Source organism: Rhinopithecus roxellana, chromosome 18 (assembly GCF_007565055.1).
Source record: "Rhinopithecus roxellana isolate Shanxi Qingling chromosome 18, ASM756505v1, whole genome shotgun sequence".
Classification (NCBI taxonomy): Eukaryota; Metazoa; Chordata; class Mammalia; order Primates; family Cercopithecidae; genus Rhinopithecus; species Rhinopithecus roxellana.
The window spans coordinates 80,866,429-81,010,607 of record NC_044566.1 but is presented as its reverse complement, the minus strand read 5'-3'; positions in this window follow the sequence as shown (position 1 = coordinate 81,010,607).

Below are 144,179 nucleotides of genomic sequence, written 5' to 3'. Positions count from 1 at the left end.
AAATCCACTGCCTGTCTCTGGTGTTTTTCTAGTTTCTCCTATAAAAATGATTTCTAGTATAAACTCCAGGACTCTGTTACTTTCTTTAGGCACCTGGGCTCACCAATCAGAAAGACACAATTTTGGCCCAAAGCCCCATGGTAGGGATTATCTGGCATTTTAGGATCTCTCCTCAGACTGGCAGGTCTAACAAAATCTGTTCCTGAAACATACAGGTAGCCTCAGAAATTGAATCCTTCCTATTCATATAAGTGTGGACAAAAGGCGTCATTCTTCCAACCCTGGAAACCACTCCCCTCCCTCAGGGTGTGGCCCTCTACTTCATTTTTGGGGCATAACTTCTTTATAGGACAGGGGTAAAATCCCAATACTAATAGAGGAATGCTTAGGACTCTAACAGGTTTTCGAGAATGTATCGGTAAGGGCCACTAAATCTGATTTTTCTTGGCCCTCTTTGTGGTCTAGGAGGACAGGCAAGGGTGCAGGTTTTTGAGAATACATCAGTAAGGGACACTAAATCTGACCTTCCTTGGTCCTCCTTGTGGTCTGGGAGGAAAACTAGTGTTTCTGCTGCTGCACTGGTGAGTGCAACTATTCTGATCAGCAAGGTCCAGGGACCATTGCAGGTTCTTGGGCAGGGGTTGTTTCTGCTGCTGCGTCAGTGAGCGCAACTCTTCTGATCAGTAGGGTCCAGGGACCTTTGCAGGTTCTTGGGCAAGGGCAAAAGCAAAACAAACCAAAACTGTGGGGGGGTTTGTCTTTCAGATGGGAAACACTCAGGCATCAGCAGGCTCACCCTTGAAATGCATCCTAAGCCAATGGGACCAATTTGACCCACAAACTCTGAAAAAGAGGTGGCTCATTATTTTTGCTCTATGGGCTGGCCCCAAAATTCTCTCTGATGGGGAAAAAGGGCCACCTGAGGGAAGTACAAATTACAATACTATCCTGCAGCTTGACCTTTTCTGTAAGAGGGAAGGCAAATGGAGTGAAATACCTTATGTCTGAGCTGTATTTTCAATGAAGGAGAATACAGAATTATGCAAAGCTTGCAACTTACATCCCACAGGAGGAACTCTCACCTTACCTCCACATCCTAGCCTCCCTATAGCTCCCCTTCCTATTAATGATAATCCTCTAATTTCCCCTGCCCAGAAGGAAATAAGCAAAGAAATCTCCAAAGGACCACAAAAACCCCCAGGCTATCGGTTATGTCCCCTTCAAGCTGTAGGGGGAGGGGAATTTGGCCCAACCCGGGTACATGTCCCTTTCTCCCTCTCTGATTTAAAGCAGATCAAGGCAGACCTGGGGCAGTTTTCAGATGATCCTGATGGGCACACAGAAGTCCTACAGGGTCTAGGGCAAACTTTTGACCTTGCTTGGAGAGATATCATGCTACTGTTAGATCAAATCCTGGCTTTTAATGAAAAGAATGTGGCTTTAGCTGCAGCCTGAGAGTTTGGAGATACCCAGTATCTTAGTCAAGTAAATGATAGAATGACAACTGAAGAAAGGGATAAATTCCCTACGGGTCAGCAAGCAATCCCCAGTATGGATCCCCACTGGGACCTTGACTCAGATCATGGGGACTGGAGTCATAAACATCTGTTGACTTGTGTTCTAGAAGGACTAAGGAGAATTAGGAAAAAGCCAATGAATTATTCAATGATGTCCACTGTAACCCAGGGAAAGGAAGGAAATCCTTCTGCCTTCCTTGAGTGGCTACAGGAGGCCTTAAGAAAATATACTCCCCTGTCACCCAAATGACTCGAGGGTCAATTGATTCTAAAAGATAAGTTTATTACCCAATCAGCCACAGATATCAGGTGAAAGCTCCAAAAGCAAGTCCTGGGCACTGAACAAAATCTGGAGGCATTATTAAACCTAGCAACCTTGGTGTTCTATAATAAGGAACAAGAGGAGCAGGCCCAAAAGGAAAAGTGAGATAAGAGAAAGACCGCAGCCTTAGTCATGGCCCTCAGACAAACAAACCTTGGTGGTTCAGAGAGGACAGAAAATGGAGCAGGACAATCACCTGGTAGGGCTTGTTATCAGTGTGGTTTACAAGGGCACTTTAAAAAAGATTGTCCAACGAGAAACAAGCCACCCCCCATCCATGTCCACTATGCCAAGGTAATCACTAGAAGGTGCACTGCCCCAGAGGACAAAGGTTCTCTGGGTCAGTAGCCCCCAACCAGATGACCCAACCACAGGACTGAGGGTGCCTGGCACAAGTGCTAGCTCATGTCTTCACCCTCACTGAACCCTGGGTGCATTTAACCATTGAGGGCCAGGAAATTGTCTTCCTCCTGGACACTGGCATAGCCTTCTCAGTGCTAATCTCCTGTCTTGGATGACTGTCCTCAAAATCAGTTACCATCCGAAGAATCCTGGGACAGCCTGTAACCAGGTATTTCTCCCACCTCCTCAGTCGTAATTGGGAGACATTGCTCTTTTCACATGACTTTCTTGTTATGCTTGAAAGTCCCACATCCTTATTAGGGAGGGACATATTAGCGAAAGCTGAAGCTATTATCTACATGAATATGGGGAACAAGTTACCCATTTGTTGTCCCCTACTTGAAGGGGTAATGAACCCTGAAGTCTGTCCTTCCAAACCTGGAAGGACAATTTGGAAGGACAAAAAATGCCCACCTAGTCCAAATCAGACTAAAAGATCGCACCACTTTTCCTTATCAAAGGCAATATCCCTTAAGACCTGAAGCTCATAAAGGATTACAGGATATTGTTAAATATTTAAAAGCTCAAGACCTAGTAAGGAAATGCAGCAGTCCCTGCAACATCCCAATTCTAGGAGTACAAAAACCGAATGGTCAGTGGAGACTAGTGCAAGATCTTAGACTCATCAATGAGGCAGTAATTCCTCTATATCCAATTATACCAAACTCCTATACCCTGCTCTCTCAAATACCAGAGGAAGCAGAATGGTTCACAGTTCTGGACCTCAGTAATGCCTTCTTCTGTATTCCCCTGCACTCTGACTCCCAGTTTGTCTTTGTCTTTGAGGATCCCATAGACCACATGTCCCAACTTACATGGAAGGTCTTGTTCCAAGGGTTTAGGGATAGCCTTCATCGGTTTGGTCAGGCACTGGCCCAAGGTCCAGGCCACTTCTCAAGTCCAGGCACTCTGGTCCTTCAGGATGTAGATGATTTACTTTTGGCTCCCAATTTGGAAGCCTCGTCCCAGCAGGCTACTCTAAGTTTCTTGAACTTTCAAGCTATTCAAGGGTACAAGTTGTCTAGGTCTAAGGCCCAGCTTTGCCTACAGCAGGTCAAATATCTAGGCCTAATCTTAGCCAGGGGGACCAGGGTCCTCAGCAAGGAACAGATGCAGTCTATACTGGCTTATCCTCACCCTAAGACATTAAAACAGTTGTGGGGGTTCCTTGGAATCACTGGTTTTTGCTGACTATGGATCCCCAGATACAGAGAGATAGCCAGGCCCCTCTATACTCTAATCAAAGAAACCCAGAAGGCAAATACTCAGCTAGCTGAATGTGAACCAGGGGCAGAAACAGCCTTGAAAACCTTAAAGCAGGCCCTAGTACAAGCTCCAGTTTCAAGCCTTCCCACAGGACAAAACTTCTCTTTATACATCACAGAGAGATCAGGGATAGCTCTTGGAGTCCTTACTCAGACTTGTGGGACAACCCCACAACCAGTGGCATACCTAAGTAAGGAAATTGATGTAGTAGCAAAAGGCTGGCCTCACTGTTTATGGGTAGTTGCGGCGGTGGCCGTCTTAGTATCAGAGGCTATTAAAATAATACAAGGAAATGATCTCACTGTCTGGACTACTCATGATGTAAATGGCATGCTAGGTACCAAAGGAAGTTTATGGCTGTCAGACAAGCACCTACTTAGATACCAGGCGCTACTCCTTGAGGGACTGGTGCTTCAAATACATATATGTGTGGCCCTCAACCCTGCCACTTTTTTCCCAAAGGATGGGAAACCCCTATTAAATACCACAAGGAAAAAACCCAAGGAGGTGGCAGTCTTACACTGCTGAAGCCATCAAAAGGGAAAGGAGAGGGAAGAACAGCAGCATAAGCAGATGGCAGAGGCAGCAGAAAGGAAAGAAAGAGACAGGAAGTCAGAGAGAGAGAGAGGAAGAAACAGAGACTGAGAAGCAGACAGAGAGGAAGAGACAGAGAGACAGAAAATCAAAGAGGGAGTCAGAAAGAGACAAAGAAATCAAAGAGAAAGAGGAGATGGATGCAGTAGAGAAAAAACAGTGTACCCTATTCCTTTGAAAGCCAAGGTAAATTCCTAAATGTCTGCCCAGCCAAGGTATATTCTTCTTATGTGGAACGTCAATCTATGTCTGCCTCCTCACTAACTGGGCAGGCACGTGCACCTTAGTCTTTCTAAGCCCCAACATTAATGTTGCCCCAGGAAATCAGACCCTATCAGTGCCCCTCAAATCTCAAGTCCATCAGCGCAGAGTCATACAAGTAATATCCTTACTTATAGGGTTAGGAATGGCCACTGCTACAGGAACCAGAATAGCCAGTTTATCTACTTCATTATCCTACTACCACACGCTCTCAAAGGATTTCTCAGACAGTTTGCAAGAAATAACAAAATCTATCCTTACTCTACAATCCCAAATAGACTCTTTAGCAGCAGTGACTCTCCAAAACTGCCAAAGCCTAGAATTCTTCACTGCTGACAAAGGAGGACTTTACACCTTCTTAGGGGAAGAGTGTTGTTTTTACACTAACCAGTCAGGGTAGTACGAGATGCCACCCAGAGTTTACAGGAAAAGCCTTCTGAAATCAGGCAACGCCTTTCAAATTTGTATACCAACCTCTGGAGTTGGGCAATGTGGCTTCCCCCGTTTTGAGGTCTTGTGGCAGTCATCTTGCTGTTACTCGTCTTTGGACCCTGAATTTTTAACCTTCTTGTCAGATTTGTTTCCTCTAGAATTGAGGCCATCAAGCTACAGATGGTCTTACAAATGGAACCCCAAATGACTGCAACTAACAATTTCTACTGAGGACCCCAGGACCGACCTGCTGGCACTTTCACTGGCCTAGAGAGCTCCCCTCTGGAGGACCATACAACTGCAGGGCCATGTCATTGTTCCTATCCAGCAGGAAGTAGCTAGAGCTGTTATCGGCTAAATTCCCAACAGCAGTTGGGGTGTCCTGTTTAAAGGGGGGAATGAGAGGTGACAACGTGCTAGCAGCCCTTGCTCTTGGCATCTCCTGGGCATCGGTGTCCACTCTGGTGGTGCTTGAGGAGCCCTTCAGTCCACCACTACACTGTGGGAGTTTGGCTCCCTCTGCTTGCGGGATGGTGTGGAGGGAGAGGTGCAGGCAGGAACCGGGGCTGTGTGTGATGCTCCCAGGCCAGTGTGAGTTCTGGGTGGGCATGGACTCGGTGGGCCCTGCACTCAGAGCAGCCAGCTGGCACCGTCGGCCCTGGGCAGTGAGGGGCTTGGCACCCAGGCCAGCAGCTGCGGAGGGTGTGCCTGGTCCCCCAGCCCTGCCGGCCTGTCCACGCCACACTCAAATTCTCACTGGGCCTCAGCCGCCACCCCACTGGGCAGGGCTTGGGATCTGCAGCCTGCCATGCTGAAGCCCCCAGGTGGGCTCCTGTGTGGCCCAAGCCTCCCCGCCTGGTCCCATCAGCCACCCAAGGGCTGAGGAGTGCAGGCACACTGCACAGGACTGGAGGGCAGCTCCGCCCATGACCCTGCTGAGATCCACTAGGCTAAGCCAGCTGGGCTTCTAAGTCGGGTGGGGACTTGGAGAACTTTTATATCTAGCTGGAGGATTGTATACGCACCAATCAGCACCCTGTGTCTAGCTCAAGGTTTGTAAACACACCAATCAGTGCTCTGTGTCTAGCTAATCTAGTGGGACTTGGAGAACTTTTGTGTCTATCTAAAGGATTGTAAACGTACCAATCAGCACTTTGTGCATAGCTCAGGAATTGTAAATGCACCAATCAGCACCCTGTCAAACCAGACCAATCAGCTCTCTGTAAAATGGACCAATCGGCTCTCTGTAAAATGGGCCAATCAGCTCTCTGTAAAATGGACCAATTGGCAGAATGTGGGTGGAGTCAGATAAGGGAATAAAAACAGACTGCCAGAGCCAGCAGTGGCAACTGGCTGGGGTGTCCTTCCTCACGGTGGGAGCTCTGTTCTTTTGCTCTTTACAATAAATCTTGCTACTGCTCACCCTTTAGTTCCATGTTAAATTTATGAGTTGTAACACTCACTGTGAAGGTCTGCAGGTTCACTCCTGAAGCCGGCGAGACCACCAACCCACTGGGAAGAATGAACAAACTCCAGAGGTGCCACCTTTAAGAGCTGTAACACTAACCAGGAAAGTCTGCAGCTTCACTCCTAATGTCAGCGAGACCACGAACCCACCAGAAGGAAGAAACTGCGGACACATCTGAACATCTGAAGGAACAAACTCTGGACACACAATCTTTAGGAACTGTAACACTCACCATGAGGGTCCCTGGCTTCATTCTTGAAGTCAGTGAGAGCAAGAACCCACCAATTCCTGACGCACTAAGATTGTCTTTATTTTTAAATAATCATTAATATAATGTTTGATTTCCTTTGGAGAAAAATATAGTCTTTCAAAATGCTTATCACCTTCTTATGATTGAACACTGCCTATTGAAAACTGTTTTTGATTTTCCAAGTATCTCATTAAAAATAATTTATATATTTTATGTTGAAATGTTTTTACAGATAATTAGGCATAAAATATTCATACTCAAAAGGTAACACTTAAAACTCACAACAAGCGAGAGTGTCAGAGGTCATTCTTACCTTTCTCTACTTCTTAGTAAATATTTTGTAACCTCTTCACCCCAAGGGGGAGATTTAGAGTAGGGTGCAATTCAAATTTGAACCTACGAATTTAAAATGGCTGTTTAGTCTGGTAGCAACTGTTAATCAAGGACACAATTTGTATATGCCAGTGATGTCAAAGCAGACTCGCTAATATTACAGAAGCCGTGCTCAGACAACAGCTGGGAGACAAGCAGTAATTGAACATACTTAAAAATCCACCCCATGTACTGAACAGATTTCAGTGTCTGCTGTGTTTAAGGTCCACTGAATTGTGAAATGGCTGTTTCATTCGCACAGATGTTAATATCTCCAGGCTCTTCTCTAGCTTTGTAGCTTCTCATTTACATATCTGGAGTAAGTTTGGTGTTCATGAAGTGAGATACCGCTACTTGTCACTACTCTTTGTTATAATAAAGGATGTTCAAGACAAAATACGAGCTACTTGTATTTTGCTTAATTACAGCTCATTAAGGCTTAAGAAAAAAATAATAAAGGAACATAGCAATAGGTGTTCAGTCACCAGTGCTTCATTAGCCCTTTTACTGTTTAAATGCCTGAAGCTGATGAATATAAATTGCTCATATAAATGCAATTTAAAAAGTTTTTTCTTTCTTTTTTCATCTATGTAAACAGTATCAAATAATGAAATTTATCATTTGATATTGTGAGATTCTTGAGAGTGAAATTTTATTTTACATGCTTAGTAGATTTTTTTTAATGTAGATATTTATGCTGAGCAATTCCCAAGCTGTTTAAAAATCATTTGATCAAATAAAATAGAAGATGCATGGATTCGAACTCAGAGGTTAAAGAGACATAGCATAGCTAATTATGTCTCACATGCCAAGATAATGTTGCTTGTTCTGATGAGGTTGAACATACTAATGCCTAAATGTCAATACTTTCCACACAGCTGGTATCTTTCGATTAAATCTATTGTCTTGATGCACACAGTCAGTTATTTGCTACAATGACTCTATTTCAGGAAACTAAATACTTCTTGACAATAAGCTGCTCAATTTTGGAATTAATCAGGATGCACTTTATTGTTTTCCGTTCACAGGACTAACAAATAGTGTTACTTTTGATTTTAGTTTTGTAGAAATACACTCTTTAAGTAAGTTTTATAGCTCACCTGGTACCCTGATTGGTCTTACCGTTTGCTTGAGAACATTTTGCCAAAATGTTTTATATACTTTATTAAAATAATAATTCTTGCAAAAGTGATTTAGAAGTCCCTCATTTTAATACTATCTTTTAGCGTACATTTCCAGATTTGTAAATCATGCTCAGTGAGAATGATCTTTTATTAGGATTTGAAGAGAACATAGTAATATTTTCTCTTACACTGAGAACTGCATAGAAAATAGAAAATTATAATATTGCAAACATTTTTTCTAGATACAGCCAATTTTAATTGGTCATCTATGACTGACTCTGTGTGTGTGTATTCAATATCATATTTGAGAACAGAACAACTACACTTTACTTCCTTCATAAAATTACCAACTTAAGAAATACTTTTATCCTATTTAATCTTTGCTATTTTTTCAAGTGGGATTTTGATGCAGGATTTTTCTTCTCAGTCACTTTGCAAGCCAGGGTCCCCCTGGCCAGCGACGTCTTGTCTCAGCCTCACTCGGCCATGCTGGCGTGCCCCAGCTTGCCTGTGTTATAGCTTGTACCCACATTCAGCAGTTCGCAAGCTCTTGTACCATGCTCAAGGAGAATGAGGATACACAGGATAATGAAGGGCAAAGAGGGTGGAGAAGAGTTTTATTGAGTGACGAAAATGGCTTTCATCAGAAAGGGTACATGGTGGGGATGGTTCCCCTATGAGAAGGTGGGAAAATTCCCCCCTGTGGCTGGGTCTGGGACCTTTTATGGACTCAGAATGGGGAGTGTGTGCTGATTGGTTTGTGAGTATGCCAAAACGGTTAAAGAAAATATACCACTCAAAGTTGGGCAGGAAGTATAGTAAAACAAATTAGGAAAGGGTAGGTATAAGTAAAATAGGTGAAGGGTAGGGACAAATCAGAGGAATGCATGCCAAACAGGAAGACAAGTTCCCAATCCTGTCAGAGGATTTAACTAGTAGGTTGGCTTTCAGGCTCCAAACTTTCAGGCTCCTCTTTGGCTTAGAGGTGGGGTTTCACTGTGGACCCACCTACCTGCCTAGAATTTCTCTGCCTCCTGCCTCTATCAACTTCAAATGCATATAATTAAAATATATGCATGTATTTAAAATGCATAAACTTAATGCATATAAATTGTATATTATGCAAATGTATACAAATATATATACTTAAAAGATATGAACAAAGGCTTAAATGCACATATTTTCAAAGATGTGGCAAAATTTTCCATCTATTGGAATAATGCCAAATTAATTTATATTTAGTATTTATGCCACTTAACTACCAGTTTGTCATAGTAGGTTTCCAGCATTGGTTTACATAAAGGAGATCATTGGAATAAAATGTATTTTTCACACAATTCAGTAGATTATTTTACAGCTGACTTACTGCAAGCTCTGCCTCCCGGGTTCATGCCATTCTTCTGCCTCAGCCTCCCCAGTAGCTGGGACTACTGTCACCCACCACCACACCTTGCTAATCTTTTGTATTTTCAGTAGAGATGGGGTTTCACCGTGTTAGCCAGGATGGTCTCAATCTCCTGACCTCATGATCCGCCCGCCTCGGCCTCCCAAAGTGCTGGGATTAGAGGCATGAGCCACTGTGCCTGGCCTGCTGACTTTCTAATTTTCAAGAAAATTTTAAATTGTATTGCTGTTGAATAATAAGTATACATATTACACCATGATTGTCATGAAAATTATTCATATTTATAGCATAGCTCTCTGTATATAACAGAAACTAAATCTGAAATTGTTTAGGAGGAAAAAAAAAAAAAGCCAGATATTTAGCAACTAACATAAGGGTAGTAATGAGGAGGCCTCAGATTATATAATTTTTAGAAAATTCAATGTGGCCTAATTCTAGTAATTAGACCTACATTTTGTGACCAAACCCTTCCTTGAAAACCTGTTTTGGTAACTAGGCCTCTAATTTATCTGAGTTTGAATTGTGTTTTATCCAATACCGTGACTCAATATTAGTTTTAATAATTGCAAAGGAGCTTAGCTAAACTGCAACATCTGAGAAAACAATTTCCAAAGTTTGCACTCATTTCAGACACCACCATCAATTTCAAGGATCCTCAGAAGCATCATCATTTCACAATAGCTAGCTACAAATTCAGGAGTCTTTATGACTACCCTCAGGTTCAATAATTCACTAGAAACATTCACAAATCCCAGGAAAGTTTTATGTCTAATGATTATAATTTTATTATAGAAAAAGTATACAAATTAGAATCAGTCTAAGGAAAAGACATGCATACGGCGAATTCTGGGAGGTTTCTAGTTTTTGTTTTTTTAAGAGATGATGTGTTGCTAATGTTACTGGAAAGGGGTCCTGATCCAGACCCCAAGAGAAGCTTCTTAGACTCATGCAAGAAAGAATTCAAGGCAAATCCATAAAGTGAAAGAAAGTTTATTAAGAAAGTAAAAGAATAAAAGAATTGCTACTCCATAGGCAGAACAGCCCTTGATTGCCCATTTTTGGGGTTATTTCTTGATTATGTGCTAGACAAGGTGTGAATTATTCGTGAGTTTCCTGGGAAAGGCATGGACAATTCCAGGAACTGAGGTTTCTCCTCTTTTTAGACCATATAGGGTAACATCTGGACATTGCTATGTCATTTGTAAACTGTTACGGTGCTAGCAGGAGTGTCTTCTAGCATGCTAGTGCATTATAATTAGCATACAACGAGCAGTGAGGACGGCCAGAGTTCACTCTCCTCGCCATCTTGGTTTTGGTGGATTTTGGCTGGCTTCTTTACTGCGACCTGTTTTATCATCAAGGTCTTTATTACCTGTGTCTTGTGCCAACCTCCTATTTCATCCTGTGACTTAGAATGCCTAACTTACTGAGAAAGCAGCCAAGTAGGTTTCCGCCTTATTTTACCCAGCCCCTATTCAAGATGGAGTTGTTCTTGTTCAAATGCCTCTGTCACTATGCTGCCCAGGGTGGTTTCAAACTCCTGACCTCAAATAATCCTCCTGCTTCAGCCCTGCAAAAGTGCTGGGATTACATGCATAATTCACCACAGCCAGATAGTCTGGGAGGTTTCTACATGTGAAATTTCCATCGTCTTCAGGGGTGCTTTATTCTTGCAAGCATCAGTTCGTGGCAATAATAACAAAGTATAGTCACCGTGAGAATCTCATTAGAGCTTCAGCTTGAGAGTGCCTATTGAGGCTTCATGAGATAGGCATGATTGACTCGTTGCTTACATGATTGAACTTAATTTTCCACCCCACTCTCCAGTATGGAGGTCTCATGAGGTCCATGGCCAAATCTTCTACCCCAAGCCTGGTTTTGATGTGACCAACCCCTACCACTGAGTCATCTCACTAGCATAAACTATTGAGGAGAACATCATGAATAATGAAGACACTGCCATCACTTAAGAAATGCAAAAGGTTTAGAACCTGTCTCTCAGGAGCTGAGACAATGGCCAGACCTCTCTTTGGAAGTTAAATTCCTTAATACAAAATGAACTAATCAAGAACCTAAATCAGAACCTGATCTCCAGGGGTTAACTCCTGATATTTGCTGCTGCAGTGAACAGCAATACTAGCCTTATGCAAGTCTGTCTACCCAGATCACAGACCCTTGTCCATGCCCAGCTTTTGTGTGATTGTGTTCCATTTTACACTCAGCAAAAAACAGATCAACCTCGTCTTTTGACAATTTAAATGAAAAAGAGGGCTAACTGGCTAGGTAGATAAATAATACCTTTCAATTTCAGCTAAAAAACAAATACAAAAACAAAAATTGACTTAAAATCCACCTAACTGACATTTATAATGGTAAGTTATTGAATTTTTTATACATATCCAAAACGCTACATTTTCTCTCTTTGTTATTAACTCATATTGGAAACATTATCCCAATAATTTAGAATTTAAAAATTCGTCTTCAATTGAGTGACCATAATTTGACAAACTGACTCATGACTTTCAGCCAATAGACTCCTTTTTGTTATGGTAAGAGCATTATAGACCCCTGACCCCTTTTCCACCATTTGAAAGTGAATTCTTTTTAAATATATATAGTCTTTCCCTTTGAACATGTCTGTACTCACCAAAGAACATAGAAATAAACATTTACAATCACATTGATTACTATTGTTTATAAGGCAGTTGAGTTAAAAATGAAATATATACCTTATTAAATAAGCCAGGTCAAAAAAAACTGGTGTCTACACCAGAGTAAGCAGTTACCCTGACATTCGCAGTTTTGACTGTTTGTTGTCTTTGCGTGCACAGAGTCTAGTTCCACAAAGTCTTAGACAGAGTAATTATATTCACAGTGGATCCCTACATTTATTTATTTGTTTGTTTATTTATTTATTTATTTATTTATTTTTATTTTTGAGATGCAGTTTCACTGTTGTTGCCTAGCCTGGAGTGCAGTGGCATGATCGCAGCTCACTGCAACCTCTGCCTCCTGGTTTCAAGCAATTCTCCTGCCTCAGCCTCCTGAATAGCTGGGATTACAGGTGTGCACCACCATGCCTGGCTATTTTTATTTTTTATTTTTTTTTCGTTGCATTTTTAGTAGAGACAGGGTTTCACCACATTGGCCAAGCTGGTCGCAAACTCCTGACCTCAGGTGATCCACCTACTTCTGCCTCCGAAAGTGCTGAGATTACAGGTGTGAGCCACTGCACCTAACCCTTATTTATATTTAAAATAAAAGTTTTAAATGTTTTTAGGTACTGGGTCATGCATGTAATTTATTTTGAGAATGTTGATTATATAATTACTATCCATATAAGAATAAAATGTAAATAAATGTACATACTATGAAGCTCTGTACTCAAAGACTATGAGCAATGACTTTTTCTTAAATATTCTATCTGTAAAGACTTTTTATTATAAAATGTATGTATTACATATATACATGAATATTCAATAAATTTTAAAGATGAAATATTAAACTTTTTCAAAAATGGTTACTCTCATTTTTAAAAAAAAATTATTTCAGGTTCAGGGCTACATATGCAGGTTTGATATATAGGTAAACTATGTGTCATGGAGTGTTTGTTTGTTTGTCTGTTTGATACTGAGTCTCGCTCTGTTGCCCAGGCTGGAGTGCAATGGCAGAATCTTGGCTAATGGCAACCTCCACCTCCTGGGTTCAACCGGTTCTCCAGCTTCAGCCTCCTGAGTAGCTGAAATTACAGGCACCCACCATCATACCCGGCTAATTGTTGTATTTTTGTAGAGATAGGGTTTCACCATGTTGGCTTGAACTGCTGACCTCAGGTGATCTGCCTGCCTCGGCCTCCAAAAGTGCTGGGAGGTGTCATGGGATTTTGGTGTACAGATGATTTCATCAGTCAGGTGATATAGCACCTAATAGGTATTTTTATCCTCATCTCCCTCCTGCCACTCTTCACTCTCAAGAAGGCTGCCATATCTGTTTTTCCCCTCCTTTTTGTCTATGCGTTTTCATTATTTATAAATGAAAACATGTATATTTGTTTTTCCATTCCTGGGTTAATTTTTATAAGATAATGATCTTCAGCTCCACACATGTTGCTGCAAAGGACATGAATTTGTTCCTTTTTGTGGCTGCATAGTATTCCATGGTGTATTTACACCACATTTTCTTTATTCAGTCTATCATTGATGGGTATTTAAGTTGATCCCATGTCTTTGCTATTGTGAATAGTGCTGCAGTGAAAAAACGCATGCATGTGTCTTTATGATAGAAAAAACTTATATTCCTTTGGGTATATACCAATAATGGGATTGTCAGATCAAATGGTAATTCTGTTTTAAGTTATTTGAGAAATCACCGCACTGCCTTCCACAATGGCTTAACTCATTTGCAATCCCACCAGCAGTGTATAAGTGTTCTCTTTTCTCCACAGCCTTGTTAGCATCTGTTATTTTTTGACTTTTTAATAATAGTCATTCTGACTGGTGTGTGATAATGTCTCATTTTTGTTTGTTTTTTTATTTCTGTGATTACTGATGTTAAGCATTTATTTTCATATGTTTGTTGGCTGCATGTATGTCTTCTTTTGAAAAGTATCTGTTCATGTCCTTTGCCCACTTTTTAATACAGTTGCTTGTTATTGTGTTTGTAAATTTGTTTTAAGTTTCTTATAGATTCTGGATGTTAGAACTTTGTCAGGTGCATACTTTGCAAAAATGTTCTTCCATTCTATAGGTTGTCTATTTACTCTAGTGATAGTTTATTTTGCTGTGCAGAAGTTCTTTAGTTTAATTAAATCCAATTTGTCATTCTTTTTTTAATTTTAATTGCTTCTGGCATCTTCGTTATGAAATCTTTGCCAACTCATTTTTCCAGAATGCTATTTCTTAGGTTATCTTCCTAAGATATTTTTTGGTTTTGAATTTAAGCCTTTAATCCATCTTGGTTGACTTTGTGTATGTTGTAAGGAAGGAGTCTGGTTTCAGTCTTCTGCATATGTCTAGCCAGTTATTCCAGGACCATTTATTGAATAGGGAGTCCTTTCCCCATTGCTTGTTTTCATCAGCTTTGTTGAAGATCAGGTGGTTGTAGGTGTGTAGCATTATTTCTCAACTCTCAATTCTGTTCCATTGTTCTATGTGTCATGGTATCATGATGTCAGGTATCATGATGCCTCCAGCTTTGTTCTTTTTGCTCAGGATTGCTTTGGCTATTCAAGCTCTTTTTTGATTCCATACGAATTTTAAAATAGTTTTTCTTAATTCTATAAAGAATGTTATTGGTAATTTGATTGAAATAGCATTAAATCTGTAAATTGCTCTGGGTGTTATGGCCATTTAAATTATATTGATTCTTTCTATCCATGAGCATCAAATGTTTTTCCATTTACTTGTATCATATCTGATTTCTCTGAGCAGTGGCTTATAATATTTTCAATCTTTGGTTAGCTATGTTCCTAGACATTTTCTTTTTGTGGCAATTATGAATAGGATTGAGTTCCTGATTTGTCTCTTGGTTTGGATGTTGTAGGTATATAGAAATGCTACTGATTTTTATGTTTATTTTGTACCCTGAAAATTTTCTGAAGTTGTTTATGAGATCAAGGAGCTTTTGAACAGAGGCTATGGGGGTTTTCTAGAAGTTATACCAACCACATCTCGGACCACAGCACTACAAAAATAAAAATCAATACTAAGAAAATTCTTCAAAAACATTCAATGGCGTGGAAATTCAACAATCTGATCCTGAATGAGTTTTGGGTAAATAATTAAATTAAGCCAAAAATCAAGGAATTCTTTGAAGCTAAACGTAACAAAGATACAACATATCGCAATATCCAGGACACCCCTAAAACAATGTTAAGATGGTCGTTTGTAGCACTAAATGCCCATATCAAAAAGGTATAAAGATCTCAAATTAACAACCTAACATCACAACTAAAACAGCTAGAGAAGCAAGAACAAACCAACCCCAAAGTTAGTAGAAGACAAGAAGTAACTATAATCAGAGCTGAACTGAAGAAAAGTGAGACACAAAAATCACTCAAAAGATCAGTGAATCCAGGAGTTTGTTCTTTGAAAAAATTAATAAGATAGACTGCTAGCCAGACTAATAAAGAAAAAAGAGAGAGAAGATCCACATAAACATAATTAGAAATGACAAAGGGTACATTACCAGTGACCCCACAGAAATACAAAAAAATTATTAAAGACTCCTATGCACACCTCTATGCACACAAACTAGAAAATCTAGAAGAAATGCACAAAATCCTGGATACAGATAAACTCCCAAAACTGAACCAGAAAGAAATTAGATCCCTGAACTTGAGTCAATAATGAGTTCCAAAATTGAATCAGTAATAAGAAACCTGTCAACCAAAAAAAGCCCAGGACTAAATTAATTCCCAGCCAAATTCTACCAAATACAGAAAATAGAGTAGATACCAGTCCTACTGAAACTATTCCAAAAACCTGAGGAGGAGGGACTTCTTCCTCAATTCATTCTATGAGACCAGCATCATCCAGATACCCAAACACAGCAGGCAGACAACAAATAAAGAAAACTTCAGGTCAATATCCTTGATAAACATAGATGTAAGAATCCTCAAGAAATAACTAGCAAACTGAATTCAGCAGCACATCAAAAAGCTAATCCACCATGACCAAGTAGGCCTTATCCCTGGGATGCAAGGTTGGTTCAGCTTATACAAATCAGCAAATGTGATTCATCACATAAACACAAGTAATTCCAAAACCATGTGATTATCTCAATAGATGCAGAAAATATTTCAATAAAATTCAACATCCCTTCATGTTAAAAACCCTTAATTAATGAGGCATTGAAGAAACATACTCCAAAATAATAAGAGTCATCTATGGTAAACCCACAGCCAACATCATGCTGAACAGACAAAAGCCGGAAGCATTCCTCTTGGGAACTGACACAAGACAAGGATGCCCTCCCTCACCATATCTATTCAACGTAATATTGGAAGTCCTGATCAGATCAATCAAGTAAAAGAAATAAAGGGCACCTAAATAGGAAGAGAGGAAGTCAAACTATTCATGTTTGCAGATTACATGATTCTACATCTAGAAAAGTTTGAATTTGAGACAGAGGATTATGAAATATGAAGCATCTATAGCCTGCATAGAGTTTGAAAATAACAGAAAAAGATGCAACCTTCTGATCAAATTCAGATGGGAAAGCAAACAGGGACAGCTCAAATTTAATTTGCCTGTGAATAATAGAATAGTCTTCATGGAAACAGCAAGACGAAGTTTGCAAACATAGTCACCAATTGTTACTAGTCCATTTACATTTTAATAAATACTTTATGGTGTTAACATTTTTACATATTTGGTCAATCTCCCAAGATGTTAATAAAAGAGAAAACAATACCATTCATTACAAAAATAAGGTGAATGTATGTAAAAAGTCAATGTTCTATTATGAAAGTGAAAATAAGATTTTTTTAAAAGAAATGAAAATGTTACAATTAGATTGAACTGTCAAAATTGCATAATGGCTAGTTTTAGATTCATTTAATTTTAAATTACGTGTAGTTTGAAAATAAGACAACGTAGAATGATAAGTATTATATCATCAAATGCAGATATTTTTAAAATCTTAAATATTTGACCAAAACTCTTCCCAACATTTTATATTTTCATATTTTGTTATTTATTTATTTACTTGAGACAGAGTTTCACTTGTTGCCCAGGCTGGATTGCAGTGGCATGATCTTGGCTCACTGCAACCTGTGCCTCCTCGGTTCAAGTGATTCTCCTGCCTCAGCCTTCCTAGTAGCTGGGATCACAGGTGTCCACCACCATGCCCAGCTAATTTTTGTTTTTTTAGTAGATACAGGGTTTCACCACGTTGTCTAGGCTGGTCTCAAACTCCTGGCCTCAGGTAATCTGCCCTCCTTGGCCTCCCAAATTTCTGAGATTACAGGTGAGAGCCACCGTGCCCATCCATATTTTGTTATTTTTATAAGAATATATTTATCTAATTATATAACTTTATATGTTTTATCATACGAGTCTTCAGAAAGATATACATTGACATTCTAATTAATAATTTTTGCTCAGTATTGCCCATCTATTCCCTCGGCCTCCTCCATCAATCCTGAAGAGGTAGATGAGGAGGAAAGAATGTAGAAGTTGTCACCTCTACATCCTCACAGGAAAGATCAATTCGTTAAACAAACACTGTTGCCCTCAAAGTTACTCCTGCTTAAAAATAAATTTTTTTCTACCCTTATGAACCACATGCTCCCCTTGTCCTGTAATACTGGAATTTCTTGAATTTTTCTTTAATAATAAAGCAATGCCATTTTTGAGCAATATGGAAGAATAGAAGGTAATCTGCCAGAAGTTTCTCATGAAAACAAAAGTTCTGCAACCATCCACAGAGAAAACTGTCTGTGGGAGCCTTGAACTTCAGGTAGGAGGCTGTGAAATCCCAGTGAAGTCCAAGACCTAGAAAGATCATTTTGAGACTGCAAAACCACATCCCATGTGGCAGGTTCACTGATCGTGTTTCTTAGTTTCAGACCCAGAAAGGGTTCCTTTCCCTGACAGGTGAGGCTACAGATATCTTTAGCCTTTATCCTACTTCCAAAACCATCTATCAAGAGGTCTAGGAGAAATCACTCACACTAGCATTTTAGAGGACAGGCCTGTCTGTACTCTGATATCAGTCTCAGCTACGGACCTCAAAGTTATTCAGCAACTTAACTCCAACCTCCTTCTGCTGTAGTTCCAGCTTAGTGCTCCTTGCACAAGGACCCAGAGGGAGACTCACCAATTTGTGCCACCACTAACAGACTTGCCAGCTTCTGTCTCACTGCAGATCCTGAAGGGGCCCTATCTCAGCCATAGCCCCTCTTTTCCACTGCTCCAGAGTTATCCTACTTTACGGAAAACTCCTGGGAGGCACTCCCCAACATGCTTTCTGAACTTTATCCCACAGAAGTTTTTGAAAGGGGCCTGAATCTCAGTTCTAGCCCCTCTAAGCTTTCATCTGTGAGCAATCCTGCTTGCAGAGAGAATTCCTAACATTCTTACCCAATGGTGTCACCAAGTCAAGCTTGTCAACATCATTTCCACAGCAGATACTGAATTAGCCATGAAACTCAGTTATAGTCCCTCTCAGCTGTGGTCTGGGGGCAATTATTGCCCTGCCAGGTCTCCATGGGAAGATGTGCTCATCTAAGTCCTTGTAGTAGCCTTGATAATCTCTTTCCTACAGCCAATCCTTAAACATCCCTGTATCCTGATCCTAGCCCCTCTTGTCTATGGGTTTTGCTTGCAAAACAGAGCAGCTTTGCTTGCCTGGGGACTTAGAAGGAGGCACATTCAACAGTACCCCTACAAGCTGACGCACTGACCCTGGTTCCACTGAGGATCTTGAAGAGCCCTGTAGATTGTCTCCAGGCCTTCTCAACTGTCGTCTGAGAACCAGACTGTTTACCCAGAACCCCACCTGAAAATACATGTATTTGTGAACTGGATACAGGTCTGAAGATCTTGTTCTTGACTGGGGACCTAAAACAACCAGAGTCTCAGATCCAGCACATTGCACCATGGACTAAAGCAGACTAGCCAACTTAGCAGTCTATCTAGTGATCCCATGGGAGCCCTCCCAGAGACCCAGAAGAAGCCACACATGTCAGTATACTTGATAACAAATTGGCTGATCTGAGAACCCTAAAGTGTACCCTTATCCCAGTACCAGTCCAACAGAATGAAATCCTGGAGATAGTCCAGGGCACTCAGGGATCAAATCAGACTTACAAGCCCTGGAAATAGGCCACTAATTATGGTATCCACTGTAGACTCAGCATCAACCGTGTGAAATGACCCCAGTCCCATTCAACTACAATCCTAGAGGCAACCGTATCAGCCTGGAGAGCTAACTTTTCAAAATCAATCTTAAGAACTGAGAGTAAAGTTGACTTCTTCAAATGCACAGTCATCAACATAAGGCTACATGTATACCAAAAAATTGGGCAAACATGACACAATCAAGGGAACTAATAAAGCTCCAATAACCAACCCAAAAGAAGTAGAGATATGTAAATTGTCTGAAAAATAATCCAAAATAATAACTATTTTAAAAAAATTCAATGAGATGCCAGGAAATACAGACAGACAACTAAATGAAATTTAAAAAAATACATGAACAAAAAGAGAAGTTTGATAAATAAATAGAAAACATAAAATAAAGTAAACAGAAATCCTGGAGCTGAAGAATACAATGACAGAAATAAAAAAATCAACAGAGAGCTTCAATTGAAGAGTAGGCATACAAAAGAAAGAACTAGCAAACTCAAAGATCATTTTAAAGTAACCAATTAGGAGAGTAAAAAGAAAAAAAAAATAAAAGAGTAAAGAAAGCATAAAGAAACTATGGAATACTACTAGACATACAAATACAAGAATTATAGGAGTACTAGAAGGAGAAGAGACAAAAGAACAAATAGCTTTCTTTTTTTTTTTTTTTTTTTTCTTAAATGATGTCTAAAAATTTCCTAAATCTTTGGGGGAATATGAACATACAGATTGAGGAAGTTCAAAGGGATCCCAAACATGGTTAATTCAAAAAAGAATCCCCCTAGACACATTGTGATCAAATTGGCAAAATTCAGAGATAAAGAGAGATTCTTAAAAGCAGCAAGAGAGAAAAAACTTGTTATATATAAAGGATATCTCAGAAAACTATCAGTGGACTTCCTAACAGAAACCTTGCAAGCCAGGAAAGAGTGAAGTTATATACCCAAAGTTCTAAAACAAATAATTGCCAACCAAATAGACTGTGCACAGCAAATATGTCCTTTGGAAATGAAAGACAAAAACACTCCAGAACAACAACAAGATGTGAAGGGAATTCATCACCACCAGGCTTGTCTTACAAGAAATGCTGAAGGAAGTTCCTCAAGCTGAAAGAGAACAACACTAATGATTAACACAAAAACATCTGAAAAGATAAAACTCATAGGTAAAAGTAAGCACACAGTCAATTGAGACTACTCTAATAATGTGATGGTGATGTTTAAATCACTGCTATCTTTAATATGGAGGTTAAAAGACAAAACTATTAAAATATTAATAGTGACCATGTGCAGTGGCTCATGCCTATAATCCCAGCACTTTGGGAGGCCAAGGCAGGTGGATCATCTGAGGTCAGGAATTCAAGACCAATCTGGTCACCATGGTGAAACACCGTCTCTACTAAAAATACAAAAATTAGTCAGGCATGGTGATACATGCCTGTAATTCCAGCTACTCGGGAGACTGAGGCAGGATAATTGCTTGAATCTGGGAGGTGGAGGTGGCAGTGAGCGAAGATCGTGCCATTGCACTCGAACCTGGATGACAGAGCAAGATTCTGTCTCAAACAAATAATGATAATAATAATAATAATAGCTACAATAATTCATTAAAGGATATGGTATGTAAAGAGATGTAAATGGTAACATCAAAAATGGAAAATGTGGGGAGAAGAAGTGAAGTACAACTGTCAGAATTTATTTTTATGTTTTCTGTTCTATGTATTTTAGTTTAGAAAAACCTTACCCAATTACTATAATAATATAAATTAAATATTAATTTTAGTCTTGAATTAGTTATATTAATTCAAATAACTTTATAATTTATTTGCTTTTTAAATTAGCAGCCAATTTATTAAAATCAACACTTTATATTATAATAGATTTCATAAATATGAGGCTTTCTGTTCCATGTATCTATATGTGTTTTGGTATTGATGCCATTCTATTTCAGTTACTGTCGTTCTATTGTATAATTTTACACAGAAAAGGACATATATCATCAGCTACTCTTTTTTCACAATTATTTTTCTGGATATTCTGTGAAACTGCTTTTCCAGATGAACTTTATCAAAAATATATGATGTTTCTCTACCAAATTGTATTTGTCCACAAATGAGAATTAAATTTAATGTGTATATTAATACAGTAAAGACCATCATGTTTCCACCATTAGGTTTTTATCAGGGTACTATAAAATGTTTATAATTTTTAAAATGTTCTTTATTTTTAATTTATAAAGTTTTGTTTCTAATCACTTTAGTCTTGCACAGTTATTTTTACATTTAGACCTATGCATTTTCTTCTCTAATATATTGTATCTAGTTATTGGAGTAAACTAAGATAAATTATTGTGTGCATTTTTTTATTTTTCTGGCCTTTTTAGTTGACATTTCCATATATACAGTTTTATATTGTACTCTGGTGGTAAGTTGACTCTTCCTAAAAATATTTTTAAGCCTTTCCAGATAGCTCACATGTTTTTCTTGTGGATATTAAAGTGTTTTGGAAACTCTCAAGCACTTTAATATTTAGGATAGTATCAGGATATATTATCATGATTATGTCTCTTAAGCTATACAGTCCAGAAAGCAGAATGATAGGTTTGTTGAGTAACAAATACTAAAATTTTATATATTTCTTACTTAGTGTTGATGCCTGTACATGAATATACTACCTTAAAATACATTTCTGTTTGAAATTGTTCACTAGTTTTCCATAGGATACATAACAAAAACTAAGCTCTTCATTATGTGTGGTAGACTGTCTCACTATTAGTCTATTCCAATTTGCTTCCTGCAGTGCCTCTCCCTAAAAATACTTCCCTTGTCCATTAATTACAGAGTTAATTCTGTGACTGGCTCAGTAAAATATGAGAAGAAATGATATATGATACTTTAGAATAAAAGCTTTAGAAGTCAATTTCTGTCAATTTCCTTCTTTAAGAACCACCAGCAGTGCCCCAGATAAAGGCTATTTCATTACCTGGGACCTGAAATTAAGGGACAGAGCTACATCTGACACACTAGAGATATATGTAACATGAGTGAAAATTTAGTATTGTGTAAGCTACAAAATCCTAATATTGTTTGTTTTTGCAGCATAAACTCGCTGATCCTGAGACATCTAATTTTGGTCATGATATGTTACTTAACTACCTCTCCAACCACTACGATATATCATCACTAATTCTCTCCACATTGTCAGTCAATACTATGTAACTCAAACCGTACAAAATAATACAGCCAGTGAAATCATTTTGAAAGGTGAGTTTGATTGTTTTGTACCTCTAATTAAAATAAGTCCAAAATGTTCAGTCAATCTTAGGTTACAGTATCTCTCACGGTGTATTCTTCACTAATCTTTTACCACTTTCCCCCAGGTTCTTCTGTTCCAAGAACAATGGTCTTCTTACTTCCTTGATGGCTCACAACATGCTCCTTTCTACTGCAGGAACATTGTATAACTCCCCACCTCTATTTGACATACTTCTACTCTACTTTCAGAACTCAGCTGAACTATCACTTCTCAAGAGAGCTCTCAAACTTTCTGAACAGAGTACGAGATTTGTCTCTTCTGAAGTCGCAAACCTTGATAATAAAAATAATAGAATGATATGACTTGTAACTATGTACTCAAATTGAAAATATCAATTACCATCTTTATCTATATTATTAGTAACACATTTTTGTTTGCATGGGCTCAAAAAATACTGAGTTCCAATTATATATCACATAATATGCAGAATATTTTGCATCTATGGACTCCAATCCTTAAAAGAGGATTGAAGATATGAGGTCAATAGATTTCAGGAATGTTTTTCACTGAATGTCAGTTAGCAATCAGTGCTAGAATTCAGACTTTTCTATGTCAAAATCATTTTTCTAGTATATATGTTTGAAGGAACCAAGCAGAGCTCATTTTATAGATAAGATTATTGTAATTTTCTCATTAAAAACCAAAGAAAAATAATAAAATTTAATTATTCTTATTTTATTGCTTACTGAATTACTTAGATCTTAAAATTAAGTACCTTCATATTTTTTCCCTTTTTCTTCTTTTTTTTTTGTTTTGAATCTTTGAATCTTTGAATTGATGATATTTTATGCCAATCCTGGTAGTAATTAACATGTGATGCATTTCTTATAATTTAGAATAAATCATTAGACTAGATAGTCCCAATGTTTCTAAGTGAGCTGCTTTCTTACTAGATCTACTACTCTGCCCTTACTTTCATTCTTCTGAAGATTTCTTGCAATCCAAAACTTTCAACAATCTGTAGATACATCATAATATTTCAAATTGTATATAATGCAATTACAATGAACTAGAAGCCTAAAAGAGATGTCCCTGTATCATCTTTGCATAGAGTTTAGTCTTGACATTTTAATAATTATTTTACATAATTAAAAAATAAGACCAGCTCATTTGTTTAAACAATTCAGTTGAAGATGTAGCAGGTCAACTAATACAAGGCAGTCTTTCACACTGACTTCACTAGCTAACTGTCATTTTACAGTTATTTTTAACAATTTAAATGATAAATTTTTAATGATAGTACTTAGTACACTTTTCCTTCAGGGATCAGACATGGGCATAGATAGTTTTTGCAGATATGTGGGGAAACACAAATAAGCCCAAAGACATACTGGACATTAAATAAAAAGACTGAAAATAGTTATGTTCTTATACTCAGGCCTGTAGGCTCTATTGAAGCAGACATTTTTGTCTGTTTTTATTTATTTCCTTTTTACTTTTTAAAATTACAAATTGACAAATTATAGTTGTATGTATTTATGGGGTGCAAAGTGATAGTATGATATGTGAATTCAATGTAAAATAATTAAATCAAGTTAACTAACATGTCTATCACTTCAAATACTTATTTATGTGGTAAGAGTATTTGAAATTCACTCTCTTGGTAATGTTGAAATGTAAAATACATTGTTTTTACTATATTCACCATGTTGTGCAAATATTTCTTTGTGTCCCTTGACAATTATCTTCTTATTCATCCTCCACAATCCATCCTCCCACACTTGCAGCCTTCAGTAACAACCATTCTACTCTGTGCTTCTTCGAATTTGATTGTTTTGGATTCCACATATGTGTGAGAACATGGATCATTTGTCTTCCTATGTTTGCCTTATTACACTTAGTGGAATGTTTTCCAATTCCATCGATATTGTCACAAATGACAAAATTTATTTCTTTTTTAGGATGTATAGTAGTATTCTATTGTGTCTATATATCATATTTTCTTTATGCATACATTTGTTGATGGATACTGGGGGTGTTTTCATAACCTGGCTATTTGGACTATTACTGCAATGAACATGAGAGTGCAGATATTTCTTGGACATACTGATTTCAAAGGTTCAGGTAGATATTCAGAATTAGGATTGCTGGATCATACTGGTAATTATATGTAAAGTAAAACTAAAATAGTTTTCTAAAATGGCTGTACTAATTTACATTTCCCCCAACAGGGTACATAGATTACCTTGTTTTCAAATGTCATCGATGAATACCCAGGGCTTAGCATCGTACTTTGCATATGGTAGTGATTCAGTGAATACTTATTTAATAAGGAAGACAATAAATAATTTGTAAAAACTAGTATCTTGACTTGTCCTGTAAACTGAAATTTTACAGAGATTCCATTATATTTTATGCCATATCCAGTTGATATAGGAATAAAAATGCCATAAATATGAATATATTATACATATGCATATTTCTACATATGTACATGAACGCACATATACATATGAATAGCATCTAAACTATATACAGAGGATTTTTATATGTTGAAGGATTTATTTATAAACAATTCTAATTTTTAATAATCTATGTTAAAATGTTCTCTGTTTCTTAGAATGATTTGTTTCAATATATTATAAGCACTTTTTATTGCTTAGAAAAATATTCATAAATAGTTTTTTTGTTATTATTTTCCCTTAAAATTTGTCTTTCTAGTAATTCCTGAAGAATTGGCATGACAAATTCAGTATCAATATGAAGGCAAAAAGACACCTGAAATATATTTTTATTATGATTTCTATGATTATTATACATTTTGAAAAATAATGACTTTAAAAAGTTATTTACTTCTATTATGTTGGGTCATTTTTAGGTATGATTCTTCCTGCTCAGGAATATCAACAGCAATACACCATACATATTTCATAGTTATTATAAACAGTCGATTTCTATTGTAATGTACTTTATCCTGTATAGTAATACGGGGGAGGGAGATCAGAATGAATGAAATCCATAAATGAATGTCAAAACTTTTTCTTCTCATTTATCTCTAACACGTTCTCGATTAAAATATGAAGCAATTATCAAACATAGATTTAAAATGATAGGAAGTACACTAAATTATTTCATTTTAGATAATAAAGGCAAATATTAGCTTTGAATTATTGATTAAGTGGAAATGATTATTTTATCTTAATAGAGTTTTAAGCAAAGTGAGAACATTTATTGCTGCCTTAATATGGATACACATACATGCACATGCGTGTGCACACACACACTTTCAGTAAAATATTTTCTTCTTTCACCTGAAATCTTTATTGCATTAACTTACTTAAAATTTTTAAATTGCAGTAGCTCTGCTTTTGGACATTACATACAGATGGCTTGGATTTCTGCTATAGGAGTAAAGAAAAAAGAAACTCAAACACATCTGAGATATGGCTATATAGAATTTATTATATAGTAACAATGCAAAAATGGTATTGTGTAATAATTAAGACTATTGAACATTGTACAGATATGCACAATCATGATTTCTTACATTTATTTTCTAAGCAAAGCATTTTCTCAATTTCTGTAAATCACTGTGAAGTAGTTTATCTTCTAAAGAGTAATAGAGACCATCACATACTGAAGTGGCAGTACAAAACTTATGAAAATATATGATGCAGAAAAAATTTAGCTTATGTTAATATTTAAATATCACAGAAACTTTCTGGAAATTAGAGGTTTAAATTGTTATTTTTTTATTTATTTTTATTTCATCATAATAGCCTTACTTTCTGTTTGTAAGTAACTAAGACATTTTATGTTATTACTTTGATAGCAGCATAGTGAGTTCCAATGTAAAGCTTCATTTGTCTATTATCCTGTATTCCAATGCACCACTTCCCTGTAATCACTTCACTATATTGGTGTCAGTTTCTCCATCTCTGTGTATAAACAGATGGAAACCACCATGGGAAGTATGCCTCCAACTTTAAACAAAGCTGTTTATTTATATTAAAAAGTTACAATATATTCCGCTTGCATTTGGAAGCCCATAGTATTGTAGAAATATTTTGATAAAAGAAAATGATGTCTCAAAATCATTTTAAACATTTTTAATCATGCAGCAAAGACAATATCACCAAGTAACCAAAATTTTCACAGCACTATCTTCTTTTCCCGTTTGCTAAATATGTAGCCAGATAAAAATGGACTGAAGGAAATGCACTCCTAATTCCATAAGTCATAGTTTCTAATTCATTTATTCCTCCAAAGTCATGTATAGGGACCATACCATATTTTGTTCTGTAGTACATTCTGGTTCATGAAAAGTAAATTTAATAACACAGCCATAGAGCAGTGTGATTGAGTTTCCCCCAAAAGCAGACCCTGAGAAAGGAATGTAAATTTATATAGGCTATTTTGCAGTTGCATGAAATACAGCTAGGGTGGCAGGGAATTGGGAAGTGATACTGGTAAAGGAGGTGGGTAAAAAAATAAATTATTATTAAGCCAGTTCCCATTGTGGGAAAGTGGAGCTTAATCCCCTATGGAAATTCTAGGAAATGCTACAAGACACCCTTGCAGTGTGAGGGACCAGGGTATTTAGGTTGAAGCCACTTGGGTGGGTTGGGAACTACAGAGCTGAGAGGGTGAAGGGTGAAGGAAGAGCTTGGGTAGAGGGTGGGAGTTGTAATTCACAGGCACATTTGCCTTTCTGGCCTCTAGACAAAGCAGTCATCTACTGTTCTAAAAAGAATGTAGAGAGACAGATGCAGACACTAGCCATTCGAAGTGAGCTGCAGGGATGCTACTAGGGCATAGTCATCTTCTTCTGCAGATTGAATAGTGTCTTTAATATGTGTGTTTATATTAGAAGTGCTATCCTGGGTAATGAAAAAGAATCTAAAGAATGGAGAACATTAATCTGAGAGTTAAGGCTTTAAACTCTGATTCCACATTGATGACTATAATGGGCTTTGGTGTTCTTATTTGTATGTAATCTCTGTTTCTGAGATACTATTAATCTTGATCCACAGACATATTTAATAATGGAATACAGAGAGGATTTATGTGACTTAAAGCCTGTACTATGAAAACTTAAGTTCCCTTTACACCTTTGCCAAGTCATTTTTTGATCATCCAAGTGGTGTTTCACAACTTTGCATACTCTACTTTCCTTTTCAGCTTCATTCCACTAGCACAATGTCTTGTATTATACAAGTTTGCAAATCTACTACCAGTGAACACTGAAAAAATGATAATGCTGCTGACTCCCTTGCTATTGCACTTGAACAGCCTTTGCAAAGTCATTGAAGGCTTACATTAATAATACAACCATGGTTTAAATAATAAGAAACAGATTTTCAAAGTCCCAATATTTCTTTTTAACTCTTCTTGCAGGCCTCTTGCCTCACTATATGAGTGCATGGAAGCTAGGTTAGAAGGTAAACTATGTGAGACACAATGTTTTATTAAACACACCTTAACCATTCTTTCTTTTCTTGAAAGATGTGTGCTGGTCTCTTGAAGAATAAAGTCTGACTTATCTTAAAGCCTCTTACTCAGGTTTCCTGATCTGTCAAAATAGTCATTCAGTAACACTCAAACATTCTGCAATCCCAGTATAAACAAAGTTCAATCAGCTTGCCCTGACTGTGCTGTGACACTGACATTCTATGACTCTCTAGATGTTTCTGACCCTGTTGTACTATGCCAGGAGATGTGTGCTGGCCTGTGTGCAATAGACTGTGGTCTTGTGTTTTAGCGAGGAAGAGTAGACATGGGATATTGAAGGAACTATTACTCCCTAGGCTAAAGATGTTTCCGTGATATATCTCCATATATATTTATATATGTGCATATACATGCACAGATACATTTATCAGGCTAAATAAACATGAGCAACAATAAAGTAAATTAATCTTCATTAGTCTCTGGTATAAAGGTATTATGTTTCTTGAACATCAAAACCAAAATGATGCCTGCATCAGTTTAATATTTAATAACCGTTCAGAAAGAAAAAGTGGAGAATATCCTTTTATAAGTTTCCTGACAACAATTTATCATTATTGAAACAGAATCTCTTTTGTTCATGAATTTTGAACATGGATAGTGTGTGTCCTTATGTTTTCCTTCAACTAGGATGACATTATTGACCTCCCACATTTCATATCCATCATAAGATGAAAGCCCATTAGCTAAGTTCACATCAGAATTTGTCCTCATCAATGAAAGTTTGTCACAAATGATTCCCTGTTGTTCCTTGTAACAGTGTGAAGGAGTCATGTGGAGAAATTTGTTGAATGTACTAAAAGTAATAGCACGTTGTTGTGATAAAATCATTAGCATTGCCACTACTTCAGGAACGTTTTCATGTCACCTGTAATGTAGGACACGCAGATACAAAATATCCACGGTTATCTCATACTCAGAAATGTATTCCCTTTTGTGCACAGGAGAGCATCACAAGTGAATTTTTGTTCCTGACAAAGAAGATTAATTATTCACTGTTAATTTATTTTCCCCATATTTCCTCTTATTTATTGGTCATATTTACCCTAAATAAGTGATCACAGGTTCAGTTGTACTGAACCAGCAAGAGTTGCTTCCAAAAAAGAAAGTTTATATTCTCTGTTGAGTATTGAAGTTTATTTTAATATCAGAAAAACAGGCAAAAGGGTAGTTGACAAATGGAAGCTGGAGTTTTGGAGGGTAAGATCCCAGTACCATTTAATTTGATTCTATATAGAACCAAGCACAATGCCAAGTATAATGCTTTCTGATAGATTTTGATTAGCTGTGCTTGGCTAGCTTCTCTTTACATTACTTTAGTTCACACTCATTTTAAAGACTAGATGGAATTTCTCCATAGCAGTGTTACATCAATTTGGGGTAAGAAGTAATCAGTATCAGCTACTACTTGCTTACTCACATACAAAATAACTTGCTTTCCCCTGCTGTTTCACCAGAATTATTGAAATATTTTCTCCCTATTGCCAGCTGGATCAGTCTCTGTGACTTCCTTCTATTTTGATCCTAAATATCATTTCAAAAATAAATGTGTTATTCCCTAGAATACAAAGTAAGACTGGAAGTCACCTTGGATTCACCAGTGTTTCTCTTGTCTTTATTGTAAAAGTTACCTAAACAAACCTTTTATGAGAGTCTTTTTCCTAATGACCTTAAGGGAAGAATATTCTGTAACCTTTTAACGTTCTCTCTTCTATTTAGCATGCTGCAATATTGGCATGTTTAACCCATTTCTGGAGATTAGGCTTATCTCATCCTATTTTATTTTAACTCAGTGAAGATAGGAAAATATGTCTATGATTTTTTTTAAAACCAATCTTGTGTGTTTCATTAATGTTTATATAACTTCTAAATAGGTAAAATTTAGCTTACGCATTTTTTTCTTTTCTTATTTAATTATCGTTCTACCTCTCAGAAAGCAATTAAAATAGCTACTTTTTGAGTACCAAGAAAACAGAAACATTATATTCAACTTAATAAAGCTAAGTAAAAATTATATATCTGAGGTTAAGATCAAAATGAAATTTAAATAATATCAACCATTAGTTGGAAGATTAACAGCAAAGTTTTCTATATTTGATATACACGCGTTTTCTTATTTTCTCAAGGTAAAAGACATATGGGGAGAAATAATTTGTCTCAAAAAAGTAATTCATCTTCATCTTAATACATAAGGCAATTTTTACTTCAATTGCTACTTCACAGTTAGCACTTATATAGAAGTCCACAATGAGAATCTGCCTTAGTGAAGGAGCTCCTTGGCTCTTCCTAATTTGTTCACTTCTTTCTCTTCAATTCTCAGTTCTCTAACTGCTCATATGGTCACTTACCCTCACAGTTGTCATAGATATCTATTTTCAAATGGACCCATTATCTCCCCTTGTCTCTGCAATGCATATTTGTTTTTATTTGCTTTACATTCTACCCCAGGAAGTGTCATTTTTAAATCCGTGTATGATATACAGTAACTAAGCATTTCCAAACTCATACTTGGTTTTAAGGTGTACCAACAAATGTTATAATACACTAAGAACAAGGCGATGTCTTACTGTCACACCAAAGTTTTGAGATGGATGCCACAGACATAGACACAGTACAGAATGTGGCAATTATGTGGAAAATAATTATGATCAACTTATATATAACCAGGCAATGAATATTGTGTGCACATATGACATATTAAAAAGCACTTATTGTTGCTGTTGTTTCTGTAGTGGTTAATTTTATACCTTAAGTTGTCATGGGCTTTCCTTGGTGGCAAAATTGAGGGTGTTGTGGTCATATAGAGTTACCAATTAGTGCATCACTGCACCCATCTATTTTAATTAATTGGACTCTGCGAAAGATTTAGTTTGCAAAACAGAACTCTGCTACTAAAGAAAAGAAGCAAAAAGAAGTAATGATCATAATCATTATACAGTATAATTTGCAGGGAAATCAAATTATCATTTATACATTTTAACAAGTTTCAAACAAAAAATTCTAAATGAATCAGAAAGGTGTGTTAGTCACATCAAGTTTTCTGTAACAAAAGTCTAGGTAAAAAGATAACATGAGGATTAGTAAAGGCAGTAGCAATACAGAAAGCAATGGAAATTAAAGTGGTATATGGGAAGAAGAGCTGACAATACTCCACAACACATTTTTAAATTCCAGGCAAAGGAAATTGGGTACATAATGGTGCTATTGTGATACTGGTATCAGAAAGAGAAGTAGGTTTTTCTGGGGGTGAGTGTTGGAAGAGCATTATGGTAGTTATTTTTTAAATATTTTGTTTGTTCTGCCCATAGGTGGGGAAGCTTGGTTGGTTTTAGACATAGAATTTTGGAGCTAAAGGGGGGATCTAGTCTAGAATTTCAGATTTGGTACTCTGAGCATAGTTAACATCTAATAATATATTCACATTGGTTGATGATGAAACATCCAAGGCCTTCTTTTGACTAACCTTTATTTTATTACACATACACATACACATATACACACACTTGTACACACACAAACACACAGGGTTAACCTTAAGGCCATCAAGGACTTTTAAGTATCTTGTGTTAGAGAGCTCAAATAAATATGTGTGTGTATATATGTATATATATGTATATATATACATACATATATGTATATATATGCATGTGTGTGCGCGCACGTGTGTGTGTGTGTGTGTATATATATATATATATATATTTTTGTTGTTGTTGTTGTTGAGACAGGTTCTTGTTCTGTCACCTAGACTGGAGTGCAGTGGCACAATCACCTCACTGCAAACTCCAACTCCTGGGTTAAAGCAATTCTCCTGCCTCACCCTGCTGAGTAGCTGAGATTACAGGCATCTACCACCATATCCAGCTAATTTTTGTATTTTTAGCAGAGATGTAGTTTTACCGTGTTGGCCAGACTGGTTTCGAACTCCTGACCTCAGGTGATCTGCCCACCTTGGCCTCCCGAAGTGCTGGGATTATAGGCGTGAGCCACCGCACCTGGTCTTTCCTTGTGATTTAGTCTGTATCCAGCAAACTATTATTATTATTATTATTATTATTATTTTGTAGATAGGATGAAGCTTTGTTCTCTATATCCACTTCTTCAAGAATAAGAAAAGTGTATATTTTTTCCCATTTGACTCAGAAGCTTTCTATTGATGACACACTAAATCCTCTGAATTGTATTATTATAAATTATTCAATAAAACTTTTGTATTTTCTCACTTAAACTCGGTTTAATTTTCTGTTTTCATGCTATTCTTGCTTATGTAACTAAAACCACTTAGGTTTTTGTTGAACTCTGCTAAGAAATATGGTGTTTGCTTACTAGTGCAGCATATTTGAATATATGTGTTTTCTCCAAATGGAACTTGAGTGTAAAACCTCTTACAATTTTCAGGTTGTGAAGTAAAACCAAAATAATTTGATTGGGGTTATTTGGGAATGTATAAGAAGGGCAACCTGTAAGCTGTATAATGCAATATTAGTTACACAAGCTTAGGAGTCATGGTAGTCAAAGTTCAAATACCAACTAAATGCCATTGATACTTTATCTCTTAACCTTAAAACCTCATTTAACTCATATATTTAATTGTATAGGGTAATATACATCATTTACTTATAAATATATCTCAGCTACTGAATCAATTCTATAAAATATTTCTTCTTAAAAAATATTCAACGGCTTAATCTATCATAAAAAGTTTGTAAAAAAAAAAAAAAAAAGCTTCATGCCAGTTTTACCAAACATCTCCCCTCAAATGATGTAATGAAATGATAACATGAGGCTGCTATATTAATTTAATAAGAAAGCTATGAAATCTATTCATCTCCATAATTAATACTGTTTCATTTTTTGGCACAAATAACCTAGTTATAAAATACATTAGGTTAAATTGTTTTCCAGTCAGAGACATAGAGTCCCTGTGTTTCATAAATGTGCATTACCTTCTATCTTGCTGGTTCTGTATTCAAAGCCTAGGTCCTCTTCCCTTCTCTTAATCCTCCTGAACACAGGGACCTGTACATAATCTGTATACTTGTGTAAAACTATATGTAAAATATATAACCACTAACATATCTACAAGCAAATAAGATATTGACCTTGTCTTTTTGTTTATTCTATGTAATGTTGACATTGTCTCTTTATTCTGACACTGACACAAAAATATTAGTCTGTTATTTAATTGCACTCTATAAATGATGATTAAATTAAATTTTGAAATGCGCTCTTACAGGACAAGGCCTTGTACTTATAGTTGACCATGGGGCATTGCATAATCCTTTTTGTTATTGATATTGCTTTTGTTGGTTTTATTGTTTTTAACACTTTTTGTTTTCTGGTGTACCTTACTCCCATCTTTATTAATCTTGCTTCACCCTTAATCTTTTTTTCTGTATGCATTACTTTCCATTATGGTGATAACTTTCTCTCTCTACTCTAAGTTTTACTTTTCTCAATTGGCTTCTGTACCTGGTAAGTTACTAAAGATCTTCACTCCTTCCCTGTACCAATGAGGCAATGCAATGAATGGCTAAATTGGCAGGAGAACTTGCTTCTTATTGTCAAAAAGGATACTGATAAATCAGAACTGTAAGAAGTAATAATGAATGCAGGCACCATTTCTTGAGTGCATGCAAGTGCCTGAGGTAACACCACAAAAATTGCCCAAAGTTTGAACACAAGTGTGTGTTTGACCACAGTGACCACAGTGACGGTGGTTTAATAGAAAAATAAAATTTTGTGTCTGTGTTTGTAAATAAAAGTGCTTGAAACAAAATGAAATGGCTACCTATTCTGCTTTATTAACATATTAAGAAAAACATAAGCACATTCCATCTTCAAGTGACTTGTCATGCACCAAGAAAGGAACCTACATACACTGTGAAACATGAGGTACACTAAATCTCCTTTATTGTGTCAAAGATCCCTCTTTTTGTTTCCTACAATATTTACTATAAAAATTTACTTCTTAAATTTGAGACACTGAAGATCCCTATAAAATTAAAATTCATTATCTAATAAAAAGAAGATGAAATTAACAAGCATTAACATTTTGAACTGAGTATATTAAATAACATAATCCATTAGCTCTGTGTCTTGATGTGAGTAAAACTGCATTTGTACAATTTTACATTTTTAGAAGCAAAAGGAATAGAAGAAAAAGGAAAATGCTATTGTATTGGGATATTCTTGAAATATATAACAGACCAAATATTGAGGAAGACAAAGTACGTAAGATAATGAAAATAATATTTGTTTAATCATTGAATGTTGTTTCTTATGATGTACTTTGAAAGTAGCATAAACTAATTTAGTTCTTACAACTTCCTTGGGTAATAAATATATGATTGTTCCAATTGTACAAATAATAAAATATAATACATTTAATCTCAGAAATATAAAAATAAGATTTACTTTTCATGGTATGAGAAGAAATTTGGGATATCAAGTACAAGGAGTGGCATAATTTGACTTGCTTTACATCAGGGTCACTTGGCTACTAGTTTAAGAAGGGAGTGATAAGAGCATGCATTGAAGCTAGGAATCATTAAGAGACTATTGTAATAATTCAGACAAAAGATGAGGGTGGCTGGAATTAGGATAACAGTAGTTGTGGTGAAAAGTCATCATATTCTGGATGTATTTTGAAGATAAACCCAAGCAGATAAGTTGTTAGAATGACTGTGAGCTCTAGCAGAAAGACAGGTGTCCAGTATATCACTGAGGTTTTTGATTAAAGCAACTAGAATGTTGGGCTTGCCAATGACGAAGAGAGAAGATTGCAGAAAGGAAAGTTGTGATAGGGAGGGTAGAATGGGAGCTGAATTTTGAACATGTTATTTTTGAGACTTCTATTAAATAATCAATTGAATATTTTAAAGAGACAATTGTATACACAATATGAAGTCTTTCAGGGCAGAATTTAATGCTGGTTATATCAAGTTACAAGAATTTAGATATCATTTAAAGCCACGAGAATAGAAGGAATTGTTACAGAACAATTTTAGGCAGAAAGCCCTTAATAAATGAGGGAAATCCAAATTGATGACAAAAAATAAATGTTTATTAAGAAAAAGGAAATACAAGAAAAGCTTGTGTCTTCAAAGTCATGTAAAGGCCTAATTTCAGCAGGAGGAGTGAAGTAAGTAAGTGAAGACGGAGAATTGACAACTGGATGTGAAAACGTGAAGATCACTGGAAACCTGACAAGCAGATTTGGCAAAGTAATGGGATTAGGAGCTTGATTTAACTGTATTCAAAAGATAATAGGAATGGAAGGAAATAAATTAGATAGACCAAATGTACAAAACTCTTTCAAAGAGTAATTCTGTAAAAACCAAAATACATGATTTAGTAGTTAACCAGGGAAATAGTCAAAGAGGCTTCTGAAAAACAGAACAGAAATAACAGAAAGTTTGCATGTTTCTTGAAAATATGTAGAAAAAATTGTTGAGAATTCCTTGAGCAATGTCCTTGAATGGCAAGAGCAAATGTGGCAACTCTTTCAAAAGTAAGAGAACTGTTTTTGCCAAGTACATGGAATGTTACACCTCAGAAACAGAAGAGACAGGTCAAGCACGGTGCTCACCCCTGTAATCTCAGCACTTTGGGAGGCCAACAGGTGGATCAGAAGGTCAGGAGACCAAGACCATCCTGTCCAACATGGTGGAACCCCGTCTCTACTAAAATACAAAATATTAGCTGGGTGTGGTGGTGTACACCTGTAGTCCCAGCTACTCCGGAGGCTGAGGCAGAGGAATCACTTGAACCCTGGAGGTGGAGATTGCTGTGAGCAGAAATCTCACCACTGCACTCTAGCCTGGTGACAGAGCAAGACTCCATCTAAAAAAAAAAAAAAAAAAAGAAAAGAAAAAAGAGAACACAGAGATGGTGTTGTGGGGTTGTGGTGGTGGGAAGGTGTTAAGGTTCTCTTCAGATTGATTTACTCAGTAAAATTGGAAAAAAAATTATCATCTAAGAACAAGAATGGGGATGGAATTTTGAAAGTTTGAAAATGAAAATAATTTAATTAGGTCTTTCTAAATGTTAGAGACCATAAATTTTAAAGTCAAACTATTCAATATGGTTATATGCATACTTCTCCAGCCATGTACACTGGTCAAGATTTAGGATGGAGAAGAAAGGAATTTGTGCTAATCTAGTGTTGGTGTCTGGTCTAGAAAATAAGAAAAATAAGTGAACGTTGAGAGGGTTGAAGATATTTTACTGAAATAAGAATTTAATCTATTTACAGAAGAAACTAAGGCATGATATGGCTGAAGAGGAAAGTTAGCAGGAGCATTGGATTGTAACTCCTTGTGTGGTTAAAATATCACCGAAAGTTGTATGTGTCTCTTCATTAACTGACATCAGCGTGAGTCTAGGAAATGTGACATGTTTTGAAACCGTTTATTAAATATATAAATAATGAATAAGTCCATTATATAACTGAATAAATAATTACATTTGGATTACTTTCTCCCATTTAGAAATTTAGAAATTCTATACCGATTATTTATAGAAAAGAAAAGCTATTTATATAATTAATATAAGCTTTCATTCATTAGATAAGTAACTGCTTTACATATAAAAAATAAGATGAATAAACAAATGTATAATAGCCACTCTCATACTATGATATATTCCTCATCTAGATGTGTGGGTGAAGGCGTGGTAGAAGGTAGAAGAATTTCTTCTATCTAATAGAAACATCTTGCCTTTTTGAGTGTTATGGGCTTTGAATATGACAGGTGAGAAACTCCCTCTCATTTATAGAGTGATGTCAAAGCCAGTGCCTTGTATTTGTGCTTTTTTTTTTTGAGACGTAGTCTTGCGGTGTTGCCCAGACTAGAGTATAGTGCTCAATGGCACAATCTTGTCTCACTGCAACCTCAGCCTCTCGAGTTCAAGTGATTCTCCTACCTCAGCCTCCTGAGTAGCTGGCATTACAGGAGCCTGCCACCATGTCCAGCTAATTTTTTTGTATTTATAGTAGACATGGGATTTCACTGTATTAGCCAGGATGGTCTCGATCTCCTGACCCCATGATCTGCCCACCTCGGCCTCCCAAAGTGCTGGGATTACAGGTGTGAGCCACGGCACCTAGACTTGTGCTATCTTTTAAAATTTACCAAGTGCTTCTCTTTCTGCTTCTCATAAGAGGCCTATACATTAAGTAGCACTGCCATACTACCCTATTTTACAAATCAGTCATCTCAAATTCAGAGAAACTAAATTACTACACAACCACAACAGGTAAAATGACAGAATATTCATATCTAGTGTTCTGAACAATAGCTTTTTGTAGCAAAAATGCCTCAATGGCCATATTTGTGAGTATTTTCATTAAAGCATGGCCTTCTCATCACAAAATAAATCTTAATTTTTCATTTTTTCCAGTATACACATACATCTCATAACACCTTGGATGACTATTTGTTAGAATAAATCACAGAGCTTAAAAGCCTTTCCAGAGCTCAGTTAATACACTATTCGTATAGTACCTCCCAAGCCATTGACATATTTTTGAAATTATACACCCTTCACCATCACAAGGACCTAAATAGTGGCACCAGTAATAACTGTGGTAGAAAAAAAGGGAACTGGCTGGTACACATATGGACACATGAAAATTTTCATACCATTTCGATATTGTTAATATTTAATTTGTAGACAAATTCAATTTGACAGAGTTTATTTGAGCAAAGAATGACTCCTTAACTGAGTGACACTCAGGGCCAGAGGAGGGTCATAGAGCCTTGCCTGGCAGTATGGGCAGGGAGGTTTTATTGGCCTTATTGAGTGAACACAGAAGCAAAGTAGATAAGTCATTTGCTACACTTAGGCATCCACCTCAGTTGGGCATGGTGTGATGAGTTATCTGCCTTGCTTATTTGAGCAAAGAATGACTCCTTAACTGAGTGACACTCAGGGCCAGAGGAGGGTCATAGAGCCTTGCCTGGCAGTATGGGCAGGGAGGTTTTATTGGCCTTATTGAGTGAACACAGAAGCAAAGTAGATAAGTCATTTGCTACACTTAGGCATCCACCTCAGTTGGGCATGGTGTGATGAGTTATCTGCCTTCTTTGAGCATGACATAATGAACCATCTGCCTTATTTGGGCATAATGTGATGGACTGGCTGCCTACGATTGGCTAAGTTTGGCTCTTTGTTTTATTCCTAATTAGCTTTTTGGCATGTGTATGTACTAAGTTAGGTTGCAGCTTGTTATGCAGGAACTCAAAAAGTACAGAGACAGCCTCGGGCTAATGGCCTTCTACTAACTTAACAACACATAGAGAAACAGTGGGAATGTCTGAACTCAGCATCATTGTATTAGTCGGATTATTTAGGTTGTTCTAAAAGCGATACATGCAGTCTAACTCAGGCAGTACAGAAATATTTTAAAAATATGTATAGGCTTAATGAACATAAACTCTTATGGAAATAACAGAGCATAAAGCGTGGCCCATAGAGACAGTGATATATCCTTCAAACTAGAAGTTTTAATGTTTACATTTTACATTACATCTTTTCTTTATTATATAAATTTATCAATCTCTGTTATTATTGTCATTTATCTTCTTTTTAGTTTTTCTTTCACTGCATCTGCCAGTGCTATTCTGTATAGATTTTGTGACTTGTGGTTTTTGCTTATTTGTATTTCTATCTCCTGATGATGTGGGACCGTTTACAACCCATTATTGTTTTTCTTGCTTCATACCTTACATATATCCACAGTTTTATTGTCTGTTTTGACTAGTAATTGTTTGATGCTTTCATATTTTCTGGTTGTTATTCCAAAGGAGAGAATCTTCTTGTATTCAACATTTTCCCACTTTCTTTTTTTTCATGACAGAGCACCTTAGATGTTGCTGGCCAGCTCATGAGTTGTGGTTAGTGGTCCAGCTAATCTTCCTAGTCTATTCAGCTATGGCCAAAGAAGATGTGCTGAACTTGTGGAGCCTTATTGTTTCTCTGAGGTAGGAAACTTGGTGTGGGGCAACCTCTTTGCTAAGGTTACATGGGTACAGTGGCTTCCATGATTTACCTATGTGTAATATGCAAGGTCTTAAATAGATTTGTAAGTAGTGTGGTTATATGTTATCATTCACTTATTACTGATCATATTTTAACCCAGTCTCTAGCTACAGGCAGCAGATGGATTTCCATTCTTATTTGTTTATCACTTACTATTGCTGACACATACATAAAGGGCCTTTTTGAATATCTTTAAAGAACTCATGAGAGCTCTTTATGAGATAATGTTGTCTCTTCATGAGATAATATTATAAAACTTAGATGTTAGGTGCTGGATAGCAGGATAATTTTATTAAATGAGGTGTTTGATTTCATTAGGCTATATTTACTAAAGTACTAAGTGTTTCTGTTCTTACAGTCTACCTATCTCCTTTCTATAAACTGCTTGCATTGATGAAAGTAGATATTTGAGTACAGCAGTTAATAACCATATATCATAGCTTGGAAAGCAAAATGGACAACTTACAAAAGATGAAACAGATTACAAATGCTAATCCTGGTTTGAATCAATAGAAATTTAAATCATTTCTTGAATCTTTATTTACATATAATAAAATAGTATAAATGGGAAGTCACAAGGACTCTGGCACAGAAGTTGGAATAAATTGGTCTTATATTTCATAAGAAAATGAGAAAGAAAATTATGGGATGTTATTAATAATGATTTGACTCCATTTTATTCCAAATGAACTGTGAAATTGAAAAATTAAAATTTTCGTTACATAGGATGTATTAGTTATCTCTTGCAGCCCCAAACATACCTCCTAAACAACAAACTTTTAGTATCCCATAGTTTCTTTTGCTCAGGAATTCATTAGCAGCTTAGTTAAGTTGACTTCTTATCTGGCTCTTTCGCTGGTTCAAGGACTCTCATGAGGGTTTATAGATATTCATTAGAAGTAAGTCACCAATTCCAGGTCACACTCACGGGAAAGGGAATGATGCTCCTATTTTTAGTTTCCAAAAAAAATGTGTAGACATATTTCAAACTACCATAAAGAATAAAAATAAATTAACTGATGAATTATCTTCTGAGTAGAATATGAAACTCTTGGTGACTGTAAAGGTAATGACTTTTTTATGAACAAAAAGGCTTAGGTTATTTTTCATGTATCTATCACACTACTTTTTGGTCTGTGACTTTGCTTCCAAGGCCACAAGTTAACGCAGCAGGGATTAGTGCCTGCTTAAAACCTGCTAGCGATAGGCCAGACAATGACTGTCGATTAGCTACACGACATATGGAACATATACAACCAAACTAATCCACTCCTTTCCTTTGGGTTTATGTTTATGAGACTATATTAGTTTTCTCTTGCTATTGCAAAATATCACTTCAAATTTAGTAGCTGACGACAACACAGATTTGTTACCTCCCAGTTCTGTGGTTCAGAAGTCTTCATGGGTTTGGCTGTTTCTTTTCCTTAAGGTTTAAAGGGCAGATTTTAATCACTCATGTGATTAATTGAGCCTGACACAATTTTCCGGGACAATTTTCGTATTTTAAGATCTGTAATCTAATTACACCCGGATAGAGTTTGGATGTTGACCTCACTCAAATCTAATATTGAAATGTAATCCCCAGTGTTGGAGGTGGGGCCTGGTGGGAGGTGATTGGATCATGGGGCGGATTTCTCACCAGTGGTTTAGTCCTGTCCCTTTTGGTACTGCCCTCAGCATGGTGAGCAAGTTCTCATGAGATGTGGTCATTTAAAAGTGTATGCCACCTCCCCGTGACTCTCTTGTTTCTGTTCAGGCCATGTGAGGTGCCATCTCACTTTTTGCCTTCCACCATGATTGGAAGCTTCCTGAGGCCTCTCCAGAAACATATGCTGTTATATTTCCTTATGGCCTGCAGAACCATGAGCCAATTAAACCTCTTTTCTTTATAAGTTACCTAGTCTCAGGTATTTCTTTATAGCAATGCAAGAACAGCTTAATACACTTCCACAAAATTCCTTTTGAGATGCAACATAACATGTTCAAAGTTTCAAAAGTTAAGATGTGGACATCTTTTTGAACAATATTCTGCCTTCTGTTCAAGGAAATATTGCACCAGAGAAGTTAAACAGGCAAGTGAGACTTTATTGCAACAGTAAAGACTATTGCAAATGGAAAATGATATTAAACTGAACTCTGCTGAAACAAAGCTGATGGAAAAGTACTAGAGTACATTAATGAGGAGGTTGGTCCATGTGATTAGGCCACCTGTTTGGTAACCGGTGCTTAGTAAAGTTAGCCTCCTACCCTCCCACAGAGACTGGGAGAGAGGGGTAATGATCTCTCAGTGATTACATTTCAAAGACCCTTGACAAAGATACTCCTGGATTGTAAATCTGGATCTTCTGCGAGAAGATTTACATCTCAAAGGAACAGGAAAAGAATTTATAGTTGCAAGTTTAAAGTGAATCATCTAAGGCACTCTGGTCAGGAGAATAGAATCAGAAAGAAGCCTGTCTAAATTGAGTCAAGGTGAGGTGATACACAGAATAATATAATAGTAGCAGACACACAAAATCAAGTAGAATATGAAAGATAGATGCTGTGAGTCAGAAAAAAAATACATATAGACTACAGGAGATGTCAGGAAAGAGAGGAAAGAGGAGAATAGAAAGAAGAAGGATTGGGATGCCAAGGTGGGCAGATCACCTGAGGTCAGGAGTTCAAGACCAGCGTGGCCAACATGGTGAAACCCCGTCTCCATAAAAATACAAAACTTAGCCAGGCATGATGGAGGGTGCCTCTAATCCCAGCTACTTGAGAGGCTGAGGTGGGAGAATTGCTTGAACCTGGGAAGCGGAGGTTGCAGTGAGCTGAGATTCTGCCATTGCACTCCAGCCTGGGGAACAAGGCAAGACTCTGTCTCAGAAAAAAAAGAAAGAAGAAAGAAAGAGAGAAAAGAAAAGAAGGAAGGAAGGAAGGAAGGGAGGAAGGAAGGAAGGAAGGAAGGAAGGAAGGAAGGAAGGAAGGAAGGAAGGGAAGAGAAGGAAGGAGAGGAGAGATAAGAAGAGAGAGAGATAAAGAAAGAAAGAAAGAAAGAAAGAAAGAAAGAAAGAAAGAAAGAAAGAAAGAAAGAAAGAAAGAAAGAAAGAAAGAAAGAAAGAAAGAAAGAAAGAAAGAAAAGAAAGAGAGAGAAAGGCATATCAGTTGGGGACTTGACCTACAAGCTGAAATTACTCCTGTAAATGCTTCAAATTTACCAAGAGGATTATATGTATATTTATGAGAATCTTTGATCCTGGAGATAATCAGAATATTTTCTGTTCCCAGCAGCCAAAAGGAGCTTCACAAACATTTCAGAAGATAAATCCATCCATGTTTGGAGAAGTATGTGTGCTCTGTGCTGAACACATTTGTTTTGGGGGCTCAGATGTATATGGTAATGAGAGAAAAAGGTGAGATTTGTTCTCCTTCTAATTTGTCCCCTTCCTTCCTCTTTATGTAAAAAACGCCATCAATTTTACAAGTGTTTTTTAAAACTAATTATCTGAAAACCATGGTAAATATAACCAACACAAAAAGGAACAAAGGTATAAGAATTCTTAAAGGCCCATTAATAATTGTCACTCATATCTTCATTGAAATGTAAATAGAATTAGATTTACCCTTTCTTAGTTGCCCTCTTTGTCCTGCACTGATTTGCCTCCTATTCTTGTCCTGAAATTTCATCCTGCCAAATCTTTCCTTTCAACATACTACCCTGTGCTTATATCAACGAGAACATTTATCATTCTCTCTAATAATCTTGACTCCTTATCTCTTTCTCCTGCTGTTTTTTCACTTCACAATTTTAAAGGACAAGAGCTGCACCTAATTTATTTCTAAATTTCCAGAGCCTAGTATAGAAACAGAAAGAAACTAAGAATGTATAGTATAAGTAAATGAATTATTAGATTAAAAAATATACTTAGGATTTTTCCTTCTCCCTTTCGTAAGTCTCAGTTTCAATGCACTACCATATTTTCAGGAGTTACAGTAGGTCATACGTGTCAAATGTTCACATAGCAGACCCAGAGAGATCAAGGAAAAGTAATTTGCATCTCACAACAAACTTTCCATTATCTCAAAACTGTGCTGTGTAGTACAACAAAATTATCTTATGCATTTCTTCATATGCTGTCTGAAATTTTATTTGTAACATTGGCAATTTCTTGCTTAAAATGCACTTCTACATAGGAACACTAAAATGACCTTTGGCTTAAGCATAAATCAAAATTTTTATTTCACTTTCCTTTTTATTATCACAATGGTCACTTTTCTCATTTAAACTCTCAGTAAGGTCATTCAGCTTTGACCTATCAAGCTTTCATTTCCTGGTGTCTGAAATGAAACATCTCTCCCACCTATAACTGACAAGAGTCACATTTCTTGTGGGATTTATTTCTTTCATCTTGTTCTTTCTTGAGCCCTTATCTTTTACTTTCTCCCTTTCCTTCCAGTGATAAGGTCTCTATATTTTCTTGTTGTGTTCATCTTGTGCTTTTTGTCTTTCATTTATCAGCTTCCAGCTTCTTAATTTATACATTCTACCCCTATTTTTTCTCTGTTTATCTGTGATTTTATCTTGTTCTTTTCTCCTAACATTTTGGATTTTTCCCCGGTTAGCATATTGGCATCTTTTTGACATTGCTATTATTACTGAATCTTAGATTGTTGTTTCTGTTGATATCTTCTTGTTAGTTTCTCTCTGTTTCTGCCTATTTAATCACATTCTATTTTCTATCCTTATTATTTGCCCTCCCTAATTTAAGCTTAACCCAGTTTTATCAGATTGTTTATATCCAGATTATATTTTTCTTCTCTTTATTATGCTAACAGCACATACTGATTTTCTCTCCTATATTGTAGCCATGAACACTTTTCCACTGCTTTGTGGCACATTTTAGGACATCTTGGGTCTAATATTAGCATTAAAAAATGTAATTATTTGCCTTCTAGAAAAATCTGTGTTATAGTATCATCAATTCCAGAAGAAACTCTTGTCATAATAAATAGGAGGAGCTATAGAAACCTAATAATGAAATTATGAAACATATTACGTATCTACTGGTAACCAAATATTCCTGAATTGAATAATGAAAGATATAAGTTGCACCTACTTATTCTATTCAAATTATTTTCTAATAGCTTTGTTAAAATGTTTTGTTATTTTTTTAAAGAATAATGCAAATAAAAAAGTTGCAATAGCAAAATTTATTTCCAAACATGGGTTTTGCAAATACACAAGCAAATTATATGACAATTAAATGATTTCAAATGATACAACAAAAGTGAATATTTTTTGAAACATTTTCCCCAAAGGAAAACTGTATATCTATATAGCACCCCTCCACAAGGTTTCCTTGCTTGCTGCTCAATTCCACTTTCCAGCAAAAAGCCTGAGAGTAACACCCTCTATTCCTTAGGAATAATTTGCCTGTGAAATATACACTGTGCACCCGAGCTAACCTGACAAACTAGCATATTCCTCTGATTCTGGAAATCAATGAGGTGGTTTCTATGAAAACAGATAATCTTGACTTCTGGCAGTTCATGCGATGTGTCAGGCAATGATCTAGTGTGCAGTCGTGTGTCTAGTGTACAATCATGTTTCCTAGACAAATTCTACAGCAGCAGTTGGTTCTCTGAAGTTTGCCTTTTAATGATTACTATCAAAATCTGGAATAAAATACAAACTGCAGAATTTTATAATTTATCAGTTCTGAATATTTTATCTAATGTAAGTTAATTGAGACAAACTAGTATTTTAGGTATCTAAGAAACCAAAAAAAAAAAAAAAAAAAAAAAAAAAAAAAAAAAAAAAAAACCCTGCCAATTAAAGTATGGCAAATTACCAATTCTTAGACACATTATAATTAAATATATGTTTAAATATGAAAAGTATGATGTTAAAGTTTATAAAATCTAATCTAATTTTAGCAGACTTACAGCTTTTAGAAAAAAATATTTCACGTTCAATTGTTTTTACTCTTTTTGGTATTAATTGTCAGATGGAATGAAAGATATTTTTTCTTTGATGATCCTACATTGACTATGATGTAGAAAAAGTTCTGGTACACACAAAGCATCAGTAACGATGACCTTGTCAGACTATTTGAGATATAAAAGTGTTAATACAACTAAAGAGTTAAGCAAAATGAATCTCAATCCATAAACTCAGATAAAATTTAAGTTAATATAATCTGAATAAGAACACCCACACCACATTGGGAGGCCAGGCAGGCAGATCACGAGGTCAGGAGATTGAGACCATCCTAGTTAACACGGTAAAACCCCGTCTCTACTAAAAATACAACAAAAAAAAGCTGGGCGAGGTGGCATGCGCCTGTTGTCCCAGCTACTCGGGAGGCTGAGGCAGGAGAATGGCGCGAACCCGGGAGACGGAGCTTGCAGTGAGCCGAGATTGCTCTACTGTACTCCAGTGAATGGGCGACAGAGCGAGACTCTGTCTCAAAAAAAAAAAAAAAAAAAAAAAAAAAAAAAAAAAAAAAAAAAACCACACATAATAATATGGAAAAAGCCATATTACTGATTATTAAAGCCACCCTCACTTTCCATTCTAGAATATGAGATAATTATATGATGCTTAATTGATACAAGCAGTTTTAATCCATCAAAAATGGTCACCACTAAAATTCTGTGTACTTAAACTTTCAGTGCTCATTTGATGTCAAGCAATTCTTCGCTTGTCTATGGACAATGAGAAACTTTGCTGGTTGGAAATGCCTGTACCTAACCATGCCAAGTAGGCACCTTCTCTGAGGTCACACCATACCCTTTTGCAGTGCTGTGGAGCAGCTCTGGTCCTTCCTTCACAAGGCCTATTGAAGTATCAGAGGTATTAGTCAGTGTTCTCCATAGAGACAGAACCAATAGAAAAGATAGAGCTCGAGAAATATATGGATAGGGATATAAATATGGATACGGACATGAACATGGAGATAGATAGATATGAGTTGTGATTCTCAAGGGGAATTGGCTCACATGATTATGAAGGCTAAATCCCATGACAGGTGGTCTGCAAACTGAGGACCCTGGGACAAAGGTGCCCTGGCTCAGTCCAAGTCTAAAAGCCTCAGAACCAGGGAAGTTCATGGTGTAATTCTCAATCCCAAGTGTGGAGAGCCTGGAGTTTTGATGTTCAAGGGCAGGAGGACAAAAGAGTCCTTACTTCAGGAGACAGAAAGTCTTTTGCTCTCTTTTGTTTGTCTTATCCAAGAGCCCAGCTGATTAGATGTTGCCTACCTATATGGCAGGGGGATGGAACTTCCCCACCTCTCACATGACTCACATGACAGTCTTCTCTGAAAACACCCTTCCCAGACATACCAAAAGTAATGCTCCACCAGTTCTCTAGGTATTCCTTAACCCGGTCAAGCTGACATACAAAATTAACTGTCACGTCAGGGTTCTTAAGCTCTACTTCCACTAGTTTCAAAAAGCCATTCTTGCTTTCTCCTCATTCCCTGAATCATTAGGCATAATTCCTTCAGTAACTTTAGGCTGCTACAAAATATAGAAGATAAAAAGAGTCACATATTTCTGGAAGTTATTTCTTACTACCCTTTCAGTGTCCTCTAAGCAAGAATAAAACATTGCTTAAAATGAGGAATCAGGGGATAATAGACATTAGGTATTATTATAACTATTGCCCTTTTGGTTCCCATGAAAGCATAGCTAGAGATAAGATTTTGGTTGCATGAATTTGCTTTGTAAAATAAAACATGAGAAGGGAGTATGGAAATGGAACAGGTAAGGTGAGAAAGTGATAGATAGAATGTTAATAAGTGGTGTTGTATGAAGATGACTGTCAAAGGACCTCTGAGATACAGGTACAGTGCTTCCGTGATCCTTTCTTCTAAAGGACTAAAGGCTAAAGTATTTGTGCCTTTGCTCCCTAATGACCTTTTCTAGAGCTAACCATTTCACATTTCTGAGTTGGGGCTGCTCAAACTGAGCAGAATCTTGGACTTCAAAGTAAAATCTTGAAGCAGAAAGCCTGAGATCCATTCCATGAGTGCTTAGAATATAACTTTCAGCATGCAACAACCTCTCCTCCAAATCTGTGCATGAAGTCAGAGGTGACTCAAAAAGGTGCAAAGGATGAATCAAAGTGTCTGCTAGAACAATTCACTTCTTGCATTGTTCAAATGTCTCACTGATTCATGTTAATCATGATAAATCATGTTAAATCCATGATAAATCATGTTAAATCCATCTCACTAACTTTTCCAGTTTGGGGTTACGTGCAATTTCTAAAAAAAAAAAAAAAAAAAAAAAAAAAAAAAAAAAAAAACTGACCATAAAACACTAAAACTAGTGGAATAAATCCGTATTTACTTCTGCAACTGTTTCTGAAAATATGATATTCACTATTTCTTTCTTCACTCACCCAATCTAGATTGTCCTTCCTATCAGTCATTCAAATCTAGAATGAGTAATAGAAAAGGAAACACTAACTATTAATTAATGCCTTAAGATCAGCTGCAGAAGATTATACCTTATTCCAACCCACTTTTCTTGGACATACTACAGTAGTCACAAGGCCATAGGAATGAGCTTAGGGACAGATGTTAAGTGTAATGTAAGATACATAGGGGTTGGAACTACTCATCAAAATAACTGCTATGTTTTTCAAGCTTTTTTGGCTTAAATCCCAAATACATCATTTCCATAGTACAATGGATTGCTGCAATGCTTTCCTGACAATTATAACCTGGTAGATCAGAAAATACCCTAGGTACTCATTTTTGGCAGCTTTATTCCCATGATCACTTGATATCCTATGAAAAGTTGTTCAGTCTCTGCTAAGACTCCAGGAAACCTTTTACAAGTATTAAGTTATTATCTTCTGTAGAAGGCAAGATTTTGCTCTAGATCCTTAGGGGTTGGTGTGTAACTCTTTAATTGGAATTTTTCAGAAAGTCCATCCAGACTTTTCTTGTATACATGGGGCAGAGATATTTCTCCACCATCTCTCATTCCTTATTTAGCAAAGGGTCCTTTAGAGACATTTAACTCTTATCCCATCACAGAGTTGTATCAATAACTATATATGCTTAACCATCTCCTATATAACTTAGGAGCAAAGCCTTGAGGCAGAAAACCAGATTCACTTTGCCTTACAAGTGGGAAGGCTCTCACAGTGCACTGAGTACTCCACTACAGCTGTGTAGCCAAAATCAGCAAGGATGCAATGTAGGCACCAAAGCTTCTAAAACTTACAATAGAAATCTGTGTATTTTTCTCACATTTAAGGTGTTCAGTGAATTGGATAGAATTACTCTGTATTTTACAATGTTTAACTTCTCTCAATTAAAATTGACTTTTTAGATATTTTGAACATATTTTATTCTTCCCTTATCATTTTTCTTGAAATACATGACAGATGTATTTTACCTTTGGAATCTTAATACTGAGATTGAAGAATTACTATCTGCCACTGATAAAATGGATTTTTATTTTCTTTTTTTTTTTGGTAGGACATTCTTCTACATAATGTTGTGTCAGTAGAATAATTTTCTCACCAAGTGATAGGTAAGCAGATTCCAGTAAGGATGAAGGATAAGATTGTCAGAACTTTTATTCCTACCTCAAACTATGGGCCATGGCTATTCTGGTTAACACTTAATTGCTCTTTAATGCACCTAGCTTAGAAAATATAAACCAGGTAAAAACTTGTTTCTCTGCTGCCTTAATTTAATACTTAGTATAGAAGTCTTCACTATAGCATTTGACACCTGTGTTTCAAATGGTGAGAAGGAAGGGGAAAACTTAAATTTATCAAATTTACAAACTTACATTTATCAAATTAAATTTAGTCTATGTGGTCACCTACTTTGATAATGAACAGTCATAATTATGCTTTTGTACAATATTATATTGATATAGTTTATTTTTCCTTTTTTATGTATGGTTTATGTTAGAATGAATACTAATAGTATATTGGACTGTGAGGTCAACTTCTGATTTTTCTTTCTCACCCAGCATCTGTATTCTCGTAGACAACGTTCACTCTCTTAACTTTCAGCCCATGTAGTTTGGGTGGGATTACCCTCCTACCTCTTTTCAGAGGGAGGCTTGTGGCTGTAGATTGATCAATATGAATATGGTGCCTGCTGCTACTGTAGTGACTGGTTCTGGTAAACATGAAGCTATCTTGCTGATGCTATCAGAGAAATGTGATATATTCCATTTGCTTTGAAGAGCATAGGATGTATCAAAGGAGACAGTTATCATCTTTGCCATTATGCACAGATCTCAGGCCTGACGGCCTGCTGGAGATTAAAATCAACACATAGGAAACAAACTTTAGAAAATATGGAGTAGATAATAACAAAATCCCTGAAGTCTTGAATTCCTCCATGCCTATCTACAGCTTATTTTTTCAACTAGGTAGGTCAACAAATCCTCTCCTACACCTTAGTTATTTGCTTTAAGCCAACTTGAAGTGAACTTCTCTCTCTTCTTCAATCTGGTAAGTCTGCTCTGCTCTCTGTTATATTATAAGGTAAAGTTTTGTGATATATGATGCGTCTCCCTATTTCTAGGAACCTGATGCAGTCCCGTTTTATGACAAGTCAAACAGTGTAAGAGGCATTTGTCTTTGCAAATTAAAAAAAAAAAAAAATCAGATATTAGTAGTATAAGCATTAGGCCAAAACGTGACAAATAATAAGAGTAGCAAGCAAATGGATATTTACTTCATCAAATTAACTTTGAAGTAAGTATATCAAATTTAGTGCACTTAAGTATTAATTTACTAAATGGTACCTGAGTCACCTGAATTAATGGAGTATGAAGATGTACATTACTTATTCTGTCTTGTAAAGTAGAAAGAATTTGGATCATTAAATGCCTAAACATTCATGATGTGTTGATATCTATCATATGTGCATATACAATTTTTTAAGTAGATAGTGTTTTTTTAACCAGTTATTCAAATGTCCATTTTTCAGTAATTAAAATGTCTACAGATATTTTTCCTTTCATGTTGTCTAATGTTATTCTAGGCAGAGACAAGGGGTAGTAATAGCACATGAATAGCTGTTTCCTAAAAGCTCTTGAAAACCTGACAAAAGTGGAGAATTGTGTTTGTTCTTTAGTGAAGAGCTCTGTTAATATTTCAAAAGTAGAGTGTCAAGCCTTTTACTTGGTAGCATAAGAGTTGTCGGTATACAAATAAGGGACTTATGATTCACAGAGCTATTGATTTAAGTAATGACATCAAGTCAAAAAGCTAAATCAATAAATGTTTAATGACTGTGTACTATATGAAAATCTTGGTTCCCACTTAAACATTTTGTAGCTGCTACATATTTTCTGGGAGAATCCCACATCATATGCTCTCACTCTAAAAAATTCCCTTTCATCATCAACTCATCTATTAATTAAAAATGGAACTTTAAAGTGGATTCAAGAAAACAGAATTTTCAAAATCACAGATTTTATCATTTGATGTATTCGATCACCTCAGTTTCTAAACATAGGACAAAAGTAATGAATTTAAATATGACTGTCCTTAAATTGGAAAAATATTCCAAAGCTTACATACTTGTATGAGCAGAAAAAGTATTAATATGGATAATTTAAAAATGTCTGTTTTTTTCCAACGAAGAGAATTTTACGACTTCAAGCCCTATTCACACCGCTTGTCCCAGTAGAAGAAACTTTATTAAAGATAAGTAATTTGTAAATTAAATAAGATGAATGCAAATGACTTTTTTTTGGCAAAAGATAAAATTTCCACAGAATTTTGAAGAATATGCTTGTGAATAGAGAGATTTTTTGGGGTAGCTGACAAACCAGAGGCTCTTTATGGCAAGATTTATGAGAAAATTGGGGGGAAAAGAAATGCAGCTCTTGTTTTGCTGTGATTATGAATTAGACGTTTTTAATGTTCTTTGACAGATGTGAGTAAAGAATGGAATTTCTTTTTAATTATCTTTGCATGGTGAACCGTGTGTAATGTTCAGAGTCTGAGCTCTTGTGTTTGTCAATGTATTTTCTTTAAACAGATATCTAGCAGATTATGAAGGAGGAGAAGGATCAACATCAATATCTTGTATTTCATAAAGCTCTAACATTTCAAGTATCATCTCATAAGTTCACTACCTCTCATTTCAATTTGCATATTTGTCTGAAAAAACAAGAGAAGTTTATTCAACAGCATTAAAATTCATCCCTACTAACATTCGACAAAGTTTTTTGGGGAATTAATCAACTGCAGTGGCTCCTGAATAAAACACTCACAATATAATATTTTAAGCCACAGCTAGCTATTAACACTCTGAAAGATGAACTGCATACATGTTTCACAAAGATTTATGTGAAGGACTGATCTGAAATATATAAGAGATGCTGATAGAGAATTCACCTGGCTTTTAAATGAGGCAGTATTCTCCCAGAATTTATTTATTACCAATGTATTTCAATTGTGAAAGATGGTATAAGAACTCGGAACCCACAAGCATCTGGATAGAAATATGAAGATGGCTTGACCTTGCCGATGATGAGTTATTTGCCTCTGTTCCTAGGTATTATTCCATCTGCTGTGGGTAAACAGCGTGATATTGCCAACAGGGGGAGCTACAGACAGAAGACAAATGAAGCCGATTTTGTTTAGGAGTGTAATTTAGCAGAACTGACAATATATTATACCTTAATAACCCCTCAGAGTGAATTTAATTGATGACCTAACTTAGATATTCTCTTAGAGTATCTTTGTAGTGGATTGGATGCAAGCTGGGTGCTTATGTTTGCTTCCCTGCTGTTAATAGAGTGACTGCCATCTGGAGAAGATATCTGTTAATATGTTACTGGATTTTTTTCCATTGTTGCTGCTTTTGTGAAGAACTCAGAAAGGTTCTGATAAGCCAAGAGAAAAGACAAAAGTAATGCTTCTCTCAGTGAGATCTAAGAACGTTTAGTAGATAGACGAAGATCATTAACACTTTAAATGTAGTTTTACTTCCATTTTCAGTCAGGTGAAGTGAAAGTAAAAGTTTATACTGGATAGCAGAATAGTGTTTTTAATGTTGAGATTGCCTATTATACACTTACATGCACACTTACACACATATCCAGGAGAGAGAATATTTATAAAAAGAAAATTACAACTAAGAAATCTTGTTTGATAATACTACTTTAAAAGCTATGGCACATAAAAGAGAATTAGATCTCTGTCAATAAGATTGTCCATAAAAATGCTTGTTTCTCACACATAAGATAGTGGGAAAAAAGGTTAGGACTAATCAATTTTTATCTACTTATGAATATACTAGATAACTTGGGCATATAATATTATGAAACTTTATAGTACTGATTTAAAATATGCTAAAAGCACACTGGCCCCCACAGCCCTGCCAAGTTTACTATAGACATCAGGTATTTTCTAAAATATGATATTTTTAAATTAATTATTTATTCACCAAGCATTGTTTATTAAGCACATTCTATGTGGCTAGCATAAACTTAGGGACAAGGAAATTAATGACTGAGAAATTTCCCCTGTCTTCAAAGTGTGCATAGTTTAATAAAAAGAGACAGTTATTTTAAATATATGACTGTAGTGAAATTACAGATGCCAATTTAGAAATATGCATAAGACAACACAGAAAAGAGGCAGTTCTACTGCTAATTTTATGGTGGATGGACATTTTTACCACATTGCTCTTCGTTGACCAGGAAGGGTCAGCTGGGATCAGTCTGTAATCTGTTCAATAGAAGACTTATACTAGGCATATATCATTTTGAGACTCCGTGATTGTTGTTTAGAGTACAAAAACAAAAGGTCATGTATTTGAAGAATTTACAGAGTTTAAAAGAATTTAAATACCTTACCATATTTCCCAGCCCTTTGTTGGTCACTTGTCTGGATGACCCACTAGTATCTCAAAGTCAATGTATGCCACACTAAATCTTTCTTTCTAAATGTTTTCCTACACTTATGACTCCATGATTTTTCTAGTCTCTAAAACTTAAATACTCGGAGTCTTTGTCTTCATCTCACTGGATTACTCACATGCAGCCACCTCCTGCTCTTTTATTTCTGTTACCATTGTACAGTTCAGGTACTTTTGTAAGACCACCCAAACTAATCAGCATCTCTAGTCTCTTTCCCATTCCAATTTATACTAGAACCACTTCCTAAAATGTTTTAAGAGACACTGCTTCGAACTTAATATTCCCTTTTAGTCATAAATGATTTTAATGATTACACTACATGTTTAGAAAAAAAAAAAAAAAACAATAAACAAGAAACCTTAAATTGCTAATAAAGCACTTTACACTCAGGACCTAGTCCATTTTTTCAATCTGTATTTCATTATTTCTTGATATCATTCAACATTCCATTTAAATGGAATTATGTAGTATTTCCCATACCTGTCCTGCAGTTTCCTGATTCCCTACTTTATTTTCTCTTACAATTCAAGCTAGATTGTATTTTTCCATGCAGAAATCTCATTCTCCTTGTTAGATCGAAAATGCTATTTATCGGATATGTGAGATTTTCTTCAATATAGTTCCATGACAGGCTTCTGTGAAATTTAATAATATTTTATGTGTACCTGAAACAGAAGTGATAATTTGGGGCTCCTTGTGGTATAGTACAGAAAGCATTAGATTTAAAATTATACCTGTGAATTTCAATTGTCCCTGTCACTATTGTTTCTGAGACTTTAGCTAAATCGTATGGACTGCTAATTTTGTTGTGGATGGACATTTTTACCACATTGATCTTTGTTGAACAGAAAGGGTCAGCTGTGATTATTCTATAATCTATTCAATAAATGACATATTTATTGTCACCTCAGAAGTAATAATATATATCAATAATAAGAATATTGCTCATTGAGAATGAAAGAAAGTAAGTGCCAATACATTTTGTAAAATGTTAAACTGAAATGAGAGATTTGGGTTTTACTCTTTGGTTCTCATCTGATTCATGAAACAGGATTATTTTGGGGAGTTTATTTTCTATTACCATTGAGGCTACGTAATAGTCACTTTAGATTTAAAACAAGCATAAAGGTACATTTGAAGAAATGGGCTTATATTTAATAAGCACAAGAGATATTTATTAATTGAGTAAATAAATATAACTGATGAACTTCAGGAAGAGATATTACATATTTCCTAAATAGTATCAGGTTGCATATAAAAATCACCGTCTCTATATATTCTGAATTCCATTTAGAATAACATGTGATTCAAGAATTAATAGTATTTCCCTGATGTTCAAAATCAGCATTACTGAGTTTTAATATGAAAACAAGCAAAATTTTGGTTTAGGTTAAAAAAGCAAAATTAGTTTTATGATCTGAACAGTTCTCATAATGAACATCAAACACATTAAGAAAGAAAAACATGCTAAAAAAGGAATAAAATCAAAATTACACAGAGATATGAGGCCGTTTTTGAAAAGCCAAATATAAGTCCTTCAAAAAAATGTTTTTTGAGCTCCCACTATGTCCTAGACATATGTTAGAAGTGAGGTTTATAACCATTCTTCCTCTTAAACTGATGAGAGCTTCATTATTTTTCTTCTCTGTTGATCTATTACCACAAAGGTACACATCACAAACAAAAACAAAACCCTAACTCAAACAGCTGCTATATATTCACTATTATCAACCTCCATTTAAAACTGCAGAAATAATTGTGAGAAATTTTAAATATCATGATATGTGAAATTATGACACATTAAATGGGAACCAGAAGAATACATCTTCACAAGAAGGAAATTTTAAATGACATTAAATGGTGGACAGGTTTCCTCAAAAATAAAATAATAATCTAACCCACAGAACAATGTTTCAATTTCTCAGATAATTGGCAGATATACTGGTAGGTAGTTATTTTTATTTTTTCAGATATAGTCACTTTCTTTAGAAAATTATTCACGCTAAAGCTGAGCAACTTTTGGTCTGAATTTTAACCTCAGGCTTTTTTAGTATGAGAGTGACTGAGAGCAAAAGCTTCTTCTACATGAAAGTCAAAACATGCTTTGATTGAATATATTTCCTGGCACCCACATAAGACATATACTCACTCGACTAACTTCAGAGCAGCAGGTTTTCATTGAATCCATTCTTGCTCTGTTAATGTTTAATACCTGTTTCGTAAAATTATAGAATTTGGAGCCTAAAGGGTCTTTCTCTAATGCAACCCTGTCAATTTACAGATATATAAACTGAGGTCTAGACAGGTTGAGAAACTTGCCCAAGGTTAAACAACTTCCCATTAACAGAGTGAAAACTAGGATGATCTCTCTCTCTCTCTCTCTTTTTCTATATATATACACACACACATACACACACACACACACACGTATATATAAATATATGTATATATATGTCTCTATATACGTATACGTGTGTTTGTGTGTGTATATATGTATCTCAACTTTAGAATAAATATATAATCACTCTCTAGTTTTGCCTGCCGGCACTATGTAATTGACCTTTCCAGGCTTTTGTACATGAAACTCGTAAGATATAAAGTATTCTCTATAAAACAGTGAAATAATTTTATAACTCCAAATATATCCATCAATCTTATTCTGAGTTCAATCATATATGATAGGATGGGGGATAAATATAGATTTTTCTACAATATTCTGTACTAACAACAACAACAACAACAAAAAAAAAAACAAAAGCAGGCATTTTCAGGAAGCCAAGTTCTATATTTCTTGGAATTTCTAAATTCTTTGAAAACCACAACATTTCAAAAATGTGAATCAGAATCAGAATCTACGAGCTATGGTTTTGGAGACTCAGTTTTAAACAATATTTTTTGTCTACTGTTGTAAAGTTAAATAATGTTTATGAAATTATGAAATCAGATGGCTTAAGAAAAAGAGAAGCATTTGAGAAGTCAATGTTTATTAAATGTAAGCTGGGCAATGGTAAACCTTTAACTTTCTGTTTTAACAGTTTATTTTTCTTCTTATAATCAAGATTGTTGTAAAAAAAAAAAAAAAGAGAAAACACTATGAAAAAAAAAGTGCGATTACTTGGGGGCGGAGCAACATGGCCGAATAGGAACAGCTCCAGTCTCCAACTCCCAGTGCGAGCGACACAGAAGACCGGTGATTTCTGCATTTTCAACTGAGGTACTGGGGTCATCTCACTAGGGAGTGCCGGACAATCGGTGCTGGTCAGCTGCTGCAGCCTGACCAGTGAGAGCTGAAGCAGGGCAAGGCATCGCCTCACCTGGAAGTGCAAGGGGGAAGGGAATCCCTTTTCCTAGCCAGGGGAACTGAGACACACAACACCTGGAAAATCGGGTAACTCCCACCCCAATACTGCACTTTAAGCAAACAGGCACACCAGGAGAATATATCCCACACCTGGCCGGGAGGGTCCCACGCCCACGGAGTCTCCCTCATTGCTAACACAGCAGTCTGCGGAGATCTATCCCCAAGGCAGCAGCCAGGCTGGGGGAGGGGCGCCCGCCATTGCTGAGGCTTAAGTAGGTTAAAAAAACCCGCTGGGAAGCTTGAACTGGGTGGAGCTCACAGCAGCGCAAGGAAGCCTGCCTTTCTCTGTAGACTCCACCTCTGGGGACAGCGCACAGCTGAAGACCAACAGGGGAAGCAGCGGGGGCCGGTGCAGACGCGAACGACTCTGTCTGACAGCTTTGGGGAGAGCCGTGAATCTCCCAACGTGGAGGTTGAGATCTGAGAACGGACAGACTGCCTGCTCAGGTGGGTCACTGACCCCTGAGTAGCCTCACTGGGAGACATCCCCCACTAGGGGCAGTCTGACACCCCACACCTCACAGGGTGGAGTACACCCCTGAGAGGAAGCTTCCAAAGCAAGAATCAGACAGGTACACTCGCTGTTCAGCAATATTCTATCTTCTGCAACCTCTGCTGCTGATACCCAGGCAAACAGGGTCGGGAGTGGACCTCAAGCAGTCTCCAACAGACCTATAGCTGATGGTCCTGACTGTCAGAAGGAAAACTATCAAACAGGAAGGACACCTATACCAAAACCCCATGAATACGTCACCATCATCAAAGACCAGAGACAGATAATACCACAAAGATGGGAAAAAAGCAGGGCAGAAAAGCTGGAAATTCAAAAAATAAGAGCGCATCTCCCCCTGCAAAGGAGCACAGCCCATTGCCAGCAACGGATCAAAGCTGGTCAGAGAATGACTTTGACGAGATGAGAGAAGAAGGCTTCAGTCCATCAAACTTCTCAGAGCTAAAGGAGGAATTACGTACCCAGTGCAAAGAAACTAAAAATCTTGAAAAAAGAGTGGAAGAATTGACAGCTAGACTAATTAATGCAGAGAAGGTCATAAACGAAATGACAGAGATGAAAACCATTACATGAGAAATACGTGACAAATGCATAAGCTTCAGTAACCGACTCAATCAACTGGAAGAAAGAGTATCAGCGATTGAGGATCAAATGAATGAAATGAAGCGAGAAGAGAAACCAAAAGAAAAAAGAAGAAAAAGAAATGAACAAAGCCTGCAAGAAGTATGGGACTATGTAAAAAGACCAAATCTACGTCTGATTGGGGTGCCTGAAAGTGAGGGGGAAAATGGAACCAAGTTGGAAAACACTCTTCAGGATATCATCCAGGAGAACTTCCCCAATCTAGTAGGGCAGGCCAACATTCAAATTCAGGAAATACAGAGAACACCACAAAGATACTCCTCCAGAAGAGCAACTCCAAGACACATCATTGCCAGATTCACCAAAGTTGAAATGAAGGAAAAAATCTTAAGGGCAGCCAGAGAGAAAGGTCGGGTTACCCACAAAGGGAAGCCCATCAGACTAACAGCAGATCTCTCAGCAGAAACTCTACAAGCCAGAAGAGAGTGGGGGCCAATATTCAACGTTCTTAAAGAAAAGAATTTTCAACCCAGAATTTCATATCCAGCCAAACTAAGTTTCATCAGTGAAGGAGAAATAAAATCCTTTACAGATAAGCAAATGCTTAGAGATTTTGTCACCACCACGCCTGCCTTACAAGAGACCCTGAAGGAAGCCCTAAACATGGAAAGGAACAACCGGTACCAGCCATTGCAAAAACATGCCAAAATGTAAAGACCATCGAGGCTAGGAAGAAACTGCATCAACTAACGAGCAAAATAACCAGTTAATATCATAATGACAGGATCAAGTTCACGCATAACAATATCAACCTTAAATGTAAATGGACTAAATGCTCCAATTAAAAGACACAGACTGGCAAACTGGATAAAGAGTCAAGACCCATCAGTCTGCTGTATTCAGGAGACCCATCTCACATGCAGAGACATACATAGGCTCAAAATAAAGGGATGGAGGAAGATCTACCAAGCAAATGGAGAACAAAAAAAGCAGGGGTTGCAATCCTAGTCTCTGATAAAACACACTTTAAATGATCAAAGATCAAAAGAGACAAAGAAGGCCATTACATAATGGTAAAGGGATCAATTCAACAGGAAGAGCTAACTATACTAAATACATATGCACCCAATACAGGAGCACCCAGATTCATAAAGCAAGTCCTTAGAGACTTAAAAAGAGACTTAGACTCCCATACAATAATAATGGGTGACTTCAACACTCCACTGTCAACATTAGACAGATCAACGAGACAGAAAATTAACAAGGATATCCAGGAATTGAACTCATCTCTCCACCAAGTGGACCTAATAGACATCTATAGAACTCTCCACCCCAAATCAACAGAATATACATTCTTCTCAGCACCACATCGCACTTATTCCAAAATTGACCACATAATTGGAAGTAAAAAAAAATAATACTCCTCAGCAAATGTACAAGAACAGAAATTATAACAAACTGTCTCTCAGACCACAGTGCAATGAAACTAGAACTCAGGACTAAGAAACTCAATCAAAATCGCTCAACTACATGGAAACTGAACAACCTGCTCCTGAATGACTACTGGGTACATAACGAAATGAAAGCAGAAAAAAAGATGTTCTTTGAAACCAATGAGAACAAAGATACAACATACCAGAATCTCTGGGACACATTTAAAGCAGTGTGTAGAGGGAAATTTATAGCACTAAATGCCCACAAGAGAAAGCAGGAAAGATCTAAAATGGACACTCTAACATCACAATTAAAAGAACTAGAGAGGCAAGAGCAAACACATTCAAAAGCTAACAGAAGGCAAGAAATAACTAAGATCAGAGCAGAACTGAAGGAGATAGAGACACAAAAAACCCTCCAAAAAATCAATGAATCCAGGAGTTGGTTTTTTGAAAAGATCAACAAAATTGACAGACCACTAGCAAGACCAATAAAGAAGAAAAGAGAGAGGAATCAAATAGACACAATAAAAAATGATAAAGGGGATATCACCACCGACCCCACAGAAATACAAACTACCATCAGAGAATACTATAAACACCTCTACGCAAATCAACTAGAAAATCTAGAAGAAATGGATAATTTCCTGGACACTTACACTCTCCCAAGACTAAATCAGGAAGAAGTTGAATCCCTGAATAGACCAATAGCAGGCTCTGAAATTGAGGCAACAATAAATAGCCTACCCACCAAAAAAAGTCCAGGACCAGATGGATTCACAGCTGAATTGTACCAGAGCTACAAGGACGAGCTGGTACCATTCCTTCTGAAACTATTCCAATCAATAGAAAGAGAGGGAATCCTCCCTAACTCATTTTATGAGGCCAACATCATCCTGATACCAAAGCCTGGCAGAGACACAACAAAAAAAGAGAATTTTAGACCAATATCCCTGATGAACATTGATGCAAAAATCCTCAATAAAATACTGGCAAACCGGATTCAGCAGCACATCCAAAAGCTTATCCACCATGATCAAGTGGGCTTCATCCCTGGGATGCAAGGCTGGTTCAACATTCGCAAATCAATAAACATAATCCAGCATATAAACAGAACCAAAGACAAGAACCACATGATTATCTCAATAGATGCAGAAAAGGCTTTTGACAAAATTCAACAGCCCTTCATGTTAAAAACACTCAATAAATTCGGTATTCCAATTCGATGGAACGTACCTCAAAAGAATAAGAGCTATTTATGAGAAACCCACAGCCAATATCATACTGAATGGGCAAAAACTGGAAAAATTCCCTTTGAAAACTGGCACAAGACAGGGATGCCCTCTCTCACCACTCCTATTCAACATAGTGTTGGAAGTTCTGGCTAGGGCAATCAGGCAAGAGAAAGAAATCAAGGGTATCCAGTTAGGAAAAGAAGAAGTCAAATTGTCCCTGTTTGCAGATGACATGATTGTATATTTAGAAAACCCCATCGTCTCAGCCCAAAATCTCCTTAAGCTGATAAGCAACTTCAGCAAAGTATCAGGATACAAAATTAATGTGCAAAAATCACAAGCATTCTTATACACCAGTAACAGACAAGCAGAGAGCCAAATCAGGAATGAACTTCCATTCACAATTGCTTCAAAGAGAATAAAATACCTAGGAATCCAACTCACAAGGGATGTAAAGGACCTCTTCAAGGAGAACTACAAACCACTGCTCAGTGAAATAAAAGAGGAGACAAACAAATGGAAAAACATACCATGTTCATGGATAGGAAGAATCAATATCGTGAAAATGGCCATACTGCCCAAGGTTATTTATAGATTCAATGCCATCCCCATCAAGCTACCAATGAGTTTCTTCACAGAATTGGAAAAAAACTGCTTTAAATTTCATATGGAACCAAAAAAGAGCCCGCATTGCCAAGACAATCCTAAGTCAAAAGGACAAAGCTGGAGGCATCACGCTACCTGACTTCAAACTATACTACAAGGCTACAGTAACCAAAACAGCATGATACTGGTACCAAAACAGAGATATAGACCAATGGAACAGAACAGAGTCCTCAGAAATAATACCACACATCTACAGCCATCTGATCTTTGACAAACCTGAGAAAAACAAGAAATGGGGAAAGGATTCCCTATTCAATAAATGGTGCTGGGAAAATTGGCTGGCCATAAGTAGAAAGCTGAAACTGGATCCTTTCCTTACCCCTTATACGAAGATTAATTCAAGATGTATTAGAGACTTAAATGTTAGACCTAATACCATAAAAACCCTAGAAGAAAATCTAGGTAGTACCATTCAGGACATAGGCATGGGCAAGGACTTCATGTCTAAAACACCAAAAGCAATGGCAACAAAAGCCAAAATTGACAAATAGGATCTAATTAAACTAAAGAGCTTCTGCACAGCAAAAGAAACTACCATCAGAGTGAACAGGCAACCTACAGAATGGGAGAAAATTTTTGCAACCTACTCATCTGACAAAGGGCTAATATCCAGAATCTACAAAGAACTCAAACAAATATACAAGAAAAAAACAAACAACCCCATCGAAAAGTGGGCAAAGGATATGAACAGACATTTCTCAAAAGAAGACATTCATACAGCCGACAGACACATGAAAAAATGCTCATCATCACTCGCCATCAGAGAAATGCAAATCAAAACCACAATGAGATACCATCTCACACCAGTTACAATGGCAATCATTAAGAAGTCAGGAAACAACAGGTGTTGGAGAGGATGTGGAGAAATAGGAACACTTTTACACTGTTGGTGGGATTGTAAACTAGTTCAACCATTATGGAAAACAGTATGGCAATTCCTCAAGGATCTAGAACTAAATGTCCCATATGACCCAGCCATCCCACTACTGGGTATATACTCAAAGGATTATAAATCATGCTGCTATGAAGACACATGCACATGTATGTTTATTGCGGCACTATTCACAATAGCAAAGACTTGAAGTCAACCCAAATGTCCATCTGTGACAGACTGGATTAAGAAAATGTGGCACATATACACCATGGAATACTATGCAGCCATAAAAAAGGATGAGTTTGCGTCCTTTGTAGGGACATGGATGCAGCTGGAAACCATAATTCTTAGCAAACTATCACAAGAACAGAAAACCAAACGCCGCATGTTCTCACTCATAGGTGGGAACTGAACAATGAGATCACTTGGACTCGGGAAGGGGAGCATCACACACTCGGGCCTATCATGGGGAGGGGGGAGGAGGGAGGGATTGCATTGGGGAGTTATACATGATATAAATGATGAATTGATGGGTGTTGACGAGTTGATGGGTGCAGCACACCAACATGGCATGAGTATACATATGTAACAAACCTGCACGTTATGCACATGTACCCTAGAACTTAAAGTATAATGAAAACAATTTTAAAAAAAGTGCGATTACTTTTATGTTAGTGTGTTTAATTAAATCTAAGGATAATTCAGAATAATTGACTCCTGTGAAACGAAATATGAATAATTTCATCAATGAGCAAATGCACTGAAAACAACAATGGATCTGAAGGACAGTTGCTAGGTATCAAAGAAGTATATTCATAAAATATAGCAATGCATTGTATATGTATTTACCGTTAAGTTGATTAGCATGTTTTAAAGTTTTTCTCTTTTGATATTCAGAAAAATATTAAAGAGGCCAGGCATGGCGGCACATGCCTATAATCCCAGCACTTTGGAAGGCCAAGGCGGGAAGATCACGAGGTCCTGTATTTCCAGCTACTCCAGAGACCCCGAGGCAGGAGAATGGCGTGAACCCGGGAGGCGGAACTTGCAGTGAGCCAATATCGTGCCACTGCACTTCCGCCTGGGGAACAGAGCAAGACTCTATCTCAAAAAAAAAAAAAAAAAAAAAAAAAAAAAAAAAACTAAAGATAAAAACAAGCAGTATTATTACCTCAAATATATACACATGTAAAAATAGGGTAATGAATACTCATTTTAGTTTTTTTATTCTTTTTCTCATGAGCTCTAAACTTCCCCCACTTTGAGCTTACCCTGCAGACTTCATGGCAAGCTATGTGACTTATATACAAGTAATGACACCCTCTTGTTCATTAGCTAATGGAATTATTCTAGGTTTTATCATTCTACTTCTGTGCAAGTTGTTCCTAATGTTTTAAGAGGATGTTAACTTTGCATTTGGAATTACTTTCTTTAATTTGCTGCATTTTTAATCAAGTTAAGCTCCAGACATATCTTAAAGTCCTGAAGAAAATAGCTACTATGAAAGGAGCCTTCTTGTTAAACTGAAACCTAGATCCAATGCTGAGAGAATATTACATTCAGAGGATTTGCAAACTGTATTTCCCAGTCTATTGATCCCTTTATTCAATGTATAAAACTAATAAAAATTGTTTTTGAAGTAAGTAGACACTTGGCACTGAATGTTTGAAAACTATTGATTTAGTTCAGTCCCATGGAATAATGATTCTTAACTATCTGTGGTAGAGTATTTTTTGTTTTAGCATTATTTTGTTTGCTTGTCCAGTCTAATGTTTTATAAAATACAACAAAATTTAATAATTAAGAAAATTCAATGAAAAAAGATATGCATTTTTAATAGTTGTCCATTTTTAAAATTTTGTAATCGACAAGTAAAACTTGCATATACTTATAGTGTACAACGTGATGTTTTGAATGTGTATACATTTCTGAATGCCTAAATCAAACTATTTAACATGTGCATAACCTTACAAACTTATATTTTGTGGTGAGAGCACTTCAAATCTACTGTCTTAGCACTTTTCCAGTATATAATATATTGTGAATAACTATAGTCACCGTGATGTACAACAGGTATCTTGAACTGAGTCCTTCTGTCTGACAGAAATTTTGTACCCTTTGAACAACTTTCCTAAATCCCTCCACTACCTGACGTATGGTAACCACCATTTTACTCTGCTTCTGTGATTTTTGACTACTTTAGATTCCACATCTAAGTGAGATCATTCAGTATTTGTCTATATGTGCCTAGTTTATTTCACTTAATTTACTCCAAAGTCACCTGTGTTGTCGCAGATGAAAGTATTTCTTTTTTTTTTTTTTTTTTTTTTTTTTTTTTTTTTTTTTTTTTTTTTTTTTAAGGCTGAATAGTATTCCATTGTCTATATATATACCACACTTTCTTTATCTATTCATCCATTAATGAACACAGGTTGACCCCATAACTTAGCTATTGTGAACCATGTTTCAATGAAAATGAGAGTGCAAATATTTCTTCAACATGCTGATTCCATTTCTTTTGGATTTACACTCAGTAGTAGGATTCTTGTATCATATGGTAGTTCTAGTTTTTATTTTCTTTAGTACCTCCATACTACTTTGCGTAGTGGCTGTACTACATTTCACCAATATTGTGCAAGAGTACCTTTTTCTCCACGTCTTTGCCAAGACCTGCCTTTTGTCTTTTTGATAATGGTCATTCTAAAATGTGTGAAGTATTATCTCATTGTGGTTTTAATTTGCATTTCTCTGATGACTAGTGATGGTGAGCATTTTTTTTTTTTTTTTTTCATATACATGTTGGATTTTGCATGTCTTCTTTTAAGAAATGTCCATTTGGGTCCTTTGCTCATTTTAAAACTGGATTATTTGTTTTCTTACTATAGAGTTGTTTGAGTACCTTACATGTTTTGGATATTAACTTTTTAGCAGATGTATGATTTGAAAACACATCTTCCCATTTTCCAGGTTATCTCTTCACTCTGTTAATCATTATTATTATTATTATTACTATTATCATTATTATTATCTTTGCTGTGTAGCTTTTTAGTTTGGTGTAATCCCATTTGTTATTTTTGCTTTTGTTGACTGTGCTTCTGAAGTTATATCCAAAAAATTATTGCCAAGACCAATATCATGGAGCTTTTCCCCTGTTTTTTTTCTAATACTTTTACATTTTTAGTATTACATTTAAGTTTTAATCCATTTTGACTTGAATTTTGAATATGGTGTGAGATGAGTATCAATTTCATTATTTTGCATATAGACATTTAGTTTTCCAAACACCATTTATGGAAGATATTGTTCTCTAGCTATCGTGTGTTCTTGGCATCTTTGTGGAAAATTAAATGGCCATAAATGCTTAGATCAGGGATCTCTCTTTTGTTCCATTGATTGATATGTCTGTGTTTATGCCAGTACCATGCTGCATTGATTATTAGAGTTTTATAGTATGTTTTAATATCAAGTAGTGTTATGTTCTTTTTGTCAAGTTTTGTTCTTTTGCTCAAGATTACTTTGGCTATTTGGAGTCTTTTGTGGTGATATTAATACAAGAGAGCTTATTCCTTACCCACGAAAAAATTAAGACAAATTATAAGCTTTATTTTGATTGAGTCAACTTATCTCATTCCATAAAATGTATAAAATTTATGGCCTTATTATTCTAAATATTAGATTTAATAAACTTTAAATAACATTAAAATCAATAAATCCAAAAAAATTGTGGGGTAAAAAAAGTTAAACTATAAGCATAGTTTATTGAAAGTATGCAAATAGGTGTATAATTTACAAAATTGATATTACACACGTAATATTTTGTTGTTGGGGTAAAGAAGGATTATGCACTGTTCCTATATGGTTTAATGTTCACATTAAACACAATTTAATATTGATTAAATAGAAGCTTAATTTATATTAAAATTTTTATAGAACAAGTCAGCTTGTTTTTGTTCAATTAATCTATTTAAATTAATATTTATCTATTTTAATAGATGATTTGTTTATTGTGGGAACACATAGTAACAATGTTATTCACAAGGTATAATATATATTGAAAATTTTTCTGCGTTTTGTTCTAATAACTCATACAGTAGAAACACCAATCGCACAGAGTTGTCCTGTTGAGAATGGAAGATGTTTTAAAGGAATTCAAGCAAAGTAAGGATATCATGTTTTATTTTATCCAAAACAAAGGAAGCAATATTATAATTTTAAATATTTTATTACATTTTTTATTAGAAGTCAGTGCTATTCATTTATTTATTTATTTTTCATTTACAGGCAGGGTCTTTCTGTGTCACTCAGACTGGAGTGCAGTGGCATCATTTATAGCTCACTGCAAACTCAAATTCCTGGGCTCAGGCAAGCCTCCCACCGTAGCCTCCTGAATAGTGAGGACTACCGGCTCAGATCACCATGCCCAGCTAATTTTAAAAACTTTTTGGAGAGATGAAGGTCTTACTATGTTGCCGCAGCTGCTTTTGAATCCTTGGCCTCAAGCCATCCTCCTGCCTTGGACTCTCAAAGTGCTGGGATTACAGATGTGAACCATTCTGCCTGGTGTGATTCTTTTGTTATCTTTAAATTTGAATTTTTCTTCAGTGAAATTAATGAGTCATAGTTTAAAAACTAACCTTAAACTATCACATATTTTAACATGGTTACAATTTAAATGATTAGTGTGCAATTCTTACCTCCAGTGACTCAACACACAATTTCAAAAATTAATCTGTACTTTTAGCTAAAACAAACCCACTGATCATAGTCTTGCGTGTTTCAGCAATGTCACATTGCAATATACGATTAGAAATGTTCAGTCTCAATTTATTTGTATATCTTATCACAATTTAATAATAAACAGTATGCTGCCCTTGGTCTGCAGAACATATTTTTGAGTAGCACTAATGTAAAAACAAACAGACACATGTCATTTGTGTGTTGGTATCAAGCTTTCGTTCTTCCCTTCTCTCATTTAAATCCATTCAAATTTTCCTAGAAGAACAATTGTTTCCTTTCAATTTGGGGAGAATCAACCCATTTTCCAAACCGCATTTGGCCTATGCCAATCAGTGGAATTCCATTCCCCATGCAGGGGTGTTGGTTCGAGTTTAGATGCTTAACAAAGTAGGCCCAATTAAGTAAAGCTAAATTTAAAACAAAATTAATGGCTAAGGGATAAATACTTCCTCTATTAGGATGGATACAAAAATATGTCCTAGAGGTTATGACACCAGAAAGAAAGATGGCCATAGAATGAAGCCGTGACTGGAAAGGCAGAGTGAGGGATAGAAAGGAATTGGGTCTAACCACATAATTTATATTAATTAAAAATGCATGCATACAAAACAGCACTCATTTTTGTTGAAGCATAAACAAAACGCAAAAATTCACAATAAATACATATATTAAAATGGCTCCCTATAACATAGAATGTAAAGGAGGATGGGAGGAGTGCAAAATGGGGTTTAATGGGAAAAAAAATTAAAGGAAATTTATATAGGAAACAATAAATGTAATTAACAAATCTCCAACATCTACTGTTACGTATAGCTATACCTATGCCAATACGCATGTCATATCTATATCCATATTTATAGCTATAAATATAAAAGCAGGTGCTTGTTGATATTATTGAGTCATTGAATCAAATAAACCTTGAAACTTGCCCCTGAGTATAGAAAATACAAGGAGCCTGCAAACAGTATAACATATAGAATTCTGCTTTTGTGAAGTTTAGCTCATTTTATAACTTCAAGGTAGCAATTTGGTTTTGACTGCTAAACTTTGTTTATATTAACTATGCATTCATTTCTTATTCCTTCTTTAGTTTTTCCAAAAGTTTCCATCTTTTTTTTAGTTTCCTTCCTCTAGAAATGTTCCTTAAAGAGAACTGTCAATGGGAAAATCTATTTTTCTGAAATTAGATTTATTTTAACTTTATTATAAGATAATTAAATTCTAGGTTGAAAGTCATATTCTCTCAGCAAATTTAGAAACACATTCATTGTCCCACTATTGTCAGATTGCCAATGATGAGAAAATAGATAGTAAATATGACATATTTTTGAAGATATTTTGTTCTCTCCTAACCCCACTTCTATCAGCAGTTTTTCAATCAGCAGTTTGTATCTGATATTCTAGGTATGGATTCATTCTTACTTATCACTTTATGAGTTTCACTAGGATTTTAGCATTTCTTCAGATATATCTAAAATTTCACAAATTCTTTTTCAGTTAGTGCCAAATCTGTATTAGAATTTTTTATTTTAAAATATTCACACATAAGCATCTTGTTTTGTTATTTTTTTAAACAGGTGGCTATTTTTAATGTTTTTCTCTTGTGTGTTTTCCTTTCAAAATATTAAGAACATATTTAATATATTTAATATTTTGTCACCGAGTGTTACAGAATTTCCAGTCTTTGAGAGCCTAACTATACTCTATATTGTTTCTATTTGTTCTTATTCACAGTGTCTTTTTTGATGTTTATGATTTTTACTTTTACCTTCTATGTTTAGGAACTTGATTTGACAGAAAATTTTGAGATCTAGGTAGAAGATTAATTTCTCCAGAGACAATTTGCATTTGTTATTTCCAGAATCCTGGCGATGCTAATACACTGAAAATTCAAGAGGCAAATTCATATTAAAGGTGAACATGTACATTTTTTTTTAAAGCTCTAACTTAACTTCAAGTTTTTAGTCAGAATATTTTGTTTGGTGTCTTCTAGGGTTCAGTTTTATGTTTATTTCTTTTTTTTATATACTTACACTAAGTGTTTCACCCTGGTCTTCCCAGCTTTATGAATGGGCCTGGGAGAGGTGCTCTCATCTATTAGACTGCTTATTTTGGGTGAATCCTTGCCTCTGCTTTTCTATAAACTTAGAGTTTATGAAAATTGAAATTTTATTTTATTCAACTCAAAAAGTTATCTGTGTTCAACTTTCATTTAGTTTTTGCATAGTATATATTTTCATGTTAGTTAACTGATATCTAACCTTTCATTGGGCGATTTGGCCAGGGTTCCAGGTAACATTTCTATTAGAAATCAAAATCTCTCTTTTTATTCGTTTTTAAAATATTTTCAATTCATTTGAAAGACATAACTTAACTGAGATCCATATATGCATACTCTGGATATTTTTGGAAGAAAAATTGGATATGTACGGTTCAAAGTAATTTTACTTTGTATTATATTCTCTGTGAGTGTGAGTGACTCTCTTGACTACTGCAAGCTTACATACAGTTAACTGAGTATTTAGCACTATCATTTGAATTTGGTCTTATGTTATTTCCCCTTATGCATGCATGTACACACACACACACACACACACACACACACACACAAATACATACCCACAAAGTCTCTTAAAGTGGTTTAAAAATACACTTTTTATAAAATTGATAATGCTACTGATGAGAATAAAAATCTCAAATAAAGCAATTGTTGTTAGCATAAAATTAAATAGGAATAAATATTAAAATATTAAAAACAGTCATAGCTTAAATTCCTGATGACATTTAAATGTTTTCAAGATAATAGACTAAGTACAAAATTCTAGAGGAAGAAAAGGTAGTGGTGAACTAAATCAGTGTTGGAAAAGGAGCTTTCAGTGAAAACATCTCAAGAAACTTTTCCATAATGTCCTATGCATGCTTATTCTCCACTTTTAGATTCTAAAATAACTGTACAAAAGTGAAGTGGAAGCAGAAAATCAGAGACATATACTGATAAATTTAAAATCATATATTTGGCATCTTCCTATTATGTAGAAATTATTTGTTTTTCTACGTTACAGCAAATACACTTATAAATGGCCTGTATGGACTTTAGATAACTACCCATCCCAATACTGGTTATAATAATTCAAAGAGATGAGATTTCAATTTTTTTGCTATATTTGTATGTTAAACAAAAAGGCAGATTTTTTTGTAACTTATTTTGTCTTCATCCACAGTCATATCAACTTTGTTGATGCAAAAATAGAATTCTTCTTACCCAATATTTTATATAATGTTTGAAGAATGAAGTTACCTTTTGCTGAATCCCTTTTCTGAAATACACAACTTTTGCAAGGTAAATCCATTAACTTTTGCTGTCAATTTAACAGATAGAGACATTGTCTCACGAGGTGAAATCTGCTCATCCAAAGTAGAAAGTGATGTAGAAAATGATGAGTTTTTAGATTATTTGTTGACAGAAATGGGACATTTTGGAAATGAATCTTATCTACACATCCAATACATTTCTTTTTTTTTTTTTTTTTTTTTTTTTTTTGAGACGGAGTCTCGCTCTGTCGCCCAGGCTGGAGTGCAGTGGCCGGATCTCAGCTCACTGCAAGCTCCGCCTCCCGGGTTTACGCCATTCTCCTGCCTCAGCCTCCTGAGTAGCTGGGACTACAGGCGCCCGCCACCTCACCCGGCTAGTTTTTTTGTATTTTTTAGTAGAGACGGGGTTTCACGCTGTTAGCCAGGATGGTCTCGATCTCCTGACCTCGTGATCCGCCCGTCTCGGCCTCCCAAAGTGCTGGGATTACAGGCTTGAGCCACCGCTCCCGGCCTCCAATACATTTCAACTGATGTTTTATCAAATTTAGGATATCAGAAAAAGATACTGAAGTCATTATTAAATGAAATGAACTTGGCAGCTCCATAGATACACTGCCCTACATGTATCTAAAGAGAGATGGTATTAAAAATAAATTATTCTTTTAAAACTTAACTGTATCCCTCTTTAGCAGATATGCAAAACTAGAGTATAAATTGTTGTGCTATATCTAAAATATAAAAGGAATGCAATAGAGCTACGCAGTTCATAATCAAACTGTTCCAAAATATAATCTAATCTATGATAATGTTCTTTTTTTGGTTATTTAGAATACCATCTAATGTATATTCTATTAAAAATGCATAGCATAAACTCAGAATGTTATGACACCTTGTTCATTTTTATTTATTAATTTATAAGGAACAATACATTTCTGCTCACACATGAAAACAATAAACCTAATTTTATTATATATGTGTGCTATACTTTGAATGTGTTCTCCTCCAAAATTCAGGTGTTGAAACTTAATAGTCAATGCAATGGTATTAAGAAGGAGGGGCTTTAAAAGGTGATTAGGACACAATGGCTCCTCCCTAGTCAATGAGATTAAAACCCTTATAAAAGCAAGTTTTCAAGCTTTCTTCTAGCCTGCTCTTCTGCCTTCCACAATGGGAGGATAAAACTTTCCTCGCCTGAACAGATAAAGCAAGAAGGTCCCAACTTGGGAGCAGAGAGTAGCCCTTTTTAATCAGACAACTGAACCTACCAGTGCCTTAATCTTGGACTTCCTAGTTTCCAGAGCCATGAGAAAATAAATTTATGATTTTTATTATTTACCTAATCTCAGATGTTTTGTTATAGCAGTGCAGACTAAGACAGTGTATTAATGAACCATCCTTCAAATTTGTGATCCCTTAGTTGAATTTTGCAGTACAAATATGAATTTTTAAAATCATTTTCTACAACTTCTTTATATATTAGAAGATACAATTCAGATAACTGTTTTTGTTTATTTTATATTATTAGCATTTAAAAACTCAATATTTTGTTATCTTTGTTGAACACACTGATTTATTGGAAGTAGGAATGACTTCATGAATGTAAAGTGGCAGAGAAATTATTAGATATGTTTTATTAGTTCATGCCCTAAAATATTTTAATCTAAATAGTTTATTAAATTTAAGTAATTTTATAAGTCATAATTTGTTAAAATTAATACCATATGTCAACCCTAACAAAATATACATTCTTCCCAAATTTTGGGTAAGGTATAGCTATTGTGAAACCTGAGAGAGGTAATTACCTCTTTTCCCTTTACCTAGAGTATTTGATTAAAATACTCTATAATTAAATACTGCCTTGGAATAAAAATGCAATTTAAAATATGAAATGTGATTTGGCAGATAAAAGATCGGCTATAGAAGTGGCAAGTATAGATTAATTATGACTTTTGAGCCCAGTTTTCAGGCATTTACCACCCTTCACATAAGTTAGAGCATTTGGCTTTTAAGCATACAACTGTCTTCAATGAAATGATACTACTGTGGAGAAAAAGAACAATCAAATCAAAGAAAACTGATCAACTAGCTCTACTGAGGAAGGAAACTGCAGAATTTAGGCTGATGTTTTAAGTCCAAGCAAGAAAAATAATAATTTCCCATAGACTTTCCATCTTGACAAGATTATTTGAGCACACTTAGAAAAGCAAAAATGAATTCCATCAAAAAGATGGAGTAATATTACAGATGTTAGAAGAGATAGAAAATAGATTCCTTGATGTGCACAAGAGATTGCATTTGGGATAATAAATTCTATTTTAGGTTGAATCTACTGTAGGAACCTAACTATCCTTAAATCTTCCAGGCTTGGTAAAAAGGTTAGATAGTCACAGCTTGGGTTATAAACCCTACCCTCAACTGAATTATTTTTGTAGCAAAAAACTACATATACTCTTTTACAGTTAACAATAGGCAGCCATAACTCATTGGATCAATGTAAAATAACTGTGATAAAGTGTGTTTCTTTGTTTTTGTTTTTAATTTTAAAACTTGGGAGGTGTGTTTAGTATAACATTAACAGACACAGTTTAATATACACACATATACACTCTTCTTCTAAATTTTAGATTTAATAGTTACTGCTTTTAATGACAAAGAATGACCAGGCTAGGACTGATCAAATGTCCTCTTCCCCTTAGAAAAGGTGAAATGCAACATTATGCAAATTTATTTCATTGTGTCTTCTTTGTGACTTTTTTTCCCTTGGCCTTTTTGTTTCACCACTATCTTTGACATGTGGCCAGTAGGAAAATGTCCTGCATTTCTAAAGTTTGGGACATTGGCATAGTTTTGATTAATGAGCTTATTGTTATTCATTCGAGTTAGATCTTGCTGAACAAAAGTCTTATTATCCCTAATTTATATGTCTCACTTGTATTTGCTCTGCCACATTTCCTCTAATGACTTCCTATATTTTATCACTATATTTAAGAAGAGGAATTTAGTGTAATTACTTGCTGTAGCACATAGTATTTGGAGCGTATTTGCTATTTTAAATGAGTTGTAGCTGTAGTGTGATGGGTACCCCACCAGGGATACTTAAAGATGTGTGTCTGCTACCTGAACCCTGAAGGCTGGTCAGTGAGTCAAGGCCAGGGTACCCAGCCAAGGAGCAAGTGTCCCTGAGACCCCACAAATCCCAGAGAGTATCTGAGAACATACCACGGAAAATAGTCCTATCACATACATACAGTAGGCAAAAGAGCCAGAAAAATAGCTTAAAAGCAGCTTTGAGATGGGAGATGGTGCAAATTCCAGATCTGTCCTGCTGTCCCCCAGAAGTGTGCCTTACATAAATCCTAATAAACTTACCTACTGGTCAAGCTAGACTTGTCTAAGTCACTCTTGATCTCTCGGCTCCTTCCTAATTTGGAGTGTGGGAAGGGGAAATTAAAGTCGCAAGATTTTCTCATATCAATAGTTATATATAATTTGAAATGTCTCGTTTGAGTGAAACCAGGATAAATTCAGGGAAGTTAGTTTAAACTCACCATGACTAGAATATTGTGTTAAAAAAAAAAAAACAAAAAAAAAACAGGAAATAAAAATGGGTTTACATTTAGGTGTGCATACCCACTTTCCTGTAACTAGATGGAAACATTCAGACTTGAATTTTATTTTATGTTTGTAAGTCAAACAAAAGATAGTTTTTTATTCCTTTTTTTTATTATATATGTACTGGCATTGTTATTAATTATTTATTAGTTAAGTATAATTTACTTAGTAATTGCCAAGGTTTTATTCTGAGATTTTACTGATCAGGAACATATCAATTCATTTGTTTTATCTGTCTATATCATCTATCTATCAATCATGTAACTATCTATTTATCTATCTATCTATCTATCTATCTATCTATCTATCTATCTATCTATCAACACACATTACCGAAATCAAATTGATCAAGGTGCCATAGAATCAATTGTTAAGGTAGCCAAACAAATTGCAGTATTGTCACATGAGCGTAGCCAATGCATTTTTCCCAGTAATGTTCTAATATGGTGAGTTTGATCTAAAAGCAATTTAAATATAAGCAGAAAAATCCTTGGTATTAATTCAGTTGTAATCTGTTGATTTTCTCTATACTTGTTATGTGAATGTATTTTTTAATATAATACAGCTTCTGTGAAGCAAACTATGCTATTTTTATGCTTCATTTTAAATGTAAAATATTAACTTTCTTGCAAGCAATCACTGGTATGGAGAGAACATTGGGAAACATTGGAAGTTAACATAATTGTATCAATAGTTGTCTACTGGTCAAAAGCATTAGTACTCAAATTGCATTATGAATATGCAAATCCAGTAATTTTGATTTAGGTCATTTGTCACACTGGTATCAAAAATTGCAAGTCACTGCTGCTGTCTAAAATTTTGAAAGAGTTTCATACAACTGGTGATTAAATTCAAAAGAATCTTCTGGTTCATCAACAGTCTATCCAAGCTGTGTAAGATCCATTCACAGGCACATTTCTTCTATGTTCTAATTTTATGTAAGTACTAATACACATTCCCCTTTCTACTCACATTATATTTTGGAGCAGTGGAAATGCCTTGAATGAAAAATAGTTCTGAAACTGATATGATCAGAAGTAATTATACTTGGGTAGAACGTGAATTTAGAATTAAACTTACATTCTGTTTGCACACCTAGCTAATGCATATTGCTCTATAGCAGAAGGATTATCACTTTTTAAAAGTGAGTCCAGATCGTTATTTTCCACTGCAAGTTCAGATATTCAACTTGCAGCTGGATTTATATAGCATGCAGACACTTGTACAGGACATAAAATTTGCACAGGTCATAAGTGCACAAATGCTGTTGCTAGATACTTATCTCTGGCTGACAAATAGGTGCAGTTCAATGGAATGGATATTAGAGTGTTATATTGCAGTATAATTTAACCGCTCTAGTAAAGACAAGGTAACTGTTAGTAGCATAGTAAATATTGTTCTGAATTAGATCATTCTATTCAAATATAAACATATAAAGAAAATAAATGAAAAATTAATACATTTAAAAACTATTTTTTAAATTGCTTTGAACGTTTCAAAAATGTTTTAAAAACTTTTTTAAAAAAGAAAAAAATATTCGTTATAAAATAGTTTCAATTCAGGAACTTTGCTGTTTCATAACCTTGTCAAATTAAATGACCTCTCTAAGGTTCATTTACAGGATGGTTAGAAGTGTTAAATGACAATATTTTCATAAAACTCTTAGTATCATGTTTGATATATAAAAGATAACACAACACAACTTAGAAAAGATACTTATTATTATAAAATGTAACATTCTTTGGGACAGTAAATATTGCTTAGTGTTTTAAAGTTACCCTTCTGACCGCATTTTCTTTTTTATTTGTTTATTCATTCATTTATTATTATTTTTTTTTTACTTTAAGTTATGGGATACATGTGTAAAACACGCAGGCTTGTTACATAGGTATACATGTGCAATAGTGGTTTGCTGTACCTATCAACCCATCACCTAGGTTTTAAGCCCCACATGCATTAGGTATTTCTCCTGATGCTTCCCCACTCCTTGCACTCCTTCCCTGCTGACAGTCCCCAATGTGTGTTATTCCCCTCCCTGTGTCCATGTGTTCTCATTGCTCTGCTCCCACTTATGAGTGAGAACATGTAGTGTTTGGTTTTCTGTTCCTGTGTTAGTTTGCTGAGGATGATGGCTTCTAGCTTCATCCACGTCCTTGAAAAGAACACGATCTCATTCCTTTTTGTGACTGCCTAGTATTCCATGGTGTATATATGTACCACATTTTCTTTATGTATGGCATTTGTATTTGTTCTATGTCTTTGTTATTGTGAATAGTGCTGCAATAAACACATGTGTGCATGTATCTTTATAACAGAATTATTTATATTCCTTTGGGTATGTACCCAGTAATGAATTGCTGGGTCAAATGGTATTAATGGTTCTAGATCCTTAAGGAATTGCCACAGTGTCTTCCACAATGGTTCAACTAATTTACATTCCCATAAACAATTTAAAAGCATTCCTATTTCTCCACAGGCTTGCCAGCATCTATTATTTCTTGACTTTTAATAATCGCCATTCTGACTAGTGTGAGATGGTGTTTCATTGTGGTTTTGATTTGCATTTCTCTAATGATCAATGATGTTGAGTTTTTTTCCATGTGTTTATTGGAACCTAAATATTTTCTTTTGAGAAGTGTCTGTTCATATCTTTTGTCTACTTTTTGATGAGGTTGTTTGTCTTTTTTCTTGTAAATTTGTTTGTATTTCTCAGAAATCCTAGATATTAGGCCTTTGTCAGACAGGTAGATTGCAAAAATTTTCTGCCATTCTGTACATTGCCTGTTCACTCTGATGAGAGTTTCTTTTGCTGTGCAGATGCTCTTTAGTTTAATTAGTTCCCATTCATCAATGTTTGTTTTTGTTGCAATTGCTTTCGGTGATTTCATCATAAAATCTTTGCCCATGCCTATGTCCTGAATGGCATTGCCTAGGTTTTCTTCTAAGGTTTTTATGGTTTTGAGTTTTACATTTAAGTCTTTAATCCCACTTGAATTATAAGGAAGGAGTCCAGTTTCAGTTTTCTGCATATGACTAGCAAGATTTCCCAGCACCATTTATTAAATAAGGAATCCTTTCCTCATTATTTGTCTTTGTCAGACTTTTGGACATAGATGTGTGGTCTTATTTCTGAGATCCTTATTCTGTTCCATTGGTCTATATGTCTATTTTGGTGCCAGTACCATGCTGTTTTGGTTACTGCAGTCTTGTAGTATAGTTTCAAGTCAGGTAGTGTGATGTCTCCAGCTTTCCTCTTTTTGCTCAGGATTGTCTTGGCTATGTGGGCTCTCTTTTGGTTCCTTATGCCTTTTAAAGTAGTTTATTCTAATTCTGTGAATAATGTCAATGGTAGTTTGATGGGAATAACATTGAATCTATAAATTACTTTGGGAAGTATGGTCATTTTCATGATATTGATTCTTCCTATCCATGAGGATGTAATATTTTTTCCTTTTGTTGGTGTCTTCTCTTATTTCCTTGAGCAGTGGTTTGTAGTTCTCCTTGAAGAGGTCCTTCATGTCCCTTGTTAACTGTATTCCTTGGTATTTTATTCTCTTTGAAGCAATTCTGAAAGGCAGTTTATTAATGATTTGGCTCTCTGCTTGTCTATTGTTGGTGTATAGGAATGCTTGTGAATTTTGCACATTGATTTTGTATTCTGAGACTTTGCTGAAGTTGCTTATCAGCTTAAGGAGTTTTTGGGCTGAGACGATGGGTTTTTCTAAATATAGGATTATGTTATCTGCAAACAGAGACAATTTGCCTTCCTCACTTCCTATGTGAATACTCTTTATTTATTTCCAGTAAGTCAGTTTATTGAGAGATTTTAGCATAAAGGGATGTTGAATTTTATCAAAGGCCTTTTCTGCATCTATTGAGATAATCGCGCTGTTTTTGTCATTGTCTCTGTTGGTGTGATGGATTATGGTTATTGATTTGTGTCTACTGAACCAGCCTTGCATCCCAGGGATGAAGCTGACTTGATTGTGGTAGATACGCTTTTTGATGTGCTACTGGATTCAGTTTGCCATTATTTTACTGAGGATTTTCACCTTGATGTCCATCAGGGATATTGGCCTAAAGTTTTCTTTTTTTGTTATGTCTGTGCTACGCTTTAGTATCAGGATAATACTGGCCTCATAAAATGAGTTAGGGCGGAGTCTCCTTTTCAATTGTTTGGCATAGTTTCTGAAGGAGTGGTACCAACTCCTCTTAGTACCTCTGGTAGAATTTGACTGTGTATCTATCTGGTCCTGTTTTTTTTTTTTGTTTGTTTGTTTTGTTTTGCTTTTTTGGTTGGTAGGCTAGTTAATATTATCTCAATTTCAGAACTTGTTATTGGCCTATTCACAGGTTTGACTTCTTCCTGGTTTAGTCTTAGGAGGGTGTATGTGTCCAGAAATGTATCAACTTCTTCTAAATTGTCTACTTTATTTGCATAGAAGTGTTTATAGTATTCTATGTTGCTAGTTTGTATTTCTGTGGTATAAGTGGTGATATCCCCGTCATCATTTGACTTGTCTCTCTTTTCTTCTATTAGTTTAGCTAGTGGTGTATCTATTTTATTAATTTTTTTTTTTTTTTTTTTTAGACAGCTTCTGGATTTGTTGATTTTTTGAAGGGTTTTTTGTGTCTCTATCTCCTTCAATTCCACTCTGTTCTTAGCTATTTCACGTCTTCTGCTAGCTTTTGGATTTGTTTGCTCTTGCTTCTCTAGTTCTTTTCATTGTGATGTTAGAGTATTGATTTGAGGTCTTTCCAGCTTTCTGATATGGGCATTTAGTGCTATAAATTTCCCTCTTAACATTGCTTTAACTGTGTCCCAGAGATTTTGGTACATTGTCTCTTTGTTCTCATTGGTTTCAAATAACTTCTTGATTTCTGCCCTAATTTGATTATTTACCCAAGAGTCACTCAGAAGCACGTTGTTCAATTTCCATGTAGCTATGTGGTTTTGATTGAGTTTCTTAATTGTGAGTTCTAATTTGATTGCACTGTGGTCTGAGAGACTGTTTGTCATGATTTCCATTCTTTTACATTTGCTGAGGAGTGTTTTACTTCCAATTATGTGTCTGACCACATTTTCTATCAGTGTCCATATCCTTCACTTCCACTACAGTCACAGTGGATCTCCTTGCTTATTGGACACTTTAGGCATGCACTTTCCACAGGACCTTTGAGTTTACTGCTCTCTCTTCATATAGCCAGATGACTCACTTTTTCAGTCCTTTCAGATTTGTGCTCAATTCACTCTCTAGCAATTAGACCTCTCCACTTATATACCCTCCTTTAAACACCCACAAACCCTATATAAAATAGCAATATTCGGCCGGGCGCGGTGGCTCAAGCCTGTAATCCCAGCACTTTGGGAGGCCGAGGCGGGCGGATCACGAGGTCAGGAGATCGAGACCATCCTGGCTAACACGGTGAAACCCCGTCTCTACTAAAAAGTACAAAAGACTAGCCGGGCGAGGTGGCGGGCGCCTGTAGTCCCACCTACTCGGGAGGCTGAGGCAGGAGAATGGCGTGAACCCGGGAGGCGGAGCTTGCAGTGAGCTGAGATCCGGCCACTGCACTCCAGCTTGGAGCTTGGGCAACAGAGCGAGACTCCATCTCAAAAAAAAAAAAAAAAAAAAAAAAAAAAAAAAAAAAAAAAAAAAGCAATATTCCCACACTTATCACTTAATCACTTACAGTCTCTGTTATCCTGCTTATTTTTTTCTTTTTAGTAATTTTCACTGTTTTCTCTATATTACAATTACTTATTAATTTGTTTGTTATCCTATTATTCCATTTCTTATTCTAACTAAAAGGTAAATTCTGTGAGGGTAAGAAAGTGGTCTCTTTATTCAATGCCCTGTCCCTGTTACTTACAAGAGCATATGCTAAAATCAAACAATTATTTGTAAATGAATGAATGACTTAAGAATAAAAGTATTTTCAAATTTTAAATATTAATCATAGTTTAATATGTTACTTAACAATATGACCTAGCTTCTACATTTTAATCTAGAACAATGTAAATCTAGATTCTTTTGGCTCTGGAGTAGATTCTCACATTTTTATCAATTAATTAATTTCAGGTTGGCTTTAAATAACTCTTTTCCTTTTATTTCATGGGTACACATTATGTCTGTGGGCTTTTTCCCATCAATAAATAGATATCAATTTGCTCCATTGCAAGGTAATAATAGTTATTGATCTCTGGTCTCCAACTTAAATAAAAACTAAAGCTAGCTGCTCAGAAAAAAAAAAAAAAAATCTTTAAAGTGTGACACACTCAATTCACACAGTATTTATCAAGTACCTACCATGTGTGTTTTAGCTCTAAGTGCTACAGTGAAAATTAAGATAAAAACAAATGCCATTTCCTTGAGAATGTTTAATATTTTAGGCAATGTAAAATGGACCTAATAACTTTAAAAAGGATGGAATATGATGAGTAAAATAGCAGAAGTAAAAATAAGAACCTTGAAGAGCTATATCTTATGTATTAGAAATATTGCCATTTAGAGTAGGAATTAGGCCTTTCGGCAAAAGTAAAACAATTTTACTGTATATAATTAATTGCTTAAAAATTTCTAGTTGTCTCAAAAGCAGAAATATGAATTATATGAATCATAAACTTCACAATAAAGTCAAGTTTTACATTTAAAAACAAAGCTGGACCCATTATTTTCTTAAAAGTAAATGCATGAGTATACATTAAAATATTCATCTTAGGATTCATCAGATATGAGAGAATTTTAGTACCAGAGATTGTTATTGGAGAATATATATTATCAAGCATATTATTAACAAATTAACGACTTCTTATATCTTTTTCTGATGTGTTGCTTATTTATACCAAATATATTGACGGGATAAGCACACTGGGAGTCTCACTAAGTTAAACATAAATGTCAGCTATTCAACAGAAGCACTTCTCTGGGGCTGTTGGTAATTTCAGGGTAGAAGAGTCAGTCCCTATATTAAAACTAAATGATCTAAACTGAAGGACTGTATCAACAAAAACACATAACATCAGAAAAAGACGTTTATCAATTAGGTAACCAACCATCACAGAAACATATTGCTTAAAGGTAAATTTAAGAATCTTTGAAAGATTGTGAAATTATTACAAATGTCAAACACATTTATTATTTGAAGTTTGTGTTCTCAGTAAATATGACTAATGTAAGAAAGTCTTTGAGGGTTTTTAAACTAATCCAATAGGTTATATTCTTTAGCTTGAAAAGAACACCAGGGTGTTTTCACTGAAAATACCGAATAATTTCCAAAATTCTTAATAGCCCTGAAAATGACTTAGATTTGTTCTAAGTAAATTTCCTATGGAAGGTGTCATCTAAATTAATATTCACAAGTATACTATAAATGAAAGGACATTTGCCATAAGTTAAGAAATTCTTAAAAGAGAAATGTGTAAAACAAATCTTGATAGTAAAAGACGATTCTAACCGTCTCTTACGTTATTACTTGTTTATTTTTAGTCTATCAACATATGTCTTCTTCCTTAGAGTACATGAGCATTAACCAATAATTGCTTTTATTTTTCTCAATACGAGGGAAACACATGTTCACTCCCAACCATTGTTTTTAAAATAAAAACCATGATGTTACCTCAAATTTATTAATGGAAGCTTATTTGAGAATATTGTTCAAAGTAAAAGACTCATTTGTTAAGATAAGCTTATTTCCATTTCCTTATTCAAAAATAATATCTTCCCTATTAGAAATCACATGAATTTCAGTTGTCATGCAATGACATAAACCACACCCCTTTAGCAAAATTATATACCCCAATGTGCTATTATTAATTATTTCATTGTGTTAATATGATTTCACAAGATGATAATTTCTTTAAAACCTATCACAGTGTTATAAACATATGTCTCAATTGCTCAGGCAATTATACAGCAACAATTTTATATCACTTCTTTCACAGCTTTTGCTAGAAGATAGAAATCATATAATATATAAAACATATAATATATAGCATATAATATATAACATAATATATAACATATAATAGATAGCATATGTATTATATATATAGTTCCTTCCTCTCAGTGATCCCCAAGATTAATACACAAGTGTCTTCTCTTTCCTTGAACAGCTAAGGTCTTTCCCATTTCAAGATTACTGCACTGGCTGTTCCCACTTCTGGGAATGCTCTGATTGGAATCCCATTACATCTTCCATATTCCTACCCTTTGCTCCTAGAACATATCTTCAGCAAGGTCTTTTCGATCATTTTATTCAAATTAACTCTTTCAACCCACCTCACCTAGTTACATATTTTATCATATACTACCCTATTTATTTATTTCAAGTCACTTTTCACAATCTGAAATTACTTTCTTTATTCACTTAGCCCGTCCTTCTCTATTAGAGTTCACTTGTTGGGGGAAAAGGGGAGTTCTTCCTACTGGAAGCAAACTTTGCTCACTAGGACCTACATGTCTTAACTTGTCATCTTATTATCTTCCTCAGAACCACTGAGTACACTTAATAAATGTTTTTGAATGAATAGGTACACACATTTGTTCTACAATATTAGGAAAAATAAGTTCAAGTTAGTCTAAAGAGGAAAGCCAGATAACATTTTATAGATTTGATGACATTTAAGCTGGTTGTTACAGAGAGAATGGAATCTTTCCAGGTGAATGAAAATCATTCACCATTTCACCTAAGAAAAGAAAAAACTATCATTTAGTGGCAGTTCACTTGTTTTCTGTTAGTAACATATTAGGTTTTTAAGGATGTTTATCTAAAAAAAATACAGATACTTTAGCCCCTAAGACAGAATTGTTTCTTAGTCTTGGAAAAAAAAATGAAAGTAGACTGCAAGTTGAAAATTCATCATTTGTTACTGAAATTATTTTAAGATTTTTTTTTGGTATGCCATATTATTTATTATCAGTCATAAGATTATTTTTTTTTTAAGTGACATAAGTCTAGTGTAAGCAAGCAACTTTCTTTCTTTCTTTCTTTTTTTTTTTTTTTTTTGAGACAGAGTCTGGCTCTGTCACCCAGGCTGGAGTGCCCTGGCGCAATCTCGGCTCACTGCAAGTTCTGCCTCTGGGATTCATGCCATTCTCCTGTCTCAGCCTCCGGAGTAGCTGGGACTACAGGTGCTCGCCACCACACCTGGCTAATTTTTTGTATTTTTAGTAGAGACGGGGGCCAGGATGGTCTCGATCTCCTGAACTAGTGATCCACCCGCCTAGGCCTCCCAAAGTGCTGGGATTACAGAAGTAAGCCACCGCGCCCGGCCTCAACTTTCTTGATGAAGATTCCTGTTGTGACATTGCTCCTTATGAAGAAGAAAAATCTCCTTACATGACATTGTCTTTACTCTGATGCCATCAGACATATTAGGTGGGAAATGTCATTAGGTTTTCTTGCCAAATCTAATTACTGATAGTGAGTATGTGTCAGGCAGAATAGCAAACATATCAGTTAGCAGTACAGCCTAATATCAACCCAAAGTAAAGGCAGGCAGCTTTCACCAGCAGTCCTAGGTAACAGATTTTGCCTGGTGAAATCTGATGTCTTACTCTGTCTCACCACCATTGCCATTGAGCCTACTGGTGAAAATAACAACAGAATGTTTTACTTCTGCTTCATTCTGCCAATAATGAAGTGGTTATAGAACTTGTAGTTTTTTTCCTTTTTTAGAAAAAATATAATTGTATAACAAATGTTTCTGCTTTTGGACTTCTAACTTGAGTATATCTATATCTATATTAATCTGTATCAAGAATTTTAAGCCAATATAATTTTTAAAAACCAACTCTTATTGCACCTGAAAAGCAGCATTTGGTGGTATAACATATCCTATCCATAGTTTTTTTTCCTACCTTAAAAATATTTCTTTCATAAACATGTTTTCATCTAGAGTTAAGTTTAAATTAGGGTAGGTGGTAATATGTTAGGAAATATTATCGTGTCCAAGTTCTAAGGATGTACATGAAGTGAAACCACAAAAGGAATGGCTTTATTATACTAGAAAGAAAATGACCCCATTTACATAAGATGCAGGGCTAGCCAGTGTTTCCATGGACAGCAGTACTTGTACTGAACCATGAAGCTATTGTGCTAGGGATGTACCTTTGGCTTCTTCTTAGATGTACCTCTGAGCTTAGCACACAGGCCTACAAATTCATCAACATTTAATGGTAACAGACATACTCTGGATCCAGCAATTGCATTCTGCCCAGTACCTGCTTCTCCAAGGAAGAGAAGAATTAGAAAGCCAATTCAAGTGGGCTTTCTGCCTCAGGAAAAAAAAAAAAAAAGTGTGATTTTTGGTAGAGAAAATTTGCATTCATGTTTGATTATTAGATAATCTAATAACACAAACTCTTAAATAGAAATAATGTCAGGCCACAGTTAAAGGCAGTCAAGCCATTTTTATTCAGTACTATTGCAATAGGAATATAGAACTGAGTTCAATTTCAAATACAGCCAGAATATGCAGGGATTTAGAGCCAAAGAGCAGAGGAGGGGGTAAGTCAATGGAAAATTATTAAGAGGCGACATCATGGGTAGGGAGAGTCTTGTTAAACTGATTCAACAGGATTATTGCTAAAGGCAGGTCATGGCAAATCAGATTTCAAAGCCAGGGGATGAGAAATTTGAACAGATATCAAGGTAAATCATATATGAAGGGTGGGGGGATTCTTATTATTAATACATGTGCATAACAGGATTCTTTTCAAAGCTGGACTAGGCAGGCTAAGGATAAGGATCAAGGATGAGGCCTAGTAGAAAGTGGACTCATAGGAGCCTGTCTAAAGTTTGGTCAAGAGTCTTTATAAAAACTCACATCTCAAAGTTAGCGTATCCGAATTGAAAGTCTTTTTTTCCCTTCCAAATCCAATTATTTCCCAGTGTCTCTTTTATCAAAGGAAACTATTGACCACCTAGCTATCTGTATAAAAATCTCCAAAGTCTGCTTCATCAGGAAATCCTGATAGTTCCACTACACAAATATATTTTGAACCTTCTATCATCATTGAAATATTACATCTAAAAGGGGCTTTCTTTTTTTTTTTTTTTTTTTTTTCTCTAGACAGGGTTGTATTCTGTCACACAGGCCTAGTGCAGGGGCATCATTACAGCTCACTGCAGCCTCAACCTCACAGTCTCAAATGAGCCTCCTGCCTTAGTTTCCTGAGTAGTTGGGACTACAGGCAAATACCACCACACCTGGCTAATTTTTATCTTTTTCTATTTTTGTTTGTTTGCTTGTTTTTTAGAGATGCCGTCTAACTATGTTGCCCAAGCTAGTCTCCTGGGGTCAAGCCATCCTCCTTCCTCAGCCCCTGAAAGTGCTGAGATTACAGGCGTGAGCCACGGCACCCACCTGGGTCTTGCATAATTTGACTCTGATGTACTCTCCAACATCAACTCCTACAATTATCTTCTTCGCTATTCTCTGGACATGCAAGTTTCATATTCATGAATAGTCAATGAACTTGAAATCTTCAGCTGTAACTGTGAATTTTTCTATTTCTCTTTTCAGCTCTATTGGTTTTTGCTTCATATATTTTGAAGCTATATTTTTTTAGTGTGTACACTTTTATGTCTTCTTGCTGGTTGAACTTTTATATCACGCCTCTTCTTGTCTCTAGTAATTTTCATTAATTTAAAGTCTAATGTTTCAGATACTAATATAGCCAGTGTATTGTTTTTTAATTAGTATCAGATGCTATATATTTTCCTCATATTTTTATTTGCAATGTACTAATGCCAATAAATCTGATATGAGTATCTTTTAAGCTGCATATATATGGGTATATTTTAAAATCCAATATTTGTTTTTTGATTACAGTATTCAAATCAATTACATTTAAAGTAATTATTGATATTCTAGTACTAACCTGTGATATTTTACTGTTTATTTCCTGTGTGTTTCTCTGCTTCTCTTTTCTGGTATTCCTGTGAGTTATTTCAGCAATTTTTTAAAGATTCCACCTGATTTACGCATAATGTTTCTGAGTGTTGCATTCCTATTGTTTTCTTGTTTCCCTTTACCTATGAGTCAAATTCTTTTAGTTCCCTTCATTCCTGGGGCATAGTGTCACCATATATTTAATTCGCTGTTGATTATACTTTTCATTCAGCATTTGGAAAGTTTTGTGCCAGTTTCTTCTGGCTTCCATAGTTTCAGATGTGGAACTTTCTGGCATTCAAATTGGTGTTCTCCTATAGGTAGTGAGTCATTTTTCTTTGGTTGTTTTTAAGTTTTGTTTTGCTTTTTTTCTGTTTCAATCTCAGAAGCCTAATTATGATGTGTCTTGGCATAAATTTATTTGGATTTATCTTGTTTAGGGCTTGTTTTGGTTCTAGAATTGTAAGTTTCTGTCTTTTGCCAAATTTGGAAAGTTTTCAGCTATTATTTTCTCAAATCTTTCAATCTCCCTCTTTTTCTCTTCTTCTGAAACTCTAGTGATAGGAATATAGACGGTCCCGGACTTATGATGGTTCTACTTATCATTTTTTGACTTTACAGTGATGTGAAAACAACACACATTTAGTAGAACTGTACTTCTCTTGCAATGCTGGGCAGTGGCAGCAAGCCACAACTCTCAGGCAATCATGCGTTTTCTACTTATAATATGTATAACACAGTGGGGTTATTGGGACATAACTCCATTTTCACACTGGCAAGGAGAATATGTATTGTATATCCTATTTTTGTCTCACAGATCCCCAAAATCTTTATTTTTTTCTTTCTCTTAATTATTTAGACTGAGTGAATTGTATTGATCTGTACTCAAATTTAGTAATTCTATCTTCTAACATCTCTACTATTGAGCCCATCTGTTCAGTTTGTTTCCTTTTTTTGTGTTTTTTTTTTTATTTCCCTAATCCACTGTTTCTTTTTTTCAATTTATTAACTTTGTTTTTTAAAGAAGTTTTAAGTTTACAAAAGAATTGAGCAGAAAGTTCAGAGAGTCTCTGTAGTCTTCCACCTGCTGGATCACACACACAGTGTCCTCTGTATTAATATCTTGCATTAATGCAGTATTTTTTGTATAGTCGATTGACCAATATTGATACATTATTAACTAAAGTTCATAGCTCGCATTAGGGTTTATGCATTGTGTTGTACATTCTATGGGTTTTGACAAATGTAGAATGATCCATGTCCACCATTATAGTATATATGGAAGAGTTTTACTACTCTAAAATTCCCTTGTGTTCTACCTTTTCATCCCTCTTTTCTCAAGAATCCCTGGAAAGTACTGGTCATTTTAATTTTGGATTAGTTTTCCTCTTACCAGAGTGTAATATAGTTGGAATTATATAGCATGTGGCCTGTTCAGGATGGTTTATGTCACTTAGCATTATGCTGTTAACCTATCATCCATGACTTTGCACAGTTGATCCTGTCTTAGTTGTCAGGCTGTTATAACAAAATACCCTAAAATGAGTAACTTATGAACAATAGAAATTAACTTCCCACAGTTCTGGAGACTGGGAAGTCTAAATCAAGGCATCAGCAGATCTGATGTCTGTTGAGGGACTGCTTTCCCATATATGGCTGACTTTTTATGGTGACTTCACATGGCAGAAGGGGAAAGGCATCTCTCTGGAGACTCTTTTATAAGGGTAGTGGCCCCATGAACCTTTATGACCTAATTGTCTCCCAAAGGTTGCACATTCTAATAAAATGACATTAGTGACTAGGTTTCAGCATATACATTTTGGAGAGATCCAAACTTTGAGATCATAGCAATAATTCTTTCTTTTTATTGCTAAATAAATAGTCTAGGCTATGGATGTAAAAATGTTTATCCATTTACCCATTGAAGGAGATCTTAGTTGCTTCCATATTTTGGCAATTATTAATTCAACTGGCATAGATATTCATGTGCAGGTTTTTGTGTGGACAGAATTTTAAGCTCATTTGGGTAAATACTAAGGGGCTTAATTGCTGGACTTTACGATAAGAGTATGTTCAGTTTTGTTAAAAACTGCCAAATTGTTTTCTGTGGTGGCTATACAATTTTGCATCTCAAACAGCAATGAATGAGAGTTCTTATTGTTCCACATCCTTGCTAGCATTTGGTTTTCTCAGTTGTTTGAAGTTTAGCCATTCTAATTTGTATATTGTGGTATTCTGCTGTTGTTTTAAATTTGAAATTCCCTAATTAAATATGATGTTGAGCAAATGTGCTTATTTGCCATCTGTCTATTTTCTTCGGTGATGTGCCTATTTAGACCTTCTAACAATTTTTTAATTGAGTTGATTGTTTTCTTCTTGTTGAGCTTTAAGTGTTCTTTGTATATTTTTATATACCAGTCCTTTTTCAGATATGTGTTTTGTAAAAATTTTCTGCAGTATGTGTTTTATAAATCTTTCATTTTCTTAGGATTCTTAAAACACACAAAAAACACAATTCTCCCAATTAAAGTATACACAATCTAATAGTTTTTAGTATATTCACAGAATTGTGCATTCATCATGGCAATGGATTTTAAGATATTTTCATTATTCCCTAAAAGAGACCTTGTACTCTTTAGCCATTGCTCCCTGAGTACCTCATCCCCCTCAATCTTGGCAGGCAACCTTACTGTCTGTCTACATAGATTTGAGTATTCTGACCATTTTATATAAATGGAAATCTATAATATATAGCTTATTGTTACTGGCTTCTTTCACTTAGCATATGTTTTCAAGGTACATCCATGTTGAAGCATGTAACAGTACTTCATTTCATAAAAAATGAAAATGAGTATCTTTTTACAAAGTTTTATTGTATGCACTTTTGGTTCTGTTTATAGTTTTATTCTTTGTTGATATTTTCTATTTTTAAATTTCCTTCAAGATAATTTTTAATTAATTTTTGAAACTTTTTTATGGTGGCTGCATTAATATCCTTGTCAAATAGTTGTAATATCTGATTCATCTCAATGTTGGTATTTTCTCATTCAAGTTGTAATTTCCTTGTTTTTTTTTATGACCCTGACTATACTTGTACCCCGGATATTTTGTCCATTAGGTTAGGACACTCCAGGTTCTATTTAAATCTTTTATTTTAATAGACATTCACCCTGCTTAAGTTTAGCATATAGGTCTTGGCCTCACTCTGTGGACTGTGATTCCAATGACGATTTGAATTTTATAGGCTTTGCAGAGATCTGCTTGATTTATCTGATGTCTCAGGGTTTCCACGTGTCCCTGCTGGTGCTGCTTGGCTTATGGAACATAACAGATTTCCCCAGGTTGTACCATTCAGCATCTCCTGGGGATAGAGTGGAGTCTCCAGAATATGAAGTCTCTTTGTTGTGTCTCCTCGTTGTGGCTAGATGCTTTTTGCCAGTTGTGTCCATCTGCCTCAGTGTGTCCCAGTGTGGAAAGAGAATCTCAGGTCTATTAGGAAGAAGAATACTCCTAGACCAAACCACTTGTTATAATGGAATCCCCCTAATGTGTCCCTTGTCTTCCTTTTTATAGTGTCACTCCCAAGCAGAGGATAATTTCAAGTCCACAGGGACAAGGAAGACTTCTTGTGATGAGTTCTCAAGGCTGCATGGAAAAGAAAGTACTTTTTCTGACTGCTTATTGTTACTGGGGCTCCTGATCAGTCCCCTTTGTCAGTCCACCATGCATGCTTATTGTTTCCAACTGGGCTCTCATTTTGTTGTGGAGAGTGACTGGGCCTGCCTGGGCTGCCTTCTATTGATAAACTGAGGGCTACTTAGTCTGCGTCAACTTCTTCCATGGGATGTTTGCAAGTGAGATGGCCCAGAGACTGTGTTCTTTTTCTAGTCAAACCAGTTTTCCTTCTGTAGTAGGCAGTTTTTGTATCACTGTAAAGGAATAACTGAAACTGGGTAATTTATAAGGAAAAGAGTTTTAATTTGCTCATGGTTCTATAGGCTGTACATGGAAGCATGGTGCTAGCATCTGCTTCTGGTGAGAGTCTCAGGAAACTTATGATGGTGGCAGAAGATGGTGGGAGCCAATGTGTCACATGGTGAGAGTGGGAGCAAGAGAGAAAGGAGGTGTCGAGCACTTTTAAAAAATCAGCTCTGGTGAGAACTCACTCACTGTCTCCAAGACAGCACCAAGCCATTCATGAGGGATCCACCCTATTACCCAAACACCTCCCACCAGGTCCCACCTCCAACATTCAGGATTATATTTCAACATGAGATTTGGAGGAGACAAATACTCAAACTGTCTCACGTTCTTAATACATTTCAGTGATCTCTTTGATTACATCCTGCATTGTTTCTGGGGTCTGTAGTCTATCAGGGAAGAACAAAAAGAAACTGGTCTACCCTTGTCTAAACTAGAAGTCCCCTTAACTGTATTTTTTATTTTCTACTTATCTTCTTATTTCCATGCACAATGCTAACAAATGAAAGACAGACAAATACAGCAGAGGTACTAATTTTTTAATTTATTGGCATTACTTTTCTCTCAGATCTTATGAAAGCACTAGATATTCCTTCATTAATAAATTAATTATAGGCCGGGCACGGTGGCTCACCCCTGTAATCCCAGCACTTCGGGATGCCAAGGCAGGTAGATCACCTGAGGTCAGGAGTTCGAAACTAGCCTGACCAACATGGAGAAACCCCCTCTCTACTAAAAATACAGCATTAGCCAGGAGTGATGGCACATGCCTGTAATCCCAGCTACTTGAGAGGCTGATTCAACAGGAAAATCACTTGAACCCAGGAGACGGAGGTTGCAGTGAGTCGAGATCGTGCCATTGCACTCCAGCCTGGGCAAAGAAAGCAAAACTCTCTCTCAAAATAATAATAATAATAATAATAATAATAATAATAATAATAATAATAATAAATTAATTGTTTTATATACTTGCTGTTGAAAAGAAAAATAAAAACATATAATTGGATACATTAATGTAACAAGTAAATTAATAAGAGACTTCTCTCTATATTTGGCTCATGGTAATGTAATTTATATTTATACAAATTTGAGATTTCCACATAAAAAGTGCAGAATTTCAACTTTCACAGTTGAAAGTTTAATGCAACAAGAGATTTGAAGTGCAAGGGTTTCCATTAATAATGCTGATTCTTCTGCTGCCTTTTGAATACATAGAGTACTATTTCACGGTTTTTGTAGGGAGTGCCTTAGCATGAAGATCTTTATCCCAAAAGTACAGAAGTGCACTCCTTTTATAAATATTTTAACTTCTAACTCACCCAGAGTTCATGTAAAACAAGAGCATAGATACCACGTCCCTGTTAACAAATCTGTTTTATGTATGTGAGCTAACCTCAGATATCTAGTGTGGATTTTAGGACAATTGTCTAATTGGGTCCCTGACTCTAAGAACACAGATATTATTAATGTCTTACTTTTTCTTTTTAAATAATATCAAAATACTTTATTTTGTAAAGTGGCATCTTACTTGGACTCTGCCAAACAAGTTAAGATCACTTTAAAATACATAACATTAAAAAAAAAGACGTCATTCCCTCAGTTCAAATAAAATTAAGTTTCAGCCTGCATAAGCTCTGAAACAGAAACATCAACTGAATGAGCTTCCTGTCCTTAGAGAGTTTACCATCTCAATTCTTAGTCCAGTAGGGAAAGTAAATGTGGAAACAGATCATTAAAACACAGTGCAATAAAGACCAAGATAGAAGAAAAAAGATCAGACTTCTCAATTTCCAAGACACAGGACAAATACAAGAATAAATATGACAGAATGAACAAAAATACATTCATTTTTCCCCATTACTCCGAAACATATACCTTATATAACAATGGCATAAACACAACAATTGAAGGAGAGCTAAATTTCATGTTAAATTTAGAAAATGCCTCTTTCAAGAAGTTTTTCATTGTAAACCTCTATGATGTGGGTTTTTGATTAAGGAAATCTTAACTCTAAAAGTTGTTAATAATTTTGAAAACTTTTGGTAAAAAGCAGTATGTATTGAGAAAGTTCTTTCTTCTTGAGAAGTAAGTTGTGACTCTGGAGAGCTAGATTAAACCGCAATTTAGAGTGGAAGAGGTTAATAAATATATTTTATGGTGCGAATATCCTGAGATATACATTTAAGTAATTCTACAAAGGCTTAAGGGGTGTTCTCTGAAAAGCCATCTAGAATATTCTTTCTAGTGAAACAATGTAGAAAAAGATGAAGAAAGTCTCAACAGACTCTCTTTTCAAGATTAATTTTTTTTAGTTGATGTATTAGGCAAAATTCTAATATGGGTTCCATGTTCTCCAACACCTGGTGGATTTCCTGTAAATACTCTCTCCTTGAGTGTAGGTGGGACATGTGACTCACCTCTAATAAAATATGACAAGGGAGATGAGGATAGAATGCAATCCTCTTGGTTGGGTTATATATAATTATATCTATGTATGCATTAGACGGATTTTCCTATTTTCATAGTAGAGAAGAAAGATTCTCTACTATGAAGTGCCCATGGAGAGAAGCACATGAAAGGAAACTACATCTGTGAGTTAAGGCATTTTATTTTAGTCCTACAATGTCAAGGATCTGAAATCTGCGAATAACCGTGTGAATTTGAAAAATAATAATTTATTCAAGCTGTGCCAAGACTCTTGACTCATAGAAACTGTGAGATAATGTTCTAAATGTTTTATAAATGTTTAACCAATCTAAACTCAAGCTGATGTAGAATTCCTGGGTTTCAATGATGTATTTCAGTAGAATTAGGAAGAAAACTAAATAAAAACATCATACATAATCTATTTTTTTGTCCTTCATATAATGGAAAAGTTTCAAGGGAAATATTCAGGACTGCTTTGATGGCTCCACACAGTCTTCAGGAACTCAAGTTTCTAATAGCCTTCTGTAGCCTTTAGCTTCATGATTTCAGTATGACAGCTGCAGTTTCAGACATATCCATGGTCCAGGAAGCAAGAAGAGAAAAGGGACAAGTACAAAAGAATGTTTATGAAATCATCTCTTTTTGTAAGAAATTCTTTTAGACAGACCACTCAGTAACTTTTAACTCAGATTCCTTTAACTGCAATTTAATCAACTAGCCACTTCTATTTGCAATAACATGGAAAATTTTAGCTTTTTAATCAGGCAGATCAGGCCTGATTCTCCTTTTCAGATAAATATGTACTTTTCTTTATTTTCTGCATGTATCTTGAACTCATTCTCTCTGACTTACTGGGAAAAAGCATTTTGTGATAATTATACATCATTTGTGATGATTCAATGAGTATTATGTAAGTTCTGACAATTTTCTCATTTATCCTCAGTATACTATGTCTCTTTAATAAGAAAGATTATTGGAAACTAAAATATTTAATTTGTGATGTTCTTCAACACTAATCACTTCTTATCATTGTAAAAATTAAAATATGTGCTTTTAAATATGAATAGATCATCTAAAATAAAATATTGAAGCCCTATTTAATGCTTATTCTATTTTCTACTGTACCTAATGTCCTACCACTGTTACAATTATTCAAAACTTACGACAGAGTAGAAATTCTATATAATTCAATAATAATGTGGTAAAGGTAGTCAAAAGTTTTTTTTTTTTTTTTTTTTTTGTTAAAGAATGACATGCTCTACCATAATAGAGGTAGATATTTAATTAACATTTATTGGCATTTTTCTGAAAATTACAAATACCTGCACCTCTTTCTCACTCTTCCTGATAGTATAACCAATTAAGAAATACAAAATAAACCTATAGAAATAAAGATTGAATATATTTTTATGACTGATAAACCTGATTAATAGCTTAGGTTTAAGGCAAATGTTCTTTGTAACACTTTTACCACTAAATTGAATTTACTCATATAGAAACATATCAGAAAAGTTGTAGATGTTACCCAAGTGTTATATCACTTATCTCCTGACTGAGGTAAACATGTACATCCAGGAGTGGTTTCTCCAAAGGTAGAGAACACAGGGTTCCTAAGACACTCACTTATGTCTCTTTCTGTTCAGAAATGTGCTTCACTCCTTGTTTTATATGCAGAAGCTAGAAAGATTTGGTTTGGGGTAGAAACTAGAGCTTTTCTCATAGCTTTTCTTTTGTAGAATTGAAGTCAATTACCTTCTATGAAACATAAAGGGTCAATGATACATATTTCTCCCTAGGATGTTTTTAGCATTAATAGTGCTTCTTTTAATATGTTCTGTAAATGTTCAAGTAAAACATTCTTTTATTAAGGTACATATTGAACTTCAGTAATAACAGCTTCTTTTAGTGAGGGTTTATTTATACATCTTGCTAAATCAAATTAAAGACTTAAACATAAAATTTGAAACTATAAAACTCTTAGAAGGAAAGATAAGAAAAAATCCTCTTCTCACTGGTCTTGACAATAAATTTTTGTATATGACACCAAAAACACAGGCCACAAAAACAAAAATAGACAAGTTTGATTATATCAAGCTAAAAAAGCTTCTGCACAGCAAAGGAAACAATCAACAGAATGAAAAACAACTCATAGAACCCCCAAAATGAGAAAAACTATTTTAAAACTGTATACCTGATAAGGAGATAATATGCAAAATAAATGACACTTATACAACTCAATGACAAAAATATAAATAGACCAATTTCAAAATGGGCAAAGGATCTGAATAGTCAGTTCATGGAAGAAGAAATTCAGATGATCAAGAGACATATGAAAAGCTGTTCAACATGTCCAATCATCAGGGAAATGCAAATTAAGACAACAATAAGATATTACTTTAAACCTGTTAGAATGACTATTATCAAAGACAAACAGTAACAAGTGTTTCCAGGATGCAGCGCAAAGGGAATCTTTGTACACTGTTGGTGGGAATGTAAAACTACCATATGAATAAGCAGTCCTACTTCTGGGGATCCACTTAAAGGAATTGAAATCAGAATCTCCAACAGATATTTGCACTCCCATGTTTATTGCTGCATTATACACAATACCCATATTGGAAACAACCTAATTATCCTTCAAAAAAGTGAACAGATGAAGAAAACGTGGTATATAAAATGCAATATTAATCATTCTTTAAAAATAAGGAAACTGTGCCGTTTGCAACAGCATGGGTTGAGCTGGAGGACATTATGCTAAGCAAAATAAGCAAGACAAAGAAAACTACTGCACGATCGCACTCATGTGGAATCTCAAACATTCCAACTCATAGAAGTAGACAGTAGAATGGTGATTTCCATGGGCTAGGGAGAGAGGATAGCAGGGTGATGCTTGTCAAAAGTTGCAAAGTTTCAATTATGCAAGATGAATAAGTTCTGGAGATGTAATGTACACTATAAGAAATAGTTAATTATTGTATTGTATATTTGAAATTTGCTAAGTGGGTAAACCTTAAATATTCTTTGCATACACACACCAATAGTTACTATGTAGAGGTGAGTGATACAGTACTTAACTTGAATGTGTTGATTATCTTACAACGCATAAATATATCAAAACATCAAGTTGTACATTTTAAATATATATAATTTTTATAGGTCATTGATATCTCAATAAAGCTTTTAGAAAAAGTAGAGATTAAGATTATATAATTGGTGGAAAAAGACACGTGTATATATATTTTCATATATATTTATAGACTCCTTTTATTTTCAGAAAGTTTGGAAATTAAACTGTATATTAAAATTTACACTTTATTTTATAAAGTTCTTAGGTAATTTGAAGACAAGACATTCTTCTGGAAAGAAGACTCATTCACAGACAAATAATGCTCTTTTTTTCTTAAAGAGTCTATGAAAAATATTTTTCTTTTTAATCTAAAGACCAAAGAGTATACAAAACAACACTTTGGAGGGAACACTTTGCTAATGACGATGCAGAGAATCTAAAAATTTTCAGTTTTAATACTGTCACTACAATTGTATAAATAGTAGAGTATAGGAACAATGTACAGTATTTCTCTTTCCCAAGAAATGTGCTTCCTATGACAAGAGTCCTGGACAGCGGCATAAAACACAGCTTACCCTCCCTCATTACTCTCACTCCACCAGTGTTCGATGGCTCTTTCTTAACTAACATATATTTTGAATTTAGAAACTACCATAACTGGTGCGATATTAGATAACCACATAGTTTGCCTAACTGTATCATAGACACATGTTTAGAACTTTTATAGAACCATTATACTCTAGATCAGTGTCATGAATGGCCTCATTGTGATAGATGGGTTATGTAAGGCAAAATCAGAGTTGAGTTCCATGTTATCTTTTTATTTGTAACAGTGCTGCTGGTGAAATATGCCATGTGATGAATAAAATTTAGGTATTTCGAGGCACTTTGATGAAACTGAAAATGCATGATTTAGAAGTAAACACTTAAAAATTACACACAATTTTCAGGGGGAAGATCCTTGACTATTTAAAATATTGTTATTTTGAGAAATCTAGAATCAGTAGATTTTTATTTTCTTAATTTATTGATGTTTTGTTTTTAGTGCCACATAATAAACATGTGGTACTTAGAAGACTGCAGATTAGGATACAGTTTCAATTCTCTAACAGACCTGTTAAAAGTGAACAGATGGTAAACGTAAATCTTACTTAATTTGAAAACTGACATTATGAGAAGTAAATAAGTAGGAAAATATTTGTGTTAAATACACTTGGAAATTTAACCAATTATGTCACTTTTCTAAATATTAGTTTATGTAGATATCTTTAACTTAAAATTGTGTACTAATTTTACATAAACTTTTTTAAAATAATGCCTATTTATAAAGAGGGACTGGTAACTGGTAAATATAATAAGTACAATCATACTAAAGATGATCATTTAATAATAATTAATGATCTCTACTAACTGAATCTACCACACTTTAAAAAAAATTTCTGTTGTCTACAGGTGATAACAAAGTATTTCTTCTTAATATTGTTTGCAGGGCAGAAGATAATTATGTTTTACAGGTACACATTCTACAGCCTCATTTCCATTAACTCTGGAGTTATTTCACTGATAAGAACTAACAGAAGAGATACAGGCATAGGCATGAAATGTATAAGCCTCCTCCAAATTATGATTCCTGTGAATGGCTGCAGCTCACTGTTGCCGTGGTTGGTACTACTGTCATCATGGTAAAATAGTTATAATCATGTTGTCTTAATTTAAAAGATAGCAGTCAAAAAGGTGAGATTTCTAGAGGAAATAAAATAAATGAAAATGAGGATAATAGAGAGAAAGAAGATGGGATACTGTACCATTTAGTACAGTAATGATGAAGGATGATAGATAACATGTAATGCTTGTACTAGGAATGTGAATTGTAGTTTTAAAAGCATTTGTTTCTGACTCTAGTATCCCAGTAACTTGTAAATAAACATCTTGGTGTTAAATAAACTGAGTGCTTGGAAGAACAGATTGCTTCTATCCCAATTTCACTTTAACAAGATCTATTAGGTAGTATGAGAGAGTAATGAAGAGGATGATCATATAGAAAAACGCCTTCAAGTATAATTTCAATGTCGGTGTCCTGAGTGGATCCAGCTTATCAGTTAATACTGTCTTTTGTTTCCAAAAGTGTGCATGCTGCCAAAAGTCTGCTTGAGTACTACAGATCTAAATTTGATTGTGGGGAAGTAATAGCATGACCTAATCATATGAAACATTTATCTGTTCATTGTTCAAAACATCGCAGTATTAACTACTAAGCTTTTGCAATTCATCTCAGCTTTTTGTCTAAAAATACACAATGTGATCAAGATTCCTTGAAAGGTTATTCAGCATTATTGGGCAAAGACTAAAATCACTGCATTTGATTATGATGGCCACAGTCACCCACCTTAAGTCATTCACATTAATTTCTGAGTCCTATAGTAAAATCAAAATCCATCATTAAGTCCGCTATCCCTCAGCATGGGGCAGTATCCAATTTCATTTTACATTCATATAAAAATACTCTAACATAATCTTAAGGTCCTTGAAGATCACTGGAGATTTATTTTGTGGGTAAGAAAATTGAAGACTACAAAATGCAAATAATTATTTAGTTTCTTATTAGCTGATTGTAGAACTAGGAAACATTACATTGTCAGCCCACTCTGATCTTAAAATTTTATATGTGATTGAGTGTTGAGTCCTGTTAAAATGAAGCCTTCACAAGGCAGGGGGTGAGTTTGTGTGTATATATGCATATCTGCCTATGTATATGTGTGTTTCTGTGCTGTACCGCACATGCTTGGACAATGCCTGGCATAGAAATGCTTAATAAATATTGGTTCAATGACTGTATGAAAGTTGATATTCAAGGTAAAAACATTTGTATGTGTGATATCAAAACTGAGGTTTGCTTACTTGAAAACATCATTGAGATTAATTTTCTTTTAGTTATTATATGGTGGCAATTTCTGCATAGCTCTTCTGAGAGAGCTTTAAAAATGTAGTATCATTAAATTATGGTCTTGCAAATATTCTTAAAAACAAAACCGTTAAATTGTTATATTTCTGTTACAACATTACTTATTGCTGAAGAGAAAATTCTTGTGGAGCAAATTTTGGCAAAGACTAGAAATGTTCTCGATAGGAGTAAGGTGACATAACTATCTAAAAGAAATTAAATGTTGCAATTACAGTTTCCCAGCATGCATTTACATGCATTAAAGAAACATTTATCATCAATGTATTATCTGCAGGTCTTTTTCTTAAACAGTTTAATTGGTAATACTGTGAAGCGAATTCAATTGTTTTACTTCCTAGTATGTGCAAATGAGCAATTATAAGGCAGTCCTCCAAATGGAGCATTGTGTTCCACCAAGTCAATTACTTTAGTCCAGTCTCAGACTTTACCCCTCATTTGCTTAACTTTCTTGACATCATTCTTTCCCTTAAACACAACATCTGACAATGTATCCATGTTACCTTAAAAAAAGTGGGTTATGTGGAAAAAATCAACTAGATGTTTGGCAATACGGAGATAAGATAATCAATTCAATGAAAGGTATATAACTTTTCTAATGATAGTATTAGAATAAATGGGTTATTTTGATCTAAATTCTAATATTATTTATCTATCTAGACAGTTCTAATGAGTAGATTTTGCATGTCTGATTTTGAAACTCCAAATATTAAAAATTTCATGAAATTTATATCTAAACCTGGAGGTCTTCAAAATTTAATTGATATAAAATTAAACTCAAAGAGGAAACGCAAAGAACTTTGATATTTTATTAACTATCAAAACATAATACATTTATATTATCAGCCTGTTTTATGTGTGTGTGCATGTGTGTGTATGTGGTTTAGCAGATAAGTTAACAATCACCTGAGTTTTCTTCTGGCTGTAAAATAGGAAATGTGTGTTCAGGGAATATAAATCTACTGTGGCTTTTCTATCCAACTTCAGTTGTTCTACAGCTGTTGATTCCAATGTGTTATGCTGTGTCAGAACAATGAAAATTAACACTATGTTGGGACTGCCAAATTCATTTCACACAACAGTAATCACAATAATAATCAAAATAATATGTATTCATCCATGAGAATAAGCACAAATCCATGAATCAGAGTCCCAAAGAAATCACTTTCAGTCTAAAGAATATCAGACAAAATCTTTTAAAGATACCTCTCATTGTATTCCATTTTTAAATTTTGTTTTTATGTGGGAATACATTGTTTTTACATTTTTGGCTTCTGTTTTTAAAAAGGCAGATGTTTGTATTTGTTTACTCTAGTCATTGAGGGAGTAATTCGAAGCAATGAAGATGACAAAAGGAGAAAGTTTGCCCAAATCTATTGGTTAACCTGAATTTTCAAGAAACAACCCGTGAAACAAATTTTACTCTATGTATCCAAGCAGAATAATCACACATGCACACACACAGCACTTTCATTGTCATGCAATGACTTCGCCAGTGAAATAAGTGAAAGGTGTTTTCAATTTTTGAAAAATACAAAAGGTTGAAACAAAGACAAACCTAATTCATGTAAAACATGTAAAATTTCTGTTCAGAGTTTTTCCTCTGCATTTCTATATTGTCTTCCTTCACTTACTCTCATTTATAAATCCTCTTTCAGTTTTATTACCACACAAAGCTTTCCTGGGCCTCAGCTTCACTGTGTATGACTACACCCTATTGTAGTTGCATAGTCAAGCTTTCTAGTGTCACAGAATCTTCTCATTGTTTCTCAATTCATGTGAAAATATATCTTTGGAGACTCCTTGCTTGCAAGACATGATGAAATGCTGATGTATTAAACCTGAAACAACTAAGCATAAAATGCTGAGCCAATTTATAAACAATATTAAAAATATATTCTAATATTGACTATGAAGACCAGCTGACAAATGTTTGAGAGGGATAAATATAAAACACCTGATATTAGGAATAACATACATTCTGTCTGAAGAATATTTTCTTTAATAACATACAAAATAAATTAAGCACACACAAAAGAGATAAATATAATTAATTGTGTTAAAATAAAACCTCTCTCTATGGTATATCACGTCATATACAAAGTTCAGAATTAATTGGTGGACTGAGAAGAGATAGTTGCAAAATACATAATATATAAAATAAATAAAATTATTAATAGATGTATAATTGATACAAAAGTTAGTAAATGGAAATCTAGAATATATACGAGTTTCCACAAATTTAAAAATAAAATACTTATAACCCAGAGGAAAAATAGATAAAAGTAAGAAAGAGGACAATAATAGAATAGGCAAATAAATAGTAAACGAATATAAAGAGATGTTCAATCTCACTATGGATCAGAGAAACAAACAATAAATTACCTGTATCGACCCAAATAAACTTGAAAACAATTCGAATTTGGATTAAAATCTAAAGTCATTAAGTTCATGGAAAAAACCTCTCACATAGTGCAGGTATTAATGTAAATAATTGAATTACAATGAAGAGCGATGTAACAGTTTTAGTTAAAGGGAAAACTGTAAATACCAGGCAATCAACCAATTCTTATTCCAGAATTTTGTACACTGGTATACCTTCATCACACAGAGATATTGCGAGTTTCATTCCAGGTCACCTCCATAAAGCAAATATCACCATAAAGTGAGTCACACAATTTTTTTTTGTTTACCTATGCATATAAAAGTTATATTTACACTATACTGTAGTCTATCAAGTGTGCAATAGCATTGTCTCTAAAAAACAATGTACTTGCCTTAATTTAAAATACTTTATTGCTGAAAAGTGCTAACATCCATCTGAGTCTTCAGTCAGTTGTAATGTTTTTGCTGATAAAGTGTCAAGCATTGAGGTTTATGGCTACTAACTGACCAGGGTGGTGGTTGCTGACACTTGGGGTGGCTGTGACAATGTCTTATAATAAGACAATAATGACTTTGATGAATTGATTGATTCTACCTTTCATGAAAGATTTCTCTGCCCAGCATGTGATGCTGTTTGATAGCATTTTACTGACAGTAGAATTTCTTTCAAAATTGGGGCCAATCCTTTCAAACCGTGCCACTGCTTTACCTTCTAAGTCTATGGAATATTCTAAATTATTTTTTGTCATTTCAGTAATGTTCACAGCATCTTCACCAAAAGTAGATTCATAAATAAAACAAAACAAAACAAAAACTTATTTTGATCATCCGTAAAAAGGAACACTTCAACCTTTTAAGTTTTATCCTAAGATTGAAGTAATTCAGTCACATCTTCAGGATCAATTTCTAATCCTTGTTTTTGTGCTATTTGCACTACATCTGCTCTAACTTCCTCTACTAAAATCTTAAAAGCCCCAAAGTCACCCATGAAGATTAGAATCAACTTTTTCCAAACTCCTGCTAATGTTGATATTTTGACCTTCTTCTATGAGTCATGCATGATTTTGATTGCATCTAGCATGGTGAATTAATTATTTCCAGAAAGTGTTCAATTTATTTTGCCCAGATCCATAAGAGAAATCACTATCAATGGCAACTATTGTCTTATGAAGTATATTTCTTAAATAATAAGACTGGAAAGTCAGAATTTTGCCTTAATCTGTGGGCTACATAATGGACATTGAATTAGCAATCATGAAAACAACATTAATCTTTCGATACATCTCCATAAGAGCACTTGTGCGACCAGGTACACTGTCAATGAGCAACAGTATTTTGAAAGGAGTATTTTTTTCTGAGCAGTAGATCTCAGCAGGGGGCTTAAATATTCAGGAAACCATCCTGTCAACAGACATACTATCATCCAGGCTTCATTTTTTCCATTTCTAGAGCACAGGAAGAGTAGAATTAGCATCGTTCTAAGGGCCCTATGATATTTAGAATGGTAAATGAGCATTGGCTTCAACTTAAAGTCACTGGATGCATTAGTCTTTATCAAGAGTCAGTCTGTCCTTGGAAGCTTTGAGGACAGGCATTAACTTCTCATCTCTAGGAACAAAAGTCCTACATGACATCTTTTCTTCTGTAGAATCCTATTTTATCTATATAGAAAATATTTTCCACAATGTAGTCACTTTCATCAATTGTCTCAGCTAGATCTTCCGAATTACTTGTTGCAGCGTCTCCACCAGCACCTTCTGAATCATCTTGCACTTTTATCTTGGAGAGATGACTTCTTTTTGTAAATTCATGAACCAGCCTCTCCTAACTTCAAATTTCTCTTCTGCAGCTTTTTCACTTCTCTCAACTTTCACAGAATTGAAGAATGTGTTGGCCTTGATCTGGATTAGGCTTTGGCTTAAGGGAATGTTTTGACTGAAGGGAATGTTTTGGCTGGTTTGATATTGTATCCAGAGAACTAAAACTATCTCCATATCTGTAATAAAGTGTTTTTCTTTCTTAGCATTCATATGTTTACTAGAATAATACTTCAAATTTTTTCAGAACTTTTTTTTGCATTCACAACTTAGCTAACTGTTCGGTGGTTAATGAGGCCTAGCTTTTAGCTTTTCTCAGATTTCAATATTTCTCTTTTACAGTTTTTGATTTAAAGTGAGAGATGTGCTGCTTTTTCTTTCATTTGAGCACTTGGAGGAATTTTATTAATCAGCCTATTTTCAATAATGTTTTGTCTCAGGGAAGAGGGAGACCCAAGGAGAGAGACAGGGTGATGTCTGGTCTATAGAGCAGTCAGAACAGACATTTATTAGGTTCATTGTCTTATATAGTCAGGGTTATGTTGTCTTCAAATAATTACAATAGTAACATTAAATATCAGTGATGATAGATCATCATAACAAATAAAATAATGGTGAAAACATTTGAAATATTCCAATAATTACTAAAATGTAACACGGAGACACAAATTGAGCACATTCCTTTGGAAAAATGGTGCCAGTAGACTTGTTCAAGGCAAGGATGGCATATCCTCCAGTTTATAAAGACATAATCTCTGTAAAGTATAATAAAATAAAGTGCCATAAAACAATGTATGCCTGTATAAGAAAAGGTATATCAGAGCCTACAGTGTGCCACTAATTACAGTATTAAAATGTAGAAATAATAAACATTTCTTCCATAATGAATGGTTAAAAATAGTTTTTTGTAAAAACCAATTATAAAACACACTGAAATTCTAATAACATTCAAATAATTTTAGAAAACCACACATAAAACATCACATTATATTTATATATTTATGTTAATTTGTATGGTTGTGTGTATTTGTCTGTGTGTGTTTGTGTTGAGGTAAATGTAAGGAGAATATACCATAACTATATCATAGAGTTCCCAAGGGGATGAAGTAAGGCTGAAAATAAGAGAAAAAAGATTGGAAAAAAAGTAGTTATAATTGGTCACTAAATGTTTTCATAATCAAATCAGAATGAAAATATAATCGTATCCATTAGTATGCTATTGATATTGGTATTATTTGGGAAAATGCTTCCTTTGTTTAATATGTGGGCCTTCAGATTTATACAAAGAGGTCTGCAAAAAGAACAAATAGAGAACAGTTCTTGAAAGGAAGATACATTGGTATCCAGCCCGGGGAATCTTAGGTGTTTTGTGGAAGATGAGAAAAGTACACATTGGGAAGTTTGTGATACATGGTAAGAGGAGGGAAAAAAGAAGGCTTTGTGGTTCAAAGGAGGCAACCATCACAATCACTTGGAGAGGAGTTCTTAAAAGAATTTCACGTATGCATCAGTACTCATGACAAACATGATAAGCTAGATACAATTTCACAAGGTGTCAAAGCTCCTCACATTAACAGAAAATCCGTTAAAAGGGAGGTATAGCACTAAACTACAGGAAAAGCATAATATAGATCAACTTAAAAAGTTATTAGCCATTGCTGGAGCACCATAACAGATTTTTAACATTGTTGCCAACCTGGTGAAACATTTTAGTTTTCATCAACTAACTGATTTGCTTTGTAGCAGGGTTGAGATTACAGAAGCCTTACAGGGCAAAATATTTCTAGTTCTTGGACATTTGAGTTTGTTCATGCTAGAAATAAACCAGAAGAGAAGTACAAATACAGTCTCTGTATTAGCTTTTCCGTATTCCAAGTTTTAATATTGTTGCAAAAGATTGCATAACGAGTTTAGAGGAAGATGTAAAATGTGTCTCTCAAATTCACTTATCTCAATGGAAGGACTCTTTAAAAATTACAGAGTTTAAAAATGTTATGTTAGGTAAATCTTCTGATTTACTTGCCTTATATAGTATAAATGAATATCATACTAAAGAAATGTGGAATTGTGCATTTCTAATGGAATGCATCTGGCAAATTCTGAGTTTACACATCTGTATCAGATATGTACATAGGCAGAGACTACTAACTGGGAAGTATAACGAGCATCTCTTATATAAACATAGCCTCAACATAGCCCTTTTAATCACTTTTTTTCACCTGCTTTATTTTTCCTCTTCATTACTCTCTATTCTCCTATCTTGCTGTAGTCATCAACACTTGACAAAGTTGCTTTGTGCCTATGTTCATTGTCTCTATTATTGGAATATAATCTCAGACTATTCTGACACTGACTATCTCTCACCACTCGCAGCATGGATGAACACATTAACTAGAAAGACTGGTTGGTTGCATCAGAGGGAAAAAAATGAGATGAAACAGACAAAAAGAAGAAAGTTTTTTTTTGTTTGTTTGTTTTTTGTTTTTTTTTTTTGTTTTTTTTTTTTTTCTGGCAGCATAGCTGTACATGTCACTTTTGAGTGAAATTTTGTTAGCACTAAAACATTGAGAAAAACAGCAATGCTCTTTAGCTAATGTTTTAGTATCTATTAAGTGAAAGGACATTTTTTACTGTAGGATTGAAGTCCTGTGTCATAGATATAGATGATTTGTCATTATACAAAGCAATCCCAGATTCAAACATCTCTATGCTTATTTGAACAATGTTTATAAAATTAAATTCCTCTCCAAATAATTAATATTACTACATATATAATATGCATACATATGTACGTATATAAATTTTATTTACATTTAATGGTGAATTTCCTTCTTTTTTAACTTTTTTTCTATTTTTTTTGCTTCATATTTATTCTTATAAGTCTTATTAATGTAAATGAAGTGTTTCAGGTGACCTTCATAGTGCCACAAATGTTTTAAGTAATTAAAATCTGTAGACAATATATCCATATATGCAGGAACAGAAGTGGGGGCAGGCGGAAAGTCCTCTGGATTGTTTAATTCCCAGATATTACATAGTATTTTAGCAACAAATATAGAAATCAGAGAGATTATATATTTCGATGGAGGTCCATCTCTGATTCAGAGCAATGTATACTTTAAATTATGCTTGTTATTGCCGACGGTGTTGTATCTGAAGTTGAATTTTCCCAATTTCTCAGAAGTGACAGTTAAGTTATAATCTCAGCATGTTCGGCATGCTTAATGAACTCCTTGGGGAGACCAGAATATCTGTAACACAATTAACTTCTCATTCTTATGTAAATGAGGAGTTTCAGAGTCCCTAATGGAAGCCTGCTTTTTGGCTACAGTTAGCAAATGTATGCTATTAAATGACACATGGAGCCTGAAGCTGAAATTTAGACTCACTAATTTGTGCTGTGACATGTGCAAAGTGTTTTGGAGGAAATGTGAAACCCAGTTGTTTAAATGTAGTTGATGAAATAGGGATTATCACCCTTGGCTAAACTGTCATTGGCAGCCTGATTGCTTTCACTGTTTTCTGCTCTTACAGAAGGCATATTTGACATGTCTTTCACTTGCAGTATTTGCTTGAACCTGACTGTTTTCTGATTACATAATTTATTTATCTCAGAGGAAACAAACATAGTAGAAAAATAATTGTTTCTTTTTTTCCTATTCTCCTCAAAAGTGAATATTCATTAGGTCAATATTTAGTGTCCAAATATGTCATTTCCTATAAGAGTTTTAAAATTATACTTAAAAATTAAAAGGTAAATAACAACATAAAGTATACCAATTAGAAAATTGTAATACACAAAATTAAAATATATTATTTTGTGTAATTTAACATGTGTAGTATCTGGACAAATTTTATGAAATGTACTTATTAAATAAAAAACAAACCTGAGGTTTAAAGTTTATTTCTTTTATAAATGATGCAGAAATAATATTTTAAATACAATTATCTAGCAGAGAGAGAAAATCTAAAAAATAAATGCACTGAAAATATATGAAAAATTACCTTCAACTATCAGGAAGCGGGATGGTTGCTTAATGGACAGGGAATTTTCTTCTGACTGATGAAAATTTTTTGGAACTAGATGGTCATTGAACACCACTCTGAATGTTGTAAATGCCACAGAATTCTTTATATAAAATGTTTCATTCCATAGTGCGTGTATTTCACCTCAATAAATAAGTTAATGAATCCAAAATTACTGTACTTACCTTAAAATCAAAATTAAGCTTAAAACTAGGGTAAAATGTGATTATTTAGTTTTCTCAAAGTTAAAAGAATTCTTAAGAGTTAATTTCTCAAAACTGAAAATACTGCTTGGCTCTATTAACTGTAATTCACAAGAACATTGAATGTAAAATTTACATCTTGCCCTTCACATTGTTTGAGAACGGCCTCACTAAGGCCTGATTTTAGCACTTAAGCCTGGGTAGCTAAGCAAAAGTCAAAAGGCTCTTTCCAAAAAAAAAAAAAAGCTGGCTTGAGTGAAAATAGAAAAACAAAACAAAACAAAACAAAACATAGTTTTTGACATCTGCCTATCTTTGCCCAGGTATTTTACAAAACTCTTAAACTGATTTACTTCTTAAAACGTAGACTCTGGCATCCAAGTAATTCTTAAATTTTATAAAATATTTGTCAGTAGCACTAGGCCTAAAAGTTCTTTTTTTTCCCGTAAATGGATTTTTAATGGTATATTTACACAATAGAACGCTGTACAGCAATGAGCATGAAAAATCTACAACCACATACAACAATGTGGATGAATCTCACATACACAACAAGTGGAAAAAGCCAACACAAAAGAGTACAAACTGTATACTTCCATTTAAATGAAGTACAGAAATGGATAAAGCTAACTTTATACTATTAGCAGTTAGGATAGTGAGTCCCATGCAGGAACAGTGACTAGAAAGGAATATAAGGTGACTTTTCAAGAGTCAGTGATACGTTTCTCATCTGAGTGCTGGTTACTTATGACTGGTCTGTTTGTAACAATTCCTGATAAAATTTTCAGGCTTCATTTTATTTCCTAAAACAACATAAGCATCATTATTTTTTCATCTATGTCTAGTAATTATATTATCTGGAGTCCCTATGTGCCTCCTCTGTGTTGATTCTTGCTATTGGAATCTTCCTTCCTTTTGTGCCTTTTTATCTTTGAGTTTATGTTGGATATTCTATTTGAAAAATTCTTCTTCTTCTTCTTCTTCTTCTTCTTCTTCTTCTTATTATTATTATTATTATTATTATTATTATTTTACTTTAAGTTCTGGGATACATGTGCTGCATGTGCAGGTTTGTTACATAGGAGGTATACATGTGCCATGGTGGTTTGCTACACCCATGAACCCGTCATCTAAGTTTTAAGCCCCTCATGCATTAGATATTTGTCACAATGCCCTCCCCTCCCCTTGCCCTCCACTCCTCAACAGACACTGGTTTGTGATGTTCCTCCCTGTGTCCATGTGTTCTCATTGTTCAACTCCCACTTATGAGTGAGAACATGTAATGTTTGGTTTTCTGTTCCTGTGTTAGTTGCTGAGGATGATGGTTTTCAGCTTCATCAATGTCCCTGAAAGGACATGGACTCATTATTTTTTTATGGTTGCATAGTATTCCATGGTGTATATGGGCCACATTTTCCTTATCCAGTCTATCAGTGATGGGCATTTGGGTTGGTTCTTAGTCTTTACTATTGTAAGTGGTGCTGCAATACACATACATGTGTATGTGTCTTTATAGTAGAATTATTTACAATCCTTTGGGCATATACCCAGTAATGAGATTACTGTATCAAATGGTATTTCTGGTTCTAGATTCTTGAGGAATCACCACACTGTCTTCCACAATGGTTGAACTAATTTACACTCCTACTAACAGCGTAAAAGTATTCCCATTTCTCTGCATTCTCGACAGTGTCTGCTGTTTCCAAACTTTTTAATGATTGCCACTCTAATTGGCATGAGATGGTAATTGTTTGTGGTTTTGATTTGCATTTCTCTAGTAATCAGTGATGATGAGATATTTTTCATATGTTTGTTGGTCGCATAAATGTCTTATTTTGAGAATTGTCTGTTCATATCCTTCACCCACTTTTTGATAGGGTTGTTTGTTTTTTTTCTTGTAAATTTGTTTAAGTTCCTTATATATTCTGGATATTAGATCTTTGTCAGATGGATAGATTGCAAACATTTTCTCCCATTCTGTAGGTTTCCTGTTCACTCTAATAATAGTTTCTTTTGCTGAGCAGAAGCTCTTTAGTTAATTAGATACCATTGGTCAATTTTGACTTTTGTTGCCATTGTTTTTAGTGTTTTAGTCATGAAGTCTTTGCCCATGCTTATGTCCTGAATGATATTGCCAAGTTTTTTTTCTAGTGTTTTTATGGCTTTAAGTTTTACATTTAAGTCTTTAATCCATCTTGAGTTAATTTTTGTATAAAGTGTAAGGAAGGGGTCCAGTTTCTGTTTTCTGTATATGGCTAGCCAGTTGTCCCAGAACCATTTATTAAATAGGGAACCCTTTCCCCATTGCCTGTTTTCATCAGGTTTGTTGAAGATCAGATGATTGTAGATGTGTGGTGTTATTTCTGAGGCCTCTGTTCTGTTTCATTGGTCTATATATCTGTTGTGGCACCAGTACCTTGCTGTTTTGGTTACTGTAGCCTTGTATTATAGTTTGAAGTCAGGGAGCATGGTGCCTCCAGCTTTGTTCTTTTTGCTTACGATTGTCTTGGCTATGAGGGCTCTTTTATGGTTCCATATGAAATTTAAAGTAGTTTTTTCTAGTTCTATGAAGATAGTCAATGGTAGCTTGATGGGATTAGCATTGAATCTATAAATTACTTGGGCAGTATGGCCATTTTCATGATATTGATTCTTCCTATCTATGAGTATGGAATGTTTTGCCATTTGTTTGTGTCCTCTCTTATTTCCTTGAGCAGTGGTATGTAGCTCTCCCTGAGGCGGTCCTTCACTTTCCTTGTAAGCTGTATTCCTAGGTATTTTATTTCTTTGTAGCAATTGTAAATGGGAGTTCACTCAAGATTTGGCTCTCTGCTTGTTATTATTGGTGTTTTGGAATGCTTGATGATTTTTGCACTTTGATTTTGTATCCTGATACTTTGCTGAAGTTGCTTATCAGTTTAAGGAGTTTTTGGGCTGAGATGAGGCCTTCGATAATATTCAACATCCCTTCATGCTACAAACTCTCAATAAACTTGATATTGGTGGAATATATCTCAAAATAATGAGAGCTATTTATGACAAACCCATAGCCAATATCATACTGAATGGGCAAAAGGTGGAAGCATTCCCTTTTGAAACTGGCATAAGACAAGTATGCCCTCTCTCATCAAGCCTATTCAAAATAGTATTGGAAGTTCTGGCCAGAGCAATCAGGCAAGAGAAAGAAATAAAGTGCATTGAAATAGGAAAAGAGGAAGTCAAATTGTCTCTGCTTGCAGACCACATCATTGTATATTTAGAAAACCCCATTGTCACAGCGCAAATACTCTTAAGCTGATATGCAACTTCAGGAAGTCTCAGGATACAAAATCAATGTGCTAAAAATTCGAAGAATGTGAAAACAGCATTGTCTTTGATATTTAAAATACAATTCTACCCATAATGGATTGGAATTGAATAGAACATTACTTTAAAAAGGAAAAATGCTTCTGAGATTCTAAATAAATTCTGTGACCTGATGAATATATTAAATATATCTTGAATAATTGGAATTGGTTAGTAGTAAATGCACATGTACACAAAAACCGGAGTATTAGGTGACTATTAACAGGATTCATTCTGGTCATTTTAGAGGAGAGGAATCTTTGTTCTCAGGACTTTCCAGCCAAGCCCAAGCAGTAGTTACATATAAAGAGAGTAGCTTTATTTTCCCTTGATCTGATTCTATTCTCTCAACATAACACACTCTTTGCTTTAGTTGGCTTCTCATTCGCATATTTTTAGATTTTTGCTCTTGTAACTCTCTAGTGAAGTAAATTTATTATGTTTCTCTTGCTAATTTAGGTTTTTGAGAATGCAAGTCTGAAAGCCTCAAACCTGCTAAGAAACAAATCATTCACCAAAGTGACACCACTCTAGGAATCTACTAGCAAAGCCAATTGACATGGCCAATCACATCTGTTTTGCTTATTGCTACTGTAAAATTTCTATTTAGAATTTATAATCCATTAATGGGTTCCGCACCCCAAATGTATTTTCTACTTTAAACTGTAAAGATTATATGTAAACTTTAAGAGAAATATACATTAGCAGAGTCTGCCCAGGAAAAAAGCAAGACAAATGTTTATTTTTCCCTTATTAACTTATTTTCAAAATATGAGCCTGCTTACTAGAAGAATCAGTAAGTTTTTAGTTGCATTGCATTAAGATTTCCTTGATTTTCATGTATTTGACTATTTATCCTGCCTTTCCTGTAGAATGTCTGTCCTTGGTGATCAAATAGTTGATATGGGAAAATTCTCCCTACATAGAGTTATTCTCTCCGATATATGGCAAAGACATAGTAGAATTTTAAAAATCATGTTTTGATATTTCTTATAAAATAATAGATATAACCAATGATTATCAATAGTAGCTAACATCACACACTCACGCACACACACACACACACACACACACAAGACAACCAGATATTATATATCTACTGAAGAAAACTCACTGCATCTCTATCAGATATTTTTACCTAAAAGAATCTGCATTGATAAATGCCTTAGATGTAACAATAAATTTAAAGAAAATAAAGAACACAGGTAAGCATATCACCATGTCAAACAAACATAGGAATGTGTCAGTAAAACTCCCGACACTTGCTGGGGATATTAGAGATTGAAATTATTTACACAAAGTTATTTGGATCTTCTTTTCCTTTTTTTGCTGTATTGGCATTGGCATTGATGTGGACAAAATAACAGCGGCATCTCACCACAAACTGAGGAAGTATCAGCAAGTTGCACTAGTATCATTGTATCTTTTATTGCCATACAGACACATTTAAATGATAGTTTCACACACAATGGTCTTCACTGAAGCAATAAGAATGATTCGTTTTTTTTTTTTTTTTTTTTTTTTTTTTTTTTTTTTTTTTTTATACTTTAAGTTCTAGGGTACATGTGCATAACGTGCAGGTTTCTTACATATGTATACTTATGCCATGTTGGTGTGCTGCACCCATCAACTCGTCAGCACCCATCGATTCATCATTTATATCATGTATAACTCCCCAATGAAATCCCTCCCTCCTCCCCCCTCCCCGTGATAGGCCCCAGTGTGTGATGTTCCCCTTCCCCAGTCCAAGTGATCTCATTGTTCAGTTCCCACCTATGAGTGAGAACATGCGGTGTGTGGTTTTCTGTTCTTGTGATAGTTTGCTAAGAATGATGGTTTCCAGCTGCATCCATGTCCCTACAAAGGACGCAAACTCATCCTTTTTTATGGCTGCATAGTATTCCATGGTGTATATGTGCCACATTTTCTTAATCCAGTCTGTCACTGATGGACATCTGGGTTGATTCCAAGTGTTTGCTATTGTGAATAGTGCCGCAATAAACATACGTGTGCATGTGTCTTTGTAGTAGAATAATTTATAATCCTTTGAGTATATACCCAGTAGTGGGATGGCTGGGTCATATGGTACATCTAGTTCTAGATCCTTGAGGAATTGCCAGTACTGTTTTCCATAATGGTTGAACTAGTTTACAATCCCACCAACAGTGTAAAAGTGTTCCTATTTCTCCACATCCTCTCCAACACCTGTTGTTTCCTGACTTCTTAATGATTGCCATTCTAACTGGTGTGAGATGGTATTTCATTGTGGTTTTGATTTGCATTTCTCTGATGGCGAGTGATGATGAGCATTTTTTCATGTGTCTGTTGGCTGTATGAATGTCTTCTTTTGAGAAATGTCTGTTCACATCCTTTCCCCACTTTTTGATGGGGTTGTTTGTTTTTTTCTTGTATGTTTGTTTGAGTTCTTTGTAGATGCTGGAGATTAGCCCTTTGTCAGATGAGTAGGTTGCAAAAATTTTCTCCCATTCTGTAGGTTGCCTGTTCACTCTGATGGTAGCTTCTTTTGCTGTGCAGAAGCTCTTTAGTTTAATGAGATCCCATTTGTCAATTTTTGCTTTTGCTGCCGTTGCTTTTGGTGTTTTAGACATGAAGTCCTTGCCCATGCCTATGTCCTGAATGGTACTACCTAGATTTTCTTCTAGGGTTTTTATGGTATTAGGTCTAACATTTAAGTCTCTAATCCATCTTGAATTAATCTTCGTATAAGGGGTAAGGAAAGGATCCAGTTTCAGCTTTCTACTTATGGCTAGCCAATTTTCCCAGCACCATTTATTGAATAGGGAATCCTTTCCCCATTTCTTGTTTCTCTCAGGTTTGTCAAAGATCAGATGGCTGTAGATGTGTGGTATTATTTCTGAGGACTCTGTTCTGTTCCATTGGTCTACATCTCTGTTTTGGTACCAGTACCATGCTGTTTTGGTTACTGTAGCCTTGTAGTATAGTTTGAAGTCAGGTAGCGTGATGCCTCCAGCTTTGTCCTTTTGACTTAGGATTGTCTTGGCAATGCGGGCTCTTTTTGGTTCTATATGAACTTTAAAGCAGTTTTTTCCAATTCTGTGAAGAAACTTATTGGTAGCTTGATGGGGATGGCATTGAATCTATAAATAACCTTGGGCAGTATGGCCATTTTCAAGATATTGATTCTTCCTATCCATGAGCATGGTAGGTTTTTCCATTTGTTTGTGTCCTCTTTTATTTCACTGAGCAGTGGTTTGTAGTTCTCCTTGAAGAGGTCCTTTACATCCCTTGTAAGTTGGATTCCTAGGTATTTTATTCTCTTTGAAGCAATTGTGAATGGAAGTTCATTCCTGATTTGGCTCTCTGCTTGTCTGTTACTGGTGTATAAGAATGCTTGTGATTTTTGCACATTAATTTTGTATCCTGAGACTTTGCTGAAGTTGCTTATCAGCTGAAGGAGATTTTGGGCTGAGACGATGGGGTTTTCTAAATATACAATCATGTCATCTGCAAACAGGGACAATTTGACTTCTTCTTTTCCTAACTGGATACCCTTGATTTCTTTCTCTTGCCTGATTGCCCTAGCCAGAACTTCCAACACTATGTTGAATAGGAGTGGTGAGAGAGGGCATCCCTGTCTTGTGCCAGTTTTCAAAGGGAATTTTTCCAGTTTTTGCCCATTCAGTATGATATTGGCTGTGGGTTTGTCATAAATAGCTCTTATTCTTTTGAGGTACGTTCCATCAATACCGAATTTCTTGAGCGTTTTTAGCATGAAGGGCTGTTGAATTTTGTCAAAAGCCTTTTCTGCATCTATTGAGATAATCATGTGGTTCTTGTCTTTGGTTCTGTTTATATGCTGGATTATGTTTATTGATTTGCGAATGTTGAACCAGCCTTGCATCCCAGGGATGAAGCCCACTTGATCATGGTGGATAAGCTTTTTGATGTGCTGCTGAATCCGGTGTGCCAGTATTTTATTGAGAATTTTTGCATCGATGTTCATCAGGGATATTGGTCTAAAAGTCTCTTTTTTTGTTGTGTCTCTGCCAGGCTTTGGTATCAGGATGACGTTGGCCTCATAAAATGAGTTAGGGAGGATTCCCTCTTTTTCAATGGATTGGAATAGTTTCAGAAGGAATGGTACCAGCTCCTCCTTGTAGCTCTGGTAGAATTCAGCTGTGAATCCATCTGCTCCTGGACTTTTTTGGTTGGTAGGCTATTGATTGTTGCCTCAATTTCAGAGCCTGCTATTGGTCTATTCAGGGATTCAACTTCTTCCTGGTTTAGTCTTGGGAGAGTGTAAGTGTCCAGGAAATTATCCATTTCTTCTAGATTTTCTAATTGATTTGCGTAGAGGTGTTTATAGTATTCTCTGATGGTAGTTTGTATTTCTGTGGGGTCGGTGGTGATATCCCCTTTATCATTTTTTATTGCATCTATTTGATTCCTCTCTCTTTTCTTCTTTATTAGTCTTGCTAGTGGTCTGTCAATTTTGTTGATCTTTTCATAAAACCAACTCCTGGATTCATTGATTTTTTGGAGGGTTTTTTGTGTCTCTATCTCCTTCAGTTCTGCTCTGATCTTAGTTATTTCTTGCCTTCTGCTAGCTTTTGAATGTGTTTGCTCTTGCCTCTCTAGTTCTTTTAATTGTGATGTTAGAGTGTCCATTTTAGATCTTTCCTGCTTTCTCTTGTGGGCATTTAGTGTAGTCCTGAGTTCTAGTTTGATTGCACTGTGGTCTGAGAGACAGTTTGTTATAATTTCTGCTCTTTTACATTTGCTGAGGAGTGCTTTACTTCCAATTATGTGGTCAATTTTGGAATAAGTGCGATGTGGTGCTGAGAAGAATGTATATTCTGTTGATTTGGGGTGGAGAGTTCTATAGATGTCTATTAGGTCTACTTGGTGGAGAGATGAGTTCAATTCCTGGATATCCTTGTTAACTTTCTGTCTGGTTGATCTGTCTAATGTTGACAGTGGAGTGTCAACATAATTAGTCTCCCATAATTATTGTATGGGAGTCTAAGTCTCTTTGTAAATCTCTAAGGACTTGCTTTATGAATCTGGGTGCTCCTGTATTGGGTGCATATATATTTAGGAGAGTTAGCTCTTCCTGTTGAATTGATCCCTTTACCATTATGTAATGGCCTTCTTTGTCTCTTTTGATCTTTGATGGTTTAAAGTCTGTTTTATCAGAGACTAGGATTGCAACCCCTACTTTTTTTGTTCTCCATTTGCTTGGTAGATCTTCCTCCATCCCTTTATTTTGAGCCTATGTATGTCTCTGCATGTGAGATGGGTCTCCTGAATACAGCAGACTGATGGGTCTTGACTCTTTATCCAGTTTGCCAGTCTGTGTCTTTTAATTGGAGCATTTAGTCCATTTACATTTAAGGTTAATATTGTTATGTGTGAACTTGATCCTGTCATTATGATAGTAACTGGTTATTTTGCTCGTTAGTTGATGCAGTTTCTTCCTAGCCTCGATGGTCTTTACATTTTGGCATGTTTTTGCAATGGCTGGTACCGGTTGTTCCTTTCCATGTTTAGGGCTTCCTTCAGGGTCTCTTGTAAGGCAGGCCTGGTGGTAACAAAATCTCTAAGCATTTGCTTATCTGTAAAGGATTTTATTTCTCCTTCACTGATGAAACTTAGTTTGGCTGGATATGAAATTCTGGGTTGAAAATTCTTTTCTTTAAGAACGTTGAATATTGGCCCCCACTCTCTTCTGGCTTGTAGAGTTTCTGCTGAGAGATCTGCTGTTAGTCTGATGGGCTTCCCTTTGTGGGTAACCCGACCTTTCTCTCTGGCTGCCCTTAAGATTTTTTCCTTCATTTCAACTTTGGTGAATCTGGCAATTATGTGTCTTGGAGTTGCTCTTCTGGAGGAGTATCTTTGTGGCGTTCTCTGTATTTCCTGAATTTGAATGTTGGCCTGCCCTACTAGGTTGGGGAAGTTCTCCTGGATGATATCCTGAAGAGTGTTTTCCAACTTGGTTCCATTTTCCCCCTCACTTTCAGGCACCCCAATCAGACGTAGATTTGGTCTTTTTACATAATCCCATACTTCTTGCAGGCTTTGTTCATTTCTTTTTCTTCTTTTTTCTTTTGGTTTCTCTTCTCGCTTCATTTCATTCATTTGATCTTCAATCGCTGATACTCTTTCTTCCAGTTGATCGAGTCAGTTACTGAAGCTTGTGCATTTGTCACGTATTTCTCGTGTCATGGTTTTCATCTCTGTCACTTTGTTTATGATCTTCTCTGCATTAATTAGTCTAGCTGTCAATTCTTCCACTCTTTTTTCAAGATTTTTAGTTTCTTTGCACTGGGTACGTAATTCCTCCTTTAGCTTTGAGAAGTTTGATGGACTGAAGCCTTCTTCTCTTATCTCGTCAAAGTCATTCTCTGACCAGCTTTGATCCGTTGCTGGCGATGGGCTGCGCTCCTTTGCAGGGGGAGATGCGCTCTTATTTTTTGAATTTCCAGCTTTTCTGCCCTGCTTCTTCCCCATCTTTGTGGTATTATCTGTCTCTGGTCTTTGATGATGGTGACGTACTGATGGGGTTTTGGTATAGGTGTCCTTCCTGTTTGATAGTTTTCCTTCTGACAGTCAGAAGGACTGTCTGTTGGTCTGTTGGAGATTGCTTGAGGTCCACTCCAGACCCTGTTTGCCTGGGTATCAGCAGCAGAGGTTGCAGAAGATAGAATATTGCTGAACAGCGAGTGTACCTGTCTGATTCTTCCTTTGGAAGTTTCCTCTCAGGGGTGTACTCCACCCTGTGAGGTGTGGGGTGTCAGACTGCCCCTAGTGGGGGATGTCTCCCAGCTAGGCTACTCAGGGGTCAGGGACCCACCTGAGCAGGCAGTCTGTCTGTTCTCAGATCTCAGCCTCTGCATTGGGAGATCCACGGCTCTCCCCAAAGCTGTCAGACAGAGTCGTTCATGTCTGCACCGGCCCCCCGCTGCTTCCCCTGTTGGTCTTCAGCTGTGCGCTGTCCCAAGAGGTGGAGTCTACAGAGACAGGCAGGCTTCCTTGGGCTGCTGTGAGCTCCACCCAGTTCGAGCTTCCCAGCAGCTTTGTTTACCTACTTAAGCCTCAGCAATGGCGGGCGCCCCTCCCCCAGCCTCGCTGCTGCCTTGCGGATAGATCCCCGCAGACTGCTGTGTTAGCAGTGAAGGAGGCTCCGTGGGCGTGGGACCCTCCTGGCCATGTGTGGGATATATTCTCCTGGTGTGCCTGTTTGCTTAAAGCGCAGTATTGGCGAGGGAGTTACCCGATTTTCCAGGTGTTGTGTGTCTCAGTTCCCCTGGCTAGGAAAACGGATTCCCTTCCCCCTTGCGCTTCCAGGTGAGGCAATGCCTTGCCCTGCTTCAGCTCTCGCTGGTCAGGCTGCAGCAGCTGACCAGCACCGATTGTCCGGCACTCCCTAGTGAGATGACCCCAGTACCTCAGTTGAAAATGCAGAAATCACCAGTTTTCTATGTCGCTCGCGCTGGGAGTTGGAGACTGAAGCTGTTCCTATTCCTAATTATTAGTTTTATTGGCACCGATTCTTGAGTTTTAAAATTCATTTGAAAAAAAATTGTAAGTAAAAATAAAGCACTTCTATCGAATACTGAATTACAGTGTCCCAAGGCAAACATATTTGTGTTTGTATGATTTGTAAGCTGAAATAGCTGTTTTTTCATATAACCTATTTTATATTTAAAGGAACAACTTAAAGTCAAACTCTGGTTGTTCAGACTTGGGCGTTTGGCAGATATTTCTCAAAAATGAACCAAATGAGCCTATCACTTCATGGAAAACAACTAACAGTATTTGTTACTAATGATAAAATTATAGCTTACAAGCAAATACCATCAGCATGAACAACAGACGAATCTTGGAAAATTCTTTGGAAAATCCCCCACTCTCCCCTTGACAGCTTCATAATATGTAAATACTTTTAAAAGGCATTTACAGTGATATAAACAGTGATATAGTAAATGTAGTTTTTAAATCTTATATAAAGACATGGAAATTTAGAAAATCTGCACAATTCAGTAAACAAATATTTTCCAAATTGCAATGCATGATGTTTCTAAATCCATTTAAGGTGCAAGATAGACAATGGATTTGCATGCAACTGACTACATAAAGTTAATTAATATAGGTGAGAATTCCAGTCACAATCACCTTAAAGAAAGTATCACTTGTTGAATTTTGTGTAATGTCAAAAAAAATCTGCAATTACCTGAAAAGGTAAATAAAATAGACCTCTCTCAAATACACATTTAGGTATTAAATCTTATTTTTTGGTATTAAATCTGATTTTTTAAGTATATTTTACCCCAAAATATATATCAGCAAATATGATGCAGAAACAGATGTATGAAACCAACTGCCTTCTACTAATTCAGATACTGAGTGTGCAAAATTGTGAAACTCATTCTTTTCACTATTTTTAATTTTAATATCGTTATTTATATCATAAATTTAAAATTTATCAAATTTATAGAAATTTATAAGAATTTAATTATTTTCCATTTTAATTTCTAATATGGTAACTACTGATAGATATAAGTCAAATGAACAAGAGGTTTATGTGGTTTTCAATACATTTACAACTGTTAAGTAGTCCTGAGACCAAAATATTTTGCAACAGCTATAGATTAAATAAACATAATAAACAACAACTGTGGAAAATTGTGCCGATGTTTCCAATTTTTTGCTTCTCCTTTAGCTTGCCATTTTTCATTTGCCTTTACAGTGTCCTGTTCATTGAGTGGAGCTGAATTCTTTTATTTTCGTTTCTGAGTTTGATTAGGTGACTTCATTTGGAGAATGAAAACCTAGCAAATCTGATTAAATCAGAGGCTTAAAAAGATATATAGATGTAATTGAACCTACTCTCTTGTGAGTCTGTTACTGATGTAAGAACCTCTAGGCTAGCCTACTGGTTACCAAAGGAAAGTGAGATGCTCATGGCAAGAGCAGAGCCAGACTCACTGAGCGCAGCTTTAAGGAGCTAACCTTCTGTAAAATTGAAGAAGAATGTGCAAGCCTAGATGAAATCACTAAAAAATGAACTCACTGAGTTTGAGGGTGAGTTTTTTTGAGTCAATAATAACTGTAAGAGAGGCATTTCGTCAAAACATTGGACACTTTAGATCCTGACTTAGAAGAAGAAAGAGGTGAAGGAGGATGAAGATGAGACAAGATGACAATAATCATCTGAAAGTTACAAGGTAATTGGAAAAATGTTAATGTTGTTTATTTAATGAACAATAATTATTATTACTTTCCTAAATGTGTAAAATGTGTGTGGTCATGTTTATTGAAAAATATTTATTGTTTTTAACATATGCAGTATATAAAAATTTTGGATGAAATGGGAGAAAAGGGGAGAATTGGGTGAGATTATAATCTAAGCAAGCACGCCTGTGAGTTGATAAAATTGAAGTGGATGGTGAGCATATGGAGATTCATTATATTATTTTTTTCTGCTTTTGAGTATCCTTGAAAATTTCCATAATAAAGATATAAAAAACAAAATCTGGCCGGGGCGTGGTGGCTGACGCCTGTAATCCCAGCGAATCACGAGGCCAGGAGATCGAGACCATCCTGGCTAATATGGTGAAATCCTGTCTCTACTAAAAACACACAAAATTAGCCAGGCGTGGTGGCGGACGCCTGTAGTCCCAGCTATGCGGGAGGCTGAGGCAGGAGAATGGCGTGAACCTGGGAGGCGGAGCTTGCAGTGAGCCGAGATCACGAGACCGCACTCCAGCCTGGGCGACAGAGCAAAACTCCGTCTCAAAAAAAAAAAAAAAAAAAAAAAAAAAAAAAAAAAAAAATCCATAGTAAGATGAGAGGAATGATGGATATTTTTGCTGTGGTCATAGAACACTACACGTAGATGGATTGGCTGCAGAAATAGTGACATAAATGATACACCAGGGTAAAAGAACCCAAACTCTATCATCATATATGATCACACACATTCTGAGAAAGATAGCATTTATGAGCAGAAACACAGAGACTTTGAAATCAGTAAAATATGCACTTCTTTCTTACATTAGTTACTTACTGGCATTATGACCAAGTATTTAACTTTCTGTGTCGTAGTTAACTATTTGGAAAACAAATGAATGAATAAAATAAAATAGCACAACTAGTAGATTGTATGATGGATAGCACTTACACAAAAGTTAGAGCTATTACTGCTATTATTCAGTCTGCTTTAATGTTTGTGACATGCACAGGTAAGTTTAGCTTCCTGTAATAATTCACTGAAAAGAATCTGTTAGATGTCATTGACTATAGCATCTGATATCAGAACTCACTGTGATCAAAATCCAACCTGCAATAAAAGAGGTAAAAGCACATCTTTACATTTTTTAGATTATATTGATAGTTAAAATTCTTACATAAATGTGCTTGATCTATGCTAATGAACAATCTTAGTAGCAACAATACATTTATTTTAAAATGTCTGCATTAGTTTGCATGTCTTGTTTGTAAATATTTGTTGCTGTTTCTTCCAATACCAAAATATCAATATTTTTTCAACTTTTGAAAATCAGAGAACTAAATATATACAAATAGTAGCTGGCAGAAAAAAACAAAAATTTTCTGTTTCATGCCACTTAATTATTCTTAAAATCACCTCCAAATGCTCTATAAAGACATTTCAATGTATAAGGGCTTACTTTAGGTTAAACTGGAGGAGTTGAAATAATAAACAGTTAACTTTGAATATTTTATATTTTTGAAAGATAGGTCAGCTTAGAGTTGGAGATTCTTTAATACTGTTGCAAAGCTGTTTTTGACAGCTTCCATTATTAAAGCAATGGGTGGAGAAATAGTAAGAATAAAAAAAAAAAAATATTTGAAGTGTTACTATATATTGTCCTGCCAGTGCCATTCAGTTTTGTAATGCATGTTTGCTAAGTAATTAAAAATATTCTATTCTAATACAGGGAATAAGAAAAATGAACAGGGGGAACAATGAAGAGAAAATATAAAAGTAAATATAGAGAGTAAATAAGTGAATAGCTTTTGAGACACAGTCGAATCCTGTAAGGTGTGTTTGAAAGTAAGAATGTAGAAATTAATTTATAAGTTAAATTAGATATAGAATAAATGGAACATATGTGAGCTGAACCAAAGTATAAACAAAGTAATTAGTTAATATTAATTGTATATAAGAAGGGATGGAAGTATCACATACATTTTTAATATTCATAAAGAACATTTTATGTCACTTCCATATTTACAGGTATAAAATCCCCAAATTAACCACCCAATGGTGACATACACTCTGGCCCCATGTGTCCTCTGTGCCAAGCACAGCAATAAAATCATAGCTGCTCATCATGCTATCTGCAAATTACCGTCATAGCCAGATTTACTTGCATCTGCATCCCTTCTGTTGAACAAGGGTGATTTAACTTCTGACACATTCAGACTCTAAGGCCTCTCACTCGCTGTCAACTTGGATCCTCAAAATCATACTATTAGTGGGGATGGCTGATGCAGCAGAAAGAGGAACAGGACACATGGAGACTAAACAGAAAGTAATTCAGGAAGTGTAGTCCTTCCATCCTGTGTGAATTCTAAACATGTTAGCCTACCCAATATTTTTCCCTTTGCTTCTTGCTCTGCTTTAAATGGATCCAAGAAACCAGGCAATTCGAATTGAACACCATTCATCTGTGATTCATTTTGTTCCATGACATCTGGCACAGTCTGACTAGTGTACTTGCCACAATGTATATCCCATTATGAACACTTTTTTGGTCTTGAATTTGTAGATCAGTATATATACACACACATGTATATATACATTTACATGTGTGTGTATGTATCTAATCTGTAAATATGTATTGTATTTTACATGTTTTATATGCATAAACATTTGTATGTTTGTATATATATATACACATATATTTTATATGACATTTTTAAGAATGTGTATTTTATGACTAAATATGGAATCTACTGTATTTACAGGTTATTTCTTTTGAAAATTAGAGTTGAATTTTTGATTTTTAAATCAATAAAATTTGAAGCACAGCTCTATTGCATTTCTGTTCATTTTAAAAATCTTGATTAATTTTCCTTAGTAACCTATAACAGGTCTATTTTCATATGGTTTTAATATATGCTATAATGCATCATTTGTGATATTATCATTAATTTAACCTCTTCGCTTTATTCAGAAGTCTGGGGTAAGCATACAACTAAGATAATCATCTCTTTGAGAAATATTGATTTTTGACTTCATTTGTATGCTGCAGCATGTCTGGAGAAACCATATCGTGCATTGCATTGTATTCCTCTCAGATTATCTGGGAGCTGTGTATACAGCCATGAACACATTTCCATTGACTTCTATTGTAGATGGATAAACAATTTTCATTTTAGCAAGTGAAAATCCTATCTGACTAGTTGAAAAAAGGTAAGTAATCAGTACTAGAAAGGTCAGATTTTCCACATAAAACGTACAGAGGAGCATCAAACAATAAACTTGACCAGTCACTAAGCATTGAACAACTGGTATATTAAAATTATATTAACAACTATGTTAAAACAAATATGTCACATCAAACGAAACACATTTTTAATATTTAAGAACTCGTCAAAAATTATATAAAGTAAAAATCACAATTTGATTATAATGGAGTTCATCAGATAATTTGATATATCCAGGTTATTAAAGGATTTGTTTTATTTTAAAGCACTTATAAACTCTTTTGCAAAATATTCCTTCTTTTTTTTTCCTATGCTCTGCGTTAAGCCCAACAGATCTATAAAATGTCTTTATCCAGTGATGATAAGGACCATAAAACTAGCTCTATAATTGAATGTTTCATTTTACTTCAGCACCAACTAGTCTTCTAAAGATCACTTAGGGAATGACATTTTTATATTTTTCCCAATACAAAATTTTTCTTAAATCTTAATGCCTCTTTTGTGAAATATTATCTTTAATCCCATTTAAAGTTATTAGATTTCTCTGATGAATATTTTAGAGATGTGTCTCATGGCACTTTTAAAATAGAAAAATAAATAATAGAGAAAAATCCCTCTCATGTCAAGAAACTACATTTCGTCTTTAATTTATACAAACTCATTTTAATCAATGTACAATTTTACTTATATGTTTTATGTACAATTTTAATATCAATCCACAAAAATTATACAAAATATTTTATATGCAAAGAGCAAATGTTAAAAGTGGAATAAACAGTGTAGATGAATTTAATAGCTTTAACAATTTATTTTACAGGAAACATAAAATCATTATTGCATGTTTCACCTTTTTCTTTTACTAAAAATATTTTAATTAATTTTTAACAACAATAAACATAAAACTTTATACCATGGAGGACAAAGGTGAAAACAATATATGAAGGTCAACTCTTCATTTGATTACCTGAATTGCTGTATTAGTTTACTATGCCTGCCATCACATAGGTGACTTAAGCAACAGATATTTATTTTCTCACGATTCTAGAGGGTCGAAGTCCAAGATAAACCCTCAGAGGGGTGTTTTCTTCTGAAAAAGGAAAAAAGTTCTTGCTCCTTGGCATGTAGATGGCTGTCGTCTCCACGTGTCTTCACATGGTCTTCCCTCTGTCACTGTCAGTGTACAAATTTCCTCTTTTTATAAGGACACCAGTCATATTGAATTAGGGTCCACACTCACTTATCTCATGTTAATGTAATTATCTTTTTAAAATTTCTATCTCCAAATATAGTCACGTTCTGGGATTAGGACTTTATCACGTACATCTTGGAGGACATATTTTTGCCCATAACAGTTTCCAATAAAAGATATCAATTTGAAAAATAAAAAAGTCTATTACAGTAAATTCAGTCTACTATTTGAGCTAAAGAAATAGGCATCTGTTAAGTGTCTGCATATTATAAGAAGGCATATTCTTCATGGCCAATGCAGAATGGCCAATGCTGTTTTTTATTCAAATCACTAAGAAGCATTGGTATACATACTTTTTGTATTAATCTGGGTTTTTCCAGAGAAACAGAAATGAAGAAGAATAGATGATAGATAGATAGATAGATAGATAGATAGATAGATAGATAGATAGATAGAAAAAAACTGGCTCACGGCATTATGGAGGCTGAGATATCTCAAGAATTGCAGCCAGAAAGTTGAAGATCCAGAAAAGCTGATGGGTCAGTTCCAGTCTGAGTCTGAGTTCAAAGGCAGAAGACCAGCGATCCAGTTAAAAGAGTGAATCCTTCCATACTTCTCTTTCTTTTCTTCCTTATCTTATTCTTCCTTACAACATTTTCTTTTGTTCTTTCCAGGTCTTCATGGTTAGGATGAGGCCCATCCACATTGGAAAGAGCAATCTCTTTTACTAAGTTTACCTATTCAATTGTTAATGTCATTTTGCAGACACCCTCACAGACATAATTGGATTAACATTTAACCAAATACCTGGGTACCCTGTGGCCCCATGAGGCTGACATGTAAAATTAGCTATCACATTGTTTGCCTCCTGCACTGTCTCCTAAAACAACAGCAGACACATTTTGTGTGTTCCAAGAGTTTTATAATTTTGAGGCCCACTTTTCAAAAAACAGAAAGGTAATATTAAAACTAAAAATAGGTAGCAAAAGTAATAGTAATTTAGAATAAGAGAAAAATCATATCAAATAGAAATTTTACAAATAGCAAATGATAGTGATCACCATGAAGGGATGAATTCCACCTCTTTCTATCCAGGGCCTTCAGGAAAAAGCAAATAGTGTCAGTCTCAATCTAGATAGTATCACATCTCTAAATACAACACAATGATACAACAAGAAAATATAAATAAATTTATTAAATTAGTCGTAAGAAGCAGAGATATTAGCTATGATATATATTTAAAAGAAGTTGCCTGCCAGGAAGGATTTCTTAGTACTGCTACAGATTTTAACAGGAATCTAGACAAAGTCTATAACTTTAAAGGCATGACTTAAGGAAGAAGCTTTATTGGAGAATTGGAATTTTCACAAGAGTAGTCACCAGGACTACTACTATGAATAGGTATGCCAGTAGCAGAAAATCTATGCAACTTATTTGGCATAGATTTCATTTCAGTTCAGTGACCACGTCTCAATATGAATCTCCCATAGGAGATTTGTAGTTTGCATTTAGAGTCTCAAAGATGTTTATTTTGCTTCTACACAGCCAATGGGCCAAAATAGCAATTGATTGTGTGTAGGTCAATTGTGTGTTAAACACTCCCTATAGTCAAAAACTGTTCTACTCCAGGATCATTTTGCAATTAATCTATTGCTGGTCCACAATCAGTGGCCTTCTTCATTTATTCAAACGGCTTTCAGTGTTTCCTATTAAAACAAACTTTCAGTCACAAACAGAATCTAGTTCTGAAAAGTTAATGCCAACAGATCATCAATTCTTTTTGAGCAAGATAATGTGTCCCTTGGAGGTTATGATGACCATTGGGTGCAACGGCTATTCCATCATTACCTTTCCTGTATTTTGTCTTCATCCCAAAGGGACTAACTCCCATACCCGGGGAAGCTCAGCTGGCCCTGATTATTAGATTCACCCCCAGAAGGCTGTCCCAAACCTAGAAATAGCACATGGATTCCTTTCGTTTTTTCCAAAATGCTCTAAGCAAGCATCAGTGGAATTAATTAGGCTACCATCAGTAATATAAGGAATCAAGATAAATTCCTTAAAATATAAAAAGTAAAATAGTTGAAATGCCAAATAAAACAGGAGAAAATGGAATTCACTAAGTTAAAGAAAAATAAAAACTGAGAACATGCTTTGATAAAATTGTATTTATGCAATTTATCAGGTTTATATCATTCCTTTATAGCCTTAGTTGTATTCCTTATATGATTTCTTATGGCTTTCATTTAATGTTAAATTTAATAATTCTTGAAATATTTGTAATTTCTATGGCATATCATTAATACGACAGCAATACTTATGGTATATAGAGTTCCACAAAAGTCTGTATTGTTAGACATACTTTTCTTGACATAACTAAAAAAACCAAAAAACTTTCACTCCTGTAGATGACTCATGAATAATTAAAATACTTGCTAGCCAGTATTTAGAATACTAACACTAACACAAATTATTGAAAAGTATAAACAACCGTCACTTTAGCCAAGAGCTCACACTTTTTCTTGCAAAAGAATGCTTGGTCATGATTTGTTTAGCCTGCTTTCCATACAGAAGAAAGTTTGCTAATACGAATTTTAAAAGATCGGATAGCAGAAAGCTAGATGTAGAAGAAAAAAAATGAGTTACATATGAATGAAATTGAATAAACAGTCTTTGTAACGTAATAGTTAACCATGTTAAAATAACAAAGCAATTTCATAGATAAAATTATGTGTATGAATAGCAAAATATCATTTTTATGGTAAAGAGGACAGAGTAATTTTATTGTTTACCTGAGATGGGCTTGTGTAAAAAAAGAAGAGCCATAGGCATATTTTATCATCTGAAATTTCTTTGTAATGCTTTTAAAATTGCCAAAGAATATTTATTTTTGGAAAAAATTACTTCATGTACTATTTGATTATTTTTAACAGAAAGTTCTCATTTGATTTTAAGTAGGTGTGTAGAATAGTAAAGTTTATAAAATCATTTTTATTATAGATGTTTGGCCCACTTTGTTTCTAAAATATGTAATTTCTGAATTCATCTTTGTTAAAATCCATGTTTTTCACTCATTAGTTGAAATCTATTTTTCTATATCCTTTTTATGTAAAGATCTCCAACTCTGTGTGACTGTGATTTAATACATCAGAAACAAGGAAGCAACCTGTAACTAGATAGGCTTACTGTGTATTAATTCAAAATACTTAATATCTGGGATGAGTCAAAAACATAGACTTGGAAGCATACTCCATCTAGGAATTTTCAGTGAAGATGAAATTAAATAATTCTTGAGGAGCTTGTGTTATTTTCAGATTGAAGAAGTACTGTATTATTGAATAAGTGTTACACAACAGATTCAAATCTACACTTACCAAGAACCGGTTATGTTTCACGAGTATGTTGAGTTAATTTGCATTATTTATCCCATTTAATATTTATAACAGCACTATGAAATTGTTTTTATCTTATTAAGTGAATTAGTAGTATGGTATGGATTTGTTTTATTTTTTAAAGAGAGTATGGATTCACGGGTTCACTTTATTCATATTTTAGTTTGTACCTATGTCTCTTTTTTCTCTATGATTCTATGAATCACCCTTTCATTTCAAAAATGTCATTTCTTCTTAAATCATCAAAGTTTAAATCATTTCCTTATAAATAAAATCCTTATATCCAGTCACCAGTCATAAATGAAGCTGATTAAGAAACTTGCAGAAAATGTAAATCAAAACTATTCTTTCTTCATCAAGCAAGTCAGAATAAAAATAAAACAAAATAGCAGCTGAATTCAACAGAATATTTCATAAACTGCAGAATAAATACTATATTAAATTTTGGATTATCTTTATCACATTATTAATGAGAATATGATCATTAATAGCAATTATCACATGCTTAGGTGCAATGGTTATCAAGGTGGAAATTTCTGGAATTAACGTTTTGCATCATAAGAAACAAATTTGGTACCAATTTAGAGATCTGAATTGGACTCCTAGACTAGCTTATTTGGCAATATTCAATAGTTCATTTACAACCTCCATTCATGGGAGAAACATAAAATTATTTCCTGTGGCAGATAAGATCAAAAGGCAAAAATTAGACATTTGTAAGAATAGAGTTTCTTTGTAGTTTTATTACATTATTAAGAGATGATCTGGCTGGACACAGTGCCTTATGTCTGTAATCCCAGAGCTTTGGGAAGCCAAGGTGGGAGGATCACTTGAGCCCACAAGTCCAAGAAAAGCCTGGGTAACAAAGTGGGGCCTGGTCTTTACAAAAAAAAAAAAAAAAAAAAAAAAAATAGCTTGAACATACTTGTGTTCTGTACCTGTAGTCCCAGCTACTCATGAGGCTGAGGCAGGCAAGAGAATCGCTTGAGTCCAGAAGGTGGAGGCTGCAATGAGCCATATTTGAACCATTGCACTCTAGCCTGAGCGACAGAGAAAGACCCTGACAAAAAAAAAAAAAAAAAAAAAAAAAAGGAGGGGAGGTAGTGGCTAGGTGTGGTGGCTCACACCTGTAATCTCTGCACTTAAGGAGGCCGACGCAGGAGGATCACTTGCATCCAGGAGACCAGCCTAGGCAACACAGTGAGACTACATCACTACAAAAGTTATTAAAAAAAAAAAAAAAAAAAAAAAAAAAGCCAGGCGTGGTGGCTCACCTGTAGCTCTAGCTACTTCAGTGGCTTAGCTACATAGGAGGCTTATGTGGAAGTATCAACTAAGCTCTTTTGGCAAAGGCTGCAGCAAGCTATTATCACACAGCGGTACTCCTCCTGCCTGAGCAACGGAGTGAAACACTGTCAGGAAAGAAAAAAAAAAAGAGAGAGAGAGAGAGATGATCTGTAATTTGGTCATAATAATCAAAAAGTAAATTATGATCCCTAAAACTTTGTATTTAATGTAATATCTTGAATTGTCAATGTAAGAACATACCTGCATGTTGGAAATTTAGAAATGAGAATCCCCATAGTGCTACTGATTTATGTACATTGGTTTTGTATCCTGAAACTCTAATGAATTTATTTATGAGATCTAGGAGCTTATTGGATGAGTTCACGGTTTTCTAGGGATACGATCCTATCATCAGAGAACAGCAACAGTTGGATTTCATCTTCTCCAATTTGTATGCTCTCTATTTCTTTCTCTTGTCTGATGGCTCAGGTTAGAACTTCCAGTACTGTGTTGAATAAAAGTGGTGAAAGTGTTTGTCTGAAAAAGACTGTATCTTTCCTTCATTTATGAAGCTTAGTTTTTTTAGATACAAAATCTTTGGCTGATAATTGGTTTGTTTCAGGAGGCTGAAGATAGGATCTCATCCCCTCTAGCTTGCAGGGTTTCTGCTAAGAAGTCTGCTGTTAATCTGATCGGTTTTCCTTTATTTGGTTACCTGGTGTTTTTCCTCACAGCCCTTAAGATTCTTTTCTTCATCTTGACTTTAGATAACCTGATGACGATGAGCCTAGGTGGTGATCTTTTTGCAATGAATTTCCCAGGTGTTCTTCGAGCTCCTTGTATTTTGATGACTAGACCTCTAGGAAGGCCAGGGAAGTTTTCCTCAATTGTTCCCTCACATATGTTTTCCAAACTTTTAGATTTCTCTTCTTCCTTAGGAACACCAATTATTCTTAGGTTTGTAACATAATTCCAACCTCCTTGGAGACTGTGTTCTTTTTCTAAAAAAGAAAATTGATTTGTCTTTGTTGGATTGGGTTATTTCGAAAGCCTAGTCTTCAAGCTCTGAAGTTCTTTCTTCAGCTTGTTTGATCCTGTTGCTGGGTCTTTCCAGTACATTTTGCATTTTTCTAAGGATGTCCTTTATTTCCTGAAGTTGTGCTTTTTTATTTATGGTATCTATTTCACTGAAGATTTCTCCCCTCATATTTTGTATTTTTTTTTTTTATTTCCTTAAGTTGGACTTCATCTTTCTCTAATGTGTCCTTGATTAGCTTAATAATCGACTTTCTGAATTCTTTTTCTGGCAATTCAGGGATTTCTTCTTGGCTTGGATCCATTGCTGGTGAGCTAGTATGATTTTTTGGGGACTGTTAACAGTTCCCAAAACTAAGAACTTTGTTTTGTCATATTACCAGAATTGTTTTTCTGGTTCCTTCTCATTTTGGTAGGCTATGTCAGAGGAAATATCTGAGGTTCAAGGCTGCTGTTCAGATTATTTTGTCTCATAGAGTGTTCCCTTGATGTATTACTCTCCCCCTTTTCCTAGGAATGTGGCTTCCTGAGAGCCAAACTGTAGTGATTGTTATTTCTGTTCAGGATCTAGCCACCCAGCAGGGCTACCAGGCTCTGGGCTGGTACTGAGAGGTGTCTGCACAGAGTCTTGTTGTGAATCACCTTCAGGTCTCTCAGCTGTGGATACCAGCTGGTGGAGGTGGCAGGGGAGTGAAATGGAATCGGAGAGGGTTCTTAGTTGTAGTTGTTTTATACACTAGTTTTGTGCTGGTTGGCCTCCTGCCAGGAAGTGATGCTTTCAAGACAGCATCAGGTGTGGTAAGTATAGGGGAGGATCAGTTGGTGGGCAAGGCCCTAGAACTCCCAAGAGAATATGTCTTTGTCTTCAGCTACCCCGGTGTGAGGGGAAGAACCATCAGTTTAGAGTAGAGTTAGATGTATCTGAGCTAGGACTCTTCTTGGGTGGGGCTTGCTGCTACTGCTGTGGGGGAGGGAGGTGTGCTTCTCAGGTCAATGGAGTTATGTTCCCAGGAGTATTATGGCTATCTCTTCTGTGTCATGAAGGTTGTCAGGGAAGTGGGGGAAAGTTTGCAGTTTCAGGCCTCACCCAACTCCCCCACAACCCAAAAGGCTGGTCTTACTCCCACGATCCCCGCCCCCAACAACAGTACAGAGTTTGTTTCCAGGCAGTGGGTGAGCAGGGCTGAGAACTTGCCCGAGGCTACCACCCTCCCAGCTGAGAATGCAAGCAGGGTTTTCATATCTTCTCTCCTGTGGAGTCTGCATCCTGGATTCATGATTTCCCCTGAGCTCTGGCAGCTGTCCCCAAGGACCCCAGTAATACAAGTCAGAAATGACTTCCCTGAGGACCCAGAGGGCCCACAGGGCTTTTTTAGCTGCTTCCTCTACTCCCATATTTCACTTGGCTCCCTAAATTGTCTCACTTACAGGTAATTTTACATGTCAAATCCTTTTCCTGTGATCCCCCTCAGGTTCCCCAGTGCAGATGTGTATTTGAGGGAGGATGATTCCTTTTTCCCACTTTCACAGTTTGGGTACCCACAGTATTTGACTGTCTCCTCGGTCCTGCAGGAGCCATCTGCTTCCTTCAAAGGGTCTGTGGATTCTCTTCCCTTTCCTGGTTTATTTCTGCAGTAATTCTTGGAGCAGAAGTTCATAATGTGAGTCTTCACATACTGATCTGTCTGTCCGAGTGGGAGCTACAATTTAGTCCTGCCTTCTATCTGCCGTTTTTTGCTACTAAATTCTTATTTTCCATTCCTATTAACATATTATTGTAAGACTGGTTTCTATGTTAAGATTGTGATTAAAACAAAACATCAAAACAGTTTAGAGAGTTATATAGATTTCATTTTGTTCTGCTTCCTTTTTTCTATTTTACATTTGTTCTGATTATGTTTACTGAAATGTAATTTTATGTTTGTTGAATCTAATAATAAAAAAATGGTTTCCATTTTGTGTATAATGTTTAATCTCATTTTATTTTTTATAACATTTTTATTCTCATAATTGTGTCATTCCACAAAAGACTGGGGAAAAATAACCTTTCAGCTCAGATAGTTGGAAAAGCACTGCCATTAGCTCTTTTAGTGCTGTGGTATTATATATATTTGTCTTATTTATTTTTTGCTGTATCACAGCCATTTTCACATACTCTAAACTTCTAGCACTGCACATCGCATGTTCCATGCTTTTCGGAAAAGTAATGAGTAAATAAACTTCCAAGGCACTTGAAGTAAGCGATGAATTCACAACAATGGTTACATGTGGTGGCCTTGAGCTTCAGTAACTTCAGGTAGCAAGAAGGAATCACAAATTCGTGATGTATCCAGGATGAGGGATAATTTGGAGTTCACAGGTAAATGGGAAATGCACATGACATTTACAGTTAAAATTTGACTTTTTCAAAATTATGATAGGTAAACAAAACATGGCTTCAGACTCAACTTTTCCTGCATTTTCAGGACCTCTGCTTAAAACAAAAGACTTTAAGTAAACAGTTGGAGACAAAATAATCTAATTAAAACATCTTCTTACTTTTCCTAAAATTGCCTTTAATTGTATCTCTTTCTACATTTTTACTGTCTATTAATCTATCCGCCTCTCTTTAAATATATCCAAATATCTGATATCTGTAACTACAATTGATCTCTTTAGCTGTTGTTCTGAACTTTCAGTTCCCTATTAAGACTCAGTATCCAGTTAGCATTTCAAACACCACAGACTAAAACTGAACTCATCTTACTTTTCTACAAGTCCCAAACATGAATTTCACATTTTTATTAGTGCCACAATCTTTTACTCATTCATATTTCTAAGCCTGTAGTCATCTCTGATTTTTATTACTATCTTTTCATATACTCTATTGGTAATATCACAACATGCCCAGCAGTTGTATTTTTTTTCTTTATTCTGACCTGCTTGCATAATTTCTGACCCAAATGTCCTCAGCCATATTTATATATGCAAATCAAAACAATATTTTAAAGCCCAGCTAAAATGTCATAACTTTCCTAGTTTCCCTTGATTCTCTCAGCATAAAGTAGTCTCTCCCTCCACTTTACTATTTCAACACTCTGTTTTAAACATCTTTTGCTTAGAGAACAACTTTATTGTATAATGTCACTTTTCATTTTGGAGGCAGAAGATATCATTTATGTCTTTCTGTATATATCATACTATCATGAAAACACTGTCATTTGTATATGACAAAATCAAAGTTTGCAGAAGGAAGTTTTTGTGAAGATTTCTCAAATTATGTTTCTCAGTAATTTTAATATTATACAGAGATAAATACTATCAGAGGAGAGGAGAGTACATATTTAATTCTTTTTCACTTAGACTACTAAACAAACACAAAGTATTATATTGTCATTGAAATTGTTGAAAATTGTATTCTGAACAATAAATGCCTTTATTTGCTGCAAAATAAAGTATTTTTAAGTCATATGGAAGAATTTCATCATGTAAGTAGTCATGATGAAAAAGAAGCAATTATTGCAGAGCAATAAATAATAAATGGTTAATCTGGTACACTAATAAACAAAATGCATTAACTATCAAAATGGGGAACTTACTGATAATAGCTTGAAGAATGTACACAAACTTGAGGGAAGATTTCTACCCTATTTCATAAAAAATGTTGATGTCATTAGAAGTTCCAGACACATGAGAAGAGTAAACTGCAAATCCACATGTAAATACAAGTTTTGTTTTGTGTTTGTTTCTAAACAAAGCAACTAGATAAGAAGAAAGGCAAAATGATGATGATATTATAAATTTCATTTCAAAAAGTACTGTATCAGATGGGTGTGGTGGCTCACACCTGTAAGGCGGGCCGATCATTTGAGTTCAGGAGTTTAAGACCGGCCTGGCCAACCTGGTGAAGCCCCATCTCTGCTAAAAATACGAAAATTAGCTGAGCGTTGTGGCTCAGGTCTGTAATATCCATTCTCGAGAGGCTGAGGCAGGAGAATCGCTTGAACCCAGAAGGCAGAGGTTGAAGTGAGCCAAGATTGCACAACTGCACTCTGGCTTGGGTGACAGAGTAAGACTTCACCTCAAAAAAAAAAATAAAATAAAAATAAAAATAAATTAAAAAGTGCTGTGTCTAATATAAATAGTTTCAATTCTCTAGAAAGTATTTTTCAACTTTCACATAAGCTTTAAGGCATATATGATAAATGTGCAATATGTTTATAAAAGTTATGAAGTTGGTGCAAAAGTAATCATGGTTTTTGCCATTATAATACCCTCTTGGAAACACAAAGATTGAAATCATATAATCATGCCATACACAAAGACATGTATAATCTAAAGAAGTAGAGATTATTATAAATATTTATACTAATTCAGAGTTAAATGACTGATTGGTTGATTAATTGATACAGTCAACATTTATAGGGAACTATTACATGCACTACACTCTCCACAGCTGAAAAAAAATGTACATAGTATAACTAGTTTCCTCAATGAATGCAGTCTGGTGAAGGAGACATACATAAAAATAGTTTTAATGCAGGATGTGATTTTTAAAACTTTCTGTAGAATGCTTTAGGAGCATAAAAGAGATAAAATAACTGAGAATGAGAGAACAAGAATATAAAGAAATAGCTTTATATAGATGAAGTATTGACTGTCTCTTAAAAGTTGTATCAGTATCAATGTGTTTTTGTTGTCTATTGCTTGCAATGAATCACCCAAACTTTGGTGGTTTGGAACAATAACAATTATTTTATATCTTTCACAGTTCTGGAGGTTGCCAGTTTGAGACACACAATTTTCTTTAGTGGTCCTTCAGGGGTTCATATTCAGATGGAGGCATAGGCTAGAGTCGTATTGAATTTTTCTTCATGCAAGTGAATGCTGGTTGATGCATCAGGTTGACTGAGGCCAAATCTGGCACATTCAGTCAAAAAAGGGAACAGAAAAAGGAAAAGGAAACTCTACAAGACCATTTTATGTTGTCTGACTTTATTTGTGATATGGTGGCTTGGTTCCAGGAGTCAGCATCCCCAGAGAACAAGGCAGATTTATGTGACATTTTTTTAACCTACATGTCATTTACCCTCATTTCCACTATATTCTATTAGTTAGGTCAGTCACAAAGGATCGCCCAGGTTCAAGGAGAGGACTTTGAAAGAGCATGTGGAATAAAACATACTGTATCAGACATGTTTGGAAAAGACAAGCTGTCACTCTGTGTTTCACATTCAACGTATGAATGAACGAAGAGAAGCAGGAAACTTCAGCCCAGTTAGCAGCAGAGAACATTGTGATTTTCTCGCCATTCATTGTATTTGCCCTCGATTAGATGCCCTTGTGGTTCCAGGGGCTGAGCCAATCAGATTTCCTTCCCCTAGCCAGAGTCATTGCTGCACAGATAAGTACACGCCCCGATTCGCCAAATCTAAAGAACGCTTAGGACATTTTTCATGATTGAAAAACTCTTCTTCTCAAATATGGATCAAAGCTTATGTAGCCTAACAACTATTTGAAGTCATTTTAAGTTCATGAATAGTAATGCATTAAACTGAATTTGAAACTATGAGTAGCAGATAGGACAGATGAGAAGTTTTACATTTGTGACATTATTGAGTCACTGGAATGGGCAAACCCTGAAGTCCGCACTATCTTCCAAGTGTGTGAGTTAATAAATTTTACATGATTTATACCAGTTACCATAGAGTTTACCAGAAACCTAAACACTCCACAGTAAATGATTTGGACTGCACCTTATTAAGAACGTGATAAAATTAATGAATTTGTAATATGAGAGGTAGATTGATCTGATATTTGCCCTAGGAAGATAAGCTTAGAAGCAATATGTAACATGTGTTGGAAAGAGACATAACTGCAGACCAGTAATGAGATGTGAACTGTACCAGATGATAATGGAATTTTACTTAGGAGGCTTAGAATGGAGATGGCATGTCAAACAAGAGAGTCATTAGGAGATTTAACTGATTTTTAAAATCATAGGATTCTGTTGAAAGTAACTGGCTATATAGTAGTAGTATAATTCAAAAAATATGCAACATAAGAAAAAAAGTTGGATTCAGGGAAAAACAAAATGTTTCTAGTTTAGTATGGGTATGCAGAGAACATTTTTTTTTTTCTCTATCTAGATTTCTGATTGTACTTTTTGAATTTTATTTAAAATATGTATTTTATTAGCTGTCTTGCTATGGCTTTTATGAATATAGAGAATCCAACTTGAGTTCAGGAGAGGACAGAATTGTAAGCAAGACACAGACTTTGTTTTTGAAGTGGTTTAGAAAGATTTTTAAAAATAATTTTGTTAATAGATATATTGATTTTGCATTGTTTTAATACATATTTAATAACATTGACAGTGAAATTTAGGGTAAGATTCTTTCTATTATTGCTTCTCACACTTTCATCTTCATCTCAGTACTTCAGCACCACATAATAATCATTTTTTTATGCATTATAGGGAACCAAAGTAACTAATACAAGATCTTTCCTGCTACCTCGTAAAAATTGCTACTCCCCAACTAAGTTGGTGCTCTGTAATTAAAATATTTATAAATATAAAGAACATTTTTCAAAAGGCTTCCAATTAGCAGGGAGAGGCCAGAGGTCTCAGACAATTCTTTCCTGGGGCGTGCACTGAGGAAGATTATAGTGCCCTCCTAGGTATTTAAACAATTTCCTGACTGGTAAACTGTAATCCTGGATAAAGTGTGCCTAGAGATTAACAGCTTGGGTTTGCTGTTATTTCTGCTATTTTCCCTGCTGGGTAGAAACTAAATATCATCTTCCAAGGTGACAAATAAATCCCAGTTAGGTAGTGCACACTAAGTCATCTTAGATGTAACTTCCAAATTTTATGGATATAATTGACATATGTTAAAATATTATGTAAAATTGAATAATTTTATGTACTTGAATAAAATTATTTCAGAGACTCTGCTCTGATTACTGTTATGATTGTATCTCTTCTTACTCAAATTCTAAGGAAGTATCCTGTTAGTTCTGGAATACAGACAGTATCATTTGTCCTCTCAAGTAATATGAGAATACCGGAGCAAAAAAGCTTTATAACCACCAGCAGAGTTTAGATATGACTCCTTTAAGGTGGATGTAAAAATTATAACATAGTAATATAATTTAACTACACAGTGGTAGGTCTGAAAAGAAACAAGTTCAAATTTACTATTTTTTCCCTTAGAACAAATATCAAGAGAAAATTATAATTATGAACAAATAAACTGACATCTTGCTCCTCAAAGTTTCTAGAACTTAAGGTTTTGATCAACTTTGTATTAGGTATTTCAAAAAAACAGTACTGCACTATTTTTTTGGATAACTTTTAAAAACCAGAACTCTTTTATATTTGACCTCTCTCTGTTCACCTTTCTGTTCTCCAACCGTGGCAAATCTATAAAACCAATTTTCTTTTCTTATTATATTATTCTGTTAAAAAGGTTTCTGTTTTCCAGTGGACACAGGTTGACATTACAGGTGGATTAACATGAACATGATTTATTCCCTCCTCTGACTTTTTTAGGAAGCTGGCCTAATTGCTGCCATTGATATTAAGACTACTACAGTAAGTCAAAGTGTTTGTCTCCCCAGAGACAGGATTAAGAAAATATACTGTGCAGGTGCGTTTTCAAGACCTTGAAAAAAACTTGTACATACAATTTTGCATCCTAGTTTCCCTCCCCACTATAGCTCCAGGAAGCACTATGGCTAAATTGGTTAAGCTGGCATTGGTACTGACAGAGGACAAGAAACCAACCAAAAAGAGTTACCTGAAATTTAATCTAGTCCTAGATACCAGCTAGTATCCAAGGAAAACTTCCATCCGAATTTAGACTATTGCAATTTAAAAGTACCTTTATTTGATCTAAATCAAAACATGTTTTGAAAATGCTTTCTTTAGAAATGTGTATTAAGAGCAAGTTTCCATAGATAAAGAATGACTAAAAGTAAAAGTAGTTATATAATTCAGTGAAGATACTGTAATGCAATACTTCAGCTTTTCTCTGTTGAATCTCTTTGAAATAATTAATCAATTTAGGACTCTGTCACAACCTTTGATAAAGAGGGCATAATTATAGTATTCAGTTCAATTTAAATGGACAGTCTTTTTTTTCTGTTTTCTGTATTATTACTTTATGTCCTCATCCCCCACTTTCACTTCTTTTCTCACTGCCTTCCCGTTGTTGTTTCGTTAATATCTATTTTCATTCACAATCAATGACAGCGATCTATTTATATCTCTAGCTCTATAATCTATATCTACGTCTATATCTATATCTAATCCCGGGTTACTTGTCTTTTTCATTCGATACTGTGCTTTTAACTTATATCCATGATGTTGAGTGAGTGTACATTCAGTTTATTGATTAAAACAACTGCATGGTACTACGTGGTGAATACTCAGTTTGCTACCTACTCTCTATCGCCGTAAACAACTGCTGTAGGCCGGGCACAGGGGTTCATGCCTGTAATCCCAGCACTTTGGGAGGCTGAGGCGGGTGGATTATTTGAGATCAGGAGTTCAAAACCAGCCTGGCCAACATAGTGAAAACTTGTCTCTACAAAAAATAAAAATAAAATAAAAAAATAAAAATTAGCTGGGCCTGCTGTCTGGCACCTGTAATCTCAGCTACTGGGGAGGCTGAAGCAGGAGAATTGCTTTTGCCGGGGTGGTGGAGGTTGCAGTGAGCCGAGATCACGCCACTGCACTCTAGCCTGGGTGACAGAGCAAGACTCTGTCTCAAAGACAAAACAAAACAAAACAAAATAGCAGCAACAAAAAATAGCTGTGTATATCCCCCTTACGAAGCTATGTGAAAATGTCTTTAGGATATTATGCAAGAGTAGAGTTACACACAAGTATTTCAAATCACTCTCCTCAATGACTATGCTAGCCTATATTCATTCTGTTACATACGTATAAGTCTAGTGAAGCTTATAAATATTTAGTAATTATAAAATTGGTAAATTAGAGTTTAAATTTAAAAAGTATATATTATATAAAATATCTTCATATATAAACTACTGTTTGGCTTAAAGATGTGATCATGAAGCACCACTCTAGTCTTGAAACACAAGTGACATATATCTGATACTCATTTGATGCATATTTTTGTTAAAGACACACATATTCATAACAAATGCATCCAAAGTCAGAAAAAGTGTAAATCACATGTATGAAATTTTGTAGAAAAAAATCCTAGGAAAATACACGTAACATATTCTGTATCATATTTCAAGTAAATGTGTGTGTGTGTGTATTTCTTTAGTTTTAAATTTATATATGAATATATATATATATATATTTAAGGCATCTGCTGCTATCAAATTTATTGTATGAAATATAATTTATATTTTTTGACTTAGCACTCATGGAATAAGCATGCCTGTATACTAAAAAATAAAATTGAAAGAAAAATAAATATTTTTCTAAACAAATTGCAACATTATTAGTAGGATTTGCCAAACTGATAAGATGTTATATGTAGCTATCTTTTGGAAAAGTCAATTAGAAACACAAATTGAAATTAATATGAGACAATTCTATTGGGAATTGCAAGCATAGATTATATCCAGTAGGAAACTGAGAGAAAAAATATTCGAAAGAACTTTGAAAAATTAGGATACCTGAAGAATAAATCTTACCTTCTTTCTATCAATCCCTCTTAATTATTGAGGTAAAACTTGAATTATTCAGGTAGAATTTATTCCTATCACAACTCTATTTTCAACTGGCAAGGATAATATGAAAAAGAGGAAATAATTGAATGCCTCCATTTGTTAATTTTTATTTGGTAGTCTAACTTGCTAGGTTTGCAAAGTGTTCCGACTGAGTGCTATATATTAATTTAAGAATGATCCTGGATTCTTTTCCAGTGCATTTATAGTGCCAAGGATACATTGATCAAATGCATAAACCAATAAAGTTACTTTAAAAGAATATCATTAATCCAGAGTTGTGACATGATAAAGTTCCAGGCAAAAAGATAAAGAATTACTCCATAATATATTTTTAAAAGATGATTTATGAAATAAGTCAAATGACACTACATTAGGAATAAATATTTTTAAAAGGAAGTGCTTTCTCACTTTAGTTTTAATGGCTTTTTAAGACCCCAGACCAATTATTGTTTAAGTGAAAAATCATTATATAATATAAAGTATAGAACCAATGAGACAAAAAATACTTATAAAACCACTACACCAACAGAATTACTTAGCAGAGTGAATAATTATTAGTTCTTTCCCATCTCACAGAGATGCAATCACAGAAAATAAAATTGTGTGTACTTTGTTTGTGTGCTTTAGGTTTATACAGACTTATATATATTTTCTATGTTGCCACATATTCTTTATTGACTTAAATGTAAATGGATACAGACATGAGCTAAAGTAAATACAAGGGGACTTCAAAAAGTGCATGGAAAATGGAGTTTAAAAATAAAATAAAAATACAAACTTTATTTATTAACATAAACTCCATCAAGTTCAAGACATGTTTTTAAGCAATACTGTTAGTCATTTAGTTCATACCTAAAGAACTGAGGATCCTAGGAATTTATCCATGTTAATTCAGTCTTTTCTGCATTATTGCCTGAAGATAAATGGATGAACTTTATATATATAATATATATATAAGATTAGGAAACAAGATAAGATTATATATATATTATATATAATATATATATTATATAATTATATATATAATCATATATATATAATATATATATATATGATTAGGAAACAAAAAGAAGTCATAAGGAGTCAAATCAGGACTATAAAGTGGATGCCTAATAATTTCTCCTGGAAACTCACACAAAATTGTCCTTGCTTGATGAGAAGAATGAGCGTTGAGTATTGTCATGGTGGAGAACAACTCTCTAGTGAAGGTTTCCTGGGTGTTTTTTCACTAAAACTATGGATAACTTTCCCCAAAACACTTTCATAATAAGCAGATGTGATCATTCTTTGGCCCTTCAGAAAGTCAACAAGCAAAACCCTTTGAGCATCCCAAAAACCTATTGCCATAATCTTTGTTATTGACCAGTCACTTTGCTTTGACTGTGTCACTCCCACCTCTTGTAGGCATTGCTTTGATCATGCCTTGTCTTCAGGATCATTCTGGTAAAGACAAGTTTCATCTCCTGTTACAATTCTTTGAAGAAATGCTTTAGAATCTTGATTCTGCCTGTGTAAAATTTCCGTTGAAAGTTATATTTTTTTCTGCAACTAATGTGGGCACAGCAGTTTTGGCACCCATCAAGAGAAAAGTTGGGCCAACTTTAATTTTTCAGTCAGAATTGTGTAAGCTGAGCTCACTGAGACGTATATGGTTTTGGCTATTGTTTCTGCTATTAATTGTGGGTTCATTTCCATTAGAGAACAAACAAGATAAACTTTTTTCCCTGCAAATTTCCCAGCCTTCAAACTCAATATTGTCTTGTCCCTTCTTAATATGAGTTATTCATTTGTAAGCTGTTGATTTCTTTGGGACATTGTTCCCATAAGAAATTTTTCATAAAACATCAAGAATTTGATCATTCTCCCATCCAACTTTCAGCATAAATCTGATTTTTGTTGTTGTTTCAATATTAGTAGCATATATATTTTCTTATAGCGGCTCTTATCCTTCTTGACACCTCAAACTAGATCCCAATTCAGACATGTAATAAGAGGTTAGTGTTATTTTATTTTGGTGCAAAAAGATTTGAAATCCACGCATTGTGTTTTTCATAATACAAATTTTACAGAACTTTATGAAGATCAGTGGTATACTATGATCCATTGATCCATTGTCCTGTTATTGGAGGTTTGAATGTGTTTGCAATCACAGGTAACACCATTAAAATTTCTTCTTCATTTTAATTGTCCTATTTTCCAAATCACATTTTATATATTATTAAATATGAATTATTGAACAAAATTATGTAAATAGTTTTTTAAGGCAATATTGCCATATATCTCCAAAATTGAGTGCTTCCATTTAAAAGCTTCATTAAGCCACACTTAATTTCTACTTTGCTTCCTTAGCATTTTTTAATCAATGATATTAAACTCATTTTATCTATAAGTTGTTTAGTAATGGTATTTATTATTCTGTTCATTCTTAAATTTTTTTTGTGTTACAATCAAATTACTATCTCATTTTGTGATAAACAATTTAATTATTGAAACAATTCAAAATATAACAACCTATTATAATTTACTCAGTTGTGTTATTTTTATCCTCAATATATGTAGTGACAATGATTTTTAATATTTAAAACATTGTATTTACTGCTTAATGGTAACATTTTATAATAATATTCACTCTATATAAATAAAAAGAGACTATGATATATTATTAGCTACAATTTCCCACCAATAATATCTTCATTATTAATGTGATATCTGGATTAGCCTGACAGAATTATATCTGGTTTGAAATATAAATCTTTGTATTTGTAAGTAAAGGTTTAAAAATTGTTTGATTTCTGATTACATAATGTTCCTTTTATATGATTAAAAAATTAAGGTTGAAGTACTTTATATTCACTAAATGCACATGCCACAATGTCTTATTTTTTTCTCCTTGCTGACATCAAATTTTATTATTTGTTTATTTATTTATTTATTTATTTAGAGGTGGAGTTTTGCTCTCGTTGCCTAGGCTGGAGTGCAATGGCACGATCTTGGCTCACTGCAAACTCCACTTCTCAGATTCAAGTGATTCTCCTGCCTCAGCCTCCTGAATAGCTGTGATTACAGGCATATGGCACCATGCCCTATTAATTTTGTATTTTTAGTGGAGACAGGGTTTCTCCATGTTGGTCAGGCTGGTCTCGAACTCCAGATCTCAGGTGATCTGTCTTCCTCGGCCTCTCAAAGTGCTGGGATTACAGATGTGAGCCACCGTGTCCGGCCGACATCAAATTATTTTTAAGAGTACTTACTTACATGAAGAGGGGAGAGAGAAGGGAGTGTCCTGAGCTGCAAACAACTTTTAAAATCTAGAAAATGCCAGAAATATCTGATCAAAATGTGTTGATCATCAGATTATAAAATTGTTTGTCTTAAAAATATATTTTAATTACTTCAGTGTTCATTTGTTCAACAAGTACTTATTACGTATGTACTATATATCAGGTATTGCTGAGATAGAAGACAAATAATTACCCTCATGGAGCTTACATGAATGAGACAGATATAAAATCAACTAATGATGTAGACAGTAACAGACAATAGAAAGTGAAGGTAGTGTGTGTGTGTGTGTGTGTGTGTGTGTGTGTGTGTATGTGTGTGTGTGTATTGGGCGATAGGAATCAGAGAATGATTTCACATATGTGGTTGTTGAAAACTTCCCTATGGAGATGACATTTATAAGCAATACTTGTCAGAACTCTTACATACAGTTAGCAGATGGTAACATTTAAGTCCCGCACAATGCTGAAGCGTGCCATTCATAATGGAGTGGTTGACATCTTGACTATGAATAACCTGTGCCAGAAATTTTTAGAAAGCCCTTGGGGGTGCAATGTATGGGTTGATTATGTACTTTTCCTTTATAGATTCTGAAGCTTAGGGAGAAAGAGAAAGAGGGCATACAAACGAGGGTCAGGTTACCTTCATTTGGTGTATAAGACAAGAAATTCCTTCACTTAATACTCCAACCTCATAACAGCATCTGACCTAATTCTGAGTCTATTTGTTTCAGTATTACAGAGAGAATGGTCTCTCCAGTGCTGTTTACAAACCCTCTGTTCCCTTTTAGATGCGGTTTCACAAAATATTATTTCTCTCTCCTGTGTTATAATTCTTTCCCTTTCTATCACATACTTTTTACAAAACCAAATAAACTCTCATAATCCTTCCTGAATAATTTGCCTAGCTGTTGTCCTATCTTTTATGTCCCTTTACATAAGATTTTTCTGTCCCTCTATACATTTTCCTGGAAATTACAGTATAAACACCATTTTAAAGCTTTTTCACTTGTGAATATTCCTCCCATAGTTTCTTTTTACACTTGGACTTCTTGACAGAGAAAAATATCATTTTTAGGAATGAGTCTGGTGATCATATCATTTTAGCAATGTTTCCTTCTATCAGTATTACATTTCAATCACACAGTGTTAGACACCTCTTTCTTTGTACCATTGACCTTAAGTTACGTGATAAATGTGTCTTATTCAATTTATTGTTCACACTGCTAAGCCTAGAACATATATATAAAGGGAGTTCCATAAATATTTGTTTGATGATAGATTGCTTAAATGAATGAATGAATACATGTTAATTGGCTAGGTATTAGCCATACAGCCTAATAATTATTTAGTTCAATCCAACAATTGAGAGCCTACCATCTGTGAGGCACTTGGATATGATCTGCTAGTATAAAGGCAAACAAATGAAGAGTCTGAAAATGGCTTTTCTCATTATTTTAGCAGAAGAATTAAAAAAGGCAATATAAATCACAAATGCAACATAATTTCCTGTGAAGAGATATGCAAAAACTTACCTGGCACCATAGAGGAGAGAGTAATATATTTAACTGAAATGGTCAAATAAGGCCTTTTGGAGAAAATGATGTTTGAAAAATAGCTTCAGAGAAGCAGACATTCTCCAGACAGATTAAGATCACAGTCATATAGACAGAAAAAAAGAACATGTTAAAAAATGATGAATAAAACAATTATACAGAAAATAAGAGGGCATTACAGTCAGATGAATCCAGAAATAAATTATTAGTATAAATTATTGATGTTTTCTTGGGGATAAGTGGACTTTATTGAAAAGTGACTTGGTCACATGTATGTATTTTTAAGAAGGAACTATACCGAGAGCAATGTAGAAGGAGAAGGATTAGAAATTAGAGAAAGTGAAGAATTATAAATAATTTACTATTTATCAGGCATTCTGCTAAAAATTTTAATTTATTACTTTGCACTTAACCCTAGCAGTTAAAATGTAACTTAATTTTACAGATGAGTGATATGAAAGATAAAAAAAAAAAAATACCAAAAACACATGAGAAGTTCATGGAGTTTAAATTTGAACTCTGTTGTTTTTATTCTCTGTTATATTCTGTGAATTTAGGCTATATAATTTAAATAATGAACTATACTATTTCCCCCCAAAATAATCATAGACATTTAGAGAATATCTGACATGAACTTGATAATATACTATAGTTTTACATACATTTTCTCATTTAGTGTCCATGATATACTCAATTGAAAGCCATTTTTCTTATTTTGTGGATGAGCAAGCTTAAGATGTGAAAGTTGGATAATACAACCAGATTTATACAAATGGTCAAATACAGAAAAAAAAGTTGTCTGATTTCTAATTCCAATGCTTATTCTACTCTAAGTGATTATGGTAATTCATAAGAATTGCCATACTAAATAGAAAGCAGAGGTCTAGAAAATAGATAAGAATTAGAAA